This window comes from Phodopus roborovskii, unplaced genomic scaffold (assembly GCF_943737965.1).
Source record: "Phodopus roborovskii unplaced genomic scaffold, PHOROB, whole genome shotgun sequence".
NCBI classification, from domain to species: domain Eukaryota; kingdom Metazoa; phylum Chordata; class Mammalia; order Rodentia; family Cricetidae; genus Phodopus; species Phodopus roborovskii.
In genome coordinates, this window is record NW_026126447.1 from 36,629,581 (window position 1) to 36,773,759 (window position 144,179).

A 144,179-nucleotide genomic window follows, 5' to 3' on the forward strand; every position below is an offset into this window, starting at 1 on the left:
TGTCTCCGTTCTACAACTGATTTTAATGCTGAAGGTTTGTATGTGAGTGGTGAAAATACAACCATGCAAACACCAGTGATGTCATTTTTCTGTGTGAGCATGCTTATGTCCTCCAGATCATGCAGCCACGAGAATTTGTTTTAAGTTGTGAAATGCTTTATAAGCACCAGTGTGAAATGGACTTCCCTCCCCCAAGAAATGCATCTCTGCTCATCCCTCAACTGTTCGATGTTTGTCATTTGAATACAAATTATTTTTGCAACCAGCTTTTGCAATAGTTTTTTATTGTACCCTGTAGATGTATTAATGTGTTTTTTATTATGTTGACAGTTTATTATAAGCAAGCCCATTCCATGTCAAACTTTCTCCCTTAAGAGGAAGGAGGGATTAATTTCAATCAGAACAAGTGAGCATCTGTAACAGCCCCTCCAGGGGTCCCCACAGGTCTTTACTAGCTCAAGCTTGAATGCTGGGGGCCAGGAAATACAATCCTCTAAAATACAAACAAAAATATTTTTATAAGGTTTTCTGAATAGAAAAGGAAAAATATGCTTGGGATGCACTACACAGATTTTGTTTTGTTTTTGTTTTTTTAATTCCCTGGTCTGTTCTAAGAAAACCTTCAGCCACACAAATGCAACTGATGTCCAGACAGCTGGAGATTCATTGCTTTTGTGCTTTATAAAATGTGAGTGCAGGTGACTGAAGCTGTTGGTCTGAATTTGCACTTATAGTAAAAAGGTAATGAATTGCTTCCTCTACTCTCTCTGGGCACTGAATAGAAGCATTCTCACGAATCCAGCCACTTCTGAATGCTTGAGGTTGAATATTGAGGGGGAAAAAATGCCATTTTGAGAAGCTATTTTATCCACCCATGCCTTGGTTCATTCCTCTGCCCTTTCCTTCCTTTATTTATTTATTCGGTTGATGATAAATATTTATTGAGGTCTTCCTGAGAAGCAGGCCCTGTGCTAAGTTCTGGGAGTACAGGGGTAAATAAATAGACACAGGAGGAGCTCCAAAAACAGACTCAGATCCTCTCCAAATTCACTCATCCATTTATTCATGTTTATTTCCAATACAAAGTACAATGGACAGATTCCAACAGGCACGGACTTAACTCATCCTTCACATCTGGGCAGGCTGGGGTTAGTGGCTTAAACCCTGTGAGCCTCAGCTGTGCAGTGGTGATGCACGCCTTTAATCCCAGCACTCAGGAGACAGAGGTAGGCAGATCTCTGTGAGTTGGAGGCCAGCCTGATTTACAAAGTTACACAGAGAAATCCAGTCTGGAAAAACAAAAACAAACAAATAAACAAACAAACAAAGCCCTCAGAGCCTTAATTTTCACCCCTGCCTTACAAAGATCCACATCAAAATTCTTGACATTTTGTTCTCTTCCACCCTAGCTCACAGCTCACTTGTCCTAGAGCCTTAAAGTATAGACTGAGTAGAGACATTTTACAGCATCTTATTTAGTTGGGACTAAGAATATAGAGAAGTAGAAACTGTTACCCCTGCCTTCTGGGAAATTGAATTTTGAATGGTAATGACTAATATTTCATCTCTACCAAGCACTGAGGGCTGTGCAGGCTTTAGCTCATCCTCGCCATAATCTCCAAGGCATGAATTATATCTATCCTCTTGGCTGGTGGGGAAATGGATACAGACGATGGAAGAATTTTGCTGAAGCCAGAGAAAATAGTTAGCAACAAACAAGGTAGAAGTCAAATGCATTGTGTGTGTGTGTGTGTGTGTGTGTGTGTGTGTGTCTGTGAAGGTCAGAGGACAATAGTCTGTTCAGTTCTCTCCTTCCACCTAGACAGTGGTTCCAAGGATCAAACTCATGTCACTAGGCTTTTACCTGCTAAGTCATCTCACTGGTCCTGAACCTGTGACTTTAACCACTATGCATACTGCCTCTCAAAAAGAGGCTATTACTACATGACAAAAGACAGAAAGATTTTACACATATACATAATGAGATACATATTGGTTCACATTTTAAATTCATGTCAATGCTATAAAATTATCTAAGATAGTATATATGAAAGTGTCTAGGAAGGTTTTAGCTGTGTATATACTATCTTAATGTTATTTTCTCTCGGTCCCTTATGCACAGCATTCTCTGTGTGCCAACCCTGCAAATGCTATCTCATCAAATTCTAGCCTGATTTTCCAGATGAAGAGCCCCAGTTTGTTTAAAATTCCCTACCATGGTCTCTCTTTGGTCCTCTTAATTAATGATCCCTGCATCACATGACTTTCCTGTTTGTCTTTGCTATGGTGATGAGCTTCCAGGTGAAGCTCATCTTACGAAATGCATTTTCTGTGTGAAAGTAGATTCCGCACCAATTGTCATATAAAAATTTACTAGCTGTTCTAAAATCACTTAAAGACACACTGGAGAGGAAAGGGGGCTTAAAAAGAGTGAGGTGCTTGCTCCTCTGTCATGTGACCTGTCACTAATGGTCCCTATTCCCTGTTTCCAGAGTGTGAGCAGGGTCTAGGGGTCATATCCCCCTACAGCATAGTTAATGGATGCTCAGGGTGAGGGGAGCATATGAAAATGTGGAGGACGAGTGTAGAGGGAAGGGGTACAGCACCCTGAAATACCTGGGCCAGTCTTTCATACCTGAAACCCATTCTGCTATCAGAAACAGATAAAGCTGCCCTTCTCAAAATAAGCCATGGGACACAAGATGTTAGAACACCACATATCACTTTGTGATATGTTTTTTTAAAAAATAGAATAATAGAATTCGGAAGTCATGAGTTTCCTTTGCCTGGCTCTAACTTCAAGTTTATTTCATGCAGAAGCTTGAAATGTTGCTTTGGGCTTGTGGGTGTGTGTGGCAACAGTAGCTTGTTAACCTGGCCTGGGGTGGATGGTGGGAGCAGATGTCAGTGTTCCATAATCCTCCTCTGTGGTGCCTTTCCAGCTTCTCACTAGGCTTTGCTGTGTAAAGCCTCCACACTAGAGCAGAAACTAGTCCTTCTCCCAGATGCCCTGACAAAGCTCACATAGTTCTGAGTTGGAATCATTTCACCTCCCACCTCTGCCTTCCAGCCAATCCCAGGGCTTCATTTGTGTCGCGCCCCTTTTGAGCCATACTAGGTGTTGACACTAAGTTATGTGCAACCCAGAAGCACAGTGGATCAAACGATTTTATTTTGTTTTGTTTGTAAAGCAGAGGCCCAGAACATTACCCAGGTAGGCATGGAACTTGCTCAACACCCAACCCTCCTATCTTAGTCTCCAGAGCCACAACAGCCAGTCACTCTACAATATTGTAGCTAGTGGATAAAATCTTCCCTGCCACCTCCACACTTAGGTGAATGGTCCCGAGGTGCCACATCTTGGACCCCAGCAATGTGTCACTTTACAGCAGCAGCTCCTTTTAGCTCCCAGTGGGTCCTTCCTGAACCAGCATGATCCTTAACTCTTCTTCTGTGCAGTTACACTCTCTAATAAAAAAGCATAAGATGTCAGCTTTAGGCTCTGATTTCAGGAGCACCAGCCCAAGATACAAAGAAAGCAGAGAGCTGAAGCCTGTGCCTGGTTGATTCGATCCCATCTCTTTCAGAGATCAATCTGGATTGATTTACAACAGGATGCTAAGTTCAAAATAGTTATACTGCCACCTGCCATTTCTCTTAGAGCTTGCTTCTCTCAGCTGAGCTATTGATTTCACAGTCTCTCTCCTCACAGGTCCTCTCCCCGATCCCTATCATGTTCAAATGATAACTTCTCTTCAAAGTTAATTGAGAAAGGAGAAGCCAGCAGGCGGGCCTTCCCTCCCAATCTTTCCACAGAATCAACAGATGTAACTGCACCTGCCGAATCCCCCACTCTCCTGTTTCGTCTGGCAAGTGTCCTTGCTTATTTATTTATTTCTGTGAGTCAATTTACTATTGCCTGCAGTTTCTAGAACAGGAAGTGGTCCTTAAAGGGCTAACCAGGGCTGAAGAGATAGTTCAGCAGTTAAGAGCCTTTGCTGCCCTTTCAGAGAAACCACATTCAATGCCCAGCACTCAACATCGGGTGGTTAACAATTGCCTGTGATTACAGCTCCATGGGACTTTGTTGCCCTGTCTAGGCTCCTTAGGCAAGCACCTGTGTGGTGGCCAAAAGAGGGTACCTATCCATTGCCTGTGGATGCCTGAGCAGCTGCCACAAGGAGGCCAGGGCCTTGGATGTGGCTGGCCTCTTGTCTGTCATTGTGGCATAAGTTGCCAGAGGGAACTGGCCACTGTGCAAGAGAAGAACACCAGCGTCAGGAAGATGGACAGGCTGCGGGCATGCTGGGCACGTAAGAAACACATTTCCAAAGCCATTTCCAAAGCCAGGAGCGACACCATCTACTGGTGCAAACAATGCCCCCTATACCTTTCTGACTTTTCCCAACCTGCCCCGGCCCCCTACTCCAGGCAGCATCCTCCTGGTGACACTGGAGCAGACAGAACACAATGTCCTCTTCATGTGCTCTGGAGGGCTCCCTACAAGTGCCTGCCCCTGAGTCCCAGGTGGTGGTTCTGATGAAGGGGCGACCGAGGCAAGGCAAACCTACCCCAGAGCCTGGGCAGTTTACATCTGGGATGCTTCCCTGATGTCCAGATACAACAAGTGGACCTGGGGACCTGGAGAATATGCTTTTGGATGCACTAGTGGCAGCCTGGTATAGTCATATAAGGTGGATCTGGAAACCCTAGCAGCCGCCAGTGTTTTTGATGCCCCTACAAGCACCCTATAGGGGTTAATACTCACTCCCATGTTACAGGTCAGGCAGAACTCATACACCACACTGTCCCCCAGGCTGTAAACAGCAGGAGCAGGGGTGAGGGACAGCTATGCTCTCGCTGCTACTTCACATGAACTCTCTACCCTGAGAGGGAACTGGTGTCATGCAGGTCCCTGGTACATGGAAGGAATTTACTGCCATGACCAGAAGGACATTTGCTATTAATAGAAATTTCAGCCACCAGTCACTGCTTCCCTACTGTGTGTTCCAGGCTGCATTCATACGCCTCTGGCCCGTGGCCATCCCAGGGGACAGTTGCACTGTTTCTCCTTTAGGGGTCAAGGAACGAGGCACAGCTGAGTGCTCGGGGAACTTGAGAGCTGATTTCCTCCCAGGACAGTTGGGGTGGCTGTCCCACAGCAGGAACACTGGAGCTTGAGCCATCTCTCTGGAATCTTCTCCAGGCTAAAGGGCAAAAGACCAGCCTGGGTAGCACATGGCAGAGAGGTGTGATCCAGGCACCCAAGAATCCCCTAGAGAAGTGTGGTAGCTCAGTCGCCACAGTGTGCGACTCTCTGCTAGCAACAGCCTTTCTTCCATGCTCAGGCCTGCCAGCCCATGCTTTGAGAGGGTTTTGCTTACCATGGCAGGGAAGGAATGGTGGAGCTTATGGTCTGTGCTTATGGCTGGGACTTCTCAAATCTTACTAAACCCGGAAGGGGGAAAAGGAGTGCGCTACCATTCTGTGCTTTTGCTTTTATTGCAACCAACTTTTCCATGCAGGTCCAACTCTCCCAGGCCCTCTCAGGCTGAGCCCCTTGCCATTGTCCCTCTTTCAGCACAGTCTCTCACTCTACCATTATCCCATCTGCGTGTGAAATAGCCTTCCATGTTTAAAAGGCCTGAGCCTCACCTCATCCTCCAGAGAATTCTTCACACTGAGAAGTGCCTCCACTACTTCACAGAATCTTCCCTAATTGAAGACTGTTTCACAGTGAGCTGGCTGATCTTAGGTCAACCTGACACAGAAACAGAGTTATCTGAAAGGAGGGAACATTAACTGAGGAAAAAAAAATGCCTTTGTAAGATCTGGCTTAAGGCATTTTTTTAAATGGGAGGGCCCAGCCCATTGTGGGTGGTTCCATCCGTAGGCTGGTGGTCCTGGATTCTGTAAGAAAGCAGGCTGAGCAAGCCTTGGGAAACAAGCAAGTAAGCAGCATCCCTCTGTGGCCTCTGCATTAGCTCCTGCCTCCAGGTTCCTGCCCTGTTTGAGTTCCTGTCCTGATTTCCCTTGATGATGAACAGTGCTGTGGAGGTGTAAGCCCAATAAACACCTTCTTCCCCAACTTGCTTCTTAGCCATGGTGTTTCATCACAGCAATGGAAACCCTAATTAAAGCTCAAAGGCTAATAGTCATTTTTATGGTTTCCTTTCAACTCAATCTCAAGTAGCAACAAATACAAGGAAATAGTTTTCCCTTTCTTTCTATTCTTTTTTTTTTTTTCTCTGTGGCTTTGGAGACTGCCCTGGAACTAGCTCTTTGTAGAACAGGCTGGTCTTGAACTCACAGAGATTAGCCTGCCTCTACCTCTGGAGTGCTGGGATTAAAGGCGTGTGCCACCACGGCCCTGCTTTCCCTTTCTTTACTACCTTTCCCTGCCCTCCTTTTAGCTCTACCCAGAGGCTCCTTCTCCCAGGTTCTGGGCACTCCTCCTCTTCTGGCTATATAGACTGTCAATTCTCATGCTCTGAGATAGACCAACCTCTCCTCCCCTTCTTACATAATGAGGCATTCTCATGTTCGCCCATGAATTCAAATTAAATCACTTGGAGGTGACTCACAACTACATACCATCAACAGACACCTCTCTCTGCCCTTGTTTTCCATCTGGTACTAACTTGTCTTAGAATTTCAATGATACCTATATCATAGCCTGACTCCCAAATCAGCACATTATTTCCACTCAACCCCTTCCCACTCTTGAACCTAAGTTACTCTCTGTGTTTCTATGCCCGTCACTCATAGAAGCAGAAGGGTAAGGAAGGGCTTACCCCTGTAACAACCCCTTCATTAAGTACCATTCTAAATATTTTAAAATATTAAATTTTCAATAATTCTCTTAGTATTGTTTCCATTGTGGAAAACAGATTTCATAATTTAATATTTAACCTATCTGAGGATAAATCAGGATATCTGCTTTGCCACATCACTGCTGCCGGAATGCACTAGTATCTGTATCTCTCCCTTGGGCTGCATGTGTTTTTGTTCACCCTACATATAGCATGATGTTTCCCATTCCCTAATCTGTTTGCATTTCCTTGTTGCTTAAATTCTTCCAGTGAAGCATGCTTGACCTTGCCTTCAAATCCTGCGTAGTTTAGATTCTTCCTACAGAAACCATCACTTTCTCATCCTTGTAAAAGAACGCCTGAGAGAAACAGCTTAAAGGCAAGAGGATCTTTCCTGGCTCAGGGTTCAGAAGGATTGCATAGCTGGTGCATCGGGGACTGGGGTCTGAGGCAGGGGGTTGTATCATGTGGGCAGTAGTCAGGAGATAGAGAGCTCGGGCCAACACAAAAGAGACTGTGACCATTAAGCCCAGTTCCACGGGGACCCACTTCCTCCAGCTAGGCTTCACTTTGGAAAGGCCTCACAGCTTCCCCAAACATGCCTCAAGCTGGGAACCAAGTGTTCAAACAATTAGAGGGATTTCCCACCCAACCCGACACCGCCTCTGTACTTCGTTTTCTTTTGCATGGTGTGCTTCCAGGGCACTGAGTTTCTGTTTTGGTTTTGTGTTGTTTTGTTTAAGTTTTGCCCATTCTTCCCGCATATTCATGTAACAGTACCATAGAGTATTCTTGGTCTACTTAGACTCTTCAGCCTTCACAGAGAAACTTAGTAATTTTTTTTTTGCATTTTCCAAGACAAATTCCTATTTCATATTCTTTCCTGTGCACTAAGATAGTGATAACAAGTATGTTTAAGAAAGCACATGCAAAAAGGGTTCACAAGGTCATGACTTAATGTAGTGGATTTTAGGAATTAAAAGTCAGAAGTCAATTTCAAATATAATCAGGAGATAAATGTAATTATGAGATAAAGCTATTTTAATTTTATATCCACATTAATGGTAGCAGAGAGGAAAAGGAGAGTTGGAGGAAATCCCTAAGTGTCTAACTTGTTCCTCAGAGGAAGGGGACAAGTTAAGGAAAAGAAATACATTGACAAGGGTCAATCCTGGTAAATATCTACCAAAGTTGCTAAGTTTGACTTAACAATGATATGCTAAAGACTACTTTAAAATAAAGCTGACAGAAAAAGACTGACAAGAGTCTAATTCATTAATAGCAGATTAGGTGAACATGCTATGCTACTGTCCATTTGTTTAACAGAACATCAAACAAAGGGAGAAGGTGACGATGTTGGAGGACCATTTAGAGCATTTGAAGCTCTTGCAGAAAACCTAGATTCAGTTTCCACCACCCACATGGCAGCTCACAACCAAGGGATCCAAAGTCCTTTTTAGCCTCTTCAGGGCATCAGGCAATCGTGGTAAGCACATATATACATGCAGACAAAACTCTAACTGTTATGTAACAGTTTTCTCTGATATTGAAACATTCTATTCAGAAGGAAAGCTCCTTAAGTAGGAAAGTGAACAACTCTTAATAGCTTCAGGAAGTCCCTGAAACTGACCAGATTTGCTAGACCCCTCCCTGAGGAGTAAATAATAAAAGCTGAGAATGCCTCTCAAGTGGACAAAAGTTGAGCTGCAAAAGACACAGAGGAGAGAAGCTGCATAGACTCTGAGACCAGAGCAGAGCAACTGCATGGAAGAAACAAAAACCAGGTGAGCTGCTGGAAGACATTTAAACAACGGAGGCACCTGGAAAGGACACCCTCCAAGCTGCTGAGCTGCCTGTAGACTGCACAGTGTGCTCTGAGTTCCCAGCTTGTCGTCCATGCTGGAATGGGCTTTGGTGATGCAGCTGTCTGAATCATTTCTGTTCTTGTAAGTAATCCCAGTAAAACTCATTGGTTTACCAAGTTGGACTTTGGTAGAATCCGTACTTTGATTTACCATGATGAGATTCCTATCTGGGGTGAGTAGACACATGTGTTATGTCTCCCCAGGAAAAGTTTTGTCACATAACACTAGTATATATAAAATAAATAAAAATTTTAACATAATTTTTAAATTTATTCTTTGGGAATTTCATATGCACCTCAATCCCATTCATTGCCCAGTCATATCATGTCCTTCCCTATGGGAACACAGAGACCTTGGCTAAGAGCCCACTTCCCCTGCTGACCCAGAACAGGCAGCTGTAACCACAAAGAAAAACATGTTTATGGAAGTAGTATGTTCCTTCCTTTCCTGGAACAGTGGGCTAGCCCTGACCATTTCTTGAACCCAGGTTTATGACTAATCACCTTTTCCTGAACTCCTCCTCCCTCTTCTGGTGCTAGGGTATAAAACCAGCCCTTGTAAGATAATAAAGAGCCTTCTTACCACCAAGACTGTTGTTAATCCCAACACCCTCCGCAGATTCTCAGTCTCAGGCTGTGCGGGCGCGCAATTGGAGGTCCCACTGAGATCTGAAAGTGAGGTAAGTGGACAGGGTCATCCCTTGTGCCAGCTGGGGGGTATTGGGATAGATAATAAAGGAGAAATGGGAAATGCACCTGGTAAAGTCGAGTTACAATTTCAGTTGAAAAAATTATTAGAAGAACAAGGAACTGCAGTCAAAACCAAAACTCTCGAAGAAGTCTTCTTAAAATCGATTGAACAAGCTAGTCCATGGTTTACTTACTGGTAGTGGTTTAAATATGCCAGACTGGGAGGAAGTTCGGCGCAACCTTCAGAAACTCTTAGAGAAGGAGGGTCCCGATTGTTTGCCTGCTTCCACATTTTTCTTGTTGAGACTGGTGAAGGTTGCACTCCTAACAGACAAGGTATGCCTCTGCCAGGTAATACAGGCAATTAAAGAAGTTTTGTCAGAAATACAGGAGACAGAGACTAGGGCCTCTCTATGCTCCAAGGCAGGGAGCGATGATGATGCCCAAGGGAAAGCATGGACAGGTGCCTCTGGCGGCAAAGGGAAAGAGAAGTCTCTTAAGGACAGAAAAAGGACAGAGAAGCACCCGGGAGCGTGACCCAAGGAGAAGCACCCTGCAGAGAATCTCTTATATCCCTCTCTATCAGATATAGAAAATGAAACCTCCTCAGACTGCAGTTTGTTGGAATCAGAGGAAGAACAATTGCTTGCCGAGATTGTGGCTCTTCAGAAGGAACTGAAAAAGATCCGAATTAGGAAAAGAGTGGAGAGGGAGACTAGCCCCCTCTGTATTCTGAAAAAGGAGACCCCCTCCTGTACCATGGTCCTGTCCCTCTCGGCTTTTGAGGGGGGTCCAAAAGGGGGAGTCCAATGCTGCCCCATAGTGGCTCTGATAATGGAAGTCCCAGACCCGAATAATCCTGGACAAGTTATCCAGTTCCACGATCCTCTGGGTTTCAAAGAAATAAAACAACTTAAGGAAGCAACCTTAAATTATGGCTCGCAAGCTCCTTTTACTGTTTCCTTATGGAATCCTTTATGGCTCTTAATTTGACACCCAGTGGTTGGCAGCAAATCTGCCACTCGGCTCCCTCTGTTGGGGATTACTTAATTTGGCGGGGCAAATTTCAAGAGAGGTGTAATCAAACGGCCCAGAGAAATGCACAAGCTGGACAGCCCCAAAGGAACTTAGATATGCACATGGGGAGCGGTCAGTATACGTTGTGTCCTCCTATGATGACTTGATATTATAATAATTATGGAGGGCACATAGGTTTAATCTGCAGACCTTTGGGAAGTCTCCTGATAAGCTCATCCTCCCTTATGACAAGGAAGAGGTAAAATATTTACAGACCTCTCATGATGGATGGACACTCTTTATTACATCCACGGGAGCCAAGTTTGATAACCACTATCCAAACAGTCCCTTATTTTCCTTTTTCCGGCAACACCCTGTAATTTTTCCCAAGATCGTAAAGACTACCCCCCACCCAGGGGTGTGCTCAGTTTTTACAGATGGCTCTTCCAAGGGCTTTCTCCCAAGTGCATAGTGGTTTTCTCCCAAGTGCATAGAAAGACACCCATAGGGCAAGTATTGGCACAAGCTGCTGAATTTCTTGCTTGCCTAATGGCCTTCCAGCTGTTTGGTAAGGAGTCTTTTAATTTATATACCGACAGCATTTATGTTGCTAATATCGTAAGGCCATCAGAAACTTCTCCATATGTTCTTCCTACCTCTCAGGTTCATTTGCTTCTAGTTAAGCTTCAACACCTTATTTAGCAACACACACACCCTGTATATGTGGGGTACATAAGTGCTCCCGGGCCTCCCGGGACCCCTTGCCCAAGGCAATCAACTTGCTGACTCCCTGACTCAACCAATAGTCATACTTACTGAAGAACAACATGCTCGCCAACTTCATGAGTGGTATCACCTAAATGCACGCTCCCTTAGGTTTCACACTAGTTGCTCTTTACCTGTGGCCACTCAGATACTTCCCAATGCTCGGATTGTGCCCTTTATCATAATTCCCCCAATGAGGGGGTAAATCCCCGAGGTCTGAGGGCTAACAGTCTCTGACAAATGGATGTTACCCACCTGCCTCAGGCAGGAAAATTAAAATGCATGCACGTTTCTGTGGATACATACTCCAAACTGGTTTTTACATCTCTCCATTCAGGAGAAAAGATCAAAGATGTCATTTCTCATTTCTTACAAGCCTTTGCTTACATGGGCATTCCTGATACCCTAAAACCGGATAAGGCCCTGCATTTGCAAGTCATCGTTTTGCGGCCTTTTGCAAGGAATATCATATTGCTCATTCATTTGGCATTCCTCATAACCCCACAGGACAAGCCATTGTGGTAAGCGCCCATGCCACCCTTAAGCAATACTTCACTAAAATAAAAAGGGGGGAGTATGTCATCTCCCCCAATACTCAATTATCTACCATGCTTTATATTTCAATTTTTTTGGACAATAGATAAAAATAATCTGTCTGCAATGGAGAAACATTGGAACAAGCCCTCTCAATCTTTGGATGGGTCAGATGGAAAGACCTATCACAGGAAAATGGCAGCCACCACTCCCCTATTAGCTAGGGTTCGAGGAGCTGTTTGTGCCCTCCCCCCCTAGGAAGGTACCCGAATGGTGTGTCAGACTTGTGGATCCTGACGCTGCTCCTCGCCCTGGCCCTGATCAAGACAACTCAGGTAGCACCAAGCAGACCAGCAACGGAAGTATGGGCCCTGCTCCTGTGTCCTGAGCAACTGCTGCCCACCCCCCCCCCCGAGAATGCCAATGCCCTGATCATCCGGATCCCCTCCCTAGCTCCCATGGTGGTGGAGAATCACCATACCAGGGAAGAAATCATCCTGTATCGGACTAGGACAAACTTTGGGATTACCGCTGCTGTAGTTGCTGCCATTGCCATTTCAGCAACCGCAGCCACTGTTGCAACCACTGTTGCAGGCATTGCCATTGCTCAACCTGCTTCCAATGCAAAGATTGTCAATAACCTTGCTGGCAGAGTCAGCGAGGCACTGACTACTCAAAATGTGATTAATTCTCACATTCAATTTGGACTGTTAAACTTAAATCAATAGGCTGTCCTGTTACAAGAACAAATTGATGACTTATGGATAGTTCAACAAGCTTCTTGTTCACATTTTTATCACTCTGCCTGTGTTACCTTGCTGTCTGTAAAAAAATGTTTCTATGGAAGTGTTCCATTTGAATGCGTATTTGGCTGGACCCTGGAATGATGATCCCTTTGTAAATTTCACTAATGTTCTGGCTCACTAAATTGTGGAATTAAATAAAACTCGAGTCACCCCTATTTTGGGAGAGGACTGGTGGAATGCCATGGCCCAAATCGGGGGCTGGGTACAGCGATGGGGACTGTTGGCAGCTGGGGCAGGAATTCTTGCAAAAGTCTGACGGACCCTTTTTCAGAAGGAGCAAATACATAAGCAGATACTGCTTAGTTTGACCTGTGACTCTCCCGGAAGTCATGAGGTCTGGCTACAGATACTACAGAAGTGAGGGCCTCCAATGATGGGCAACTTGTAGGAGACAGGGGTTGCCAGTCCCCCCAAAGACAGGTAAAGGAAGGCACACCCTATACGACCTAAGACAAGGGTCCCTCAAATAAATGAAATAGGGGGAATTGTGGGAACACAGAGACTTTAGCCAAGAGCCCACTTCCCCTGCTGACCCAGAACAGGCCGGTATAACTACAAAGAAAAACATGCTTACCGAAGCAGTATGTTCCTTCCTTCCCCAGAACAGTGGGCTCGCCCTGACCATTTCTTGAACCCAGGTTTACGACTAATCGCCTTTTCCTGAACTCCTCCTCCCTCTTCTGGTGCTAGGGTATAAAACCAGCCCTTGTAAGATAATAAAGAGCCTCCTTACCACCAAGACAGCTAGCTCTCTGTGTTGTTAATCCCGACACCTTCTGCAGATTCTCTAGCTCAAGCCGTGCAGGTGCAGCACTTCCCCCCACCCTTGTAGTCTTCCCCCCAAAAGGAAAGAAAAGGAAAAGTCATTTCACTCTTCCATCTTTCTTGACTCTCTGTCATATATTCTTTTGTTGTAGTGACCTTGGGAGCTATGGTGTGTCACTCATATACCCTTTTGATCAACAGTTTTCATTGCAAAATATTCATTGCAATGAGTTGTTGGTCTGGTTCAAGGCCTCTAGCTTCTGGTACACCATCAACACTGGACCCTCAGCAAACCTTCTCTTGGACATCCTGCTGTTGTCCCAAGACATGAAGATCCTGCAGTTATGGTTCTGTGGGACAGGTCCCTTCAAGTGCTCCAGCAGATCACACATGGGATAGATGTTGGGGTGCGACAATGTGTGTCTGGGTGGTAGCTGACTTGGTCAGTCCTGGCCTCCACTGAGACAGGGTCTGGGCCAGTTCTCCTGCACACATAATGAGGGGTGGGGGCCAGCTCTCCCTCCAGGCCAGTTCTCCTGCTGAGCTGGTTGTTGAGCAGCTGGATCGGTTCTCTGGTGCCAGGCCACCTGGACAAGCTCTCCCATGGCCTCTGGTAATAACATAGGCCATGGACGTCATCACAGACTCTGGCTGCAGTTGGGTCATGGACTTATATAGCCCCAGGTGGCAGCCTTTGCCACCTAAAATAGCCTGTTCCTCACTGCCATCGAGTCTTCAGTTCTGCTTCTCTCCACAGCACACATGAACCACTCCTCTCCTCCTCCTCTACCATTTCTCCACCACATATCTGTTCATCGCAGTGGCGCCTGCCCGCCCATGCTCGGTTGCCGTGCAGGCCTGTGACTATCTTCCCATAAATACAAAATTTTAAAAGAACAAAAATCATTAAGAATGAAAAGCAAAGCATTGCGTGCATATGTATTATATTAACATATATCAAAGAAAGAAATGAGGATTCAAATATTACTACATACACATTATTAGTACACGTATGTAATTTTTTTAGAAGTGGGTTTACCTCCTACTCAACCAAATAAATAACAATGACAACAGTGATCTAAATAACAAGCCCAAACCACAGAATAATAAGCTGTCAGTATTTTTAATGCCTGTCAATACAGAGAGGGGATAAAACTCCGGTAAGGATCTGAGAAGCTCTGGTGCAAAGATTAAAAGTCCCAGCTGGGCATAAGTAGCTAGCCTTCCCGGTGCTGCATTAGCCTGCTAAGGTTAGGGTTTGGTATGAATTTGCAGGGCAGGGTGCCACCATTCATTTTGAAAGGTGCACTGTCATTAGGGGCTGGCTTGCGTCTGCCTCAAATAGGCAAAATCTCAGACATAAAACCCAAGTGAACCTTCAAAAAGCTGGAAATGAAGACTGCCAATTGACTTTCCTCTTTGTAACTGAAGCTGAACTCCAACTTCTTTCTTGAGAGATGCAGAGGTACATCACTGTGGCCTCTACACTCTGCTGTTTTTCTGTGCAGTTCATGTCTCTTAGGGAGAATTTTTCTTCAGGGTTTAGCAACCTGGCTCAAGACACTTAATCATGAAACTTTCCTGTGCTTCTGTTTTTTCTGGTGCTGGATTTCACGTATGACATTTCCATCTTAGGATGAACTTGTACTGGAAATGCCAGGTTTATGACCTGATGTGCCTAACACGGCCCAGGTCAGGATGCACTTGCTGTTGTCATGGGATGGGGGCTATGGGGTTCATGCCACAGCATGGACGTGGAAGTCAGAGGATAACCAGTTGGTGTGGATTCTGTCCTTTGACCATGTAGGTCCTGGGGACAGAATTCAGGTTGTCAGTCACTGCAGGAGGCATCGTGGTGCTCAGGAGGTAAAGCCATTGCCACCAAGTCGGATGACCTTTCTCACAGTAATAGAAAGAAAATTAGAGTGCAGGAGGTTATGATGACACTGACTTCAACATGTCTGTATTAAATTCTCAATAGAAATCATACCAACAGGTTACGTGGTTGGTGTGTGTGTGTGTGTGTGTGTGTCTGTCTGTGTGTGTGTGTGTGCATGTGCCTACATGTAGAAAAAGAGAAATTTTGGAAATTGTCTCATGTCATAACAGAGACTGGCAATTCCAAAGACACCCTGCAAAATGGATACATATTTCAAGTCCACGGGCAATTTGAAGATCTATCTTTTATATTAAATCCTTCAATTGAGGAGGGTAATCTTTTTATTACTTCTAATTTTATTCATATCTAAATTGCTTTCACAGCAACTTCTGGATTGTGGTTTGATCATACACCCAACACACCATAGCCTAACCAAGTTGGCACAAAGTTAACCATCAAAGTATGAATGTCAAATGTCAGACCCTGCCCCAAGAGTTTTGAAAGTATATTGGTATTTGCCTTTCCCAGGAGGTGTTACCCATGTGATTGGTCTCTTTGGGAAGGGATTGGAAATAATTTTGAGTGTATTTGCCTGGTGTTTCAGGGTCCTTTTTCTCAGGGAAAGTCTGCCTCTTCCAATCATATGCCAGAAATGGATTTGTTACTTTTCTGCTCTAAATGTACCCATCGATACTTTCTGCATGCTGATGCGTGAAATTCACAACCTACTTCCACAGTGAGAAAATACTGAGCTTTCCCAGCAGATGATGCTAGAAGAATGCTCAGAGAGGAAGGAGTCTTTTTTGACTACGTTGTTGTTCAGAAACATATTCAGTTGTGTTTCACCACAGCTCAGCCTGATAACCATTACCCAGAGGCTTGTGGCACGTGATGGCATCATAACTAGCCAATTTGTGGTTGACTATGATAAAGTACAAGGTGAAACACATGCCTTATAAGCTCAGTTGTCTGCTGTGTTTGACTAGCATGACAGCACCATAAGTATCAAGATCATGATCAGAAATAAAGTACAAAAGTGAAAAATTCTGATCCATAACTTTTAGCTTTTTTTCTTTGAGAAAGTAGTTTTCTCCACCATTTGCATATAAAGCTACTTAGTTGTTGGCTGTGCCTGGTCTGGGTCCCAGATAATTGCTTCTTTCTTTTCCAGTGGTTGGGAATCAGGTCTGGCTGGACAGTAGAAAGTCTCTCTGATAGTCCAGTGGGCTCTCTGTGCGTTCACCAGTGAAGGCTGCTGCCCTACTCCCCACTTGCTTATCCTTCAGGAATGCTCTCCCATAGCCCTCTGCGATCACCCCTTCCTTTGCTCAGATCATGGATGATTCTGTATACTTTTGTGGTTTAATCACTGTCCGCTTTCTGGGGCCTGGTGGGATGTAGGCTGAAATGAAGTCTAGGTCTGACATTTGGCACAGGGAGATGGTTATAAAAACTATATAGTAGTGAGAGTGTGGCACTTATAAAATGATTTTATATATATGTATATATGTATGACATATATACATATATACATAATCAACTCTTTAATGTTTCAGATAATTTGTATTTAAATACTTTTTTAAAAATGTTCATAAGAAATATGCTAATAGCTCAATATTTTTGTCTCCTACTCTGCAAAGTGGAAATTTTATAGCACCCATCTTTATTGTGAGAATAAAATGGTATTTAAGCCTTTAGCAAAACAGTGTCTGAACATAGTGTGTCAATTATTTTCCTAAAGAGGCATTTATGGGTGATCATTTATTATACTGTTAAATGACATTCCTGTCTAATCAACCCTCAGTCAAGCCAGTGACCACACACACACACACATACAAACCAATGTATACATTTACAAATATTTGGGGTTAAAAACCACATATGAAAACTGGAAACACCTGGAGGGCATGTATGAAGGCCAAGTTTCCCTTTCCTTACATTTTTTGTTGAAGCAGAGTCTTTCACATGAAAACAAACCTGAAAATGTGTGTTGGAAAGTGGAATGGACTTGGACTGAGATCTGAGATTTTGTTTTCTTCTGTACTTTAATCAACCCCTCAGTTTCTCTGGACTAGTTATCTATTTATAAAAAGAGGAGGTGATCCAGGATGTCATCAAAGTCTTGACAGTTCTAAGACCTGATGGGTTTTGTGCATTAAAGGAATAGTGTAGGAGCTAGAGAGATGACTCAGTTGTTAAGAGCACTAGCTGCTCTTCCAGAGGACCCTGGTTCAATTCCCAGCACCCAGGTGATCTGCTCACAACCATCTGTAACTCCAGTTCCAAGGAAGCTGATGCCCTCTTGTGACCTCTGTGGGCACTACACACACACACACACATGGTGCCTATACATACATGCAGGCAAAATACCCATACACATAAGATAAAGATTTGAAGGAATAATTTTGCTGAGGTGTCCTCTTTCTGTGCCAAAGGTGGACACTCAGACTAGTTTTGCAGCCTGTGAATTACAGAAGTTTGGATTCTATTTCCTGTCCTTCACTGTAGAGGTAATCAAGCAATCCAGAGTCCAGGCAACAAAGCTCAGGAATAGTTTACATGGCATCCTGGCTTCTCAAATGGAGATCATTTTTGTTGTCGTTGTTGTTGGCTAACATGAACTCTCAATCACATTTTAAACTCTAGGCCTTTGTTATACATATGCTTGCCTATTTTAAAATATCATTGCATGTCTTCCTCTTCTGTCTTAGAAACCTGAGCATTTCAATGATCAAACATGAAGACTGTATGTCTGTTACAGAACCCAAGTTCCATTGTGATGCTGAAGTGTTAAACTGTTTACCATTAGTAGGTAGGCATGGGACACTGCAGAACCTACTCTACCTCTCATTTAAGAGACAGAAAACGCACGGACAAGGAAGTAACTTAACTAATCCGTGATTCCAGTTGTGACCTCTCTCTGAGCTGAAGCAACATCAAGGCAAATCAAATCAGTGACTAATTTAACCTGAGGACATGCACTCTCTTCCAAAGGAATTCAGAAACATGACCATTAAACGCTAAGACATATCCTTAAGCATGGGCCTTGGGATTTTTCCCCTGATTCCTGTCATTAGTTAGAGAAAATGGACCAAATACTAGAACCTGCATAATTACTGTTCATTCCTGAAGAACAATCTAGAAAGAATGGTCCAGGGCAGAATCAAACTTTTATGTATAAACTTTGAAATATATATATATTCACTTCCATTCCAGTCTATGGGCTAGGGAATTAGAGAAAATGTTTTTCCCATGTTCAATTATGAAACAGTCACATAATCAATAAATTAAGAAAATGAATTTACATATTGTACTAAAATAAAAGCTTTTTTTCTTCTTCTTTTAGAAAGGAAAACTCAGCTCTTTGTTTTTCTAAGAGACTGAAAGTCACCTGGGTTGGCCTGTGTGACCTTTTTTTCTTTTGTTGCTGCCTTTAATGCTACAAATCTTTTTCCAGTAGAGTCATCAGGCTGAGCAAGTGCACTTTCCCCATCAGGTCCTGGATGGAATTTCTTCCCCTTCTGCTGCTGTTCCGCATGTTTCTTGCCTCCAAGCTCTTGCTGGTCTCGTGTGTCCCTGGTGTGACCAGTCATACCTGGGGACAGGAAAAGGCTCCTCTCCTGTTTTCAGCTATTGCTTCTCTTCCTCCTCCTGCTGCTTCTTTGCTCTGTTTGTTTGCTTGCTTGCTTTTTCAACACAATGCTTCTCTGTGTAGCTCTGACTGTCCTGGAACTCGCTCTGTAAACCAGGCTGGCCTCGAACTCACAGAGATCTACCTGCCTCCTGAGTGCTGGTATTAAAGGTGTGCCCTGCACCACTACTGTCTGGCTTGTTTTCAGCTTCTTCACATGGCAGAAATGAAACCCATTTGATAGACAGTGACTTGCAACAATTCCTGTCAGATGAGCCTCTTGAGTCACAAACTGACGCATGTGCCTTGTCATCTTTCCCCTGCAGGTGAGAATAGCCCTTTGCCTATCTCCTCTTTTGTTTTAATCACCCTTATGCAATATTCTACATAGTCATATTTCTGTTTTGCCTCAGCACTAAGACCCATAATTCATATCAATGAGTCTTTCACAGAACAAATTTTTGTTCATAAGACATAATACAGAACACATGTTCAATTATACAAATGAGTGGATCTATCAAGGAAACACAATTTTAAAGACTGTAATCTCAGCTACCTATGGTGGCTTGGGTAACAGGATGACAAACTCAAGATCAGAACTGGCAATTGAAAGCATTAATCTAATTAATCTTTATCAACACAAAATGGGGAGTCAATAAGGTAAGAACCTAAAAAAATCAGAGAACAGGGAGCAGTTGCCAGTGGCTTCCTATATCTCCAGTTCCTCTGTCCTAAAGGGTGGGGATCCTCTCTCCTCCCCTCTTTACTACTTCCTGTCTCCTTTCTCTACAATCCTCCAAACCTCTATGGTCAGCTAGTGGCTAGCTCTACCCTCTGAGTCCAAGAAAGCTTTATTTGTCAGAGCACAATCAAAATATCACATAACAGGAAATTTAGGAAAACCTTATCTCAAAATTAAAAATTAAAAGGAGTCAAGGAATGTGTCTTAGTGATTGAATGCTGGTCTAACATGCACAAGGCCCTAGATCCAATCTTCAGTACCATAAAAATACACAATAAGCCTGGCCGTGGTAGCACAGGCCTTTAATCCCAGCACTCTAGAGGCAGAGGCAGGCAGATCTCTGTTAGTTCCAGGCCAGCCTGGTCTGCAGAGCAAGTTCCAGTACAGTCAAGGCTACACTGAGAAACCCTGTTTCAAAACAAAAAAAGAAAGAAAGAAAAATACACATAAATACCTCGTGTCAAGAAAAAAAAAAAACATAGAATATCTACGTTTTGGAATACATTGATGCAAATATTCACATGTCCTTTTTACACATTGTGAGTTACTTGTTTGATGTGTTATTTTTCACTTTTGTCAGTTCTAAAGTACTTGGGTTAGGCTTAGGTTGTGGAGAGATGTCTGCTATTGACAATGCACTGACTTCAACTCTTAGAACATGTAAATATCTGTGTGATACAATCACTGCCCTCGGAAAAATACAACCTCAGAGTTCACACATAACCACATCCAGCAGACAGAACATTAGAAATACCTTGTCAGAGGTGTGGATGTCATGCTATGAAGGACTAGGGAAGAAAATCAATGGCAACATACTACAAATTTCTGTTTACCTTGAATATGTCTTGTGTAATAAGAGGGATAAACAAATGTTATGTTATTTAAAGAGAATCAGAGATACATAGAACACTTTATGTTTTCATTGCTTGGTGAAATAAGAGAAGACAGGAATCTGTCTAAAGTTAATAAAGGGCCAAGGAAATGTTGTCATCTGGGAAATCCAGTTTTCATTGCAGTAAGCAATTTGAAGGATTTTTCGGGTCTGTGGGAGGATTTTGCATGACCCTCCATTTTAAAGCTGGAGAACCTGAGGCAGAGGCGAGCAATACATGATGAATACCCAACCTCACATCATCTGTGGACCTGACACAGAGCAAATAGACCTCTATCGTCTACACATCTTTACCCGATGACTGACAACACACAGAACTCAGCTCAGGCCAAACATATTACAATATCATATTAGACACCTACAATGGTACTTTATACATAGCAGGCACTCAGTAATTACTCACTGAATGGATTAAAAAATAAACTGGTAAAACTAGCTGTTCGATGTTATCAAGAAAAATTAAATGACATCTGTAATAAAGATCCAATTATCTATTTGCCATCTAAGAGATTATTCTAGATTTGGCATGTTCAAATGGTTCTAATGCTGCCCCCACCAGTTTCACTTCACAGGAATACTTCTCCTTCTTGTTGATGGCAACTCCTTCATCATTCTGGTTACTTGGGATAAAATTCAAGGAAGAGCTAATACCAATACTCCTCAAATTGTTCTACACAATAGAAACAGAAGGTTCATTACCAAACTCTTTTTATGAGGCCACAATCACCTTGGTACCCAAGCCACACAAAGACACTACTAGGAAAGAAAACTACAGACCAATATCCCTCATGAACATTGATGCAAAAATACTCAATAAAATACTGGCAAACCGAATCTGATAATACATCAGAGAAATCATCCACCATGACCAAGTAGGCTTCATCCCTGGAATGCAGGGATGGTTTAACATACGAAAATCTATCAACGTGGTACACAATATAAACAAACTGAAAAAGAAAAACCACATGATCATCTCCCTAGATGCTGAAAAAGCCTTCCACAAAATTCAACACCCTTTCATGATAAAGGTCTTGGAGAGATCAGGGATAATGGAACATACCTAAACATAATAAAAGCAATATACAGTAAACCAACCGCCAACATCAAACTGAATGGAGAGAAGCTTAAGGCGATTTCTCTAAAATCAGGAACAAGACAAGGCTGCCCTCTCTCTCCATATCTCTTCAATATTGTACTTGAAGTTCTAGTTAAAGCAATAAGACAACAAAAGGAAATCAAGGGGATACAAATTGGAAAGGAAGAAGTCAAACTGTCTCTATTTGCAGATGGTATGATAGTTTACATAAGCAACCCAAAAAACTCTAACAGGGAACTCCTACAGCTGATAAACACCTTCAGCAAACTAGCAGGATACAAGATAAACTAAAAAAAAAAAAAAATCAGTAGTCCTACTTTATTCAGACAACAAAGGGGCTGAGAAAGAAATCAGAGAAACATCACCCTTTACAATAGCCACAAACAACATAAAGTATCTTGGGGTAATGCTTACCAAACAAGTGAAAGACCTATATAATAAGAACTTTGTGTCTTTAAAGAAAGAAGTTAAAGAAGATACCAGAAAATGGAAAGATCTCCCATGCCCTTGGATAGGTAGGATAAACATAGTAAAAATGACAATCTTGCCAAAATCAATCTACAGATTCAATGCAATCCCCATTAAAATCCCAGCACAATTCTTCACTGACCTTGACAGGACAATAGTCAACTTTATATGGAAAAACAAAAGACCCAGGATTGCCAAAACAACCCTGTACAATAAAGGAACTTCAGGAGGCATCACCATCCCTGACTTTAAGCTCTACTACAGAGTTATAGTCCTGAAAACAGCCTGGTATTGGCACAAAAATAGACAAGTAGACCAATAGAATCGAATAGAAAAAGCTGATACTAACCCACACACCTGATTTTTGACAAGCAGTTAAAACTATACAATGAGAGGAGGAAAGCATTCAACAAATGGTGCTGGCACAACAGGATGATGGTGTGTAGAAGACTGCAGATAGACCCATGTCTATCGCCATGCACAAAACTCACGTCCAAATGGATCAAAGACCTCAACATAAATCCAGTCACACTGAACCTCTTAGAAGAGAAAGTGGGAGGTACCCTTGAACAAATTGGTACAGGAGACTAATTCCTAAACATAACTCCAGTAGCACAGACACTGAGATCGACAATTAATAAATGGGACCTCCTCAAACTGAGAAGCTTCTGTAAGGCAAAGGACACAATTGACAAGACCAAATGGCAGCCCACAGACTGGGAAAAGATCTTCACCAATCCTACATCTGACAGAGGGCTGATCTCCAAAATATACAAAGAACTCAAGAAACTAATCAACAAAACACCAAGTAACCCTATTAAAAAATGGGGTACAGTGTAGGGAGCCGTCCCTGCATTCTCCATTACAAGATGGCGCCTGCATCTGGCAGGCACTGAATGGTAAACAAGCTAGTGCGCAGGCGCTGGGTAACTTTCCATCCCTTGGCCTCTGCCTCTCCCGTGGCGTCATATGGTCCGATGGGCTGCAGCCAATCAGGAGGTGACACGTCCGAGGCGAAGGTTGTAAACCTATATAAGGGTTGGGTTTTGGATGTTTGGGGTCTCCGCTCTGTAAGCTTATGCTCTCCCTCTCAAGATGCATTAAAGCTTTACTGCAGAAGGATCCTAAGTGTGCCGCGTCGTTCTTGCTGGCGAGACGGTAGCGGGGGACAGTACAGAACTGAATAGAGAACTCTAAATAGAGGAAATCAAAAAAGGCTAAAAGACACTTAAGACAGTGCTCAACATCCTTAGCTATCAGGGAAATGCAAATCAAAACAACTTTGAGATACCATCTTACTCCTGCCAGAATGGCTAAAATTAGAAACACCAATGACAAGTTATGCTGGAGAGGATGTGGAGAAAGGGGAACACTCGTCCACCACTGGTGGAAGTGCAAAATTGAACATTTTGAAGATCAATATGACAGTTCCTCAGGAAAATGGGAATCAGTCTATTACAGGACCTGGCAACCCCCCTCTTAGGCGTATACCCAAATGATCCACATCCATGCAATTGAGACATGTGTTCAAAGCAACCTAGATGCCCCTCAACTGAAGAATGGATAAAGAAGACGTGGCACATTTACACAATGGAATAATACTCTGCGGAAAAAAACAATGGAATCTTGAAATTCACAGGCAAGTGGATGGAACTTGAAGAAACCATCCTGAATGAGGTAACCCAGTCACAAAAAAGAGGAACATAGTATGTACTCACTCATATATGGATTTTAGACATAGAGCAAAGGATCACCAGCCTATAATTCACACTGCCAGAGAAACTAGGATACAAGGAGGATTCTAAGAGATTCATATAAGGTCCCTCAAAGTAGGATAAAGGAACAAGACCTCCAGGGTACATGAGGAGTGGGGGGAGGCAGTGAGTGGAGAGGGAACTAGGAGAAAGAGAAGGGGAGGAGAGAGGAAAGCAGGTAGGACTAGGAAGATTGAGTCAGGGGAGGAATAGAAGAGGAGAGAGAGAGAGAGAGAGAGAGAGAGAGAGAGAGAGAGAGAGACATGGAATGGAAGATATGGAACTTTGTGTAGACACTGGGACAAAGAGCATAATGCCTGAGGAAGATGGGCTGTTCTGGAACACAGGATGCTGTGAGATGAATTTCCCAGTTCATGGCTGTGCCTTTTAATCTAATGAACAGTGAAGAAGCAGGTTTCCTTAAGTGAAGACACCCGTTTGACAGTATCGAAGGTATCATGGCCTCTCCCTGCAGTCTCTGTGCATGGGAGCAAGGGGCCTTCATATTTTCACTAATACATTCATTTATCTTCTAATTTATTTAACATTTACTGAGTACTAGGTATTAGAGATAAGAGAGGAGTAAAAAAAATTTTTTTATTCTAACAGAGTTTTATGTCCAGTGGAGGAAGACAGATTAAAAAAACAAAAACAATAAAAATGAAGAGTTGGCCAATTTCTATGGAGAACATAGACTGAGCAGAGCCATGGTCAAGGAATGGACACTCAGGGCAGATGCCCTTTGTATTAGGGTTCTCTAGAGTCACAGAACTTATAGGATGAATCTCTCTCTCTCTCTCTCTCACTCACTCACTCACTCACTCACTCTCTCTCTCTACACACACACACACACACACACACACACACAGAGAGAGAGACACACACACATAGGAATTTATAGAAATGATGTATAGGCTGCAATGACTAGCTGTGAATAGAAAGTCCAAGAATCTAGTAGCTACTCAGTCCCATAATGCTGGGTGTCTCCGCTGGTCTTCTGTATATGCTGGAGTCCTGATGAAGTAGATTCCAGTGCCAGTGAAAAAAATGGATGTGCTATTAAGGCAAGGACAAGCAGGTGAAGAATGAACAGATTCCCCTTTTCTTCCATTGTCCTTCCAGCAGAAGGTGTGATCCAGATTAAAGGTGTGCTTTCTGGTCTCAAGATGTGGATTAAAAGTGTGTGTCATCTAGTCTCAAGTTCCGGGCCCAAGGCATGTTGTCTACTTGCCTCAGGGTCTAGATCACAAGTGTGCCCTCCACTTCTGGATTATAGTTCATTCCATATATAGTCAAATTGATGACAAACAAGAATAGCCATCACACCCCTCAATGTGCCCCTATAAACTTGCATTCCACTTTCTGCCATATAAGATTTAAGAAATAAAAGACTGGGCTGGGGAAGGAAATTATGTTTAGTCACTCAAGAGAAATGTGTGGCTTTGCTGTTCTGGAGGCAAAACATCCGAGATGTCTTCAAGGGTCTACAGGAAGACCCAAGCGCATATCTCTTCACAGCTTCTGGCAATGGGTCTGCATTGCTGGCCACACTACCCCCATCTTTGCCTCTATCATTTTGTGAGTTTTCTGTGGTGCTTACATCTTCACTTTGTTGCCCCCCACCATATCTGGGGGTCAACCTAGGATCTTGTACATCCTGGGTCTGTTTTCCACTGCTGAGCAGCCCCAGCTCCTCCTCTGTCTCTTGGAAAAACACAGTCATTGGCTTTAGGGCTCACCTGATCATGCGGGATAAATTTACTACCAGATCCTTAATCCAGTCATGCCTCCTGTCTTTTTCAAATAAAGTAATTTCACAGGTTTTGGCTATTAAGAACATTGGACTTATCTTTCTTTGAGGTTACTTTTCAGTTTGTTATAGTCAATTAAAGAATACAAAGTTTGGACTGGAGAGATAGCTCAGTAGCTAAGAGCATCCATTGCTCCTGCAGAGGGTGTAGTTTCAGTTCCCAGTGCCCACACAGCAGCTCACACTTGTCTCTAGCTCTAATTTTGGGGAATTTGATGCTCTCTTCTTCTGTACACTGTGTGAGTATGTGTCACTATGGTTGGTTTAATAAACAACCTGATTGGTCAATAGCTAAACAGGGTAAAGTTAGGTGGGGAAAGCCAAAATGGGAATGATGGGACAAGGAAGGGCAGAGTCAGAGAAGAGACACCAGGCAGCTGCCAAGGAAGGAGGGTATGTAGAAGATGCGCTAACAAGCCATGAGCCATATGGCAAAGCATAGACAAGTCAGTATAAATGTAAGAGTTAGGTAGTAACAAGCCTGAGCTGCCAGCCAATCATTTGTAATTTATACTAAGCCTCTAAGTGATTATTTGAGAGAAGCTTCAGGATAGGAAAAGTCTGCCTACACTCTTCTGACCTCCAAGGTCACCAGGCATACATGTGATGCACATATATACATGCAGGCAAAACATTCCAACACATAAGAACAATAAATGTGTCCTTTAAAATATGAAGTTCTCTTTTGTTTTTTATTAAGAACTTTCTCATACTCATATTTTTCTTCCCAGATTAAATGATTGCCTTTAGAACTCTCCCCCCACCCTCTCTCTCTCTCTCTCTCTCTCTCTCTCTCTCTCTCTCTCTCTCTCTCTCTCTCTCTGTGTGTGTGTGTGTGTGTGTGTGTGTGTGTGTGTGTATGTGAATTCAGGGTCTGTATAGGACTAAGTGAAACAAGTGAGTTACCTAAGGTAGAGATGTTCGTGTGACCATAGCAATTATTTATTGTGGGACAATCTTTTTTGTACACTGTGAAGATGTGACTCTGTCAAGGCACCTTCTGATTTGCTTAATAAAGAGCGGAATGATCAATAGCTAGGCAGGAGAGGGCAGGGCGGGATTTTCAGGTAGAGACAGCAACACTGGGAATAATCTGAGAGGAGAGAATTTGGCAGTGAGATATGGGGGATTGGGTGGAGGGTGGTCAAACATACAGTATAGAGGAGAGGTAATGAGTCACAAGGCAGAGAGTAGATTAATATAAATAGGTTAATTTAAGTTTTAAGAGCTAGTTGGGAACAAGCTTAAGCTAAGGCCAAGCTTTTATAATTAATAAGAAGTCTCCATGTCATTATCTGGGAGCTGGTGGTTCAAAGAAAGTCTGATTATAATTATTAATATGATCCAAAGCATGATAAGTTTCACATTTATTGTGGAATTGCAATTAGAAACTAGGTTAATTTTCCATAATAATTATTTTCTGCTGACCATACATCAAATTGGTAAATGTAATCAATGTTAACACTCTGGAAAGTTTGGAAAATTTTTCCATTTAGTCCTTTTCCCATATATAGCTATGTTGCACAACAAGGTTAAATGAGTAGTTGCTGAGCCAATGACTATACGAGATTTGATTCAACACAGCCTAGAGAAAGAGTCAAAGTGCATACATGTCATAGTTGCAAAAAGTGCACTTGAGTGCACAGAAACAAGAGTAGTATCCTCTGATCCACTTATCACTCAACACTCAATCCCAGAGGGGTTATGGACAACAACAAAATGGATAAAATACACCTAGTAGGATAAAATGTATGGGGTATAGTCATAACACTTGCAATAGGAAGGTACTTCTTATATAGGAAAAAATATTAATGATAAAAGAGTTGGATAAATTGGGTTTCATTAAAATGAAGAGCTTATGTTTATAAAATACACTGAAGCTTGCCAAGTAATGGACTATCAGCCAAATAGTTTTTCTATTTTTATATAGGTGAAGAATTCAGAAGATGGAATTTTTAATATGTGAGATGTATATGAAATTCAACTTTAGTATCTATAAATAAATTTGATTGAAACATGGCCAAGCTCACTCATCAGCCTTACTCACTGGAAGGTTCTGTAGTTGTTATAGTAGTACAATGGCAGAGTTAGTTGGCTAGTTGCCATGGAGACCACACACTTTACAAAGCTTAAAGTAGCTACAATTTGGCCCTGTTTAGAAAAATTCTGCTGACTCCTAAAATGTATAATCAAGAAAGTACAAAGATAACTTATAGATAGGGGAAATATATTCTCCATAAACAAGACAGATAATCCCTAAAAAACATTAATGAGAGGGACAAACACCTTGAATATATATCTCACTTAGTAATATATATTGCAGGTAGAGTTTTCCTGTACTGGGAGCCACTCCCAAATAATCAACATAGAACCTTAATATTAATTATAAATGCTCAGCCAATAGCTCAGGCTTGTCACTAGCTAATTATTACATTTAAATTAACCCATAGTTCTTATCTATGCTTTGCCACATGGATCAGCACCTTTTCTCGGTATGGCATGCCTGTCTTTCTTCTCCCTGCTTCTGCTAGCGACTCCTCTGGCTATGCCCTTCTTCCTCCCAGAACTCTTTCTGTGTCAGGATGTCTTGCATACTCTTTCTGCCCAGCTACTGGCCAATCAGCTTTTTACTAATAATGAGAGCAATGCATATTTACAGTGTACAAACATTGCTCCATAGCAATATACAAATGTCCAGTGAGCACATGACATAGTGATCATTAAAGAAATGCCCATTAAAAGTACAACAAAATACCTATGTATAACCACCAGAATGGCTAAACCCCAAAGGCATGACAATGTCAAGTGCTAAAGACAACCAGTTAGTGTAGAATGGTGTAGTTATTCTGAAACACTATTGAATAGTATTTACTACATGGAAATATAACTATCCGGTGAAGTATGCCTAACAAAATGACAGTATCCCACTGTAAGACCTGTGCAAGAGAAGGCCCACTAGCAGCTTTATCCATGACAGATCACAAATAAAAACAACACAATCTAGAACAACTAAGTTATGATGTATCAGGAAATGGAGTAACATTCAGTAAGTGATAAAGAAAGACATATAAATACATAAAAGAGTTTGGATGGCCCTTTCAGACATCATTTTGACTAAGGAAGCAGGCCCCATGCATACTGGATACTGGTTGTAAGAAGTTCAACAACTGACAATTCAACTCTGAAGGGTGGTCAACTTTGATGAGGGATCAAACTGAGAGGTAGTTAGGGAAGCCATTGAGATGTTTGATTTGGATGTAGTTCATGGTCAAACATTTGTATAAAAGCTAATAGTGTAAGATTAACAACCGAACCTTAGGGTTCATGACATTTTCTACAACCAAAAACTTAAAGGCAGGATAAGATGACCAAGGACATGTGTGAGGTAGAGACCTGGTGCTTTTGTTTCTGTGCACTTAAGTTGTCACAAATCTTTTCAACAGTGTTTACAACCATGACCTAAATACCCTAAAGGCCTTTCTCTGGGGCTCCTGTGGTGAATCATAAATCTCTTCTAGTCATTACTGACCTTGTCCTATAACATGAAACCCACGTACTTTGATTTGTATCTGTGATTATAGTCTTTCTGAAGAAAACAACTAATGCTGTGAAGGAGGCAATCCCAAGTTCTAGTTTTGTCATCCCCCAGTCCTAATGGGTACCCTGGCATAGCATGGGTGCTCAGAAAAACCTGATGCATGATTAAGTGGCAAATAGATACATTTACAGATACAGTGAGCAATTGTGCTCATGGAGATGTAGTGAGTGTGTATACAGGACATGTATATTTGTGAATTCATTGAACATAGACATCTATCACTTCCTTTCAGACAAACACAAATAAGCAGCCACTTCAGAACACTTGTCTTTTCCTTACAAGTTAGACAGAGGGCAAAGTTTATTCAGTGTTGATTAATGATTAAAATCTTGATGGCTCCTCTCTTCCTGGGTACAAGTCTGGGACTCAGCCCTGGTCAGCCAGTCACCTCCAATCAGTTTCTTTGCCTTCCTGTGCTTAGGACCCTCATCTTTCTCACATGGAAAAGACTTACTCCCATGGTTGCTTAGAATTTAACATGAGTTGATGGATGTAATAACTGGATGCTTTAAAGGCTCCATGTGGGTAGAAGTTAGCTTGTTCATTTGCTTGTTTAGTCTGTTTATTTCTATGTTGGAATCCTAATTCCAAATGGGTTCAACGACCTGGGATCAATGTGTGAAGTCTGAACAGTGAAGAACTATAACAACCTGTTTCAAACAAGTGGCCCTGGATAGCTTGGGCCATTTTTATTCATACTGTTTCAGAAGTTTCCATGAACAGTTTTACAATCAGATTTGTTTAAGTTTCTAATCATGGTTACAATAATTGCCCATTTGTTCCTTTACCTCATTCCCCTTCTGTCTCCCAACTTTACCATCAGTAACTATTTCCTATTTGATTCATAGCTCTAATGTTAAAAGCATAAGCAGCGCTACAAGCAACAAAGGAAGTTTTCTCACTCAGCATACCTACAGGTAGGACAGTGTGCAAAGTGAGAGAGTTTTGTCTCTAGTGGTTAATATTTACTTCTGGCAAAGTCAAAGTTCTTGCAATCAACTCACCACTCACCAGCCAAGGCTAAATCCATTCATTCTTCATCCTGTACCACTCTATCTCCTATGGATATAAACCAGTATACCAGGTTACCAGGTTTTTTTTTTTTTTTCTATCATCCATAAGCAACTTAACTTGGAAACTTACTCTTAATAGTTGGCACTGCTTAACCCTTGTTCTCATGTCCCCCTCCTCTCAGCTTCCTACATGAGGGCACTTTTGTGGGTTTCTATGATTCTGCTTCATTCCTAGACTATTTCCATTTACTACTGATAGCATCTATTTATTAGCATTTCTACTAGACCCTTGTGGTTAAAATCATTCCCTCCAGATCAGTTATGCAAATTTATATTATCATGACCTACTGTGACACTTTCAGGCTAGTCTCAAGGTGCATTGGAAAAGCAACATCTTGATCTTAAAAAGCCTGAATTTGTGGTCACACTTGAAACATCAAAGGCTTTGGGGCAGAATCAGTTCTACTGAATATTTTTAACAACATCCCCTCTGGCTCACCCAGAGGAGGGTCATCGGAGGCAACTTTTTTTTTTTTTTTTGTAACACAAAAAAATAAAAGATGCAGAGACTGACATCGGTGTGCAAACTTCAAGCTGAAGATTAGAAAAGCAAGGCAGCCAAGCCACCAACTCTTATCTCAACCAGCTGAAATGGCAATCTTGTCTCCAGGAATCCTCAGAGGCAAAAAGGCTCTGAATTCCTGTCTCCTCCTCCTCCTTTTATTCCTTTCTCTGCCCAGCCATATCATTTCGGTCTCCACCTCCCTAGTGCTGGGATTAAAGGCGTGTGATTTCAGGTGCTGAGACCACCTTTGTGTGAGCAGTTTCTCTGGGGACTGGATCAATTTCATGTAGTCAGTGTGGCCTTGAACTCACAGAGATCTGTCTACCTCTTGTTCCCGAGTCCTGGAATTAAAGGTGTGTACCACCACTGCCTAGCTTCTAGAGTTAACTAGTATGTATGCTTTGCTACTTTGATCTCCAGTGGCTTTAATAAACCATAAACCACAGTTTTCCTTTTGACGGAGAAAGTGAAACTAAAGGCAACCAACAATATGGTGTGAACAAAGAAAACAGGGACAGCAGGTCGCAATATGTTCCTGGGGTCGTGCCCAGAATTATGCAGTAAACTATCCATTGGCCTTGCCGTATTGGGTCAGATTCTCCAGGGCCTTGCCACAAGGAGAATTTGTTCATGCTATCCTCAGGCCTTGTCCCCCCCCCCAAGAAGTCACGTGGCTCCTGGCATTCCTAGAAGTGTTAGGTGCATACATAGTAGACAGCCACTAAATAGTTACCAAATAAATGTAGTTACCAAATAAATGACCAGTTTCCCAATCTTCAAAATCTACCTACTCTGCCTATTCTTTTATGCCATTCCTTAGCCCCCAGTTACAATTTTCCCTTTAATAGCTGGAGCATTTTTCTTTACTGTCACAAGGTGGCAGCATAAGTCTCCTTTTGAGTGAGCCCAGGGCTGGTTTTGCCTTGTTTGGAGCAGCACCTTCATTTCCAGTTTTCTCAAACCAGCCCGCACCCTGGGCTTTTTATTTTGCCCCATCCTTATTAAGTGCACGAAGTAACGTAACATTCGCTTTTGCAGCTCTACCATTGAGCTAAAGAAAAGAGTACCGCTTGTAGAGAGAGATTCCAAGGGCTGCCTCCTGAGCAACCCTGCTTGGTATTCCTACAGCTCTCTATCTGTTACAACCCACTAGACAAATGATGAACACAAATCTCTTGTCTCAGAGACATGATGTCAAACGACATTGTGATCTTACCAACCTGTAAGAAACAACAAACCAATTAAAGCCTGGTCTCATAACAAAAACAAAGCAAGGCCAGTTCTGCAAGAGAGCCTGCAATGCCTTCTGGGGAACCACTGGTAGGAAATGGAAACCTCTGAGCTTCTTCCAGAACAAGGGCTTGTGGGATGAACACAGAATTCACTTAGAAATGAACACATTTGGCTTCTAGAGGGGGTTTCAGGAATCTCCTCACCTCCAACCTAAGCCAAGCTCTCATCTTTCCAGGATTCTGTTTCTGCCTTTGTGAAGCAAAAGATAGCAATATGTCTCCTGCCTTGGGGGAAGGGCGGTGATTGTTTTGTAAATTGCACAGCATGGCAGAATCACTTTCACTTTATCTGTAAGAAAACTGGTTCCATCCAGCTGAATAGGCTTGCCTAGATTTTTCTCATCAGTAAAATGTGACTAATGAACACTAAAGTTGTGTGTGTTGCAGAAATAGTATTCATTTAATGCATTATTTATTTTAATTTTTGCAGTGCTGGGGACCAAATTCAAGGCTTCTTAACATCCACCTGCCCATTGTGTACCAGTTGATTTCAGCTGTTCTTTCATTTTTAAAACTTTTTGAGTCATCCATAGAAGAACATGCCAGCCTCATTTAAAAGTGAAGGAGAGTGAAAATCAGGCTGGTTCCTCAGTTAGTCTCAGGCCAAACAGCAGAGCCCAGATCTTCTGACCTACACCCTGCTCCATTCTGCTTTGACTAAGGGAGGGTAAGTGTGGAGTTACTCAAGCTATCAAATTCACAGCAGCAAGCCAGCCAGCTTTGATTAGATGTACCAGAGATGGAGTCTTCCAGCTTTGAGGAACCTGGATAGACGGCCACTTAAAACACGAGGCTCAGACTTTTTGTGTCCACAAGTTCATGTAAAGGGACTCTGCTACTTCTCCCTCAAACATTTTCAGAGCCAATTCATAGCTGTTTTTCAAAAAATAAAAATGATTAATTAGATGTCAAGGTTAAAATGATTCACTAGATTTTAGGGGTTAAAAGGGAGAGAGACAAACTTATGAGGTAAGGAGAGATCCTAGAAATGAAGGCTATTAACCTCCTTGGGAGGGAGGTTGTTTAAGCATGACATGCTGTTGTTGCCACATGTAGTAAGTTACTCTTAAGAAGGTATTTATCCCTGCTGATGCGATAGCTTTTACCCAGCCATGCTAGTGAACTGGCTGTCATTTTAATGTGTGAGTTTGGGTAAGCTATGTTTACCAGGAATTTTAATTACTTAATGACTTTGAAATGACACCACTGTAGACTATCATCAAGTTGGCTTCACTGCTTTTTATTTGCTGGTAAGATATCAGGTTTGAAGCTGGGAGAGGGAGGATGGGGGCGTATAGAATAAGAAAAAAAGTAAAGTCAAGAGGCCTTCACATGTATATATCCAGTTAGGCAGATTTGTATCTGATTACCTAAAGAATTAGATTGACACTATATTTTATGACTTTCTCAAGTCAATTTTAATGAATATTTTAAATATTCTGTTCCCTCGAGAGCCATCCAAATATAATCTTGTTTGCATAGAACTACACGCATCAATTAACACCACGCTCTTTAGTTAGGAAAAGTAATGGCCTACAAAGCCCTGTAAATGGAAATAGAAATCTTTTATTTAAACATTCATTTATCATCCTTTTTAAATCTGCTTTTGGGATAACAGATTTTTTATCTTTTTAAAATAAGTAATTGAGTTTAAGCCAGAGGACCTTAACATAAAATAGGTTCCTTGAACCAAAGCTAATGTGGGCAAAAGTTAACAATCTTAGTAATTTGTAAAAGCAGCAATGACAGCTTAGTGATCACCCCATTGGACAATGAAAGACTCATCCTCCAGGTGGGGAGTACAGGGTGGGATAACTGAACTTCACTGAGCTCGCTCTTGAGCAGTGGCTTTCAACATTGCCATCTTCAGCTATCCAAGACAGGCGTCGGAGAAGCAAATTAGGGCCCCCCATGAAATGTGAAATAAGATAGACTGGGAAATAGAGGCCCATATGATTTGGGGGCCCAAGCATTTGGGGGGGGTGGTAGTAAGAGGAGGCTGCCAGAAGTTAGCAAGAGCTGCCTTTCTTTTCAGATGGGAATTCCCAGGTTTGGTGACTGAATTTCAAGGAGGGCTCTGGCTGTGAAGATGGTTGGGCTGGCAGGGAAAAGACACTGGTACCCTGACTTCCTTTTAGAATGCTATTAACTATGACATTAGCTTCGCATTGTAGTTGCTGTTTTTTTAGATGCCAAGGGCTTTTACCTGCTGCTCTTTGAATGGAGACTGGCAGCTGCCATGTCTGCTCCCAAGCTTCCTTGGCACATCTTGCTTTTCAGAAGACACAAGTTTGCCTTTCCTTGCCAGTCTCATTATTAATCAGCTCCAATCTGAGCTTAATCCAGCATACCTCAAACCTTGAGCCCTAAAGAGACTCAGTGAGGATAACAATTTATACAAACGACTAGGTTTTGATAACTCAGACCAAATTACACTGAGGTGAGTATTACAAGAGTGACCTAAACAAAATGTTGATGGTGAAATTAACTTGGTGCAAGAATCAAACCAGGGCCCAGAGAGGAGGTGAAAGGTCAGGGTGCTCAGAAGAGAAACAGTTTGCTAGTTAGGAGAGGAAGGCCTAACAGTGTAGGCAGTGAAGGACAGCAGGGAGGCGCGGCTGAAAGGAATATTCAAGATGGTTGAACATGGGATATAGGGTTATGGAATGGTCCAGTAAGGTGGTCAGCAATGAATTGTACTATGTATCCAAAAGCTAGAACCCAGAGCTGAAGAGACAACTCAGTGATTAAGAGTAATCAGCGTTCTTGCAAAGGACCCAGGTTGGGTTCTCTGCACTCACAGTGGCTCACAATCACCTGTAGCTCCAGTTCTAGGAGATCCAACACCCCTGATGGCCTCCATGGGTGCTGTATGCACACGATGGACAGACATGCATGCAGGGAAAACACTAACACATATAGAATAAATACATCTTTTTAAAAAGCCAGAACCAATTGCACATGGTTGCCTTTAATCCCAGCTCTCAGGAGGAAGATGCAGTGAGCTCAAGGCCAGCCTGGTCTACATAGTGAGTTTCAGGATAGCCAAAGCTATCTAGAGAGACCCTACCCTGCCCCCCCCCAAGAAACAACAGTAACAAATACAAAAAACAAAGACTAGAACCATTTCCATCTCTGTATAAAGACCCTTGAAAGAACTAACTGTATATTTATACACTGTGTGTGTTGGAAGATGTAAGGGAGGGCCCTGTCTTGAAGGAAAACAAAACAAAACAACTCACATAAGAATAATCAACATTATGATAACATCCAAGGGAAACCATTAGATTCCTTGGAAGTCAAGGTCAAGAAATCTCTTGCTGCTCCGGATTTCCCCAGGATGGCACAGGTACACCTGAAGGCCAGCTGGACTAGCAAAAGGGTGGGTGGGCTTGGATTTGGTATCCATATTCAGGAATAGAAGTATCGGCTCCATTTTTTGAAGCTCCTCTGATGTACATGCACTATTCTAGACGCTTATGTGGATTAGTCAATTATAACCCCACCATGACTGCATGGGGAGAAACACCAGCGTCTGCGTTTACTCGTGGGGAAACAGAGACACAGAGACATAGCCAGGATTCTAGCAGGGATCTGGCTCCGGAGTCTTTTAACTGTATTATCAACTACCTAGACCTGAGTGTTAAGACCAACACAACAAACCCAGCTTTCCTTTAAAATTGTATTTTTAGGATAATCCCATTCAAGGCTGAAATTTGTAAATAAATTAAAAATGCATTTTGGTATTATACCCCTCTCTGCGCCCCCCCCCACTCCCACCCAATCCAAGGCCAGCAAGAAAATGTTTCTTTTTATTTATACGTATTTTCCTTTTGTGACACTTTGGAGTTTCTGAACGCTAGGGGCTCTCAGATTCTCTGGTTTGAGAGCAACTTTTTCTTTTAGGATTTTTTTTTTCCCTTGAAAGGGGGTGGGGGGAAATGTGGCCTTAATTATCCTACGTTTTAGGCAGCTTAAGGAAGGGGCTGTGCTTTCAGTATCTCGTCGGAGCCAAGTGAGGAGGTCCTTCTCCTCCCCCCCCCTCCTTCCCCTCCCTTTTTAAAGGAGCTCGTGAAATATAAGCTCAGAAAACAAACCGAGCGATCACAGCGGCAGCCCGGGCGGCAGCAGCAGCGGAGGAGGAGGAGCAGGAGGAGGAGGCAGAGTTGGAGTTGGGCTGACGCTGCCGAGAGCTGCAGGACGCGGCGGAGTTGCAGGACTCCGCGCCGCTCCATTCATTAAGTAGCTGCGGAGGACGGTGGCTGGACGCCGACGCTGCCCACTAGCAAACTTCAGCACGCAGACGCACTCCAGCCGTGCGCGTCTCGGGCAGCACAGCTCTGCAAAAGTTCCTGCTCGGGATTTGGCTCTCTTCCCCTTGGACTAGCGAACAGTTTCGGGTTGAGAGGAAAGCAGAGGCACCCAGAGGGGAAACCTATCCGCCTGCAGTTGGAACTACTCTGCTGAGCTGCACTCTCATCGCCGCGTCCCGAGCCCGCAGACCCTGAGCAGCGGCGGCCCGCAGCGTCCCGGGAGGCTCTCCGCTGCCAGCGCCATGCAAAACTACAAGTACGACAAGGCGATCGTCCCGGAAAGTAAGAACGGCGGCAGCCCGGCGCTCAACAACAACCCGAGGAAGGGTGGCAGCAAGCGGGTGTTGCTCATCTGCCTCGACCTTTTCTGTCTCTTCATGGGTGAGTGCAGCCCCACGGGTCACCCCCACCCCCTCCGGGCCCCGAATCCCGCCGTGCTGTCAGCCCCTGAGGCCCGGCAGCCATCCTCTGGGCGCCGTGCTAGCCGCGAGCTCCCCGCCTTCCCGGACCCCCAATCCCAGGCCTGCGAATACAAGTTGGGGCGTGCTTGTGCCTTCGCGGCAGCTGGAACCTTCTCCTTAGGGGTACTCTCAAGTTGGGAGCGGGGGGCATGGCCCCTCGGAAGGTGTGGGCTCGACCTCCACGATCTGGAGGTAGCCTGTGGCTCTCCTCCCTGCATCCGAGTCTGTGCGAGACCCATCTAGGTCTCTGGGCGAGCTGGGCTCCTACGGCAGTGGCGCTGCTGGTCCGGGCTGCATGTAAACATCCACCCCTTCCGTCGCGCTGCCTTGCAGGGCTAGTCGCACAAGCTGGCCTTGTCACTCGCTACTCGCTAGGCTGAAAGCCCCAGGAGGTAGAATTGGGCTCTTCCCAGCCAGGTCTTGGGCTCCGAGGAGCGCTTCACTTGGTGAGCGCCTACTGTGTGCCAGGTGGTAGGCAGCTTCTTCGCGGGCTTCAGTTTTAAATCAGCTCACTCCCTGATTCGTTTAGGCAGGGGCTAGGAGCCAGGTTCACTCGGGAGGCCACTGAAGGAAAGCCAGCCACGGTCTTGCTTGCAGGAGTACAGTTGAGCTGCACTCCCTCAAAGTTGAGGCGCTAGCGCGCGTCTGTTTTTGCAGAACAGATGTTAAGTTCCAGCTGGAAGGGGCGGTGGAAGTCAAAGGAAGGGGGGGGGGTACTGAACCAGGCTAGGGACAGAGAACCGCTATTGACTTGAATCCACCGAAGTTCCAAGGTTGAAGTAAAAATAGGACTTTTTCCTTTTAACTGAATTTCGATGTGAACCAGAGTGCAAAACTTGTCACCAGAGCCTTGCTCCTCTCTCCTCTAAACGGGTGTGCCACCTAAATGCCCCCCTTGGCCTCAGTTTCCTCCTTAGTTGAATGAGTGGGTTTAAGTAGATGGTCTGTGAGGCCCCTTCCTGCATTAAGAACTCGGATGCGGTCCAGGAGCTGTTCTGCCAACACTGCTAACTGAAGAAACATCTGTGTTCCCCGTCCAGTTCCACCAAAGAGAACTGCACGGAGGCTTCAGTTCCCTTGGAAGGGATTAGTTAGTTCGTGCAGATTGGGCTGCCCTGGGTTTGCTGCCTGCTGAGGACTCTTAGGCAGGCAGTGGCCTCCTATTCTTGCCCAATCCCCCCCTCCCCCAGAGAATTTCGTGAGCCGATGGGTTTCTCAGAATTTAAAATTAAGCACGCTCCCCTCTTCAGATAGAGACGGTTGGAAGTAAGATTGCAGTCTGTGAAAGGGAAGGAGTTTACTTGCAGTTCACAGTGTATCCCATTCCCTGTTCAGTTCACAGTGGTTCAACATTAGATGCTATGTAGAGAAGTTGTCACTGGGGGGCCTACGTCCTGGTGGCAGCAGGCTTATTATCATGCAGAGGGAAAGAGATGAGTACTTGAGGACTTAAAATCAACTTGTTGAATTTTGTAAGGCCCTGGGGTGGGGTGGGGGGGGGGTTACCAGAGAGAGCACTAAAAGGGTTGAAGCTGTGTGGCAAATTTATCCGAGGCCTCCCAGGGTTCGAGTGTGGCCTTGGTGGGTGGGATCAGCCCTTTCTCTGTGCAGGCAAGCCCCCTGTCTCCTGCTTTATCATTAGGAAAGCTGACACCTCCCCCCCCCCAGCCTTTGCACTTGTTGCTCTCTCCTCTAGACACTCCAGTGGGTGGGGGGAGGTGCTCTCAAAGTCGTTGCATTCTTATAAAGCAAGCAATGTTGAGCAACGTGCAGAGAGCAATACCTGTCAGCTATAGCGTAAGCGGGGACAATGACACCCCCCAAGATGTTTCCTGTGTGTTCAGGGTGGAATTAAGAGGTGTGGTACATTTGCTTGCATTTCAGCTCCTCGTTTGCAGCAAGTGTCTCTCCAGAGTGAAAATTTTAAACCAGTTGTCAAACTTAAGCATAGGCACAAACTATATTACAGTATTACTGGTTAAACACCCTCTAACACCTTTAATTGGGAAAACTATCTGTAAGATTAACATGTATCTTGAGGTGGTTATGCAACATAACTCTGTTTGGCTTCCAAAAGAAGATTTAATAATACAACATGTGATTTTAATATTCTACGCACTGCAATCCTTAAAAAAAAGTGTTTCTACTTGGTTCAGTTTTTGCCTAAGACTGTCAGTTTGATTTAATTTTTCTGCAGTTTATTGATCATATGGTCTGCATTACAGGGTACTAATATATTAGGAAGAGAGACAGTTTTCTGTTTATTCTCCCATAGGAATATAGACCAAGCTTCATCTCCTAGTATCTTGAAAAACTAAAAGCTGATGTGCTGTGTGCCTGTTATGTAAGTGGAAATATGCAAGTAGTTTAACTTGCTTCACATACCTTTTTGGTATGTTAAATTCTGGGTGAAAACTGAAAGGTTCACTCTTGTTTGAAGGCCAAAAGAATGTGACGTCAGAGAACCCCACTGGGAACTTACCGCCCATCAACAGTACCTTTGTCCATTGATTGCTTTTAAATGCAATTGCAAGTCTTTGCATGGTAGATTTTCTGAAACCCTTTTTGTTATTGTTTCAATTAAGTACCCCTTATCACTTTTTTCTCTTTCACATTAGTTCTGGTGTATGGAGTTCCGAGAGACCCACAGGGAAGATTTCCTGTTGTCCAAGTTCTGTTAGTCTTTTTTGAAAATAAAGGTCAATGACTATACTTTTCACTGTAAGCCATCTCCATATTATAAACCAGAAAAGGTTCCTCTCAAGGTAGCATGGGTAGATTCCCAAGGAAGTGGGCTTCAGTTCGTCCTCGATTCTCAGTTAGCACAAATGGAATCCTTTATCCCAATCGGAGATCCCTGAAATTCAGACCTCATTTAAAGTCTTCTAGTTCAGTTGCAGAGCTGCCTGCCTCTTCACATTCCCCAGGCATCCATTTGGGGATGGAGGATAAATGGTTTCTAACTCTTCTATCAGCAGTACAGAATGGAGGTGGTTAACAAACACACCGTTCTATCTGGTTCTTCCAAGAGTTGACAGCTTTGATGTGCAATAGTTGTGATAAGAGCCTTAGAGCTGATTCCATACCTGGTATACATAGTGCCATTGTTACTATTCGTCTGTTATTCATCTATTGTACTATTTGATGGAGAGAGGGGCAGGGAGTATAGAGGACAGAATGGAACCCTTACAAGTAGCAACCAAGGTGTCTTAGATAGGTGGCTGCCTGATGCAAAATCTAGTTGTGTGTTTTGTGGACACATTGATTTATCTATGAGCTTTAAGTTTTACCCCCTACAAGATGGCTTGTTGAGTGGGATTATGTCTGAAGCTCCAGGCCACCATCTAATACTCTGGGACCCAAATCTCACAGAGAGGAAGAATACATTTCTGCATTTTTCTAGGAACTGTTGAAAAATAATAAGGAGCCCAGTGGTGTGAGTTCCAACCTTGTATTGACCTGTCACCGTGTGATTTGGGCAAATTCACTTGACCTTTTGGACATAGATTTCTTTATCATGGCAGCAAAGGAGAGAGACTAAGTCATCTCAAACTCCTAGCTCTTCACAATTTTGTGAATATGCTGGCAGATATGCTGGAGACCCTCAGATTTGACCAAAGAAATAATGAAGAAAATTAGCCTAAGTTGGCCTTAACTGGAAAGTTCCCCACCTCTTGGCCGGATGTATCCTTTGACCTGCTCTCTGGAATTCATAGTAATGAAAAGCAAACATGTAAACAAGCCCAGCGGCGTGCTTTTCGAGTTCTTGTTCTGAGTTATTGTGTTTACTGGGTTTTAAATAATTCAGTGAAGCAGACTTGGTTTTGATAACTTTATGTACCATTGAGCCACTGAATCCAGGAACCAATTTTCATGTATCCGCTGTTGAACCATCCAGCCAGCTGTCCTGCATGCCTTGTAGCAAACATAAAGGTGGCCTATGTGTAGTAGGGAAATTCTGATGCCTTTTCTAGGATGGTGGAAAACCTCTGTGTCCTTAATGTCCAAAAGTGTGGCTCCGTTCACCCTACCCATTTTCTTTCTCTTTCTTTTTTCTGAAAGTCTTCTTCAGAGATGCCTTGTAGGTGTAACTGCCTGGGTAGGAGACCGCTGAAACTGGAGTTGGTGGCCCTTCCATGTTCAGCCTTTTGCATGTCTGTCAATTTGAGATTCTTTGCCTCTTCTTCTGCAGTTGTCTGGGCTGCCAAATCCCAGTTGGTGACAACATGATGCTGATGACACAGTAGTCAGGGGCTTCCTCCTTGTGTAGGTAGTAATATTTTTGGAGAAGCCCCGTCTTGTGTGTTAGTTCAGTTCAATACAGTATTTGAGGAGTCATCTTTAATGTGAGTAGTGCCCTGTCCAATAAACTCACCTGATGAGAGAGCCATCTGGTGCGAAATATAAATTCTAAGCTTCCCCAGGGGCTTTGGGCAGGCCCTGGGTTTCTGTATCTTTATAAAATCCTTGGCTGATTTTTATCAGGCCTGTTTTAGAATCACTATATTGTGTAACGCTTGATGTCTTAAGGGCAATTTAATTATGTAGTGGGTTGGTTTTTTTTTTTTTTTTTTTTTTTTTGTCCCTGCACTAAATGTTCCAGCACTTTCTGCATTGCTAGGCTGTGTTTCCGTTTGTTGTTGGCCACACATCTATATGTTTCCCGAGGTGTGAAGTTTGTGTGTTGGGGGAAAGGTGAAACAGGCATACATGGCATTGCTAAGTGAAGGCTTAAACAGATCAAAGTTAACTTGACAAAGGCTGGGGAAAACACAGGTTGTAGAGTCACTGGGATTGTGACTGCAGGGGGACATAAAGCTAACACCCATAGGTGTGATTTGGACAAATGTCATTTGACCTCTCCAGGCTTCAGCCTCTTCATTTGTAAAAGTCAGCAAAGGAATGACAGGCTGTAGCCTGTGTGTCCTGAAGCTGAGGTGAGAGTGTGTGAAGTTAAAGTGTGTTCTTGCCACCAGAAGGAAGCCCTGTTGCTGTGGCCTGATAGTGTTTTCAGTTCTTCCAGAAAGACACAGCCCTTCTTCTTTCTTGTTTATTGCGAAGTTTCCTGAAACTTATTAAAGTTGGAGACGTCTGAGGTAGAGAATCTGGCAGAGTGGACACGAATGGCTCCCATTAGCTGGAGAAACAGTGGCAAGGTTACTGACCTGTCTGGGAAGGTCAGAGGGCAGGCACCTAGGTCATCTTTGATGGCTGAAGTTCTCTCCCTTTGGAAAAGAGATGGTCCTAACATCTGAGAAAACAAACAAACAAACAAACAAAAACAGAACTGTCTTTGGGAGGGCGAGAGAATTTGGACAAATGACCCATTTTTTAGGTCTTACACTTCCTATTTGTCCTGTTACAGGGCAGGGGAAGCTGACTGGGAATTCCAAAAACCCTAGTCTTTGGAAATGAATAAAATGCTTGCTTCCCGGGGTGCTCTTTGTTTGTTAAGGAAGAGGCTTGCTGCACTTATCCGGGCCAATCACGTGGGTGAGCTAGTGATGCTAAGCTGCGGAGGCTTCAGGCCAGAGCTGTACCTGCTGGTCACCACACTGCCTTGGGGCTGTGCGTCCTCATTCACCACTCACTCTACAGTACAGTCCAAGGAGGATGTACTCCTTTACTTCCATTCCATTTGCGTCAATCTCATTAAAGTCCAGATGTAGGCGGTCTGTCCTACAGGCTCTGTACAGGGCACGGGAACCTTAAGGACCACACTTGATTGACAGTGGAGTCAGCAGTCGTACCTAACTGGCTGCGTGTCAGTTTGAGGTGGGCACAGCCTCTCTATGGCTGTTAATAATAAGCATGGGAACAGTTCTTCATTTCCTAGATTCACGGAATCTTTAGGATCATGTTTTCAACAATGTACCAAGGTTATCATTACATTTTTAATCTCGGTCAGAAAAAGCAGGTCTTTCTGAAGGGATGAGAGAGTGGAGGAGGGCCTGAGAAGAAACGCGGGGGCTTTTCAACCAGAGGCTGGCTGCGTGCTCGTGCTCTCTCTCTCTCTCTCTCTCTCTCTCTCTCTCTCTCTCTCTCTCTCTCTCTCTCTCTCTCTCCCTCTCGCTCTCTCGCTCACGCTCTCTCTCGAACGAGAACTGTTATATATACTTCATGATATGACCCCACTGAGGCCTCTTTCCTCATTTGGAAAAAGTGGGATAATGTGAGCATAGGAGCACAATGCCCTGCTCACCTGAGGCCTGGACTGGCTAGTAATTGCTAAGGGGTTGAGAAAGAGCAGGAGGAGAAACAAGGTCTAGCCTTTCTGATATTTGTGTGTTTGAAATTGGATACCTTTCATGTGGCATAGCTCTGAGAGTGTCCTATTATTTCCCTGGTGAATGTCAGTCAAAAGGGGAAGGAGACAAGCAGGTTTCACTTTTAGTCCACATCTCTGTGTGAGGCTGGAGGTTCATGGGGTGAGTTTGGAGGACTAGGCAGTTTTTGATATAGTCCTTTTCTTCAGACTAGTACTTGTTCTAGCTTACTTGGGCTTGCTACTGACTGACTGGAACATGAACGGGCACCACCTGTTAGAATGTACCTCAGGAGAAAAGAAAAGGAACTCGACGTTTTCAAAAATTGGGCTTCTGAACAACTCTTGGGGTAGAAATTATTCTCATCTTCAGACGGATGAAACAGTGTGGTGCTAAATAATTTTATGGAGATCATACATTGACTGGACCTGCAAACACTCAAAAGCAAGGGAGGCCTTATTTTTGAATGCCTTCTTGGTACTATTCTTTGCTTAGGTCCAGGTAAACATATAAATTATGATCTGCAACAAAATCCCCAAAAGTAAAAAACTCCAAACAGTGAGGGTAAGAGCAGTGCCCACGGGCAAGCCTTTGAAAGACGCAGTTGATTTCTGGGTGCTTTCAAAGTACATATTGTAATCAGGGTATTGATGGTGTGTTTTTGAGGTTTGTCACAAATTAACAAAATTATATGCCTGGAGAGTTTTGCAGAGAAATGCAAATCAGCGTAAGTGCCTTGTCATAATAAGCAGTATTCGTGGTTCCTGTGTTATGTATCCCTAGAATGCATAATACACAATTACACTGACTGAAGGAGGACATTCTCATTGATGTTATATCTGCCCCCCTCCCCAATTAGTTTGCAGAGTAAATCTGTATAATTTCTAGAGAGGGATTTGATCAAGTCTGTGTTTGCACGTGCCTTTCAAGCCTTGTCTTCTGTGATGTACCTGGAGTACCTACTATGGGCAAGGTGCCCTAGGTTACCCAAAAGGAATTCCTAGGCTGGTGGAGGCAAACAGTCTTTGGTTAATAATGACACGGGAGCTTTAAAGAAGGGCCTATATAAACACAGTGGGAAGTGATGGAGGTGCTGGTGTGAAATTAGATCCTAGGGAAGGTGGGGAGGGAATCAGGGGTCCTAAGTCATGGAAATAGGAAATGTATTTGGTGGAAGCTGGGGTGGAATGTGAGGGCCAGGAAGAGAGTGGGCCAGAGATGAGGCTGGAAAACAGGGTTAATGCCAGACTGAAAAGGGGTCTGAAAATGACAGACAGATGGGGACCTTGGGCATTATTTTAGAGGACCAATAGAACAAAGGGACTTTTATCTTTGTCATTTGCTTTCTTTTCATTATGGAAATTTTCATATGGCTATCAATGGCCCTCTTGCAGCATTCTGAAGTAAGTCCACATTGGGGGAGGAATTCCCATGCTGTTTTGTAGTGACCACCGTATTTCACAAATCCAAAGTTCCTTTCCAGTGGACGGGGAAGTTAGTGGAGTTTTACAGAGGCCTTTGAGATTAGTATAATTTTGGAAAGTTTTGAAGAGAGGATTAATCTATTCTAATCTAACCCAGGTTTAGGAGAGACCCAGGCTTGGAGAGTTGGAGGCAAGTGAGAGCAGAACCTAGAGCCATGGGGACGCAAGGGAGAAGGACATGGCAGAGGTCACACAGATGCTTCCTGGGCTTCTGATTGAGAGCCTGGAAGCTGCAGTGAGGTCAGCCTCCTTTTCAGCAGTCTACGTGTGGCACCTACAGAAGAAAGCCTTGTGGTATGATCAGTGGGTGCATCTTCGTGGGCATCACCCCACAACGGAACCCAGACTGGAAGTCGCCTGCTTGTTCCGCCTGGGACTTCAGAGTTTCTCCAATGCCCCTTAAAAGGAACGAACTGAAAACCCTTCTGGTTTTGTGTAAGGGTTTTTCTTGTGTTATAATGATATTCAAGAAACAGCCTTGGTGGGACAGTGATGGGGCAAGCTTTTAATCCCATCACTCAGGAGGCAGAGGCAGGTGGATCTCCATGAGTTCCAAGACAGCCAAGGATGTTACACAGAGAAACCCTGTCTCAAAAACCCAAAACCAAAACAAACACAAAACCCAAAACAAACCAGCGTTGTTGAGATGTAATATACAGCACATGATGCAGCCAGTCAAGGCACACAATTCATTGGGTTTTATTTTAGTCACAGAATTAGACAGCTATTACCATAGCCAACTGTAGACATTGATCTTTACCGCCATTCCCCATTCCTGTGTACCTCTCCCAGATCTTCATTGCCATGAATCACTTTTTCCTACCATAGACTTGTTCACTGTAGCTGTCTCACAAAAATCAGCAGTACGCTACATGGTTCTTTGTAGCTGGCTTCTTTCACTTAATGCTTTAGAGTCCTGTCTGTATTGTAGCATGTATCAGTCAGTGCTTCATTTACTTTTATTGCCGGATAATACTCCATTGTATGGATCTAGCATGTTTAGTTTATGTATTTCTTATTTAATGGCTCTCCAGGTTATTCCCATTTTTGGGCTATTATGAATCCAAAAGGGTGTCCTTATGTTTCTCAGTTCTCTTGGGTCTATATATTTAAGAGTGGGATTGCTTGATCATATTATCAGATGTTTAACTTTTCGAGGAACTGCCAAAATAGTTTCATCATGTCTGCACCACTTTAGATGAAATATGTAAAAAAAGAAAAAGAAAACAAACAAACAAACAAAAAAAAAAAAAAAAAAAAAAAAAAAAAAAAAAAAAAAAACCCAAGAGTTTTACCAGAGGCCTTAGGAATCAGGATAGTCCTGAAACCACAAATACAGCATCATTTTCTTCTTAAGGGCATTTTCCCACAAAGAAACAGATTTTTTAATCCTTTAAGTTGTGCCACTGGGTTTAAGGAGAGTGAGCAGAGAACATAGTACTCTGACTGAGAAATGGGGAGAGGGGGGCAAGCCAGGCCCACCCTGCTGCTGAGTAACACCTACAAGTTCAGTTTACAACTGAACTTTCCAAGTGAACAAACAAAACAACAACAAAAGAAGCCACTTACAAGTATCTTGAAAACTGTGTAGAAGTCCAAATATGAAACCTTTATATTCCTAGAACCTAGTTACTGCAATCTTAAGGCCACACAATCATCTAAATCCATCTGTTTAGTGTACTCAGTCTCCTCTCCACTGGATAGACCTCTGATCACCATCTCAGAACCCAAATGGCTTCCTGTCACTTAGACTCATGTGCTGGGTGTGAGGAGATATTAGAGAAGATAAGACAATCACAAAGCTTCACAAATTAGATGTCATGTCACGGTAAAATGCGCTAAGCATCAAGTGATTAATGCGTGGGATGTGAAATCGAAGATACTATTCTAAGAGGGGGAAGGAGAGATAGTCTCATCATCATAAGCCGCTCTCCATGATGGCTCCATGTTTCCAGAAACAGAATGACACAAATACTGACCATTGGCTCCTCCCCTCAGAGAGGGCAAGTGGCTTGCTCAAGCTCACTCAGCTCATAAATATGGGGAGTTGGACTGAAGCCTGACTAAATAATGACAGCTGCTTACATGTATTGGGTATTAGCTGTGGGCTTCTTACCAGGTTAAGTGCTGTCCATACATTCTGAATTAGTTCTCTGAGGAGCCTATAAAATGCCAATCACATTTATCTCTGTTTTATAGAAGTTCAGAGAGGTTGTAATAACTCCCCTCAGATGGCGCGGTGTTTCCGAACTGGGATGAGAAGTCTAACTGCTGAGGCTGTTTCTCACCACTCAACTCTCCTGCTTGTGTTTTCAGATTGTTTGTAAAGCCCTGGCTTCACCATCAATCATCCATCTGTGGAGACCCCGTTCTCCAAAGTGAGTTAGATTTGTGATTCTCACCTGGGGTTTCTAGACCCATAAGGTCAGTTAAGGCAACTATGGTACATTCCATGGCTGTTTGAATACCTCAGAAATATCTAATGTATACTGTATTTTACTAACAACTAGCTTGCAGAGACTAACTGGGAGAGGCAGAGCATTGGTTAAGAGCATTGACAGCTCCAGGTTCAATTCCTAGCACCCACACATGGGGGCTCACTGTAACTCCAGTCCTGGGGTGGGAGGAGTGGGGGTTCAAATGCTCTCTTCTGGCTTCTGTGGGCACTCATGGCGCACAGACATAACATGCAGCTAAAACATCTGCAAACATAAAATAAAGCAATATAAAATAAGTGGGTTTTTTTTTTTTTTTAAAGTCTCAGCATCTGCCTAGATTGTTAGTCCACGCATCAACATTCTGAATTTGTAATTTGAGTGACACCTGTCCGTCCACTGTGGGCCTGCTCCTTATTTTTGTCCATTAGGAGATGCAGTTGGTATTCTTCATGCTTTGTCTACAAAAGTAGAGAATGGTTGAAAATATTTCTACAAGTAATAGGGGAGAGGACAAGGAGCTTCTGGGCATCTTTGATGCTGGAAATGCTGGTACCTTGAAAGGGGTAAAAGGGGAGATAGCACTGGATCCTGGAGCTCTCTATGGGAAGGCTTTGTAAGGGATGGGAGGGCCTTGAACTAGAGCCCCTTTGTAGCTCACACCAGGCAGCAATAATGGGCCACTCTGTTCGTGACCCTTTCGTGCCGTGGGTTTCGTCTGCTGTAGCGGTAAATTTTGAGCTTCCCTGGTTAGTGTCTGCGGATGCTGCTCGCTCATTAAATGTAGTAAATGGAACTTCTCCTCTTGGCCTCTTCCCCACAAATGGCCCACATTGTTATAAAGTTAGCAACCACCAACAGGAAGTGGCAGAAATGTTTCTCAGCCACACAGCCCATTTCATTAGACACTTGCCCAAAGGGGCTGTTTTGGTCAATTTGGCCTCTGTAGGCTTCTAGGGAGGAACAGCCTAACACATCATTTCTCATCTTTGCCTTTGCTGACATCCTACCCTTAGTAGCTGTTTTGATTAAATATGGAGTGCTTTGCTTTGCAGCAACTGCACATTCTGTGCTTGTGAGGAGAAACTTCTAGAAAGCTGAGGTTTAAAAAAATACTTCCAAAGGTGTTGTTACCAATTTACTAGAGAGTCTTTTGTTCAGGGGCTTCTCATTGAAATCTATTCAGAGAGCAATTCCACTAGCATGGCGGGAGGGCTAGTGGGCTCTTAGCACCTTTGTGAGAGATTGCTTTGAAAGGCCTGAACTTGAAGCATTGTCTGAGTGCAGACCTCCTAGGGACTGGCTGCGAAAATAAAATATACATCTTGGGTCAAAACATTCGGAGTACAGGGCTTTCCGTCCCTGGGGGAAATAAGCTGTCATGAATATTAGATTTAATTTTCCTAAGTCCATTAATGGAGTTGAGAAACTCCATTGTGAGTTTGCCTTAAACTGATTATTTGAAGTTTTGCTTGTCCCAACTGTGAAATTGAGGATTTATTATCAATTAATAATCTTTCACTGAAAAATTCTGCCAGATGACTTTATATATGTATGAGAGTTTATGTTTAGATATTCTGTCTTGCGTCAATTAGTTTTTCTCACCGCAGATCTCTAGTTCCCCACCACCACTCCCCAAAGCAAACACTCCCCTCCCCCAATCAGGGCACCTGGAGTAGCATTGTCTTCAATCAGCTGGAAAAGACTGGCAAGTGGATGTTTGAACGCTTGTCCTGTAGCCAGGCCCACCATCATCTCATCAGATCCTATAGCCCCGAAGGAACCGCAGTCCTTTAATTGATGCTGTGGATGAGGCAGCTACTGTTCAGGGAGACTGAGTGACAGGCCTTGGGATAGAAAATGGTGGCATTCTAGGCCATGAACCAACCAACACCTACATTCTTTTCCCCAAGAGTGAAGACTGGCATTTCGATTTTCACTAACAAGCACATGAATAAAGTGAACCAGTCGGAATGTCTTAAAAGTATCAGACCCTATAAAGTATTTAAGTTGGATTTGGGGTTTAAAGCTCACTGTCCATGTCAGAATTTCCCATGCAGATTCTCAAGAGAATAGAGGCAAGACTCTGAACGTCAGGCTAGAAGGGCATGGGCTGCACCGAATCCTCCTTATGTGGTAAGCTGTGCACTAAGACACGTCGTGCATTATTAACTTACTTGAATTTCACAACAACCCTGTGAAGGGGGGAGGCTGGCATTCATTTCAGGGTTTCTTGCTTTTGTTTTTTTCTTCAGAGAGCTGGTAGGCAGTGTGGGTCTCAGCTCTTGTTGGTGGCTGGTGACACACCGCATTAATAATTCAACTAGTTAATCTCTAGTGGAGATCATTTACTAAGATTCCCAGGGAAGTGCAGTGGTGTTGGGATCTCCCTTGAGCTGGTCATCAGACCCAGCATCCACTTCCATTACCCAGCAAGTTTCGCACAGGCTGACTTTTCTGTAGAGGAATAGTTTCTGATCCCAGGGTTAATACCCCCTTCTTATCCATCTTCTCCAAAGGAGTTAAAAAGCCAGGGAGAGAAATGCTTTGACTGAAGCAGCCTGTGCTTTGGAAAGACCACCGAGTGTTTCCCAGGCTATTGTAGGGCTCCTATTCAGCTGGGATTTCAATGGTGCTCTGATTAGCATGAGACCAAGTAGGCCTTTTTACCCTCCTAAAAGAAGTTCTGTGGCATTTCTTTCTGAGGGGGTTGGCATAGCGCTTTGACAAACACAGGCCCATGGAAAAGTTAAATAGGGCCCAGAGCAGTCCCATTTTGCACACATCCTTCACACTTAGAATGCAGGGCAGAATCGCCAGAGATGGGCTCCTTAGGAATCAGAGTAGGGTTCTTCCTTCACTGTTCGTGGGTGAACAGGAAATACCCACAAGGCACTTGGCAAAGGAATCCCTGGCTGTCCACCATTCTCTGTTGTCAGAAAGATGCTACAGTGTTTGGTTGGCTATATTCTCTGTTCCTTTGGTTTATTGAGATATGTACAATGCCTCGGGGAAGACACAGAGAAATAAATATACTGTGGAGGTGGAGCCTGCCCTGGAGAAGAAAACAGTTACACAGCAGTTGGTGAACACAGCCAGGTGTTTTGATCTGATACTTTAATGAAATGATAAAAGTAAAAGGTCTAGGAGGCAGCTTGGTGCTGTTCAGGCTCGATATTTGTGGTATTCGCTGGGGAGCCTTGGACAAATTGCTGTCGTTTGGTGAATGGTAAAATGTGGATGAGTTGTTGAGATAGATGCTATGCCGTGGGAACAGGAAGTACTTTGAAAGTGTTAATTCACATTGGTGACATGAGTGCAATTTTGTCTGAAATGCACTCTCATCTCTATTGTCCCCATTTCTGAAGCGCCACATTGAGTGCAGACCATTACCACATATGGAAAACTGTCCTCGCAGATCGTGTTTCTGGGTGGCAATTCATAGGTATCCTCGGGCAGTACGTACCCAAGAATTGTGCTTCTGGACGGCAATTCTGAAGACCCAGGCCCAGCGTCCCCATGACTGTAAACATTCCCATCCATTATTATAGAGCACATCTCTCAGTATGCTTGAGAACCCTCAGAAGTTGTTTCCACCTTGCCCTCTCCTTCCACCCTTCCTATTCCCATTCCCTTCCTTCTTATCTCTGTCTTCCTTCTCTGCATACTTGTGCCTCAGGCATGTATGTTGGATGGCATTCCCAGCCTTCCCCATACCACATCATTCTTCCTCCACATCATTGCTACCCAGTTAGTTCTTGGTAGTCAAGATCTCAAGTGTTTACTCTGGGCAGACTTCACCTTAGAGTGGGTCCCATGCCATTTGGTGTTGATCTTTCTAGTGTTAAAAAAATGAAATAAAATGTAAAGAATGGGTTTGCTTTGTATTTTGGTGCCATCTTTCTAAATCTGAAATTTCTCCTTTAAAACAGTTCTCCAATTTCATTGAAAAATACATAAATAAAAACAGTATTCTGGACAGTAAAGACGTAAAGCAAAAGAGGACAATACATTTTTTTGTTCTGGATAATTTCACAATCTCAAGGTAGCCACTGACACAATATCTTTTTTTTTCTATAAATAGCTAAATTATTAAGTGTAATTATAAAGTTAAGTACTGCTTAATACCTGCTTCCTATAAGTCATCATGATGAAATGGAAAAAAAGTCACTGGCTAAAGTCCATGACAGCCATAATAGTCTGAGACTGGGAGAGTGTATTTAACTTAAAACAACTTAGGCTTTTAAATTTAGCTTTTATATTATTGTATGATGTGGTAAACTTGGTCAACAAAAATAAATTTGTGGTAACCATGATGGCTTCTTAAAAACAAACAAACAAAAAAATTTTTTTAACCTACCTCACTCTATCCTTACCTTGTAACAGGTTTTGAACAGGAAAAGAACGTGAGAGAGAATGAATGGATGAATAAATGATTTTGTCGTGTTGCAGGGATTGAACCCAGATTCTCACACATGATGGGCAAGCCCTCTGCCCTGGAGTTGTTTTGCTGGTTGCCAAAACCTTTATTAGAGAAACGATGCCTGAGCTGGGAGACCAAATACTATCTCCACTTACAATACTATCTCCACTTACGTCCTGACTGTGGCTAACTTATTGACTGGGCTGCCCTGACCAAGTAACTTTCTCTTGTTGTGTAGTGACACTTGTTCTGTTATTTCAAACAATGTCCAGTTCCTTGCATTCTTACCCATTGAAAAGTCATTAAAATGTTTGTGAATGCAAGGGGAGCCTGAGCTACACTGAGAGACCGTGGCTCAAAAAACAGAGACATCACCACCCGAAGTGCCCTAACAGGGTGGATCTTTTAGCTGTTTTTCTGCATCAGTCTTGTGTCTTGTAGTTGTGAGGAGACTGAGACAAAACAACCAAAATGTCTGGTTCAGAAGAGCAAACACTGTAGAGCGTGTGTTGCCTTTCTAGGGTTTGTCTCTTTTGTTCAGGTGTGTGGTATCCATGTGTAAAGTGTGTGCCACTCCATTTTTTACAAATGGTAATTTATTTATTTATTATGTATACAGTGCTCTGCCTGCATGTACACCTGCAGGCCAGAAGAAGTCATCAGATCTCATTGCATTTGGTTGTGAGCCACCATGTGGCTGCCGGGAATTGAACTCAGGACCTCTGGAAGAAAGGCAGTGCTCTCAACCTCTGAGCCATCTCTCCAGCCCCCAGATCTGTGTTTCTTATTTCAAAGTTGTTGTTCACTTAGTCCTTCCACTCCTACATCATCAAGTATACAACCCCTCCAATTCCCCATTAATATCAAACTTCTGTTCAAAAGATCATGTTGATAGGAAATCAGTCTTCTTATCATTTTTAACCCAGTACTATTTAGTGCAGTGTAAGCAAATAATTGTTACAACATGAATGATCATGTAGGCAAATAATGTTTATCCTAACATTAATCATCATATCCATCTGTTTATAACTTTTAGGAATCTGTGTGATTTGTGGTGACTTAGTCCTCCCAGGGAATATACCTGCAACTACACTAGCTTTGCAGATATGATGGTCTAATGATAAATGAGATGTGGTCCCTGCCCTTGTATCTTCTGGAACAGGTACTGGGCAAGTGTGCCACAATAGAAAACTGTGTCTTGGAGTCTGACTTTTCTGAGTTCAAATCTTGGGACTTTTCATTTGCTAGCTCATAGCTGACCTCTCCAAACTTCTATTTCCATCTGTGGAATGGGGACAGTAAGTTCTACTTTGCAGGCTCTCAGGAGATTGGGAGGTGCCTAGTGACAGTAGGTGCTTTGATATTATTGTACCCTGACCCTGGAAGTGTTTGGGAACTGCTAGGTGTCATAAATGATTGGCAAGCCTTAGAAGTAAATGTGGAGGCAAGTGTCCGCTGAATTTGCAGTGAGAGTAGTCAAAGTGTACATTGGATCTAGCGTGTCTGACCCTTGAGAGACGTAAATGGCAGCTGTACAGATGTAGCTCCCTTCCATCTGTTCTCTCTCTCTCTCTCTCGAGGTGTTTTCCAGGTGGGGAGACCGTGTTGGAAATTTGTCTTTAATGCATTCCAGGGTTCTGATGCAAAACCTGCCCAAGAGATTGAGCGGAGCATATTAACCAATATCATTTAAAGTTGATTAAAACTATCATCTTAATTAAGTATGAGAGAACAAGAAGTTCTTAGTCTTCTGGTAGCAATTAAAGACTAAAGAGTCGATTTGAAGTTGTTTTTGCAACTCTTAAAATAATACTCCCTCCTCTCCCTCCCATGAAAAGCGTTTCTTAGCTAGAGACATTCCCTCACATTGAGGTTTGTGAAAGCTGTTAAGGACCGCAAACCTGCTGGCAAGTCCTCTACTGCCAAGGCTTCAGAGTTCTCAAAAGCTAGGGGTTCAAGCTCAGGATACACTGATTGGGAAAGAGAGCCTAAACAAAGGACCCTTTGAGGCAGGAAACTGAGCTTTGGCTTCAGCACAGAGCACTGTGGGATTGGAATAGTGCCCTGGGACTTGCCTAGAAGAGGGATTCAGGCGATCGAGGGAGGAAGTATAAAGTTTCCCCATACAGTGAGGGGTTCTGCTGGAACCCTGGAAAGTTGGTTTCAGAAGCTACCTGTCATCTGCCAGCCAAATACGACCTGGATTTGACAACACTCTCTGTCTTTGACCAGAAAGGGGAGTGGGCCATAAAGGTCCATGGATATTTCCTTTTTAGTAAGGGTATCTCCACTGGGAGATCAGAGATTTTCTTACAAGGCCCAAAGCCATCACTGTAATCAATGCATTTATCCTGCCATTGTATCACCCAGTATTTATTGACTGCTTGCTTTATACTAGGCTGCCATGGCTGTGGAATTTACAAGACACAATTCCCTGCTCAGGGAGGGGCTCGGGATCTCTGTGACTGGGAGGTGAGGACTGGAAGGTGTAGAAACAGATTTCTGTAAGAATACTCGCCACTGCAAGTGTTCACACCCACCCACCAGGCTCCTGCATCTTAACTGGGTTTTGCATTGGTCTTCCTGAAAATAAGACTTCTATCTAATGCTCATCACCACACCCATCCTAAAGGGCAGTGAGCCAACCAACCAAGAGAACAGCAAGGACAGTGAGCAGGGACAGTGCACTGAGATAAGGGCCATTGACATGGAAGAGAAGACTCTGTGATGTGCCCACACCTCCGGGTGTGTGTGTGTGTGTGTGTGTGTGTGTGTGTGTGTGTGTGTATAAACTTTACTTATGCAGCAGGATCTTCCTTGACCAGAAAAGCTCCACTTCCTGTCAGCTCTGTGGTAAGATGCTGGGTGAAGGGAACAAACAATAAGAATAATGTCAGAAGCATTGGCAATAGGATATATGCTGGGAGGACCGGGGTCAACTAAACCACTCCTCCAAAGAGGAGCTGTGGCTTTCTTCTGTTACACATTTGAAAACTGATTCTGTTGAACAGATGGGGCCCAGACAAGATGATAGGAATTTTCGTAAATTAGGAATATCCGAGTATCCTTCACTCCCCAAATGTGTATCATTGATCTGAGTAAATGTGTATCATTGATCCGAGAATGGAAACATCTGAATTTGAAGGTGCAGGAGCTGGGAGTCTGGGAACAGATGCCCAGCGTGAGATGCAGGAGTAGGTTGCTCCCCAGTGTGGATTTGACATCACAGGAAGCCGCTTTGACAGCTGGACCTGACCAGAGAGAGCTACAGCAGCTTTCTGGTTAACTGAAGGGCATCCAGCAGAGATTTTTCTGCTGTTTGTGTTTAGAGGTGATGCACAGAACCTAACTGTGGTATTTGTGTGACAATGAAATTCAGAGACTATGCTGTATTTCTATTTGTAAATGGAGAGGCATTCATGAGAAACAGGTTTCTGTAGAATCCTGACAGGGAGGTCTGAGAGAGGCAGCTTATCTACTCACCAAGTCCCTAATACAATACATGAGTTGCTCAATAAAAACTGAACAAAATTGAAACTATCCTCCTCCTCTTCTTTTTACCCTCTCCAGGTTTTAGTTTCTTTTTCTTGCATAAATGACTTCAGTAGACTCTCTCTCTCTCTCTCTCTCTCTCTCTCTCTCTCTCTCTCTCTCTCTCTGTGTGTGTGTGTGTGTGTGTGTGTGTGTGGTGGGTATACACAGGTGTGCTCTGGTACTCTGAGGGAAGGGTAGAGAGCAATATAGCTGACAAGCAATGAATGCCCCCAGCACCCTGGTCTTCAGGGTGTCCAGTTCACAGGGAGGTGGGAACTCCTGCCAGAACTTGGGCGGAAGGTGCTGATGGTACCTTCCCAGCCAGCACCCTCCTGAAGGCGTGGCAACAGCAATGGTGCCATCTTAGTTTCAGCTTCAAGCATGTCTCCCGGAGTTGTGCCCTTTTCCATTGACAGCTCTCGGGCAAATCACTACTCCCTAATTTCACCACATGAATAACAAATGAAGGTCTGCAGTAAGATTCCTGTGATTTCCCCCTGTGCGTTCTTCACTGTAAATGCTTAATATTTATTAGAAATAAGCAAATGAAGAGAGAATGAACAAATACATTATGGGACAGAGATGGGGCTACCAGTGTGAAGTAATTTGGGGAACTTCCAAGGACATTCCATTCAAAACTTCATTGAGTACTAAGAAAACTTCCCATCTTCCCTCAGCATTGAGATGAGCATTGGAAGCCTGTCTGTTTTATATGAATTTGTTTATATAATCTTGCATATGCTATTGCTTGCTTTTAAAGGTTCTATGTAAACCATAGGGACAAAACCCCACCTCAGTAATCTTCATCCTTTTTCATGTATTTTGTAGGGAAAACCATGAGAAACAGTCGTTGCCATGGATAATGTTGTCACACACACACCTTAACTTCTCAGAAATCCACCATAGCCTTTGGCAATTGGTCAGGATTAGTCATCCTGTCCCCATTTTACAGATGGTCTATAGGTTTGTGTAGCTCTCTCAATGGCAAATCAAAACACCAAACTCAAATAAATGTATTTTACCCCAAGGCCTATACTCTATGTAGACATTTTCAATCACTCAAATTTCATAAAAACAAGGAAGATGACCAAAAAGCTTGTAGGATTCATGTTTAGTGTTTACATTTGTATAATGGATCCCCTTCTATTCTAAGTAACACTTGTTTGTCTCCATCTTATGGACGATATCCCACGTTCCCAGATATATAGTTCCTGAGCCTTCTGTGTGGCAGGAGTTATCAGAGCACCTCCTCCATACTCTCTTCTTCCTCCCATGTCATTGGGAGGTTAAGGGACTTGTTAAAGATGAAGGCTGGACCCCAGGTGTCTGGCTCCAGAATCCACTCGGTCACAGGGATACTATACCCGTGCTTTCATTTCTAGATCCCTTGTCAACAGATAGGTTTGTCTGTTAACTACTGAGTTCTAACCTAGACCCAGGTGGAAGGAATTATGCTATGTGTTAAGGTCACCCGGAGGTGTCTATGTAAAGGGATGTAAGCTGTCAGTTTAGAGAGATGTGTAGGGCTAAGATAGATAGCTTCATATGCTCCTGGAGAGCAGGCAGTGTTGATCTGAGTTGTGCTGTCTAGAATCTGGAGTGGCAGCGTGGTGGCAGAGACCTTGATACATCTCATTCTGGGTGGAAGGGGATGTGTGTGGAATGCCTGTGCTATTCATGGAAGGTGGTCAGTCACATCTTGGTTGCCTTCAGCCAGCTGACTCTACCTCCCTTGTTACAGACCACTGCCCATACAGCCATCAGAGTGGCCTTTCTCAGTACTGGCTGCCCAGCCACCCTCTTTGCTAGCCCAGCCTGCTGAGTGTAGTCAGCACTGTAGAGGGGATGCACATTAAACACTGGCCTGCAGGTAAAAGCTCAGTCTTGTTTGAAAACTGCAGTAGATCAGTTTAGAATGATCAGAGATGCCTGAGGCCAGCATTTCTTAGAGAACCTCCCAATAGCCCATATTCATCTGGATTGTGTGTAACGGTGGTGGCTCTGGGTGGCAGGCTCCTCGGGTGGGAATGACCAGCTAGCTAGTCCACCCTTCCTCTCCACTAGATAAAGAGGCTCAAAGAGGAAAGGGGACCCCCCCCCAAGCGCTGGCCCTGGCTCTTCCTGCCACAGAAACCTTCTAGGGCTGTGGGTCTGGAGACAAGGCTGTCAGAAGGCACCGACTTTCTCTTGTGCCTTACAGCCATGTACTTCTCAAGTTTTCCCTTCTCTTTTAAAAAGCCTCTGATGTCTGGCTCCCGGAATCATCCTATGTCTTTCTGGAAGGTATTTTGGCAAAGCATTTGAAAACTTAGCTCCTACCCAGGCAGAAGAGAGAGGATGGGGAGACTATGGGTTTGAGTCCTCTTGGGGTCATTGCAGGTGATCTGCTGGGGAAGGTAGCTCTCTCTTGAAGGCTACAATCCTGTTTTTAACTCCTAGTATTTCCCAGCTCCAGCATACAACAGCTGCTTAGGAAATACTTGCTATTTAGTAGTTTAAATTGTGTCTAGTGAATGCATATGTGAATTGTATTATATATAAAAATATGTGTATATTTAAATATATTTTAATATAGCTTTTCTAGCCAAGGGTGACATATTATATTTTAGAAGCAGCAATTGCCAAATCACCTTGAGATACAATTATCTTAAAAATAGGTGGTGGTGACACTTGTCTTTAATCCTAGCGTTTGGGAGGCGGAGGCATGTAGATCTCAGTGAGTATGAGGCCAGCCTGGTCTACGGAGCGAGTTCCAGGACAGGCATCAAAGCTGCACAGAGAAACCCTGTCTTGACGCACCCCACACCCCAAAAAAATCTTGGTTTGGGGATGTAGCTCAGTGACGGAGCACTTGCTTACCTGGATTTATTCCCAAGCACTAAGAGCTGAAGAGAGGGAGGAAGAAAGAAGGGAGGGAATAGAGAGAAGAAAGGAGAGGAGGGGGGGGGTTGTATTCATCCTCATTCTCTTGTTGCTATTTTGACTGAGTGCTTGAGTAGGTCTAGGCAGAGCCCAGCTCTTACTATTATTTTTTTTTTTATAAGTACCCCTGGTAGTGATGGTCTGACTAAGAATCACTGCCCAGTTACAGCCTTGTCAATCCCACCTTTGCCCATCCAGAGCAGACAGGAACATGAGCACTAGCCTTCAGATCTGGCATCCTAACATAAACAAAATCCAGTGTGCACAGGGATACAGAAAGGTTCTCTCTAGAACAATTGGCTAGTATACCTTGTGTTAGATGGTGAGAGGCAACGGAGAGAAATGATTTGCAAGCCTAATTAGGCCCACTCCCCAGTTCTCAAACCTACAACTCTAAGCCCCCTGCTAATTGGCAGTCCCTTAATAGATTAGGACTTGGCATCAGGCTTGCATGTTATTATAAACCACACACAGAAAAACCCAGTGGCTGAGGAACTCCTGCCAAGGCCAGGCCTGGGTTTTTGTGAGGCTTTTGAAGTGTACTGGACTTTCAGTATTTTGTATAGTCAGTGTACTGAAAGGAATCAAACCGTTCCTTTGGACAGGATTTGTGAAGGCCGAGTTTTGTTGAATAATTAATTCCCTGAGACCCGTTCTGTCATTTTGATGGACAAGCGGCAGCCCACATACGCAGCTCCTTCTCAGCACCAGCGGGCGGTGGATTATTTCTCACGGACCTGCCTGGCCCCTAACTGGGAATAGCTCTTCCCCTTTGTGCTTCCAGAGGAGGGGAAGGAAGATGCCTCAGCAGCGCACCTGCTCCATGGCTGGCTGGTCTGGGCGCCATCTCAGGAAATCCCCCACTATAGACTTTCAAGACTTGGGGTGGGGGGAGCTGTTTCGAAGCTGAGGACACTTAGTCCTGAGAAGGCACTAGTCTGCTGTTGAGTTGCCTTAACTTGGTCAAAGTGTGAAGGCCTGCTAATTCCACAAACACAGAACCAAATCAGCACCCCCCACACCCACCAAGACCGTTTTTTATTTGTTTGTTTGTTTGTTTATTTTGTGGCTGTGACACAGTGTTCTTTGATTAGGTGGTATAAAGGGTTACCCTTTGTATTATAAGCTCTCCTCTTCCCACCTCACGTGATAGCACCCTCCTTCTAAGCTGAGCTGCCCATGACAGAGTGTAACATTGTGCTGGGGTTTGTGGCTTTGTAATGAGCATGTTGCTCCCAGAAGCCCAATCCCACACCCCCAGTCCCTGACCCAATAGCCTTGTACTTTCCTCTTGTCTTCCCAATTAGATTCCACTTGGGGATCCTTCCCTTTCTCTTCAAATCCATTTCCACAAAGGGAGGAGCAGTAGTGGAGGGTGATGTGATAGTCACAAAACCCTTCCATTTCTCTGGCAAACATACCAGGCAGCTCTCGTGGCAATACCATGGTGAAAGGGAATAATGTTGTTTGGCATTTTGCCCTCCAAAAAAGTGTGTGTGTGTGTGTGTGTGTGTGTGTGTGTGTGTGTGTGTGTGTGTGTTTGGGGAGGGGCGTCTGGTGGGCGGGGAAAGACAGGCAGAAAGAACAGTGGGGACTTTGTAATTTACTTCAGCCGAGGGTCAGGTGGGTAGGGTCATCAGGAAGGAGGGGTTAGGCAGGCTTGGAACCTCCCCTCCCCTGGGCTTTGCTAATCCTTTCCCCTCAATGCTTGAGAGAAGTTGTAAAGGAAAAAATAAGGGAGTTTTTCTGTTTTGATTTGCAAGAAGGATTCTAGACATTGTGTCCCTCTGAGGGAAGCTGGCTCCATGCTGCTTTGCAAGGATTAAGGACCTGGCTTCCAGAACCACTGAAGAATCATCCCAGGAAGAACCCTTTCTCTCAACAGCTGAAAAATGCATCCCAAGGCTTTGGCTTCCTGGAGAGTCTTGGCTGGAGAGCCTTCCCTGGAACAATGGTGTTCCTATAGCAAGCCACCTAGGAGTTAGTGACTACAGCCAGCTCTCCCTAGGGTATGGAAATGTCTACATTTTGTTATCCCCATGCTGGTGGGAGGTGGGGAGGGGCCCTGCTAAGGCCGCCCCAGAGCACCTGGATTTCTATTTATGTGAGAGGCACGCCTCACACAGCTCCAGTCTAAGAGGGACAAACTTGACAGCTGCCCAATTCTGGAGAAAGTCAGGTGACCCCTGCTGTCCCCTGCTCTGGGACCTTGCCTCTGAGCATTGGTTCCAGCCCTTGTGAGAAGGATTCTTTGAGGAGAGAAAGGGTACAGCCAAAAAGTACCCCCACCTGGCTGCTGTTCTCAAGAAAGTGAGTGCCTTTGACCTTAGAAACCTCTGCCTGGTATCTGCCTTCACACACTAAAAGCAGCAGGAACCTGTTTCTCATTGGTCAAGCCTGTGTGTCCTGTCAAGGGACCCTGGATACAACCTTTTTCTCATATGGAAAAGACTCCATACCCTTTGGGCAGAGCCCTTAATCCCTAAATTTAGATAAGTGAGGGTACCCCTAGGGCAACGCACCCTACTCAGGCTGCACATTAAGAAAGGGACGGGAGTTCAGGGGAGGGTTATGCAATGGCAGTTCAGATTTATTCTTCTTTGGTGTTGTTTTTGTTTCTTTGTTTGTTTCAATGCAGCCTTGGTTGCATTGGTACTTAAATGTCAGCAAGGAGTCTTTGATGTTATTTTGGGGACTAGTCAGTAAATAGAAATTGCATGTCCCCTACCTTCAGGCATGTACTGACAGGTGTCCTCCTGCCTCCATTTCAGCAATGCCACCACGAATGTTCCTGTCACTGTTTGCAAACGCTGGGCAGGGACCACATCTTATTAGTTTCTGTGGCCCATAATTTTCTCTGTAAGGAATTTCCTTATTAAAAAACAAAAAAACAAACTGCGCCCCTCCCCCCCAGCGCCGCCTATTTTTCTGCCTACCCAGTGCCATTCTGCAGACTCAGTGATACACGAACCAAGCCTTAGATGCCTGGGGAAGAAATTGGGGTTGATTTTGATCAGGTGTTTTGTGGTGCCCCTGACTCCCTGGATGCTTCTAAAACGACATTGTAACCTGTAAAGACAGCACACAGAGGAAACCAGCTTCAAATTAAAATGTGATTAGTGAGCATCTAGGTAGAAGGTCAAAGCCATTTTTTTTTTTTTTTTTTTTTTTGACTTCAAACTTTTCGCTTTTTGGGACGTGTATTTGGTTACAAAATTACATCCCTGAATTATTTGTGCAGGTGGCAGCTGCCACATTTGAAGGTTTCTGTGTTTTACAAAAGGAGCATTGACAGGCCTGGGAGTGGGGAGTACGCTCCTAGGGTGAGAGCTGTCTTATCCACAGCACTCTGGAGCCACTCCAGTCTTGCTCAATGCAAGTGGTAGTCCGAGTCCAAGGTGACGGAGCCCCTGTCTAGATTAGTTCAGCTGCCTTAGAGAGGAAACCATTCAGTCTACTTGAGTGACATCTTGTGAACAGGGCTAGGAGATTTTCAACTCAAAAGGGCTGGGGATTAGTTGTTAATGCCTACCATACTATATTTCCTCCTTAGGGCTCTTCAGACTGATACTGGCATCTTCCTCTTACTGGGGAGGCTGGGAGAAGTTAAGCAACTTGCTGAAGATCACATACATAGATTGTTAAGTGGCAAACCTAGTTTCAAGCCCAGGTCTGAGCAACCTTCTGGGGATCCCTAAACTTCTTCTCACTCCATTCTCCAAGAGGATCTTAGGGGTTTGCTGAAACTGATCCCTTAGCTCTTGGGATAGCTGGGGTGGGGTTGGGGGCATCACAGCTGAATCACCGGGACTCCTAGCCTTCCCTCAAGAGCTCACAAAGTATTTACAGCAATTTCACTTTGTGGGAATGCCAGAGGAGCTGAAGATCAAGGAGCTTAGAGTGCTTTGGCCTTAAACCACTCATGAGATTCAAGTTCACCAAGAAAGTAAAGGACCCACCCGCAAGTCAGAAAATGTATATCTGGGGAGTCATCTCTCCCACATTTTGGTTAGCTTCTGCTAAGTGCTGGGGATTGTTCTTTGTCCCAAGGGAGACTGGAAGGGGTTGTTTCCTGACGTGATTCTTGGATAGTATAGGAGAACAGTTACTATGTCAGGTGATGGGAGGGTCTTAGTCTTCCCACCTGGTAAATGAACACCTCGGTGTTAGAATGCTGTAGTATTACTGGTGTGTGCCTAACTCCATTTTGAGCAAGACCAACATATCTGATAGGCTTTTATTCACAAGTCTCTTTTCACTGACTCTTTAGGGTTAGTGAGCTTCCATCATTTATATATGGAGGTTGTTTTTGTTTTTATTTCAGGTAGCTATTGCCTTTAAAAGTAGAACTGTATGATAACACCACTTAGCATCAGCTAGGCAGGTAAAAGTTAGCTCAGCTTCTACTGCATAGCCATGTAATTTATTATGACACATCTTGTTTACCCGGCTCTTAAGGGAGGTGCTCCTACATGCTACACAACCAGACTTATGGAGGAAACTTGCTGGTGGCTTCAGAGGTCAAGAAGGCTTACCTTTCACCTCCTCAACTTTCTGGCATCTAAAATACACAATTACCTGCCTTGTGCTATGCTTACATGAAAGCATAGGAGGCTTATCTTGGTTTAAGATTGAAACACATACCTATGTACTAGATAATACATACCTTCACATGTCTGCTGTGGCCAGTATTTATTAGGGAAGACATTGGGATCGTTGTTGTTGTTGTTTGTTTGTTTTGTTTTTTGAAACAGAGTTTCTCTGTAGCTTGGGAAGTCTGTCCTGGAACTCGATCTGTAGGCCGGGCTGGCCTTGAACTCACAGAGATTCACCTGGCTCTGCCTCCTGAGTGCTGAGATCAAAGGAGTAAGCCAACACCACCTGGCCGAGGAACCAGGACTATTTCTGTTTGCGTAGGTTCAATATTGTAGGAACACCTTTATTCTTTAATACAGAGATAGGAAAGTCAGATATCTACAGAGCAACACAGTTAACTTAAATAACTAAAGAGATCAAGTAAGCATAAACAAAATCAATAGCACAGGTGGGATGAGGAAGCCAGTGAATATACGACATGGTCTTAGTGCTGAGAATATGGTGAGGACCAATGGTTCCCTAGAGAATATAGGCTTCATCTGAAGATGTGCAGCCTAGGCCTAGACCTTGCCACATGCAGAATTGCTGGGTTAAGAAACTGGGAGGCTTCCTGATACTAAATGGGAACACTAAATTTAAACCATTTTAAGCATTGGGTGGACTAAATAGATCATCCTTGGTAGACAGATTTGGTGTGGACTGCCAACATGTGGCCTTGACCTTAACCTTAGACCATGCATCTACTTTGAAGGGCTTGGGAGTCCATGTCTCAAGGATTGCCATCCAGCACTGTTTTGTTCCTACAGGCTTCCAGGGGTGCTTCGGCCCCAACCTTCTGCCCCCACATCCACTTGTAGGCTTGCCTTTTGACTATCGAACTGTCTTCCAGGTGTGTCTGATGTCCTGCCAGTTCATGCTGTTTATTTTGCACCATGAGAATGTGGTGTTTTTGTATACCTGGACAGCGGTGCTTAGATGGACGAATGCATGCTGACCAGTGCATGCTGACCAGTGCATGTTTCGACACTGGGTAAACAAGCTATGTTTTCTTTTCACTTTGTTTTGGACTTGCTGCCCTTGAGCCTTGAGTGATCTGAGAATGTTTGACAATGTTTCAGCAGTGACAGTTCTTACTGGCATGAAGGGAACAGGTCCTGCTAACCACTGTCAAAGGCCCATCTGTTTGTCCACTTTTGAGAAGTCCCTAGAATTTTAGGATTTTACAAGCATGTCTTTCTTTCTCCTGGGATCAGACTACCTTTGGCAAGTGGCTGAATGAGCTCATGGCTGCTTCAGTAGAGTCTGGATAGAACTCTGATCACATCTTACTCTTCCTTAGAACATTTCCTGATACTAGGCTTCCTGTTGGTTGACTCCCTGGCACACACAGGCATAAGAACCAATATTCACTGAGCCAGGCAATTACACATTTTAGAAACTGCATCTCACTCTCATTGTTCTGTATATTGAGAACTGTTGCACAACATCCTGTTGTGTGACGTTAAAAATGGAGAGAGGTAGAGTGGCCCACCCAGGGACATCACAGTCTTGACAGGAGGTGAGCCATCAAATCCTATGTGCCAGAGTTCATGAATGAGAACTGGAGAGATGGTTCAGCAGTTAAGAGCACTGGCTAGTCTTCCCAAGGACCAGGGTTCTGTCCCCAATGCCTACATGCTGGCTTAAAGCAGATTAACTACAGTTCCAGGTGATTCTGTGCCCTCTTCTGACTTGCAGGCAAAACACATATACACATTAAATGACTACCACAAAGTCAAACAAGCAAACTTCATGTTTAGACTGGAAAAAAAAAAGAAGTAGCTAATCTCCAGTGGTGTTTTAATACAGGAGCTTAAAAAATGACACTATTGGCCAGAGAGATCAGATGTGGTTGCTTATAGAAGAGCTCTGAAACACAGTATCTTAGCTCCAGTAGCCAAACTATTGAACCATACTGGAGACCTAGGCAGTAGAGAGGCTGGATCTATGTAGCACCAGGAGGGGTCCTGGGTTTTGCAGGCCAAATGTACTTTCAACAGCTTTGTGGTTCGAATGCATGGATGTCTGTCTAGACATTGTATTTAGCAAGAGAGTCTATCTAGCCCCATCTTCAAATGGACATTGGACTGGATGGTTCTGTTCTGTTACGTGTCCTCTCATCACTCAGTGGGCACAGACAAATTGTAGCCTCTCTGATCCTTGATTATGCCTATGTACTAACAATCCAAAGGGTTGTTTTGAAACTTAAATATGTTAATATACCTGAAGCTCCTAGATGTTCCAGGTGAATGAATGTGGACTGATTCTCATCCATATTGAACAGCTGGCCTAAAAGAGAAGAAAAAAGTCTTGAGTGATTCTGTTTCACCCAAGGTGAACAGATAGTAAGACCTGTTGTTTGCATTTTACTGGAGAGAAAGATCTTGTTTGTGGAATATATAACATTAACAGAAGTGGGGCTGGAAAGATGGCTCAGCAGTTGAGAGCACTGACTGTTCTTTCAGAGGACCTGGGTTCAATTCCCAGCATCCACACCCTCCAGTCCACTGTGTATACCTCCATTTCAGAGCATCCGACACCCTAATACAGACTATATACAGGCAAAACACCAGCACACATTAAACAAACAAACAAATAAATAAATAAATAAATAATTTTTTTTTTTTTTTTAAAGAGTTGGCAGAAGATTTCCAGTTCTCTTAATGAAAGGTGTGAACTGTGGTCTACTGGTTTGTTTCTGGGTGAATATGGCAGCTTCTTGAAAGGGACTCATTTGCCTTGTAAGCCTGATGACTTTCTATCTACAGACCCTTCAGTGAAAGGAGAGAGCTGACTCAGGAAATTTGGCCTTGGACATGTATGCTGTTGCATAGGGATATCTGCTTGTGCAACAGACACATTTAAAAATTTATAATTTTTTTTTGCAAAGAACCCAACTAGAAAAGCTCAAACAGCCAGAGTTGAACATTTGAAGACTGGTATTAGTTCTTCTTTGGTGCTAGGCTTGTAGCTTAGTAGAGAGTGCTTGCTTAGCATGTTTGAGGCCCTGAATTCCATCTGGAGCATTGAAAACTAGTAATGTCTTCACTGTCAGCCCTCTTGAGTAAGGGCACCCAGAGTTCTTTACAGTACCCAGGATTAGGCCACAGACAGGTTTTTCTTTGCCATGGAACCCCAGACTTCCTGAGAATGGGACACTGAAATACAGTGCAAACCCATACTCAACACTGTGTCCCCAGCACCCAATGGTGCCCAATTCTTGGGAAACTGTTCGTTCTTGTTTGTTTCCCTAAGCAAGAGACCTTGGACTTGGGCTCAGGAAACACAAGCAGCAGGACTCTATCTGAACTTTCTAGCCCTGAAGAATGAACATTTGTCAAGGAAAGGCTCTGCCCCGAATATGGCCTGTTCACACCCGCCAACTGCAAGTGTTTTTTATGGAGCTTGTTTCAAAGCTGAAGAAACACCTTCATAGTAAACTTAGATTCTGCTCATCTGGATTCTGTCCAGTCTAAAAATCTGAACAAATATTATAAACCAGAGAAAGTTTGCACACTTCCAAGACCAGTAGCAATTAATTACTTTAAATAGAAATACTGTCACTTACAGGCAACATAAATATTTGTATTTTGAACCTCTAAGTAGTTGTTGGGTTGACCATTCTGCCCTTAAGTGATTTTACTTAGTCTTTTTTTTTTTTTTTTTTTTAAACAGGGAATGCATTTATAAAGAAGGGTCAGGTCAGGAAAGAAGAAAATATAAACCAAAAGAAAGACAGAGCTGGGTTCTAATCCCAGTGACCTATGGACAAACTCAGAGACCTTGGAGAATAGAAAACTTCTGTCTTCAATTATCTGTTGATTACAAATGAAAATGACAACACACACACATTTTCACAGTTATCATAGACAGTAAATAAACTGCAATACAGCCTCTAAACCCCTTCAAAGGGAACTCAGTGTCTTCTAGCTCAAGTTCTAATATCTGGCCCAAATGAGTGTCTTTTGAATGAGCTTGTTTGGTTTTTCTGATCCTCAGTGTTTTTATTTGTAAGTGGTTTGAACAGCGCTCATTCGTAACTCTGTCTTATTGATAAGGCTTACTTACAAAGCTGCCACCAGCGAGTCCTGGTAACTGCCTGGCCTAGGCAGCTATGCTGTGCCAATGCCTGTGCATGTGTTGAGTGTTCTGTGTAATTTTGCCAGTAAGCATGTAGACACTCTGTAGATGTTGCCTTAATTATTACTCTCACTTTGCTTATTTGAAGATACATCCAACTGCTTCTCAGCAGTTTGGCTAAGATCAAGTGAAGATAAGTACAGATCGGTTCAAGTGGAAAATTGGGCGAGTCTCAGGAGAGGCATCTCTGGACTTGTTTTATGGGACAGATGAGAAGTGCCCTCTCTAGTGCTCTGGGTTTTGGTCATGCAGAGAAGTGCAGTCACTTCGGCTTTATCCTCCTGCTCCACTCACCCTACCTCACCAAAAAAGCACTTTCAGAGAAGAGGCTGTGTTTAATTTTGTGCAGATATGAAGCCATGGCTGCGGGAAGTTGGCTTTGGGGCTGGGTCACTCTGGTAACACTCCCCACATGACTTGATCAATGGGTGGGCCATGAAAACTTATCCTGTGTTTTTTTACACCCCACCCCCAAACCACCCAACCTGCCCAAGTGTTAGTTTTTCAAAGCCAGCAAAGTTTCAAAGGCCTGAACCCAACACAGCGGCCTTTCTTCATGCTTTGATTTTCTGCCCATTAAGTGTTTGTCACTGAGTTCAGATTTCGCCTCCTCTGCAGCCTACACATCCCACGAAACCCCTAGAGGTATAGGAAGTTAATTGATCCTTGATTAAAAGGAGGAGAGAGGCTTGAGCCTGGGTCTAGACACTAGATTATTCTCTTTCTTCTGGCTCTGATTTGCAGACAGCTCAATACACATTTTGTTATCAATAAATCTAAGTTCTGGGATATTGACTTCAGATCTTTGATTGAATTAGACACGTGTGTATCTAATTAGTGTGTGTGGCACATGCATTGGATTTTCAGTGAACATTAGCTAGAAAGGCTGCCTTGACTGTTCAAAAGCTTTTTCTCTCCTCCCTTCCTTCCTTCTTTCCTTCCTTCCTTCCTTCTTTCCTTCCTTACTTCCTTCCTTCCTTCCCCCCTCTCCTCAACCCCCCTCAATCTCTCTCTCTTTTTCCCTGCATAAGAGTTACTGGAGGAACTTCAGCTCATTTATTTATACTCATGGGTGCTTCTGTTTTAAGTGACTAACTCCAGAAAGCACCCAAGATTTAGTCAGGTCATTTGAACTCCATCCAGCTTCACCATTAACTGACAGGGTAACTCAGCTAAACCACTTTAATCTCTTTGAACCATAGGGTGGCTTCACATGCTAGTTCTCTGTGATTGGCCTTTGGGCCCCTTGGAGATTGGGACTTAGCCTCTTTCATCCCTACAGCCCAGTCAGTAAGTAACTGCGTTGTTAGACCACAACAGTGCGTGTGGGAATCTTCAAGTGTGGGCTCATAGTGCTGGCTCAGTAAATGCTAACTATCATTATTAGCCTTTCTTCTGTTCGTTGTTTAGCTATATTTTCATGACTACAGCAAAGTTTGAAATTGTATTCCCTAATAGTTGTCCTTTTGTAATCGCCAGGACTGGAGTCCTTAATTTGCACTGCATTTTCATGGGTGTGCATGGTTCATGGGGCCCAGAAATTTCTCCTACTTATGCAAGGGTCAACTCAAGTCTCTATTCCTTGCGAGATACCTCTAGTGTCCCAGTAGAGTAGTGCTGTTCTCTCGATGCCTACGCATCAGTCATTGTACTGGTAATATTTTGACACTCTTGGTTGGTGCCTTGTTTTTGTTTTTTGTTTCCTTTTGGTTTTCGAGACAGGGTGAATGTATAGCTCTGGCTGTCCTGGAACTTGCTCTGGGGACAAAACTGGCCTCTGCCTCCTGAATGCTGGGATTAAAGGTATGTGTCACCACTGCCAGTCCCTTGGTTTGTGACTTCTTAACAACCACATGAATTTCTCCAGGGCAAAAGCTATATCAAACATCTTACTCTGGTGTTGTGAAGGTTTTTTTTGTTTTGTTTTGTTTTTTTTTTTAAGCTAAATGAAGACAATAAAATATAATAAAAATGGTGGCAGTGATAAGAACAGACACCCTGCTTTGGGAAAGACACCTCCTTCTCTTCCTCTCACTGCTCTCCTGAAGCAAAGTGTGGTCTTCTGTCTCGAGAACTAGCTGTCCAGTTGGGGGAGTGTTCATTCACTTTCCATCAACTCTTTCTGGAGCAAAGTCAAGATTTGACTGGCATCACCCTCAGTAAATACCACAAGTTTATAAAGGAGATAGAAAAGGCCATTGGGTTTTCTAAATGATATCTTCACGCCTTTCAAGAAAATAAACAGAAACTATTTAGATCCAACTTCTTGTCTGTTTGTAGTCATCACCCGTATAATCAGAAGCGGAAACCCTCCCTGAGCCACAGGGAAAGAAAGCATCTGTGTTGTTCCCAGCAAAGAGAGGGCAAAGGAGCAAACCAGATGGTTTTCCTTTCTGAGCCATCTCCTTCGACCTGTTGACATTGATCAAGTGTCTTTAGTGTGTCTTACACTCTGTGCTATTACTGCCTGTGTGTTGCTTTGGATTTCTTTCAAGCAAATCTTCCTGGAAAGACTCTGGGGTGGGTGTGTGTGTGTGTGTGTGTGTGTGTGTGTGTGTGTGTGTGTGTGTGTGTGTGTGTGTGTCCTAACTGGACTGGAAACTCCCTGAGGGCAGTGTCTGGGTGGGTTTGTATTTCTGCACTGAACAAACATAGTTAAAATGTCTGTACCCACTAGTTGAGTGAATGGCTGAATACATCAGCTTATCCTATCGTTCCAGGAAAACTGAACTTAGGTTTTGTTCTTCTCATTTAGCAAATGGGAAAGGGAATTCTTGAAGGTGTGCGGTGACCTGCTCAAGTAGAAAAGGCACCCTGAGATCCTTAGCCTCGCTCTGTCTAACTCCAGAGCTCTTTTACGCATGTCTTATTGATTGTTCTCAGAAACATGGTTTACAGACCTGTCATGTGAAAACTATTGAATAAATGCTGGAGGTCTAAATGTGAACTACAAAGATTAGGCATCTGAAAACTATTGGATATAGCTGCTGGAGATAAGCGTGAACCGCAAATATCAGGCACCCAGAGTCTGTTCCTAACCTGAGGGGTTTCTTTCTTAGCAACACTTTGGCTCCCAAGCACCTCAGAGGCCGCAATGTGTGGAGCTCTGAAAGTATGTTGTAATAGCAGTTTCTGGCTTCTCAGCCCCTCTTCATAGCCGGTTTGATACCATTTCAAAATCTCTAGGCCATGGAGTAAAGATGGGCTGAGTCCGTGTGAGATCAATCCCAGGCCCCCAACCCCAGAACCTCAGCAACTTCTGTCACTACTATACGGACACACTTATCCACTACCTCTCCACCCCCTCTACCACAGGGCAGAGGGTTTCAAAAGTTAATGGTTATTGCCTTTCGGGGGCCCTCTGTGTTTACTTTGAGAAGGTCAGGCCCGATACTGTGGTGTGTTGCTGAGCTTCTTTTCAAAGCACCAGTATGAATTTGATAAAGTAAATTGTTGTTCTAGCAGGAAGCAGTTAGGGGTCACAAAATAAATAGCCAGAGAATTCAAATAAATCCAAAGAATAAAACCAAATAAATCCATGTGTGTATGCGCTGTGATACATAAATACACTTTTTGGAAAGCTAGGGTTTTTATCGCTGCTGGTCTGGACCAAGGTAATTGAAAAATTGTGGAGTTTGTGGTACTTTTCTCCAAAGGCGGTCTGGGGCTTTGAGCAACAATGTGACATGAATATAATTTTTTTAAAGAATGAAAAGGGAATTTGATCTTTTAAACAACTGCTTATCTTGGGATTCTCCCCCCACTAATGAATTTCATATTTGGATGAAAGCAATTTGCAAAGTTAAATTGGGGACTTAGGCACTGAGATGGGTGGACTTCAGGCCCTAAATGAACTAGAGATTCTGAGTCTCTTGTTTTTCCCCTTAAAGAAGAGAGGGAGTAGTGCTGAAATGATGCCTTAAAGTGGCCTCTGGATTCCTATAATGTTTAGAACATAATGACAGTTGTTAGCCTTGGGGACAATGTGAACCAGACCCTGTACCTGTTTCCTTGGTATCCAGAGGAGGACTGGCAGAGCTGGAGACTGAAGGACAGAGGTTCTGGTCCTGCGCTTTCCTTGGATCGGGGCTCAAGACTTAGTTACATATGCAATGGAGAGCTGTTAATGGCCCTTTGGCAAGGCACTACCATGCTTAAGAGCCTTCCAACCAGCCAGGGGTAATGGCCCTCATCATTAATCCCAGCACTTGGGACACAGAGGCAGGTGGATCTCTATGAGTTCCAGGCCAGCCTAGTCTATATAATGAGTTCCAGGAAAGCCAGAGCTACATAATGAGACCCTGACTCAAAACAACACCACCAACAAAGAAGCAAACTGGTGGAAGTGTATGGGCCGCACTGTGGGCCAGGCACCCTAGTAGGCAGTGACTGTAATATTCATGGGAGATCTATGTAGGGCATTTGCTTTATACTTCAGGGCTTTGAGAAACTTCTGGCCAAGTGGTAAAATCTATTAGTTGTGACTTTTGAGAGACTGGAACTAGGTGGCCACTTAAAGTCACCGCTTTAAGAATGACCTGGTACTTCTGCGCCCTTGAGCTCCCATCTGGGATATCAGATGGAAGGGTTGAGCTCAACTCTAGTCTATGCCTCTGACCAGTGAGGGAAAAGACTTGAAAAGTGGCATCTACTGAGCCAGACCCTTTGCCAGAGGCTTTATGTTCAGGAAACGATGGCTCATCACACACATTTCCTGGGAGGTAACAGAGGTGAGGACAAGAGCCAAGTGGCTAGGAAATGGTGAATTTAGGATTCAGCTCCAAGTTGTCTGATTCTGGTGCCTGTACAACTGTGTGGAACAGGCATGGTGCTCAGATGAGCATTTCAGAGCAGAAATGGTTAGAGCCCAGAAGACCTTACTTGAACACCTAACTGAACATCACTAGCCTTGGGCCTTGTTACTCTTAAAAATCCGACTTTAACTTTTAGCACAGTGTGAAAGACTCCTTTCCCAACTCTTTTAGTACCTCCCTTTGAGCACTCATGGAACAACAACAAAAAAAAAAAGGTGTGGGGGGGGGCTGCCACTTTTCTTGGGGTAATAAAGGAGGAGAAAAGGATATATGTCTTGAAAGCTCCACAAAAGCTGCAGAACATGACAAATGTAGGAATTGCATGAGCATTTCTGTCTGATGCTTGGGGGTAGTCTCTGCTGTAGGATGTTCCCCTTTGGCTCCTTGGCACTGATGTTTTCTATTTTTTCTTCCCTTCCCCCCACGTGTGTTTCCCCCAGCGGCTTTGCCCTTCCTCATCATCGAGACAAGCACCATTAAGCCTTATCGTCGAGGGTTTTACTGTAATGATGAGAGCATCAAGTATCCCCTGAAAGTCAGCGAGACTATAAACGATGCTGTGCTCTGTGCAGTGGGGATCGTCATCGCCATCCTGGCGGTAAGTGTTCTGCCTCTGCCACACTGATCTGACTGCCTCCTGTGTTATACAGCAGCATATCTGAACTGGTGTACAACCAGCCAAAAGAGACTTCCACCAAAGAGAACTTCATGCAGTATGATTTTTATCTTTTGCAGCAAATACTATTTCTATAAACCAACATTTACTAGGAGATAAGCATTTAGAAACACCTTCTAAAGTATTTAATGTACACTATCCTCATGGTTATCTAATGGAGTTTAAATATTGGTTTTCTCTTCAAATATCCATGATAGTTAATATGTTGTAGAGTTGAGATTGGAACTGAGACGAAGGTCTCATCTCTGAGCCACTGTGCACGAGGCTGAGTCCCATCCTTTTCAGCTAGCCAAGGTGTTTTCTGTGCTCTTGCCTCATCTTTGCTGAGATGCAGTGGTAATGACCATGGCCTTGGAAATTTCTAGCATACTGTTTAGTTTTCCTGCTCCATGGTTGTGATGATAAGATAACTAGGACCTGGAATTCAGTGCACTTGATCTGGACCCCGCCCATTCATTGCTAGCAAGCTTGAATCTTTAAAAGTGAGGGTCGCAATAATGTATAAAAGATCATGAGTGTCTTGGAGTTCTTACCGTGGTGGTAAACACCATGGCCAAAAGCCAGGTAGCACTCTAACACTTCCCAGTCTAACACTAAGGGAAATCAGGGTAAGAACCTGGAGGCTGACAGTGATGCAGGGGCCATGGAGGAAAGCTGCTTACTGACTTGTTCTCCATGGCTTGCTCAGCTTGCTTTCTTACAGCATCCAGGACCACCAGCCCAGGGGTGGTACTGCCCACAGTGAACCAAGCCCTCACACATGTAACATCAATCAAGAAAGGGCCACAGACCAATCTGGTGGAACCATTTTCTCAGTAGAGGTTTCTTTTTCCCAACTGTCTCTAGCGGGTGTCAAGTTAATATAAAACCAGCAGCACAGTGAATATTGAAATACTTTGCAAATTCTTAATTGCTGAACAGATTGCTGGGGTGTCCGTGTAAAGTCCAGCCTGATTCGTGCTTCCCTTAAAGGATATAGCACTCATGAACAATGCTGCAGAAATGTGCTACACATGGACTGTGACACGTCCAGGATTCTTAGGAGCAGTGCTAGCCTGTGAGAATTTGGGTGTGGTCCACCTGGGCCCTACCCTCTTTGAGTGTGTCCCTTTGAGACAGGAGATGTCGAGGGTCATTCTTTGAAAGCCACTGTTATGATCTGTGAGGTTTATAATTTTACAGTTCCTTCTCTAGCATTTTCTAAGCTTGTACTCTGCCCTTGAACTCCTGCCATGTGGGTGAAAAGCAGAGGCAACACATCCACTAGGACCATAAATGCTGTAAATCCTTGAATTGCTCTTCTATGGAACTTAGCTTAGAGGTAGAACTTTGGCCTGCTACCCCCATTATGCAGATGGAAAATGGATAGCCCAGAGGGGTAAGATAAATGAGTTACTCAGAGCCTATAGCTAGTAAAGCCGGGGATTTAAGCCTTATGCCTGGCTGATTTCAAAACCCCCTTCCCATCCATCAAACATGAATTTCAGGGTGTCTAACCAAATGAACAGACCACTTCTGGGATAGATAGTTAGCTTAACTGGCCTGGTCTATAACTGGCTTGGTCTGAGCTGTGACAGGTAAGCTGCTGATAACACGAGTTTTTCTTGTGACTTGCCTACTCTGGGGGTTGGGCAATGGCAAGGAGAGCTTGTAGAATTCTTTCCAATCTTTAAAAGAAAAACAACACCTTTGGCAGCCATAGTTGCTTGGGAAGGTGCACCGAGGATGGCTGTTCAAAAGCTGAAAAAAAATGAAAGGTCTAATTTACTATTGCTCCAAATTGATGGTTGTGGGATTGAGTTCTCCAGGAAGAATGGCTTTTCCTGAAAAGGGCATTTGTTGTGGAAGACAGATAATTGTAGAGTATGTCTTGCTGAGGTTTGAACAGGTGTTCTTGACAGACAGAGGATTGGCTAATTGAATGCTTTAAGAGAACACATTATAATCTCGGAGTCTTGTGATAAGAACCGGTCCAGGACGGTACATCACGTGCTGTTCAGGCACTCTACCAGGTGTTATTCCCGGCATGCCCGGGGGCTGCTCTCTGGTGCACAGTAGAAAGTGAATTAGACACCTTCCCTAATGTGAATCAAGTGAAAGATTGGTATCCATCACCCTCAGTTTCCTCGTCTATAAAATCAAAACGATGTTTACAGTTGTTCGAGAGGATTAAACACCCTGTACAGTGCGCTGTGTGAAGTGTGCAGCCTTATACAAGGGAACGGCCCTTGGTCTCTCCCAGGACCCAGGATGGGTGCAGGAAATGTTAAAGCAGCTCCTCCAGAGGATGTTCTCTCCTTCCTGTCTTTCTTTTCCCAAGCAGAAGTCCTGGTCAGCCGTTCTTCTCCCCCAGTATGCCTCCTCCACAGGTCCCAATGTTCCTAATTTCTTTTCATACCCGTTCTTAGGTGCTTCATGGTCCTGTCCCTTTACCAGTATCACCTTGATGTTTTCACTGAGATGTTTGCTGGAGAACCAGCTTTCCTTGACACACTTCTGTGCTGGACCCTTAATTACAGGATAAACAATGATGTCATTCAATGAAAATAGGTCTCAATCAAGCCATTTGTATAGTTCAGAGAAACACCAGGAAGTCCACAGCAGGGTCAGTGAAATGGTTCTGCAGGTAGAGGACTTGCTGTGCAATATGAATTCAATTTCTGGAACCTACCTAAAGGTGGAAGGAGAGAATGAAGCCCCAAAAGTTTTCCTCTGGTCTGCCCTCCTCATGGTCAATGTAGCATATGTGCCAGCCCCCTATGCCAATAGTAAAATTGTTTTTAAAATATCTAGAAACAACAGCTAATCTGGTCAAGAGCTCCTGTGTGCCAGGGAAACATGGAGACTGTGTTGATAAAGTTCACCCTTAAAGACACCAAGAGCTAGGAAAAGGTTCGTAACTGAGCTCCTCTGCCATGGCACATGTTGCAGGTGAAATGAGAGTTAATTGAGATTGATGAGCCTCAGTAGATTCATACGTTAAGTGGAAAGAGTAAGTAGACATGTTTGCTAAAGTTCCTGAATGAGATCAATGCACAGAGAGAGAGAGGGGGAAAAAAGAGTAACTCAATGCCAGGCACAGTGACATTTACTTAATAAATGTTAGCTGCCTTCATTGCAAATGAAAACACAGTGTCAAAAAATAGAGTTGTAATTTAGCCAAGACAATATATGTCTACTTAAAATGGAGTTGGGACAAGCGTCACCACTTTTGACCATGGGTCTGCCATTTTTTTCATGTCATTAACTAGTTAGGTCCGAGGCCTCTTGCCTTTCATTCCTCTTTGCAATAGGACTTGTACCTCCTGCTCCAGCTGCCAATGCATTTCAGCTAGAGGCACAATTGACATGTGCGCTCCTATCACTGGTAGAGGTCTACTAGTCTGCTTGCTTGCCATAATGCCAAGAGTGCACCTGGAGAAAAGTTCAGTGAAGACCTCAGAGGCAGATGAATAACTTGCTTTGGTATGCTCGGTTCTGGAAAAGCAATACAAGCTACAGAGAACAGCAGCAGGACACATTTCCCACTCCCAGGTTGACTGCCTCAAGATCCTGGCTGCCTTCACCCAGAATCAACTTCTGACCAGAGAGCCTGAGGGACAGTCAGGCAAGGGAGCAGGTTGCAGAACTGGAAATCTAATCTGCCTGCTACCGACTGCCTGCCCTGGACCTTCAGCTCCATGTCAGGTTTATTTCAAACAGCAAGAGGAGCCTTGACTGATTCAAATGCCCTTCATCCAGTTTGCCCAGTCACCACAACAAAGGACTGGAATGGTGCTGGAGGAGATCAGGGTGGCTTCAAGATGGAAACCATCAGACACCATAGAGAAAGCAGACACCTTTCTGAGGCAGAACCTGTGGAAAAAATGTCGTCATTTTGACCTCTTTTTCAGATGTGTCTCAGATTCTGGAATTATAGCATAATAAGAACTCTGTCCAGGTCCATGCAGCAGCAGTCCCTACCCTGCCTTGAAAAGGCTTTAATGACTCTAGCAGCAGCCAGGGTAGAAGCAGCCGGTAGTAAAATCCATGTCCTATGCAGCCTTCCTTCAGTGGCGCCTTGTGTTGTGTTGCCCATCAAGAGTATTATGGTCAAAGGCCCCCAAATGGTCATTGTTCTGTTTAATAAGCATGGGCTCCATACTTGCCATGATCAGACCCCAAGGTGGCCACACATAGATTCTTTTATATGTAGGAACTGATGCATGGGTATATCATAGGTCAGTCAGTCTCCATCCCTACTGACCATAACATGCTACTTCCCCTCCCCTAGAAGATCCAGCTGTGCAAAACATTCCTAACTTAAAAAAAAAAAAAAAAAAAAAACCCTCAGACTTTGGCACCATCTGACTTAGGTTTGTTGTGCCCCGACTTCTGTCCTTTCTTGTGTTCACTTGTGATACTAGTGAGCAAGCCACTGAAGCTCTCTGAGCTACACTTCTCCTTTTCTATAAAAGTGGACTGATCAGCTGCTAATTCCCTGGGTTTATTTTGGCCTTCAAATCAAGCATTCTTATGTGTGCGATCAGCGAGATCCATGCTCGCTTTTTTTTTTGTAGCGATGCATAGTTTGTGGACTAGCTTTCCTGCACACACTGCCTTTATTGGCTCCTGGTAGTCATCCTAGGAGAATGAATGTTAAGAGCTGAGCCAACGGGAGCTCAAGGATAATCAGTGGCTTTCCTACAACTAGCAAAGTCAGGGCAGCAGTCTTGATCCTCCAGCCAAGGCTTAAAAGTCATGGCACCTCCACTGTCCTCTACAGCCTGCATCCCTTCCACAGCTATTTCGCAGGCTTCTGATGTACCAGATGTGGGACACATGGCGGCGAAATGCACATTCATGGTACAGCCAACAAGTGGTGTATCTCCAACAAAACAATAGTGCCTTTACTACTCATTGCCTGTCATGCGATTGGTCTAGGTTTGGTCCCTCCTGCTGGATGACAGGTTCCTGAGAGACAGAGGCTAGGTCTTCTCTGATGCAACATGACAGGCTCTGAATAAACACCAAGGCATCTCCAGGGACATTCCTTGGCTATCTCCTCCCCAACCTTCCAAAAATCCCACTTCTGGCCCTGTAGTCAGGATGCTGACTTATCATGTCTGTTTCCAAGTTTGTGTCCTATTAGCTGCACAGGGTGGGGACTGGTCCAATGTGATGTAATATTGTTGGTTCAAGATGCAGGCTTGATATAAGTGTGCAAAAAACACCAAGGGTGCTTTAGCATTGGGCCTGAGATGCCCGTTTGTTCCCCAGAAGCCTTAAGTACGATCCGTGTGCAACATGGGAACATGCTCAGTGCCACATGCAAATTTCTTACCGGAGAGACAAAAAGAAGAGCTTAATACCTCCAGGGCTTGTTTATTCAGGATCAGGCTTCAGTTGGCCCACATCTGGACTTCATTAGTTCCCCCACCCCCACCCCACCATCTCCCTTTATCTTCCAGAGTTCTGCCAAGAAAACAAGGTTCCCCAACATTGCTCCTCATTAAAGGTTAGTTGAGTTTTCAACTGAAAAAAAAAAAAAAAAAAATGGTGAAGCTGTGCTGGTCCAGCAGTGAGTTAGTGGGAGACCCAGTCCCCCATTTACAATCCACTCCATCTGTGCAATTACGAAGACCACCAACAGAGAGAGGCCACATTAGTCCTTCAGCTGTGTTGTCCCCTGATCAGATGGTTGCAAAGACCCTCTAATCCCTGGGGGCTTGTGGGAGGGGGCATCTATTTGTGATTGAACAAACATAGGCATTGACCAGGCTGTCTAGGGTTTCGTTTGTTCTCTCACTAGTACCAGGAAAACAGTGAGGCCTATAGCAGTTCCTCTCTAGTAGGTACAGCCCTCAGCATTCATGACTGTTTGCAAACAGTATCTAATATGAAGGTGACAGACGTGTGTCTTAAGTAACTATGCTTGTGAGTCTGAGGGATCGATTCTGTGGGAGTGTGGTGGAATAGTCAGGTCCTTTGATGGTACTATCTGAGGGACTAGAAACTAATTGGCTTGGTCTTATTTTTCTCCATTTTCTGAGTGAGGCTACAGAGGAAAGTGATTTCATCCAAGGTTATGGTGCTGAATAAAGGTGAAGGCCGAATTAAAGCTCAGGTCTGACTTGCTTAAAGCCCAAGTATTCTAATGAGCATTCTTTTGTTGTTTCTGGTTTTGTTTGTTTTTGTTTTATGGTCTGCAGTATATTTGGTGCTGTGTAGAGTGTTCTTTGTCTTTCTTTAGTCAGCTATAAAAGCTTTTTAGTTCTTGGTCTTGAAGAGCTACATGTGTGGAGTCAGAGCATCCAGGCCTCCGGGCAAGTGGCCGCTGGTGAGAGTACATAGCAGTGATTGTGTGAGGTGATTTGAGTGGAGGAGACAAGCCAAGTACATGGCCCTAGACTCAACCCCCAGAATAGGAGAAAAAGAAGGGAGGAAGAAAACGACGAAGATGATGGCTGATGCCTACCACCTGCTGTGTGCAGGCAGATGCTCTGTGGGTCTTTCCCACATACACAGTCCTGTGGTAGACACTGACCCATAAGCTGCCCCATACGATGTGATTTTTGCCCTTGAAACGTGTGGTCTGAAGGGGATGCAAGCCAAATAGCAGGCCAGCTGTGCTGTTAAAGCTTCAAGGAAAAAAAAAAAAAATCAAGGTAAGGGCCCTAGGGACAAGATTGCTTTAAGGACAATGCATGACAAAATTTCCCTTTACTTGGGACAAGAAATAAACAGAAAATTTTACTTTTCTGTCCTGCCTTGAGGTCACCAAATGTAGATGGCATGAAGTAGCTGGGAGTTCAGGGGAAGAGGGCTTTGGGCTATTTTCACACACACACACACACACACACACACGAAGACTTGATTATGATTTTTAATGAGCATGTGTCCTATCTAATTATCAAAAAAACTCTCAAGCGGCTGATACCAGCACCACCCTCAGGTGTGGATAAGGAGCCAGGTTTAGCATAACGAGCTAGGTTTAGCATGCCTAGTTACTCCAGGTGCAGAGGTGAAAAAGCCTGAACTTGGTGCCAAGACTAGCTGGCACTTTGAAAGGGAAGGATGGGATTTTTCACCAGAGACCTGGACTTGCAGGGAGAAGGGGATTTCTGTAACAATGGAGGAGATTTTGCAACTCTAGTGTACTTTCAAGAACAGCAAAGCAGACCTGTTTGGCTGGAGAAACAGGCACAAGGGCGATGACAAAGTTCGGGTAGACAAAGAAGGTTGTCAAGGTCTCTGACTCTGAGGAATTTCCACTACAATTCATTGGTAGAAATTGACGACAATATTGTTTTAAGTTAGTTTGCTCAGTTTTCTAAGCATGGTAAGAATGAAGTCATGGTGGCGACACGAGGGACCTTGAAATAGCAGGGCAAATAGACGTGGACGGCAGTAGAATAAGGGAAGGGGAGAAATCTTAAGTTCTGGGTCTTTGAACTTAGGTTTAGGGATGCATGGAACAGGAGTAGAGGGGTGAGGCAAGTGGTTTGGTGGCAAAGGGCAGGACTGGGTTTAATCTTGAACTTGGATAGTGTGACCTACTGGTATCATGTCCACTTGGGTGAATTGGCAGAAGACTGGATAGGATTGATGGGAGGAGATCATCATTACAGAGCTATCAAGCAGCTAAAATCACAATAGAGAGCTGGGAGGGTACAGCTCCACCAAAGACTCATATTTACTGAGTAGAAGCCAGATGTGGAAACATTGGAAATGGAGAGGGTAGTTTAGAAGTAGGAAGAAATGCACAGTGGTGCAATGTTAAGGGAACCTGACAAATTCAACATGGAAAAGGGTTGGTAGTATGCAACACTGTGGAGAGAGCTGCCAGGAGACTCTCACATGGACTGGCAGAGGATCTCTTCAAGGAGGCCTTAGCCTGTGAGATCCTGCCATGTGGGAAAATAATGACACTTAAGACTATGTTTTTTCATGAGACTGATGGGCACAGAGTAGCCATGCTGATTGCAGCCATAATGGGTTTCTGAGGTCTCTTTCTTTCTCTCTCCCTCTGGCCTCTTTGTCATCCATGTCTTTGAGGCCAGAGTTGTCACACCCATAGAGCCCAGAATCACCATTGGTAGCCTTAGAAATGCCTTACTGTGTCTTCATGGTCTTTCCCAGCCAGCATGCTGCCAAAGTGCTGAAGATAGTTCAGTGGAAATTATCTAGTCCCTTACTTGTACTTAAGTAAAGCAGTTCCTTTTAGTAGCTGGAACATTTGGCTTCAGAGAAAGTACAGCATTGTTCCCGACTCCATCTTGAGAGGCAGAGCCCAAGTATATTATATTTTTTTCTTTGCCTCCAGATTGAGGAAAAAACTAAGACAAATTACTCTCCTCCATCATCAAATGTTTGTTGAATGAATCTTTTCTTGGCACAAAGAAATTTGTTAACCCACAAACATGAGATGTAGGGGTTGGAGATGAGCAAAACAAACAACTTGGGATGGTGGCTAACGAGGACTTAAATGTACAAGCATAGTACAAGGATAGGTCTTAACTGTATTGTCTCTGTCTTTGGGACATGAGGACCAGCTACCTGCTGGGACTCTGGGACTTTAAACAAACAGCTTCCTTGGAACTATCAGGAAGAATACAGGAGAGAGAGGGAGGATGCCAGGTTTCAGCGATGGGAATGCCAAGCTGCCCCCCCCCCTTTTTAATCCATGGTGACTCACTGGTCTTTTTGGCCTTCACCACTCTCACCTAGAAAGCATTGGTGATCATACAGTAACCGGAAGGGTGCTGTGAGGGACAGACACCACCGCGGAGGGGAAAGCACCTTGTAAGCTGTAAAATGCTGTGTAAATATTATTAACGCAGAACAGAATATAGGGACATTAGCCCTGCAGAGTCAACAGGGGAAGGGTTCTCAGTCTCCACAAGAGGAATTGTTAGGACACAATGTGTAAAAATATTACTTTTCTTATGGTGATTTATAAATAGAGCAGAATGCTTAAAATAACACAACAGCTGAGTGGGGGATGGGGGTGGGGTTCCTTCTGCAATGGGTTTCTTATTTTTTCCTGTTTTGTTTCTTAGAAGGATCAAAACCAACATCACCACACACGTATTTTCTGCTTCTACCCTGGCAGGTTATGCTCCCTACATCCAGTTTGAAATGTTCTTTTCCAAAGAGCTCTTGGAAAAGATATTCTTAAATAGAGCTTTGATTTTTCTTTTTAAATGCTTTTATTTTGTTGCCCAACCTCTCCTAACCATTGAAGGGAAAGGACAAAAACCCCAAACCAAGATGAAGCTTTGGAGGTGCCAGGCATTTGACATATCACCTATTGAGTCTGTGGCCAGTCTCAGTGGGTGGATATTGATCTGTTTTCTAAGGGGACACCTAAGCCCAGACAGGTGAAGTCATCTGTGTGAGAAATAATAGATGGGGTCACACAATGAGACTCACTGGCTCCTAGGTTGGTGCCCCTTTCTCCATACCATGCCCTGTCCTTCGCACTAAGGCTGGCCTAACGTCCGTCTCCATTTTCTCTCCAGAACAGTTAATATCTGAAAAGATGTGGGTAGCTGGGCTCTTCTCAACCACAGAAGGCAGGAAGAGGCTCTCTCTCTCTTACAGTTGGAGACGACTTCCCAACCACTGGCTTGCTGGCCAGGCCAGTCCCTTTCTGTCCCTGTGTAGCTTAATTGCCATGCTTTCCTCTCTGTGAGTTTCCAGACTCCGCGCCAAGAGCCTTAAAAGGCAGGTAAGGGAGAGTTCTCTGCTGACCTGGCAGCCAGCCATCACCCCCAGATCTGCTGCTAGCTGCTTCAGAAAGAGATCAACATGGAAGGCATTTTTCTCCCAAGTGAAATTTACATATCGGAACCTTGCTGACTGAGGCAGAAATGAGGGCCCTAGGGGTGAGGACCAATCTTTGGAGGGGAGAGGGGTGCTCATTTTATGACCCAGGAACGAAAACATTGTTAATAATGAATAAAGTCCGAAAGCAGTAAATCTGAGACTCCAAGTAGGTGAGTAACATGTCAGGGAACGGTTTAAACCCTCCCTCTCCTGCAGAGGTGCAGCCCGAGTTTCATTAAATAGCCTTTAAGGGTTAGGATTACAAGAAGCTGAGTCCCCCTGGTTCATAATGATGATTTATGACTGTGTTGTCGACTCCTCGACCCTTCTGTACAAGGGGATGGAGAAAATACATAATTTGCTGCTCATTAACTGTGCAATCTGTCAGGGCGGCTCCAGAAGCCATGTGGCCCTGGAGCCTTGCATCTGCAAAGTGGCTTCAGCCCGTCTGTCCTGGGGACACACAACTGCCCTTCCACCAGAGAAAATGGTTTTAATAACAGTAGAACTAACAAGCTAATCTCTGGGTAGCCCGCACTGTATCTTTGACCTGAGAGACAGTGGGCTTTACTCCTGTCCTTTGCTGGACTCCATCCTTCAGAGCCCCAGAATCCCCATCTGTACAATGGTCTTGTCTTCTGGACAGAGCTGTGGATCAAATGAAACAACACTTCAAAGGAACTGTGGGAAATGGCTGCTGGGAGGACCAATGTTGTCAGGAGTTTGGAGTAGCATGTGGTCTCTTTCTCCCTCTTGATCTTCCCTCACTACCAGGATCTTTACTTGTAGCTCCCTGAGATGGCCACACCATGGGAGTTTTAGAATGTTGAGAGGTTAGAGGTGGAGAGTCCCTGAGTTGTAATAAAACCCTTTCTTCCTAAAGGGTCCTGAACAGAAGTGATTCTTGTCTAAAAACTGGTGCTTGTTTGCAGTAGAAACCCACATGTTCTTTCTTACCAAGAACAGAAAATTACACCAAATGATGCTTAAGCCACGATTTCTATATCTAAGTCAGTGGCCTGGGCCTGGAAACTCAGGAGCAATCTAAGGGCAGGCAGTGTACCCAGGGCCTTGGCTCTGCTACTTGCTTGTAGGTGTTTTTCACAAGTAACCTTCCTCTGCTGTTGTCTGTTGTTACCTGCTGCCTCTGCTGGGTGAGGAAGCTAGTTTGGAAGCTAGCGTAGCAGAGTCAAGGGTAGATGCCATTACTATTCTGAAGCACTAAAACAGGATTCTGCAAATAAAGAACTTACTCCAGATTCACCCAGTGGGTGAGGACTCCAACATGGCCACTTGATTCTCATTCAGTGTCCATCCCCCTCGATGTAAACACCTGAGTGTGATTTATAAGAATCAGAAGGAGTCAGCCAGCAAGACTGAGGTAATGGACATCTGGAGCGTGTTAGCCTGTAAGATTCCATAGGGTAGAACTCTAAACAGGTTGGGAAAGGGAATTGGATCAGGAATGGTAGGAAAGAACTTTGGGCACCGAGAGAGAGCACCTGGGTCCAATTTTTGGGTGCAAGTTAATTTGGGCTGTAGTCTCGGCAGCGTAGAATAGCTGCTTTCATATGCGACTTGCTACACCTCTCAGATTTTAATCTCTGTGGTATGTTATCAGAGGGACATTGATTTGCAAGGATTAGGAAACATTTCCAGTTGTGCATCTCATCTCCTGCTCCCCGACATCTGTCTGTTCTTTCAGTGACTGTTTCTGAACACCTATGGGGGAGTTAAATATTAGTTCTGCTTCCTCAGGCAATAGTCAGGCAAGTATGCTGACTGGGGCCATCCTGAAACCATCTCTATCCTGTAGATACATCCTCAATGTGATCTGGGAAAAGTGTGGCCCTTACAGTACATTTGTCAGCCAGGGCTCTTGGGCCAGCATTGTTCCCACCCTTGCGCCTGCTTGCCCCTGGGTCCAGCTGGTGTGTTTACGCTACACCCCATCCTTCCCTACAATTTGAGGCCTTTGAGGACCTGCCTGCATTCGGCTCTTGCTTTGGTGTCTTAACCCTCTGTAAAGGAATAACGGAACCTCTGCAAAGGAGTGCCCCGGATGTGCCGATCTATTGCTTCCCTTGTGGTTGTGAACATATCTGCTCACTGAAAGGGCGAGTGTGGTTCATCATCCTCCACGGAGGAAGTGTGAAAGGGAATTTTGTGGTGAGTGATGAGCTGACCATCACCGTTCCTGGCCTGGGGTTGCAACCAGGAAGTGGCCACAGCTGTGCTGTGGAGTTAAGAAAGGAGAGCAGGCTGCTCAGTTGGGCATCACCCAAGGCAATTTAATCCAATGACAAAGAAACATTGTCCACATGTGCATCACCAAAGGCAATTTGGCCTAATGACAAAGTGATGATGTCCATATTCACCTTATAGCGTGACAGCTGGCCCATGCTTACTAGAAAGCCAGGCAGTTTCAGCGGCAGGGATATAGTACAATGTGGAAGAGTGTGTGAACCAGCCTCAATATCGAATGAATGTTGGCTTTTATTTCAATGTTATTTTGTTTTTGTTTATTTTTGAGACAGAGTCGCACTATGAAGCCCAGACTGGTCTTGAAGCCTTGATCTTCCTGCCTAAGCCTCCCTGTGCTGGTATTGTAGGTGTATGCCACTGTGTCCAGATTAGACCAGTGGGTTTTCACTCAGTGTGGGGCCTTGGGCTCAATTCTCAGTGTAGAGAATTAAAAGTTAAATAATAAAAGAAATCTCCCTTTCTATGACTCAGCACATTTCCTGACAATGCTGTCTCATATAAACCACTGACTCTGCAAAGGCCAGCAGCCTCCTTTTATGGGGAAGGAGGCTAAAGCCTGTGAAGCTTGAGGAGGTTAGTGCTCAAGTATTGTGGGGTAGGTGGCAGGCAGAGCCTGAACTCACCCAGGACCTCACTGTGGTATTTACTGTGGAAACCCTAATCAGTACTAGCACCAAGGCGGAACCCTCACCAGAGTCAAGCTAGTACTAATAATGTCTCCCACATCCCAGAACCCTAAGATTTGCTCAAGTGGGTTCCTGACATGTAGTCACTCTTAATCATGCCCTTGAGTCTTTATTTTCTTTTGTTTTCTGTAGGTGAGTCCTTTTTTTGATGGACATATGTGCACATGTACAGTAGTCTCCCACACATGTATATACGCCTATTTATGCTTGTTGGGTTTTATTGTTGTTAGATACTCTGGCACTGTAAGAGTCGTTTTAAAGAAGGAAATGACAGCCGTGTCATTCATTCGCGCTTTGATTTTTCATCCCGTGTTTATTGAAATATACATATTTAAGTAGAAATTGGGATTTTGAAGATTATACTTTGTAGTTAAATACTGAATATATTCTCCGGTTGCCACTAAATGTGGCCAGCAGCATCAGCTCTGAGGGTGTCTCAGCTCTCCCTAACTTCCTTACTGGTTTCATTTCAGATCATCACAGGGGAATTCTACCGGATCTATTACCTCAAGGAGAAGTCCCGATCCACCATTCAGAACCCGTATGTGGCCGCTCTCTACAAGCAAGTGGGTTGCTTCCTCTTTGGTTGTGCCATTAGCCAGTCCTTCACAGACATCGCCAAAGTATCCATCGGGCGCCTGCGGCCTCACTTTCTGAGCGTCTGTGACCCGGATTTCAGTCAGATCAACTGTTCTGAGGGCTACATTCAGAACTACAGGTGCAGAGGGGAAGACAGCAAAGTACAGGAGGCCAGGTAGGTTGCCAGCACCACACAGACACAGCAGGTGCCCTTCTTGATGCAGTGTTATTTTGAGAGAACCTACCGGGACACCCCGGGTGTTGGGCTCTGGTCTAGGTGAGGAGAAAGCATAGTATCTATTCTTGAAGAACTCATAGCCAAATGATTGAGACAGATGTGTGAAGATGTCATTGTGATATAGCACTGGTAAATCCACTTCACTTGTTCGCTCGTTCATTCATTCATTCATTCATTCTCTTGTTTATTTGTGCATGCCTGCTATGTTCCAGGCATGTCTCCAAAGCACCACCAAGGATGCAAACATGAACAAGATCTGTGTCTGCTGTCAAGGTTAGAGTCTAGGCAGGGACGACAGAAGAGTGAACACTGGGGATGTGAATGTGGTCTTTTCATAGCCCTCTCTTGTTCTTGCAGGAAGTCCTTCTTCTCGGGCCATGCCTCCTTCTCCATGTTTACCATGCTGTATCTGGTGGTAAGTGTGTCCTCTGTCTAGCAAGAGCAGAGCCCAAATGTAGCTTACCCCTATGGCATCATTGAGGGCATAGTTCATGTGAAATCCTTGAAAAAAAAATGCCGAGAACATTAGCTCTCACCAGGAGCTCAACACTGCCATAGATAGCAGTCTTGTTACTTTCTAGGCTTTTTCTCGTTTTTAGATAAAAATCTGTTCAGCCTGCTGCTAGATAGGGGCTGTGTGTCCATTTTGAAATTATAGAGTGATAGAAGATACTGGTGTAGTGGTTAATGCTATAGCATTGCATTCTGTAAGATGAGACTCCTTGGTCTTTAGAGTAATCGTAAGTTACAGATAGTGCTCTGCTCTGTAGTGGGAAAAGATTATTAGGGCCAGAGAGTCTAAGCAAACTGTCAAATTTACAGAAGCACCAGCTGTGACTTGCAAATCCAAGGTTTCTGATCTGGTTCCTTGAATTGTGCACCGTATGGGTTTGTTTCCTTAGTACACTGATAGAAAGACTTCAGGAAGCTTCATTGTATCACTGCAGAAAATTTATACAGATGGTGTCATGCCTATAGCATGAACTCTCTCTTCCACCTTACTTACCTGGCTTCCAGGGACTGAACTCAGGTCATCCGGCTTGCTTGCATCTCACTACTGGCCTTCATTATTTTGCTTGCTGAGAGTGATTTTGATTTTTACAAAGTACTTCTATGTCCAGGAGGACACAAAGTGCAAAATACAAAGTCCTACTTTCTGGGTCCAGAGACAGTGAGAAATTGTGTCTTGAGTTCGTTTGCCTTGGAGGGTGGAGATGTTGCCCCTCTCTGGCCGGCTTCCTGGGACATACCCAAACAGGGCAGGTAGACGGCCACTCTAGCTGCCTGGCGAATAGCAGGCCCCACTCTGCTTTCCTTTGTCCTCTTACCCCCTTGAATGAGGTCCTCAGCCAAGGCACTTCCTGCATTCAGCTGCTTCAGGGGAGTACAGAGCAAAAAGGTGTGGAGAGGTCAGACATAGCTCGGAAGAATGTAAGCTGTTCGGAAAAAGAACATTTTGATTTCAACTTATTTAAAAAACATAATTGGGAATTGGAAAAAACAGGGTTTGTTTTGTTTTGCTTTTCCCCCACTCCTTTCCAAGTTCAGAGGCCTCTGGCTTCCCATTACCCAGGATGCAGTGCTGAAAGGTGGGCCCCAACCTATAAAAACATTCGACCTGGTCCTTATTTATTCACGAACAGCACTCCCCTCCAGTCTTCGTTTGCTTGTTTTTGTTTTGCTCTTTAAAAAAAGATAATTTAGCAGATATTTAGGTTTCTGTTCCATGTGTGTATTTTACCAGGGCTGGAAGCAATTTCACAAATGTAATTCCAGGATTTTGTAAAAGTGCTTAGGAGAATTGTATGTGTTCATCCCCCCCCCCTCCTACCCCATGTTCCTTCATTTTATTCCAAGAGAAAAATACTGAACTCTTTTGAAGCCAGCACTGGGCAGGATGTCCTTTGCAGCTGCCCAGGTGTGCGCTGACATGTTTGGGGTGCAGGTTTGGGGTTCCTGCTATGTGCCAGGCACTATGCCTGTAGCTCACAACAAAACATTTGCTTCTCTTTGTAGCTTGTGGGCTTGGCTTTGATTATCTTGTTTGTAGAAACAGACTTGAATCTGAGAAGTTAATAACGACATCATACGGCCAGTATAATAGAAAGGCACTTGAAGGGTGGTCTTCTCCAAGGGCACTGTGGCTTCTCATTATACTGGCTACCAAAAACAAAACAAAAACCTGAAAACAAACCTTCTCAGACAAAAGCAGAAGGAATGTGAGCTTGACCTAATTTCAGCTCCACCTGAAAGAGAAGAAACCTGCCCTTCTTCACATCTGCTACAACAGTTCCATGCCCTCCCTGGCCTGGCTCACTCCACTCCACAGCCCCCACCAGCTGTGGTCACAGAAGAGAGTCTGTACAAAGGATGACTGGGTGAGAGTGAGGCGGGCCTTGCTATTGAAGATTTATTTGTATCTCTTTGAGGGAGGGAAAAATTGTAGTGCCTTCTTATTGCTGGAAGAAAGACAAGGAAGCTGAGAGGAGAGAGAGAGAGATGCTTAGCCCTTGTCTCCTGGTATACGATCACACGCATGCGCACACACATACCTGATTAAATACACACCACAGGATCTTAGGAACTTGTGCAAAGATGCACACATTCAGTCCTTGAAGACTCCAACACATGCAGATCCAAACACACAGCCCTATATGCCCACCCCCCCACCCCACTCCACCCCCCCACCCCTGCCCCGCCACTGCTGAAATAGTCTCAGAAGCAAACATATGTGAACCAATGAGCACAGCTCATATGCGGACTCTGCTTTAAACTAGTTGTGAGCTATGAGTGAGATACTTCATAGCCTCAGTCTACCCATCTGTAAAATGGAGACTGTTAGATATATCTTATAGAGTGGCTGCCACTTTTCTGATCTGGCTCTAGGTTCTCCCATCTGTCAAATGAAGGAAAAAAAAGAGCAGGACCGGTGCTATTTATCACTCAGTCTATGTGTTTCTATTTTGAAAAAGTTTGAAGTCTTCTAGGTGATGAAAAAGAGGAAGGGAAGTTGTGAGGGACAAACTTCTGTCCACGTAACCCTGGTGTTCAAAGATAGGTGCTGACTAGAAACCCCGGGCATCCCCATAGCATGAGGAAGTAGCAGCTTCCATACCTTTGAAGGGCACTCCAGATTGGGTTTGGATTTGCAAAATGGGTGGCTTCAAAAAACCATGGCCCAAACACCAAATTATCCCTAGGCATGAAAGCTTAAGAATGAGGTTAAGGTTTGTTAGAGATGGATGTAGATTCTAATAAAACCAAACCAAAACAAAAACAGCACATAGAAGGATACACCATGCCTCCCACCTCAGGGCCTTGGCCTACATCCCAGAGGACCATGTCTAGATTGGTCCTCTGCCTCCATGGTTGGGGCATGAGGACAATGTAGTTAGTTAGCTGGATAAAACACCAACACCAGGACAGACACCAATGTGGTACACATATCATCTCCACTGTGCTACCAGATTCTTAGATGCCTTCTAGGGCTCCTGAAGTGCATCAGACCTGGGATTATCCACAAGGAGATGACCCACTCAGCATTTGGCAACTATTTAGTGACTGATATTCATCAGGTACCATGATAAGCATGACAAGATGGAATTCAGTAAGATGTGGTCACGGTGCTTCAAGAGTTCAGAGACCGGGACAGTGATGATAGCCTGGCACCTTGTACTCAAGGGCTCAGAAGATGAGTAGGTTATTATGGCTATTTGGGACTGTGGTGTGCCGCTTGCTGGAGCAGGTAGATGAAGACAAAGCCAGGGAAGGCTTCCTGTGGTGGGAGGAGCTGAAGGGACCCACAGTAAGTAGAAGCACACTCTGTGCCTCCTACCTCCAGAGTATCAAGTGTTACAAAGTCAGTACTGCTTGGTGGCCAGAAGGCAGCAGGAAATGAAGTACACACTTGGTAGTTGATCACTAACATCCATGCTGCGATCATGAGCCCCAGCTTTCCCTTCAGTGCACGTTAGGCTGCAGGGGGTTTATATCCAGTATCCAGGCTCCTCCTTGGAAGACAGCACCTTGCCCTTTTTGCCTTTTTGCAGGTCTCATTCTCAGGGAAACCCTCCCTGATTGCCCCGTTTAAAATAGATAGCCTCATCCTCCATCATGAGCCCTTCCTAACCCCCTGCAAATCCTTAACAAGTGTGCAGTGAATGTTAGATGAATGAATGAGTGTTGGGTGGATCTGAGGTCATTTGACTGTCATAGGTCAACGATCTTTTCTCTTCCAGTAATCTTCTTTTCATCCTACTCATGGGCTTGTTAGATTACTAAGCGCCGTGTGGTCTAGGGACAAGGCTTTCACCTCTTTCCTGAACCCTTTACCCATTGGCTTTCTCTGTGTTGTCCTGTGAGTACTGTTTGTATGTCACAGGATTTGTTGGGTACCAAGGAAACAGGGAAGTGGCTGACCTCTGACAGCCACATTCCCCAGGCTGTGGTTGTTAGTCATTGAGGTTTTGTTCAAAACGTTTGAAATCCCAGAGCATGGGGTCTGGGGTGCCCATGAGGCATCCCCCCAGATCATGGAAGAACATGTTCCAACCTCTCATAAGGACTTGATTGCTGTTTCTAGGGGGAGAGAGGCATAAACCACTGTACCAGATGTGTTTTCTTTCTATTTCATGCCATCTGTACGTTCATCCACCCTTTTGTGGACACTTGTTGTGAGCCAGTACCCATGTGAGCACCTGAAAACACCAAAGATGCTCATAATTTGTGGAGAAAACCATAAAAGTATATAGCTATGACTGAGTTAGAGAATCTCCCTTATTCTGGTTGGGAGCAGATGGAGCAGAGAGGAAGAGCTGTTAGCTCCACCGATGAAGTCAGCACAGAGACTCCCAGGCCAGTGGCTTCCCCTAGCTTCTGCAGGCCGTATGTCTGCCACTGAGACGTGGGTGTTTATAGGTACATGAGACAGGTGCAGTGGAAGAGCCTGAAGCTCCGAATAATCCTGGAGCTTGACTCAGATGACAACTGCATCTCTCTGTGGGATGGCTTCTTTTTTTCTTTAAAGACTGAAGAGATAAGTTCAGAAAACCAGGACTCCGTGTAAAGCAGTAATTTCCTACAGAGACAACAGCTCTTAAGTTAGATTGTAGACTGAGAAAGGCAATGTGTTTCCATGTAATTCAGAGCTCTTCTGTGTCCTCTTCTGCCTCAATCTCTTCATCTGTGCATGAGCACCCTGGTGTCCACCTAACATGATGTGGCTGTTGCTGGTAATTAAGCTTCTACCCAGTGTCTAACTCAGTGCTTGGCAGAGTGGCCATTTCCTTTCCTTCTCTTGATAGTGATGGAGAAATGAGAATTGATTTTTCTGGAAAGGAAGAAAGTGTCACGTCAAAAAAAAAAAAAATCTTTTGTCTTCAAAGCTTTTTAATAACTACAGAGGGAAACTGGTTTACATCATGTGGCCTTCTGCCAAGCACATGAGCCCGAGCTAGGTAGGGAGCCAAGGAGGAGACTGGAAACTAAGAAAGTGTCTCACTCTGGGTGTGGGTGACCTATGCTGCCTCCCAGAAAGCTGCCTTTTCACTCTTAATGAACAGGTCTTGAGAGCAATGGAAAGGAAGGGAGAGGACCGCCCGGGCCTGTTTCACCAGTATGCAAATCACAGCATGAAACCCAAATGACTTAGCAAGAATTAGGAAGCCTTAGAAATAGCCTGGCTCACTCACCAGGTTCAGGCCCAGGTAGACAGCACCAGGCTGGAAGTCAGTATAAGGCGATCTTGTTAGAATTCCAATTCTGTGGAAGCCCAGATTTAAAGTTAAGGCCAGAAGAGAGTCCCATTTATGGATGAGATGTGGATGCCACGTTTCCATATTCATTCCTTTGAGAGGGGGAGGCAGATGTACACCATTTATTGTAATCCTCCTCGCATATCCAACCAGCAGTCCTGTTTTATTTAGCAGCTGGAAGCACAATCTCAGTACCAGCAAGGGAAATTGTTAGGATATAGGAGTATTAGTATTACTGTTATTTTTTAGCTGCAGAATGTATTTCATTGGTGTATGACTTTCCAGTTTTTGAATATAATACTAGCTTGCAACATTTTTTTTAAATGAGCATATCTTGGGGGCTGGAGAGATGGCCCAGCATTTCCAGAGGACCCAGGTTCACTTCCCAGCATCCACATGGCAGCTCACCACAGTCCAGCTCCAGGGAATTCTGACACCTTCGCACAGATATTAAGGATGAGAACATCTTGGGCTGTATATGAGAAAAGAGAACTTCATAAAAGTAGAGTGACTTAGCTGGGGCCCACGTGGGCAATCTAGTTGTTCTCACTGCAGAGCTCAGTGTCCAGCAATGCTCAGTGAGTGGGTTCCTCAGCCCAGAAGGAGCCTGCCCTACCTTCACAGAGAGAATCGAACACAGCAGCAGCTTGGATGTGGTCAGGATAACTCTCACTCTGTTTCTGAAGCTCTCCTCATTCCTTTCCTAAGCAGCTTTGCTTGTTTTATTTTCGTTTGCTTGTTTTTGTCTTTGAGTGCTGAGGACTTTGCAGAAGCTCCCCCAGGCCCTCTCTGATACTGGGAAGTTTTGGTTCAGGATTGGAGGCATGCATGGCAGGGTTTAATGTCCTCTTCTTGGGTGATTTGGACCTGTACCATGGACTGGGAGTGAGCAGAGCCTCCAGAATAACTTACTGTGGTTAAGCTGCAGAATATACTGGAGGCCTGAACCACACTCCTGAGCTGGCTCTTGTGAACTAGGTTAAGCACTGGAAGATCCCATCCATTTGGCGGTGGCACTGGTAGTTGTGGTGGAATCCTATCAACCACAAAGCCTATTGCCACTGCCTAACTAACTTCAGATCAAACGCATCCATTAAGTGGGAGGTCACACACAAGATCTTTCTTTAGTAATTTATTTGTTTTGGAAAAAATTGTCACAGTCGTTGGATAACTATTATGTCAAGGCAAAAGGATGACTCCGTTGTGGACATCATCAGGGTCATTCCTGACCATGAGGCCATTGCTCCATGGTGTTCTGACTCCTAATGGGTATGGAGGCACAAGTTGCCTCTGCTGGCTGTCATTTGCAGTCCATGTGAGGAATTCTTTTCCCATGGCCCATACTCTGTTCCCATTCACAAGCACTCCCTTCCTCTCTTCCTGGAGCTATTCTGATGCCTGTCTCCTCCCCAGTTCCGCTCCCGTAGGAGATTTTTCTTTTCTGGAGCCCCAGCCTGAAGCCTCTGAGTCAGTGGCAGGGGAGATATAGCCTTGTCCGGTTGGCAAGCCCGCCCTTCCTCCGCCCCACCCTGGCTTCCAAGGCCTGTGACCTAAGTCTGCAGGCAGCAAGCAAAGGGAAGGGTGGGATTCTGTACAAGTGTTTTCTGAGGCCTGTAGCTCTTTCAGTGAAGGACACACACACACACACACACACACACACACACACACACACAGTTAGCAGTGCTTAAAAGTGACTAAAGAATAAAATCTGGCACTGAGTTATGTATGTGCTTGCTGTGTCGTCTATCTGTGTGGTCCACCAATCCATACCGCTGCCTCTAAGACAGTTGTTATTACTCTCCTTCAGCTGGAAGCAAACTGAGGCATGCATGAAGGCGTTCTGATTAAAACTTGTGCTCATTCTGTTATCCACTCATCTGTCCACTGCCAAGAGTAGCTGGAGGAAGGCAAGCCTGAGTGGGCACACAGAATGTCCCTTCCTCCTTGAACTTGTTTTGGGTCACAGCAAAACCAACATAAGGTCCATCCAGGCTCCCATAGTGAGACATTGTGTAATCCAGGCAGGTCTCAGACTCCCAGTCTGCTGGCCTGTGCTTCCTGCTCGATTTTAGATGCCACACTGGGCTAAAGGCAGGATCTTTTGGTTCATGATGTCAGTATTGCAGCATGAAGGAGGGAGTGATAATGGCCTGATGCCTAGAGTCACCATGACATTTACACTGACTGTGTTAACCCAACAATCCCTATACCCCTTGCTTAAAGCCAATTTTCAAATTTCCAACGCTTCTTTCCCCCAACAGGTACATATTCTCTAAAATAATTAATTTCATGCTAAGCGGGTCTTTTTCCCTGAAAGATTCAAAATCTTTACTAATTTTATAAGTATTTTGACAGAATTAAGGATTTAGTATACAGCATTGTCCAATCTCTGTTGTCAGACCCTTAGTCTTCTGTGGAATACAGTTTGAGAGGAATTGGTCTGCCCAACAAACGGCAGATTCTCTGGCTTGAGTCCCAAGGTCCTCTGCAAACCTTATTTTTCCTTATACCTCATATACTCTTTTCTCCAGCTAGGCTGGACTATTGGAAGTACTGTACTCACCGCCCTCACAATTCTCCCTTACCTTCCATCAAAGAGTCTTCCATCTTGATGGTTCAAGTCCGTCATTCTCTGTCCTTGGCAATGGCACTAGCAGCTCTCTATCCTCTTTCATGGTGTCTGTAAGACATATTAATACAATTAGTGTGCCCAGAACCATATACGGAGTGGAGATAATGTCTCATTTCTTTGTCCTTAGCACCTATTGTAGAATCTACCAGTCCATGGTTCTCTTCCTTGGGTTTTTTTTGTTTTGTTTTGTTTTGTTGTTTTTTTTTTGTTGTTTTGGGGGGTTTTTTTTTTTTTTTGTTTGTTTGTTTTTGGTTTTTTTGTTTTTTCCTTGAGAATGAAATTTCCAGTTTTATTCTCCAGGTGTTCTAGAATGTGCATCAAATTCTAATTGAATCCATATGTTGATTGTTCTTGTAAGTGAAGATTCTAGATCTCTATTCAAAGTAGCCTTTATGTCCCTTACTTCACAAAGGAACTTGTGGGTACATTAATTTGTATCCATTGTCTTCACCTTTGGGATGATGATTTTTATTGCTTCTTTGGGGTTTTAACTGATTATTGCTGACATATGAGAAATCTAGTAATATTTTTCTTAAATTTGCTTAGCAGACAACAACAGTGTATACCCTCTTATTAGTTTTTCACTCCGTACTTTTAGTTTTCGAATGTTAGACTCATTGTGTGGGAATGATGGCAGAGCCACCTGCTCTTTTCTATGGGTGCCTTTGTAGTTGAGGATTTTGTTCTAGACAAGGCTCCCTGCACAGCCCTAGTGCCTCTGGGATCTTCTGTTCTCTCTATCTCCTTTGCCTAGCCTCCTGGCCCTTGGCATGGTCCTTCCTGGCCACCAAAAGGAAAGTGCCCCATTTGTGTCTAGAAGGGAGGTCTGGCCTTTGCCCCTGCCTCAGGTCTGCCATGAGGCTAGCAGCCCCTCCCTCTGCTCTTTCCTTCTCCCGGCCTCTCCCCTGCTTTGATTTGTAGTCGGAAGTTCGCCCTTGTTCCTCTTGCTTCTTCCCCCTTGTTTCCCAAGTTCCCACAGGAACCTGGGAAGTAGGTTGTGCCCAGAGGTTAAAGCGGAAACTCTAGCAAGATAACTTCAGAGGGGACAATACCCAGTTGACGTCATTTCATCTTTCCTTGGGCCAGAGGTGGTGTTTTGGGTGGGTTTTTTTTTTTTTTTTTTTTTCCTTGTCTTTTTCTTACATTTTTCTTCAGGTTACTCTTCCACCCCACCCAGGGCCAGTCAGTATCTGTCACCTCCCCTTGAAAGCTGTCTGGCATTGTCTGGCTGGTTTATGTTGCCTTCTTTGCTGATGCACAATCCAGGTTCCTACTGATGACCTGGACACTTCTCTTGGATAGAGTTGCTTTCTTTCCAAGCAGGAACATCCCCTTGCTGGGAGTGTCTGAACAACTTACTGAAAGTTTCATTAATATTTTATTGCTGTGGCAGGGGATTGCTGGTCCCTGGGGACTATGCAGCTATAATCCCGAGAAAACTGACAAATGGGTTAGTAAATCGTTATCAGTCCTGCAACAAAGCCTTTGCAAGCCTTGGTTACTGTTCTCCAAGTAGTGCAGATCCAGAAGATAAGAGGAAAGTCACATTTGTTAAATGCTTGTTTTATGCCTAGCAGTACATAAAAAAAAAAAAAAACAAACATTCCTATGTACTATCATACTCAAGTCTCATTAGCTTATCCCTCTAAATAAACTCACATTTTTTATGCTATAAAAACTAAAGTACAGTAGCTGGCATCATGTCAAAGCTAAATACTCTATCTACAGTATATCACACCAAGTCTAGATGGTTCCATTTAGTCAAAATGTAGAGCATGCTGGTCTGGTGTCCTAGTGCCCATGAACCAGACGTCATTGAGCATCTCTTTATCTCTTTCCTTCAGCTATACCTTCAGGCCCGCTTCACCTGGCGAGGGGCACGCCTGCTTCGGCCCCTCCTGCAATTCACTTTGCTCATGATGGCCTTCTACACGGGATTGTCACGTGTATCTGACCACAAACACCATCCCAGCGATGTCCTGGCAGGTTTTGCCCAAGGAGCTCTGGTGGCCTGCTGCATAGTAAGTAACCCTTTGTCCTTAGCATGCAAACAGAAACCCCAAACTGCTGCTTGTTAAATGTTTCCAGCTCAGTGGCTAAAACTGTGGAGTCTTCATGCCTTTTCTCTTGGTGTTCCAAGAGCCGCTGACTCTAGCACCCCATTGGTAGACAAGAAATGATTGAGAGGGTCTATGAATCCTCTTCTCCATGAGCACTAAGTTTGGGCTTATAGAATGATACAATTAGAAGACAATTTAGATCCAGCTGAATGTGTGTGTGACCACGGTAGACTAGAACATTGCACAAGCACACATGTGAGTAATTGGCAGGATGTCAGTTTCCTGACACAAGCCTATGTATTCACAGCTTTGGTGGATGCTATTAGTCAGTGGCTGTTCTCTGCTTCTTGAGAAATATCTACATCCTTCTATGATCTCCAGGGACCTTGGTCTTTGCTGGCTAGAGAACCAGAGGTTTGCTGAAGGAGAACCCCTCCTCTGGCCAAGGATCTTGCATATCATCACAACTCCATACAGACTGAACTTGGGGTGGGCCACATGTTGGTTCCCCTTAAAACAAATGGGTTGCTTTTCTGTGTTTTTCATCCTGATTCTCAGTGAAGATGGGACAGGCTCTCCATCTCCCTGCCTCTCCTGCCTCTTTCCTGCATCCCAGATGCTGAGTGTGCACAAGCTTCAGTATTAAGTTTCTGGAGCCCTTCTTAGAGAGGTATCACCCCATTCCTGTAGGAAGTCCTGAGGACTTAAGTGGGACTTCGATAGGACTGCAATAGACACATGGATGGGATCTCAGCAGATCAGCAAAGGCCCGGCACAGTGTGGTCAGCAACAGGTCCCTGTGTGCAAAGTAGACGCAGTAGACATGATGAAAGAAAGATCTGACCAACCTGCCAGCTTGGGTGTAGGAGGCCTATCTGGGAGACTGGTGTCTTGATGGCTGTCTTCAGTGTGCATGTGCTCTCACGTGTGTGTGTGTGTGTGTCTGTGTCTGTCTGTCTGTCTGTCTTTGTGTGTGTCTCTATGTGTGTGTGCATGTGCTGTCTCTGTGTGTGTCTGTGTTTGTGCTTGTACTCTCACAGTGTGTATGTGTCTGTGTGTGTGTGTGTGTGTGTGTGTGTGTGTGTGTGTGTGTTTCTCTCCAGAAGAGAAAGCAAATTAGGGGAGCCAATTGTTACCCAAAGCAGCTGTCACCCTCCAGCTTGTCCCATGGTGCCTGGCCCTTTAATATGTGATGACAGTGGGGGATGGGTGTTTGCACCGAAGGGTAACTCTTTGCTGCCTGCACTCCTGAGCTTTGCTCTCAGCGGGATGGCAGCCCACGGAGCCTGCTACTGTGCTTCTTTGTGCGTGGCTGCCACTGCCCTAATTGGAGTCTCCCTTACCCCCAATTAAAAAAATGAAAAGGTGCGGGGATCATTCCTAGCCTTCCTCTCTTTTATACTGCAACTCCAGAGCACTGGCCATGAGCAATTAGACAAAACTCAGGAGAATGAAGGCTTATTTTCCAGGAGGAAATATGGGGGTTTGACTTATATCCTGTTTGGCTCTTGCTGCCTGTAACGTGGGCTGAGAATTTGAACCCGGAGTTTGTAAAGGCACCTACCTACTCTTGGTTGGCACTTCTCTGGATACTTTGCCCTGTGACTTCTTTGAGGCACATGGGGCCACTGCACTGATGGGGAAACTGACTGAGGTCACCCAAGGCCAAAGAGCTGCTCTGAGAATGACTCACAGCCATGCCCTCTGGGCTTAGCAGTGGGGGGAAGGGCACCAGACACCAGGCCACCAGGCCACCAGAACTACCTCGGGCAGAAAGTGTATAGACAGCTGTTTAAAGAGTGTCATTTAAGTGTGTTGCAGGGCCTTCCTAAGCCTTGGGCTGATCCGGTTAGCTTTTTGAATCTGGAAGTTCCTTTTCACCAAGTAGACATCTTGGGAAGAGGTGACAGATCTTCCCCTGTCTTTTGCCTGTCAACATGGGGTGACAGGAACTGGGTCTCATTGATCAGTTTTCTCCACCTGGGACACAGCCAGGACCTCCTGGACCCACTAGCTTGGAAGCGCAACACTGAGAGATTAGGTTTGCCTAAACCATCTGACAGGCCAGAGCAGGGAAGTCTCTGGAAGCTGTGGCTGGTTGCTCAATGGAAGAGTTTGGGAAAAACTCAACAGGGGAAAAAGAAGCCAGCATATCCTTTCCCACAGAGAGATGCTGGGTAATGTGGCCCTGGTTTTGATTACAAGGAAAGACAGACACGAAGCTCCCCAGCTGTTGCACTGAGTCAGAGATGCTGGCCCTGAAGGGGGATGTCTGATGAGGATGCTGGGTATTCAGCCTGGGACCCACCAAGAAGATGGAGGATGTTTATTTGCCTTGTAGAGTTTCAGCTCCGCTCCATCAGCTCCCATGTGCAAGGGAGCCCTAGTGTTCTAGGCTATAGTCTATGGCCTCTGCTCTGCTTACACCATATGACAGAGATGTCCTTTAAGATCATCGAGTCCTGCAGAAAACAGGTGCTCTTCTCACTTATGGATAGAATATATTGTAGCAACCTTTCTTCTTGAGCTATTTTGGCTTGCCAGTCCCCAAATAATGACATGGAGACTCATTATTAATTATGAAAGCTTGGCCTTTAGCTTAGGCTTATTTCCAACTAGCTCTTATGACGTAATTAACCCATATGTTTTAATATACGTTCTGGCACATGGCTCTTTGCCTTTCCTTCAATATGTCCCATCCGACTTTCTGTGAGTCTTCTGTGAGTCTCTCGAAGTCGTCTTCTTCTTAGAGTTCTCTCTCTCCCTGAAAGTCCCGCCTAACCTCTTCCTGCCTAGCTATTGGCCGTTTAGCTTTTTATTAAAACGGTCAAAAAATGCCTTGGCAAAGACACATCTTCACATTGTAAACAAATATTCTGCAACAGTATATCTTTGATATTTATTATTGTTGTTGTTATTAAGATAGGATCCCACTATGTGATTCTGGTTGGCTTGGAACTCATTATGTAAACCAGGCTGGCCTCAAACCCATGGAGGTCTGCCTGTCCCTATCTCCTTCTGAGTGTTGAGCTGAAAGGTATGTGCCACTCTGGATTTGAGATTCTTGACATACAAAGACATCTCTGGGAGTCAGAAGGTTCCACAGAGATATAGCATATAACACTGTACAAGCCACAGGGTGCCATGATGCTCAGGATCCATGTCCTCTGCCAGAAAACCTCTACTTCCAAGCTTCTGAGGCCTCTTGTTGCCTGAGTAGAGATGTGGGTTTGCTAATGCCTGTGGGGAGCTCACTGTTTGTGGCACCTGTTTTCATTTAAGATGAGAATGCAGGAGTCAAGAAGGATTAAGGCACACAGAGAAAATGTAGAGAAACTAGAGCTGACACACTCCTACGATGAGACACAAAGCCATCACTCTAAGACCCCTTCCCTTACCCCCCACACCTCCTCACCTCTCGCATGCCACACTTATTTTATAACACTGAGCTCTGACTCTTGATAGCTACCCACCCTTTTGATAGAGCACAGTCTACTTTGACTTCATTTGTGCTGCAACCTCTTGTATGAGCCTTCCATAGCCGCTATAACAAGTAAGCCCAATCTTCAATACAGCTATTACAACAGCACAGACTTCTTTTCTTTTTTCAAGTCCTGGGAATCAGGAATCAAAAGTGAGTCTCACTAAGCCATAATCAAGCTGTGGAAAAGCTGTGTTCTATGGAGAGGCCAAAGGGGGAGTCAGTTTGCCTTGCCTTTTATAGTTACCTGTGTTCCTTAGTGTATGGCCTCTTTCCCTGCCTGACCCTCCTCAGGGATGTTGATTACATTGATAACCCAAGGTCATGTGTCCACATCCTTGCCTTAATCTCATCTGCAAAGTCTTCTTAGTTAGGTGTAAGGTAGTATCATTAGGTCTGAAGAGTGGGTTCTGGATACCTCTGAGGGACCAGTGTTCAGCTCGCCACACTTTCCCCAGTCCCTGAAGCTAGAACTTGCAACTTTCCTTTAGTATTCCCCCATACCCCCAGTGCTTGGCTTTGCCATGGCTTTGGATTCTTCTGTCAGACGTATGGCTCATGTGTCTGCCTCTTCAACTAGATTGTGCAATAATAGTAGGATTCACGGCTTAATCTTGTGCTTGTTCTGTGTGTCTGGTGTGGTAACTGACATACACTGGTTGTTTGATCAGCATTGGGGAAATCATGAATTTCCCCTCTCAGCCTAGTTTCTTTATCTGTGAGTTAGACTTTGAGGCCTTGTAAGCTCTTCATCTTTTATTCAGTGGGACAGTGTCTGTGTAATAAGCTGGGCATGCTTTTTCAGGTGGAGCAATGTTCCTGACCATGCCCTAAGTTTGGTGATCACCCTTATGTCTCCCAGTGGTTTGGTATGTTGCCCTCAGTCCCTGCAGAGCCTTCGACAGCAGTCTGACAGTCAGCAATTTCACTCAAGTCTTTGGAGGCCGGGTTTGTCACAGCAGGCAGACTTGTCTAGACAAAAGCAATATGCCCAAGGAGAGTGAGTTGAGTTTGCCAGCCAGAACGGGAAGACTATGGAACCTGATGACACAGAACCTTCACGGTGCCTTGGACTCAGCACAGATGCTAGAACTCGGTCAGTCAGGAGGACAGCTCACAAGGCACACCTTTGCCAAATGGGGACAGAGGAACAAGGCAGAAGGCCACAGAAGAGGAGACATTCCCTGACAAACAGACCTGCATTATCTTTCATTTGCAGAGAATAAACCTAAAGGTGCACAGAACAGACAGGCAAACAGCTAAATGCTGCTATACTGACCCCTGCTCTCCCTGCCTGCACACCCCTGCAGCTCTCCCGACCAAAGGTTCAAACCCTATACCTGGATTCAACCAGGCAGTGGGACAGAGGGGCGGACATCAGTTCATTTCCTGTCTAGTGACAACTTGCATATCTGGTCACCTCCTTACTGACCCTCTAACAGATGGTAAATTAGGGGGGTACTGGGAGGGGTCAGAGAAGGGCAGGCCTCCATGGCTGTGGGTTCAGTAGAGGAAGCAGCTGCTCCCAAGTTTTATAAACACACAGCAAGTCTTTCCTGGTTTTCTCTTCCTGGGGGTGTGGCCCCCACCAGCAATTGCTCTTTTGTGCCTGCTGTCTTCCTCCAGGATGCGGGGAAGGGGGGGGTAATTCTTTGTCTCTGCCCCAGAGCAGTGACCTTGGGAAGAGTGAGGGGCAAGAATGCTCATGTGAGGAAGAGTTCAGCCTCAGTAGCCTTGTGAGAGGAAGCTGGATGCAGAGAGCCCCTGCACACACGCACATCCACACAAAAGTCAGAATGGGTCCCAGATCCCTTGTTTTGTTTCAGGCTCTAAAAGGGCAGTACCAAGCATGCTTTCTCCTCCTGGAAATTTGTAAGTCTTCTTCCTCCTCTAGTAGGAGCAGCCCACCTGCTCCCTCTGGATGTATTCCAGTGTTGCCTGAGTCCAAAGGAAGGGATGAAATGACACTCACATCCCTGAGCTAATATCTCATGCCCTGCAAAAGTCAGACAATAGTGCCCAAAGTCGACCTGAGGAAGGAAACCAAAGCACAAATCAGTTTGAACCTTCAGGAGATGATAGCAGTACATTTACAACATGCCACAGTTTGCAGAGTACATCAAGAATCTTCTTCCTTTGTTCCCGTGCTGAGAGGGATAAGGAAGCCCAGAGCTGCTGTGTCCTGTCGCTTGCTAGATGGCCTGTTGGCAGGTCATGTTTAGCATTTTCTGTTTTATCTTTTAAAATGCTGGTGATGACCCACTAACTGTTCTTGTAACTTGCTAATGGCTTGGCAGCGATGTGGTAGGAACAGACTTAGAAATGAACAAGTGCCTGCCCAGGTGCCCATGGTACCCAGCATGGTACCCATGTGGCCCACCTGGGGTTACAAAGGTCAGGGACGCTGAACCTCCGAGGGTGTGTGAGGACCAGGAAGGAATCCTGGAGGAGGTGACTTCTGAAAGATGAGTGGGCATTTCCTGTAAGACACACCAGGGAAGGATGTGAGCTTCATGCCGAAGGACTACCACTAAGGCAAGGACAGGAGTGAGACAGCCCAGTGTATGTTATGATGTCTCACAAAGAGGGACCTTGTTGGGAAGCCCCGCTGTGGGTGAGGACAAACATGCCATGTAGACAGAACTTACTTGGGAAGTTCTATTGGGGGAAGGGTCATAATGGGGAGGGGGGCAAAGACCTGCTTACCTTTTCAGAGGAACAGCAGGAGAGAGAAAGAGGGAGGGAGGGAGTTTTTAGATTTATTTTTCAGTTTAGAGATTTATTTTTACTACTTTTAGCTGTGAGAATGTGATGGGTAGGAGGGAGGAGATATCCTTGGGGTGCCTTGGGGTGGCAGAGAGCTGTTGGATCCCCCAGGAACTGGTGTTACAGACAGTTGTGACCCACCCTATTTGGGTTCCAAGAACCTTTGCAAGAACAGCAAATGCCCTTTATTCTTTTTCTTAATTTTTAAACTTTAGTTTCTGTGAATGAGTATTTTGCCTGCACATACGTATGTGTGCTGCTTGGGTACCTGGTGCCCTTCCAGGCCAGAAGAAGGTGTCAGATCCCCTGGAACTATAGGTGATCTGTGAGCTGCCATTCGAGTGCTGGGCAGCTGTACCTGGGCCCTCCGTAAAACAGCACATGCTCTCAATGGCTGAGCCATCTCTCCAGTCCTGCTATTTTTAATTTTTTTTTATTTAAGTAACAGTTGTACACAAATACAAGGCAAGTATGTGAGCAGAGAAGATCTTCATCCACTCCTGGACTGCACAGGAATGACCTAGCCTTGGTCACTGGTGCGGCAAGAGAAACTTGCTGTGTGACATGCAGCATGACACTGTCCCTCCCCAACCACACTTCCCTCTCAAATGCACTGAGGTTGCACTCAACACAGGCACTGGCAAACCCACCGTGCCAGCAGCCACTGAAAGCCTTTTATTGAGGTTAAAAGGCAATGACTACCATTGAGTAACTCCCCTATAGTCAAAAGCCTAGGCTGCCAACGATAATTTTTCCTTAGACAGTGCTTACTGTACTGTGCCATGAGGGTGAGTCAGTTCTCAGGGCTTTCATCTCCAAAGAAGTTTCTCTACTTAATCTGAAAGATGGTCTGTATGATATACTAGAAACCTGAAAGCAAATCTCCAGGCCAAGGTCTGCTTCTGAAAGTGTAAGTAGAGAGGCAACCCTGGCGTGTGGACTTACCCTGGAGCTGGCCAGCTTCTATCCAGGGCTGCAACTTCTGGGATCTGATGACTCAGCATAGTCCTTGCCCTGGAGTAGCTGGAAGTCTAGAAAGAGAAGCATGATGCAGCATTTAAAAGGTCTCACAACAAAGCCTGTGCTGTAACAGCAGAGTGGAAGGTTATTAACAGTGCGGTATGAGAAACAAATGGAAGGCGAGGGCAGCTCTGTTGAGAGAGGATGTGGTGGTTCCCAGGGTGCAGATGAAGGAGCCACTGCCTAGGATACAAGCTGTGAGGCGCCAGCGGGCCAGTGCGATGACAGGTGGAGGGTTTGAGCATCTCTGTTCCCTCCTGCACTGTCCACCACTGCTTTTCTCTTAGCTTTATAGTCTAGACCACAGATTTCCACAATGTTGGGTAAAGTGCACATTCCAGGCCACACCCAGATGCTCAGGCATCTGTTCTCTTGAGAAGCTTCCAGGTGATTTTGAAGCAGGTGGTATAAGGACTGTACTTGGCAAAATATATCATCTACCTTTGGGGTCCTAAAATTATCTTGCTTTTATGTTATCTGTCCCACACTGGTATGGAGACTCATTGGGGGATTCAAAAAGTCCCAGTGTGTGTGTGTGGGGGGGTGATTTCTATCTTCGAGGGGCTCACTTCCATAGTCTCGGGAGTTGAAATCCTCAGGGATTCTTGAATATTGCAAGTTCGCTGTCAAGATGTGCTCCAAGCCAAGTCTGCTGACTCAGCCACCCACTGCCGTGGAGGCAGAAGCCAGGCTGCTGGCTGACTTCCGGTTTCTGGTGTGCATGGGTCTCAGTGGTCTCGTGCTGGGCAACATCCCTGCAGGATGGGGCTGTGTGACCTGGGGGGGGGGGTGGCTGGCATCTCCATAGCAGGTGAAGATTCGTGATGAGACATCAAAAACAGCCTTTTGCCAGTATCCTGACTCACTCCTCAAAATAGCCCTGGAAATTGTAGGCCTTTGCAAGTAGATCCTATCTGTCATATGGAAAAGTCCCATCCACTCAGCTCTGTAACCTAGTATCTGTCTTACATGTGTGCTCTGTCTTTCTCTGTCTCTGCCTGTCTGTCTCTCTCTCTCGTGTGTGCTGTTTGTGTGTGTGTGTGTGTGTGTGTGTGTGTGTGGTATATGGGTGTATTTTATTACATACATAGTAGAAACTGGCTTTAAACTTGATCCTCCTGCCTCAGACTTCTGAGTGTTGGGATTATAAACATTCATCGCTGTGCCCAACATTCTTCTTTTTCTAGTTCTTTCTTGTCTTTCTATGGGAGGAACAGAGAAAATAAGTAATTTTTATATAACTAGGCATTGAATACTCCAGCTAGTGATGGTGGCTGCCACTTACTAGCTTCTCTCTGGGCATCCTCACCACCCCTCACATGTACTCTGTAACCCTAAGGTAGATATTTGAAAAATAAGTCTGTCTACTTTCGAGAGGGAAGCATTTTACCAGCCCTCTGGTTGGATAGGGACTCAGAGAGCAGGCAGTAAGTGAGCCGACCTTTCAGGGGGCCGCTCAGTGTGAGCTTCTTATCTCTTCATCATGTGAGGGAGTTCCTAGAGCTACCATGTTTGTGTGTAGTCTTGCTGCTGGAGGAAGAGTGACATTGTCCAGAGTGTTTGAGTAAAGCGGGATCGTCTTCCGCCCCTGCATCCGATCACAGAATGGCCAAACATTCAAACTCAGCAGTAGGTCACAATCACTTCCCCAGGACAGTCCCTCGGGAACCAAGTATTAGAAGGCTGAAGAGAACAGCCTGGCAGAATCACCCTGATGTTAGAAGCTTTTGTTATAACTAGTGTTGAGGTTGTGGAGTGAAAAATGGCTAAAAAAAAAAAGAACCCAAAAAACAACAAGAACAACAAAAAACTACTACCCCCTCAGCCCACCTCCCCATCTCTGTCAGCTGTAGTCCCCTCTTCAGCATCCCAGAATCCATCTCCCTCTCTGCCTTCACTGCCTCTCCTCCACACCGTGATGCCACCACCTTCAGTCACGATTCTGGCTCCTTCTCTGGTTTAAATGCCCATCCTCCCAGTGATTTCTGGGTTGAAAGATATCTCAATATGCCCAAAGGTAGAGCCCTCTTCTCTGTCCTAGCCCTACTGAGCTGGAACATGCAGGCTGTGATCTCTGCCTGTAACAGCATCTCTGCCATTCACCACCTGGCCAACTCCCCCTGAGTCTTCAAAGCCAAACTCAAGTATCTATCTGTCCCTGGGGCCAGGTTTCTAAAGCCCATTCTCAACCCTTCTGTCTAGGTTAAATGTTTCCTTCTCTTCTGGTCCTTAAAACAAAGCATTATCAGAGCCAGTGAGATCCTCAGCTGATAAAGGCACCTGCCACCTAGTCAACAGGCTGTTTGGTGCCCAGGACCCACACAATAGAAGGAGAGGACCAACTGCTGCAAATTGTGTTGTCCACTAGCTCCAACATGTATGCACATGTTCACACACATGCGCACGCAAAATAGATAAAAGTATGATAATAATTTTTTAATCACAGCATTACGGTTGGCTGTTTACCTGGTTCTCTCCTGCATTGTTTCTGAGCTCCTGCAGAACAAAGAACTTTGTCTTGTGTACATTGCCTTTTATGTTCTGGGGCTTAGCACACACTAGGGGCTTAATAGGTGTTTATTGATCGTGTTCATTCTGTTCTCTCAAAATTGGTAGTTTATAAGATTCAAAGAATAAGAATGAAATTGAAGGTAAGTGGTCTGGGCAGTGTTGGGAGCTGGCTATTTGGGGGGATGGGGAGATTTTCATTTACTCGCTTGAGATTTTATTTCTCACTCATTCTTTCAGACAGCAGAGAAGGGCTGTGGAACAGGGCTGTGGGTGTTTCTTGTGGTCCAGCCACAGCTCTGAATCTGGGCAGAGTTTTTCCAAGCTGGGCCTTTGGCTTCCCTTTCTGGGTAGGGAGCATCTCCTGTAGGGAATGGGACATCTCCAAGCCAAGGCCTTTTCACATCTAAAGGCTCTCCTGTTCAAGTATCAGGAAGACTGAACCCTGTTTGAGTCTTGACAAGATCGTATTTCGTGGTTCCCAAATAGTGTCTGGGTAACCTCAAGCCACGCCAAAGGCAAAGTGCAGCTGCAGGCAGGATGCTCCTGGGTCTGGCTCAAGCTTTTCCCCATGTCACTTGGCTGTGTAGATGGGGCTTTTGAGTGTGTGCCCCCACTCCCGTCTCTCACAGGGTTTTGTACGTACTTGTGGTCCAAAACCACAGTGCATCTTTCCCAGGAAGTAGAGAGCATTTGTTAAATTCAACAGCCAGCATCTATTGAGTCCCTGATGTAGACACAGATAAATTAAGTGCTGTAGGTAATGCACAGAGCTAAGCTAACCTCCTGAAGCAGATCTCTGCAGACATGGGACAGGTGGTTTAGTCTCTGTCCAGTAACCATGCTCCATCCAGTCCACAACATCAAGGGAAGACACATCTTATTGAACTTTGCTGCAGACGGATAGGCTGCCGCCGCCTCCTCCTCCTCCTCCTCCTTCAGGAAGCAGAAATACTCATGTGTAGTAGACTTAAGTCCATCAAATGAGATGAGTGTCTGTGGGGAATAGAAGAGCTTCTCCTTTCTGTATTTGCCCGTGGTGGGTGGGAGGAATCAGGATGAAGATCTCTCACTCAGGGCTCTGAGAATACTCTCACCTCATGGTGAAACTAAGTAAGTAGAGGTGAGAGCCAGAGACATTGTTCTGTCTTCCTGGACTACAAAGCCAAGATGAAAGGAGCCTAATTTTCAGGTAGAGAATTGGCTACTGTTTCTGCACCTGCTGGGTGATAACATCATTCTAGTGCAGCATGAGATGTGGAGAGGAGTCAGGAGGGCTTGGTAAGAAAGGGATGAGAAGCTCAGGTATTGAGCAGGCAGACTGACCTTTAGTAGTGTGTGTTAGCAACTACCAGGGGCACTCCTTCCCAAGTGTGTAGGGATCCCCAGTAGGGGAGCCCCAAGCCTCCAGCAGGTGGTAAACAGGTGCTTCTTATTACCCAACCCACACATCCCAGCTTGACTCTGTCCAGAAGACCACACTTGGAAAAGGAAAGGGGTAAAGGTTTAGTTTTTTCCTTGGCTGTAAGTTGACATTTTTGGCCTAATACTTCATTTTCTCTAGTAGCATAGGAACAGTCTGGTTCCCCTACCCTCCCTTTTAATAACAGCAACAACAAACAGTAGAAATGGTTGAGTTGTGCAAAATAAAATGGGACAAAGGACTTGGCAGTGACTAACAGGACTCTTGCACATTTGTGTCATACCCACTCTATCCTCTCTTCAAGCAGCACCTGCCTCCTAGGATTTTTACAACTCTTCGGTGATTTCTATGCAACTGTAGAATGAACACCAGAAAGCAGTTCAGCAAACAGTCCAGGGCCTGACTCTAGCCAGGGCCTGCCTGCTTAAGACTGTTCAGAGAATTCTAATTAAGAACTTCATTTTCCTAAGTGACCAGGATGAAGTCACAGGGCTATGCAGGCAATGCTAAACATTCAGCTCTGAAAGCTCAGGGACACAGAAACGTGTGTGTGTGTGTGTGTGTGTGTGTGTGTGTGTAAGTTGTCTGTCTATATGTATGTGTCTGTGTATGTACGTGTATGTTGTCTGTGTGTGTCTGTATGTGCCTATGCATGTCTGTATGTGTTATGTGCCTATGCATGTCTGTATGTGTGTCTATGTGTGTCTCTATGTCTCTGTGTGTGTGTCTGTGTATGTGTTGTTGTGTCTGTGTGTGTTATAGATCAGACCTAGGTTTTGTGCCTGCTAGGTAAACACTACCGAACCATGTCCCCATCCAGCCAGGATCTTTATGTATTTCACTCCCAGTGTGAACTCAGTGGTGTACTTTCTATTAAATGAGGTGACTGACAGCTGCCACTTACAGTTGGACTGTTTCATACAAGCTCCGGTTGCTGACTATCTCGGGCTGATTCTGTATATTTAGTGTTGCTCCCTGGGAAGCAGTTTTTCTTACTCTAGTTGCTCATCCATCGGGTTCTTTCATCAGACAGCAGCAACCTCGTCTGAGCCATCTTGCAAGTGGGTGTTTTGTAAATGTTTCCCAATCATTATGAGAAAGATTCAGGAAGGTCACATGCTGGGGAGGAGAAGGAATGCCGGGAATGAGAGCAGGAGGCTTGTCCACTGACCTTTCTTCCCAGTGAGCTTCTGACTCTCGGTGTCAAGACCCGGGCTTCTTGGCCCCTTTCCCTTGAATGGTTGACATCATGGGGTTTTCAGGAAAATGTGGTCACTGCTATTTCCATGCTACAGCACCTGCTGGTCAGAGTTTGTATTGGCTGATCTCTTTTGGTCCTACTCTGGATTCCTTTGTAAGAAAAAGGAAAAGTGTGGATTAATAACTGAGAAACTATGAGCGCTTCCCTTGTTAGGAACTCATCTTTCATAACACATTTGCCTTGAGAAATCAGAAATGTTCCAGCTTCAAAGCCCTGATGAAAAGTCTGTAAAAGTAGGGTTCTTTCATAGCCCAAGACAGTCATTGCCTCCATTTCCTGTCTGTCAGCATAGTGATTGCTGGCAGACAGGACCTCTGTGCCTCCCTTTTATTTTTTATTTATTTTTGTTTTTGTTTTTCAAGACAGGGTTTCCCTGTATTGCTTTAGAGCCTGTCTTGAAACTAGCTATGTAGACCAGGCTGGCCTCGAACTCATAGAGATCCTCCTGACTCTGCCTCCCCAGCACTGGGATTAAAGGCATGCGCCACCAACGCCCAGCAGGACCTGTGTCCCCTCTTAAAGAGTTAAAGATTAATTGCCCCCTCCCCTGATTAAAGAGCTATGATTTGGGCCCTCTTTTCCAACTGTCTGTTTCTCGAACCTCCCTTTGGTCTGTTCCCAGGCCACACTAGGCATTTACTGATTTGGATCTCTGATCTGTGCCCTAGGTGTTCTTCGTGTCCGATCTCTTCAAGACTAAGACGAGCCTGTCGCTGCCCACACCTGCGATCAGGAAGGAGCTCCTGTCACCTGTGGACATTATCGACAGGAACAATCATCATAATATTGTGTAGGTGCTTCGGCTCCAGAGCGATTGCTCTGAAGTGACTGCTGACAGCATGTTCCTGCTGCTCTCCAATCTCATCAGACAGTAGAATGTAGGGAAAAGCTTTTTGCCCAATGGATTTTGAAAAAATTTAAAGGAAAAAAAAAAAAAAAAAAAAAAAAGCCTTATCTTGTGGCCTTCCAAAATAGGTCGTTTGCCTGTGTGGAGACAATAGCACCGGAGTCCTGAGTCCTGGCTGTGTGGCTGATGTAGTGAGCGTAGGCCTTGTCAGGAGAAAAACACTAGAATAATCGAGCAGAGGCTGTGGCCACCTTTTGTGACCCGAGAAATCCCAGGCCAGTGAGAACAGCTCGAACCCACACCGAATCAGCCCCTCTGCCTGCCCCCACTATACTGTGACGTTGGTTCAAGGAAGTTTTGCCTTTTGAAATACCAGGACTGGGTGCATTTACTCAGAGTGATCAGATCCTGAATCCAAATCCCAGGCCCTGAGGCCTCTGTCATCTCTCCCATCCCCAGGCTGACAACCATAGGCCATCACTTTTAGAGATTAGGAGACCCTTTGTGGATGAGTAAACTTCACAAATAGCACAATTTCAGAAGACAGGGAGGTCATCTTCTTCTAACTCGATACACTGTGATGCGGAACTGCCATTGCAGGATCAATCACCTGGCGCTTGCACATGTGTTAGACTTCGGTTACTGCTGTCCCCCCCCTTGAAATTCTTGCTTGGTGCCTACCGGGATTTCAGGTGAGGGCCAGTGATGAGCACAGGCATGGTCAGCCTTTGGCTGATCAAAAGAGGCTCAGTAAAGAGCCCAGAAGGGAGAGAGAAGGCAGAATGAAAAAAATGAACCAACTTTTTGGCTCCTTGGGATCGGAGAGAGAGCCAGAGTAGCACACAGTCTCTTGCCCGAAAGGCTACCCTTCGAGCTAAGGGAGCCCAGAGGGTCTTTTGCAGGAGTTGATCTTGCTGTGTTAAGCACTATGGCCTCGGGGTTGATCCCTGGGACAATCCTTTGGTGGGTTCTGCTGGGCAGAACACATGGGTTAAATTTGCATAGAGTTTTTTTCCTCATCCTCCTCTATCCACAAGTGTCCTTCCGAGCAAGGTCCTGTTCTAGATAAGTAGACAGAGGCCCCGTCTACTGAACCTCCATGGGAAGGAAGAAGGAAGAAAAAAGTGCTTTTCAAATCTTTCAAAGGGCTACACGTAACCATATGGGTCAACCACATGCACACCCTTCCACAGACTCCGTCCTTTCATTTCAACATATAGCAAGCTATGATTTTATATATAAATATTATATAAATAATGTATAAAACATTAAAAGTTAACTATGTAAGATATTATTTCTGAAACAATTTTAGCTATATCCACTATGAATATAAACTGTGTCTCGACCTGTGTTATTTACTTTAGCTGCTTAAAGGAGCGTTGAGTTTTGTTTTTGTTTTTTTTTCCAAATCTCAACTAAAAATGTCATAGTTCTGTGGTAGCCATTGTTTTACAAGGACAGAAGTAACTGCAACTAGAGAAAAAAAAACTGTATAAAAACATTAAATTGTCAGTATTTTTGTAAGGTTCCGTTTTGTAAAGAGAATAATATTCAAAGTTTTTTTTTTTTTTTTTTTGTGGCATACAAAGTGAAAACGTGTATCTGCGAAACTAAATGTATATTAAATGTGCTTTTGAAATAAAAGCTCATAACGTGACTAACTAAGGCACTGTTGCCTGGACTGTTTGAGGGGTGTCTGTTTGGGGATCTATGGAAGGGAGGAAGAGGTATGGCGGGAAGGGCCCCTGGGTGGATATGCTTCATTGGGGCACCAGCTCCTGATTGTCTCAGTAGGAAACAATTATGGCCACTACAGAGGCAGGATAGGGAAGCTGCTCTTTCATCTCCCAGGCCTGTTTGCAGAGGGATGCTGGGGGCAGGCTCTCATCTCCAGCCTCTTAAAAAGGCTTTTGTGCTCTCAAGGGTTTTCATGCAGGAGGTGGGAGCTGTGGGTCCCCCAAAGATAGATATGGAGACTCGCCTAGATAATGTAGTCTTGGGGAGCTTAAGGGAGAGCCTTTCCCTAACAAAGGGAGAGGGTGCTTTGTTGACAAGGGCACTGGGTTTCTGCTCTCCTGCCTCATGTGACACCCTGCCACCACCTAGAAGGAAAAGGGCAACTAGAAACTCATGTGTTGTCCACCTGTGTATCAGCCATTTCTACCCGGTTGTCCCTTTGCTTCCCAAAGCAGTCCTTAGCTTGAGGAAGGAGGAGTGCTGGGGAACGCAGATGATGTAACTTGTCTGAGAGCCTGCCAGCATGTTGCAGGACAGGCCTTACATTAGTTTAATTTTGCTGCTGTTAAAATAATTACAAATTACTACAGCTTGGTGAGTTGAAACAACAAACCTGTTACCTTCCTGGGCTTTAGAGGAGCTCCTGCCTTTTGTAGCTTCTTGAGGCCACCTATGTCCCTTGGCTATGGGCCTCTTCCTCCTCCTCACTTTGCCTTCTCCTTGTTTTCTTCTGATCATATGTAGTGGCATGGTGATTGCCTAAACCCTCAGATAGTTGAAAGTCATCTCCCTATGTTAAAGTCATCTGATTAGAAAACTAAATTTCATCCAAAACTAAATTCCCCATGCTGTGTAACACAACCTTCAGATTCCAGGGATTTGAACTATCTGTGACCCAAGACTCCATGGTGAGAACATGCATAGTGTAACAGTACAGATGACAAAGCCACAGAGAAACCCTGTCTTGAAAAAAAAAGGGGGGGGGGCGCCGCTTAGGGGTGCAGTGCTTGTCTAGCATAATGAAACCTTGATTTCAATCTTTGATGTGTATACGCGTGCACACACACACACACACACACGCACACACACACACAAACACACCCCATGCAGTTCCTAGCTTGCTTTGCTTCTAAGATCAGCTTGCCATTTGCTACCCTCAGGACACCCCCCACCCCCATACCAGCCAGCAGCATTTTGACATTTTTGCAGCCTTACATCAAGTCAGAAGAACAAAGGTTCAGAGAGATGAGAGGGCTTGCTGGTGTCAGGAGGGTAGGAGCTGGTGCTTCTAGAATCTAAGACATCTGAGAATGAGATGAACCCTCTTTCATCTCTTCTCCAAAAATGTTGAACTGCCCTCAAGAAATAGACCCATTTCAGGGACTTGGCCCTGATTCTCCAAGTGTGTCCACAGAGCAACAATATCTGCATCCCTGACGAAGGTGGTAGAAACACTGAAGGAGCACACCCTCCTCGACCTTAACCTACCGAACAGGACACTTCTGTAGGTAAAATCCCCAGGGGACTCGTCGGTGTAATTTGCCCCATAAGCCAGATTCTGCTAAAGTGTATGCTGTCCCCACCAGTCTCCACGGGGTTCACTTTAGTGTATGCCAGGTCAGACATCAATAACCTCAAAGCTTTATGAACCAGAATTACACAAGGAACTCTGCAACAAGTCAAAAGCATGCCTACCCTGCTTGCTTCCTGCCTTCCTGTCTGGGACAACCTAGTCCCCCTTGAACCAGTTAACCAGCAGCCAGGTAACAAAACTGTGTGGCCATTAGTAACCACCAATTAAACAAGCTTCAGACTCAGAAAAGCTTAAAATGCTGAAGATACATGTTATTCCAAAGTGGAGTCAAACAGGCTTAGTAAAGAATCCTTTCTTAGTGGACACCTCTACCATGGGACAAATCTGGGATTCAGACTCAAACAATTTCAGATATTCATTGGCTTAAGTATTTACTAATTACTTCCTAAGTGCTAGATAAACGCATCAGTATGACCCTGCAGCAATAAATACCCATTAGGAAAAATTAGTTCCTTCTAGTCAAGAGGATGAACTTCTGGCCTGAGTGGGGAACTCACACTCAAAGCTACTCAAAACAGAAAAGAGTTGATCCAGTTGAGCTGGTCAATCACCTGGCTAAGGGCGGGCTCACCCTAAGCCTTGCTAAAGAGATGGGTGGGGTGACATCCCTTGAATGAGATACTAGACTTTCCTTCCCAGATTCAAGCTCTCTAGCATCATCCCAACAAGCCGTCCTGTGGCTCAGCTTGCTCTGTCTGCCTTTCTGAGTCCTGACTCAGAGACACATATCTCTTATTCTTCTCTCCCTCCTCTTCCTCTTCTTCCTCCTCCCTTACTCTTCCTCTAAAGCTCCCTCCATACCATGTGGCAGCTTGTCCTCATGTGGCTGGCCTCCATGCTGGCTTACCTTAAACTGCATGGCTTTAATCTCTTCTCCATTCTTTTTCTCCAAACAGGTGCTGAGATCCACCTGTCTGGGAGAGAGGAAGATTAGGTGGCTTTGCTGCCTCCTTTGTCTCTAGTTGACTTCTTAAATATCTATCACCTTATCTACGATGATAATCTTCCTGGAGAGTGATGCCAATTCTTTTTCTTAGGATAAAGCCACAGTTTGTATTTGATGAACAATGATTAATTGGGGAATGATGGTATTCCTCCTCTAGCTGATGTGTGAATGTGTACATGTCAACATATATATGCATATAGGTTTATGTATTTTCACATATATGATTGAATGCATGGTTGGAGGTATGCATGCTCACTCTACTTCCCCTGCCTGAGTGACATTTGTAAAGATGGTGCAATGTTTGCAGCGAGATTAGACAAGAGAAAGAAAGAACAAACAACTAGTGCTTTGGTGACCAAATTGTGGAACGTGTGGTCCAGGCAGCTCTCAGTCAAGAATTCTTGCTAGGGAAGGTGCCTGTTATGGAGGGTAGACTTCACTCTATTGAAACAGTGAATGGCAAGCTTCTTGTGGTTTCAAGGTGTTGGGAGGAGGTGGATGTGTCTCTAGTACAAGGATGGCCACAGTCGGCAGTGGTTCCCATAGATATATGGTTTGCATGCCAAGCATGCCTGCAAGCAGAAGCTTTCTTCTGGCACACTCAGTCTTATTCTCTTCCTGCTTGCTTCAGGGAATGCCATCTAGGGCCTTTATTTATTGGCAGAGGAGTTTCAGGATGTCACCTGCTCAGCTGGAGACCCCATTATAAATGAAGGCATCAGAGGAACTGAGTGGCAATCCCCAAGAGTGGCAATCCCCAAGGAGATTGGCTCATGAAGTCAGCACCAGTGACAGTAGAGGAAATGAGGGGAAACTGTTTCAGAATTGTGGAAATGTTTGCTTCAACCTTCACAATCCAGTCAGCAGGCAAATACCTCTTGTACGCTAAGAATTAAACATGTCTGGCTGCCAGGGAACTAAAGTTGAAACACCAGACAAGGAGAAAGACAGAGGCTGGAATGTTTCAGAAAACCCAAAGAGGAGGAATCCAAATGATAGGAAGTTTATATAGGAAGCAAGTGATAATGATAAAGAATGTGGGCTTAGAGTTAAAACAAAACAAAAAATCCTTCTCCTTAAATTTCCACTCTGCCATGCAGCAATGACGCTACTCATTAATTGTACTTATTTCTTCAGCCAGATATCAGATATGGCATGCCTTACGTAGAAACATTGTGATTAAAGTGACCCAATTCTTTAAGCCAAAGCTGACTCCCAACAAACACTGAAATGGAAGACATACTATATATTTTACATAAAGGATACTTACTGTTAAATTTCAAGGCAAATAGGGTTCTAGACAATCAATCAGGCCCAAAGCTCTGGCCTGGGCTTCTCATTTGATGTGAGTGAGGAAGGGGCTCATATGGAGGAATGGGAGTCAAAGTCAGAGAGGTAAACTGAGAACAAGTCTGCAGAATACCCCACCTCAGGAGTCTAAACTATTGTCCACAATTCATCTTTAGAGAATTTTTTTTTTTTTAATTTTTCAAGACAGGGTTTTTCTATAGGTTTGGAGACTGTCCTGAAACTCTCTTTGAAGACCAGGCTGGCCTCAAACTCACAGAGATCTGCCTGTCTCTGCCTCCCAAGTGCTGGGATTAAAGACATGTGCCACCAACGCCCAGCCCTGAGATTTTTGTTTTTTAAAAAGGGAAAGTAACATGATTTGATTTGTATCTTAGCAAGTACATCAAGAACCCTATATAGTATGAAATAATTTTAAGTGTAGAAAATTTTAGAAGGGATAATCAGAGACACAATTATTTATACATAAGAATATACATTAAAGTCTGTTCATAATAGCGAAACTACATGCTAAGTAATTGAAATGATCAGATAAATTATGATTATGTTCCAGCTGATATATTTTAAAGTATTCAATACTTAAAGATATGGGAAAGGACTGGGAAGATGTCTCAGCCCTTAGAAGTGCTTCCTGTGCAAATCTGACTACCCAAGTTCAATCCTAGAGCCCAGAAGATGCAGTGGTCCTCTGTGATCCCAGCATCTTACAGTGAGATGAAGGACAAAAGCAGAAGAATTGTCCAGAAGTTCATGGCCCAGATAACCAGGAACCCATAGCACTGCAGCAGAAACAAGAAAGATCCAGCTGCCTCAACCAAATGGAAGAACCAACTCTCAAAAGTTGTTCTCTGACCTCCAAACACACTCTGTAGTATCACACACACACACTAAATACGGTTTTACAAAGCATCTTTAACAATGCACCACAGCATTCATGATAAAGTTCAACTACAAAAGAATTCAAACTTTAAATTCAGTGATTTTCCTGGACATGGTTAATGGGGGATGTCCTTTTGTCTGCTGTGAATATATGTTTCTTTTATTGGTTGGTGAATAAATGCTGACTTGACAGTAGCCAGGCAGGAAGTATACATGGGGCTACCAGACTAGGGATGCTAGGAAGAGGAGACGGGGAAGCAGTCGAGAGACAGACAGACAGACAGACAGAAAGAGAGAGAGAGATGCCATGTAGCTACTGGGAACAAGATAGGACTCCAGGCATTCTCTGGTAAGCTAAGAGTACGTGGAGATACTTAGATTAATAGAAATGGGTTAATAACTAAGAGAGAGCTAGCCAATAAGAAGCCTGAGCCATCAGCCAAGCAGTTTATAATTAATATAAGCCTCCGTGTGTTTATTTGAAATTAAAACAGCTGTGGGACTGTGCAGAACAGAGACTTCCGGCTTCACGTGGTGGTGCATGGCTATAATTCCATAACTTGGGAGATAGAGGCAAGATGATCAAGAGATCAAGGCTAGCCTTAACCATATAATTAGAGGTCAGCACAGGCAAAATTTTAAAAAGAAAAAAAAAATGAACACAGTGAACTGATTTATTTTACTAGAGAAAAGGGAGCTAGATCTATTAATAGGAGAAATTGAACCCTGATCCTCCCCCCAAATCCAAACAGAACTGACTTTTGCATAATGGCCATTAGTAATTTCATTTTTGTCAAATTTTTTATTTCTCAATGATACAGTAGTTTGTTTGTAAAATTTTACCAAATTTCTAGATGTGTGATTTATTTTATCAAGTCTATAAGTAATAGGAAAAACAGGAGATGAAACCTAAAAATTAAAGTATGTCAGAGTTAGCCTTAGAAGCTTTTCTATTGTTTGTTTTAGATTTTTTTTTTTTTTTTTTTTTTTTACTTTTGAGTCAGTGTCTCATATAGCCCCCCCCCCCCCCCCCCCCCGGCTTCAAACTTATTATGTAGCTGAGCAGGCTGTCCTCATTTTTCAAGGGTTATTTTTATAGTCTCTATATTAGAGAATGAATCCATAGCTATGCTGGCTAGTTTTGTCAATTTGACACAAGCTAATGTCATTTGAAAAGAGGGAGCAGCAGTTTAGAGAAAAACATATCCATAACATCCAGCTTTAGGGCATTTTCTTAATTAGTGATCAATGGGGGCGAGGGCCTGATCCACTGTGGGTGGGGCCATCCCTAGGCTGGTGGTCTTGGGTGCTATAAGAAAACAGGCTGAGCAAGCCATGGGGAGCAAGCCAGTAAGCAGCATCCTCCATGGCCTCTGCATCAGCTCCTGCCTCCAGGTTCCTGCTCAGCTTGAGTTCCTGTTCTGACTTTCTTCAGTGATCTACTACCCTGTCAAAGTGTACACCAAATAAACCCTTTCCTCCCCAACTTGTTTTGGTCATGGTATTTTATCGCAGCAATAGTAACCTCAACTAGGACAATAGCTTTGACAGTTTAGAAATAATTTTTAAATGAGCACTCTGGGAAGCACTTTGCAAAATAGATCGAAAAGAGTCTTAGATGGGAGGGAGAGAAATAAATGAGATGATTACATGACTATTGTCCAAACAAAAAGGTGTTGAGATTGCAAACACAACGAAGGAGTACAAAGCAGACAGGAGTTTTAGAAATGGGAAGAATTAGAACTGGGAAGACTTTTTCCTTTATGGGTATGGGGAACCCAGAGGCAAGCATGGTCCCCACACTTTTGACCTTAACAATCTTCAAGGGTGTATCCTAATCTTAGAGGGAAGGAATACAGTGTAACAGCAGTTTGGAAGAAAGTGAGGGCTTAAGTTCTGCTTTGGACATGAATTTGAGCTATTCATGGGACATTAAGGTAGACAAATCCAGTAAATGAAAGTTGCTTATGCCGTTATATAATTTAATTCATTGATTCAATACCGATTTATTGAACATCTACAGTGTCCTCCCAAAATGTCTAGCTCGGACCCACAAACATGTACATAACAGAGCAGAACTTTTGTTCCAGCCGGTGGTTAGATGCCCTAGCTTAGACATCTGGGCTGGAGGCAGACTTCCAGAGTCAACAGGCAGGAGATGGTTACAATAGACATCTGTGCTGGAGATAAACATTAGGACTCAACACCTGGAGATGGTGGGCAGAAGCCCCAAGTGGCGTGGGTGAGACACACGGCTGAGGCTGAGGGCTTGTTGAGGGGGGGTAGGGGTCCTGTTCAGTAAGGTCATTGCTTTTCTGTAGGTCAGAGATCCTCACTGCTCTGATACATGCCAGAAAATGTTACACATATGCTACTTTCTTACCCTGTTCAACCCCAACCTAACTCCCTGACTGGGAGACTGACAAAACCCTGTCTATCTCATGGACTTGGTTTGTCAAAATAATGATGATGAAGCCTTAACCTGCTCTGATCTCCCTTCCCTTCCTTGGGGCTTGGAATGTTCCTCTACTTGGAATGCTCTGTCCTGTGTCCTCCCAGCCCTCGCTCCTCCTTGTCACTAAGCCCTCGATTCTTCGATCCTCTGGTATAAAGCAGTGTTAGTTTTCCATCAACTTGACACAAGGTAGGGTCACCTGAGAAGCCGGAACTTCAACTGAAAATGCTCCCATCAGATTACTCTGTAGGCAAGCCTGTGGGGCATTATCTCGATTAATGATTGATGTGTGGGGGTGGGAGGTTGGGGAGAGGTAGCTCACTGTGGGCAGTGTTATCCCGGGGCAAGTGATACTGGGTTGTGTAAGAAACCCAGCAAGAAACTGAGCAAGCTTGGTAAGCATGGTTCCTCCTCCATGGTCTTTGCTTCAGTTCTGCCTCCAGGTTCCTAGCCTGCTTGAGTTTCTGACTTGGCTTTCCCTGATGGTGGACTACAAAATGTAGGATGAAATAAACCCTATCCTTCGCAAGTTGCTTTTGGTTGATTTGTTGTTGTTGCTTTTAAATCACAGCAACAGAACACACTAGATGAGGACCTGAGTTCAAATCTCCAGTGTTGACGCAAAAAGCCAGGGGCAGCAGTGTTTGCAGCCCCAGTGCTGGCCTGCAGAGGCAGGATACCAGGAGTTCTCTGGCCATGCAGGCTAGCCACTCAGCAAGCTCCAGGTTGCGCGAGAGACTCTGCCTCAAAAAATAAAGTGGCTTACGACTGAGGACTGTGCTTGAGGAAAACACTGAAAGTCTGCTATCTACATGTATGTTGACATATATGCACGATAATCTAATCTGCCATTAGTCCATAAGACCTTCCCTCCTCAATCTAGATGAATCTTATACCACAGTCTGGATGCAGGGATGCTGCAGGAGGACCAGAAGAATGCTCAAGTCATCTGTGTCTACCTGCTCTGCATTTTAATCTAAGATGGTGTTCTTCGTGTGTAGTCACATCTGGACAGGGTTGTTTGCTTCTGTCACACTATGTTGTAGCTGGAAGCTGTTTTTTTTATCCTACCCAGTCCCATAGCTACTTATAAAATAATCACTCAGAGGCTTAATATTAGTTATAATTGTGTGAACAGTGGCTCAGGCTTATTATTGACTAGCTCTTACATTTAAATTAACCCATAACTCTTATCTACGCTTTGCCACGGTTTGTGGCTTTACATGGGTAATGAATGCTCTGGCATCTTACTCCTCTGGAGGCTGCTGGCATCTTCCCTCAACTCTGCTCTTTTCTCCCTGTATCTCTGCTTGTATTTCCTGCCTAGCTATATTCTGCCCTGCCATAGGCCAAAGCAGCTTTAGCCATCAACCAATAAAACCAACACATATTCGCAGCATACAGAAAGAAGGATATCCCTCATCACTGTGTGATAAGGCCTCCATAAAATTAACCAAAGGAGATGCCTTGAGGGCCTTCAGGTTGCTGAACACTGTAGCTCATGGAGGGCAGTAGGCCCAGAGAAGACTGCAAGTGTTATTCTGAGCTCAATAAGCCACTTGACGAGTTAATCAAACAAGAGGAGGTAGCTGTGGGAACAGTGATCATACATAACTTGTCCATCAGGAGGTCTGGAAGCTGGGAGTTGGGACTGGAGCTTCAGGAAGACAATCTTGGGTACTGAGCCCTCCACCTGTAAGGATTCAGGCATTACGCTGGCAGAATGCACTCAGGCAGTACTCTGGTCAGCCCAGGATTCCATGAGTACTAGTCTGCAGGCAGGTATAAAGGACCCCTTTAAAAGTCAGACTCCTGCCCATTTACACTCTCTTTTGCTTTCTCTTTTGCTCTCTCTTTTGCCTTCCAGCTATCCTCTCTCTCTCTCTCTCTCTCTCTCTCTCTCTCTCTCTCTCTCTCTCTCTCTCTCTCTCTCTCTCTCTCCTGATTTCGGTTGGCCGCCGGCTACCCCCCTTTCTCTTCTCTCCACCAATAAACTCCACGTGGGCACATTGAGTCTTGTGTTCCCATTTCATTGGCAATGGCTGCAGCAAAAAAGAACAACACCACTTATGGTATGTGATGGTGGCCAGATTGAATTTCGTTAAAGGGCTCCCAATGCTGCCTCAGAGCAGCTTGCTTGCTGGCACATAGAGAGAAACTCCCACCTGAGTTTGCTACAGTGATGGGCAGGGGAGCATGGTTTGCATTCCAACATAGTTCGAGACCAGGCCTATAGACGGGCTCTCTAGTCACCCCACTATTTCTCCCACTGGTCTTTGTTTACTGTTGGTTCTCTTACTCCTTGGATAAGGTGTCCAGAAACACAGGCCCAGTTTTTCGCATTCTTGAGAAATGTCCACGTTGTGGACAAGCAGTGTTTTGGAAACTAGTCTGTTTTAAACCCTAGTGCTCAACAGCTGGCATTAATTGCATTATTTGCAACAACTTAATCTTATAATGAAGATTTTGGACAATTTAAGAATGTGTTGAGTACACCATTTTTGCAGTTATCTTTTTTTTTTTTTTTTTTTTTTTTTTTTCCCTCTGCTGGTAGATGGATATGGTTGCCATGGACAGGTCTTCTGTTGTAGTTGTTAGGAACACATGAATTGAGAACTGGGAGGTCACTGGACAAACCGAAGAGCTCAAGAGCTAAAAGAGATGGTTTGGTCTTGTTCTTTTTTCATTTTACCTTTAAAGATCGAAGAAAAGAGAGAATATCTGTTTGCCGAGCAAAACGACCCAGAGCTGATATCCCTCCCACCCATGAAAATAATGCCGAGATTGCTCTAGAGGAAGGAAGGGGGTTGCTGGATCCTAGGTGGGACTTGGGATGGGAGGGCAGTTGTAGGGCGGGTGGAGTAGATCTTTGGAAGTTTTGGTTTAATTGCTCCTATGTCTGCAATAAAACAGGAGCAAGATGAGCAAGGGGGATGAGGATTTTTGGAAGTTGAGAACAAAGAGGATCCTGTAATACAATAGAGCAAGAGAGAGCACCCTCTGGAAAGTTGTACTATTAGGCAGCGGCAGGACCCGCTCCTCTAGGGTGTGGAGAATTTATTGGCAATAACAAATCCACGTGCCTTCTGTCTCGTGTTGTCCTTCAGGTTCAGGAGAGCATGGACAGAGGAACTGGACTAACCAGTATGAGTGTCATAGGTACATATATCCAATGGATTGTGGGCGAGGATGGACCCGAAGCTGCGAAAAGAAGATGAAATGGGGCGGTGACAGGCCCTGGGGAAGGCACTAATTTCTCTATTGTCAAATTCAACCAACACATATTTCCCCAAGAGCATCGTCTGACTTTCCCTTTCCTCCTGCAACAGCCTCTTCACTTCTTACTGTGTGAAGGACCCAGCGTGTGGGCAGTTCCTGATGCTTTGGCTTTCTTTGTGCTTCCACCGGGGTTTACCTAGGGACCCCCCTCCCCTGCGGGGGGAGGGGGATGTGCGCAGGGATCCCTGAGCAGCGGGGATCCTCCTCTGGCCCTGAGTGCCTGTCTGCCCTAAGCCCGTGTCCCTCCAGACTGCCAGGTAGGCAGAGAGGCCTTCCTTGTCCTCAACTGCTTGGATCTCATACTGGGCTACGCAGTCCAGGCCACGTGACTTTAGAATGCAAATGCAGACTGCTTTTGTAGCTTTGTCTTTTAAATCTGGTGTGACCACAGCTGAGGGAGTTTTGCACGATCCCCAGCTCCTCCTTTCTTCAGCTAAAGGAAGGTGGGCAGCGGGGACAGCCGGTGGGTGGGCAGAACAGGCTCCGCCCAATGTCATGGGAACAGCTAGTGGCTTCCATCAGTCCCGAACCATAGTATTTTTGTGCCGTAGGGCAGGCCTAGTGTGTGGAGTTTGGCATTTCCAAACGGATCACCCCCATCGCATGCACTACATCAATATTGTATTTCCTTCTTCCTTTCAGCCACACCTTATGTTTCCGGAAAGACAGGCAAACTTCCAGCCCTTTCCTGTTTCTGTTTCAATAATTGGATGAATGTCCACCCTCATAGCCCTGTGATTCAGATGTTGCTGTCACTTTTTAGACGAAGCAATTGAGACCTGAAACGGTTTATCCAACATCACCAAAATAATAGGGGGCAGAGTTCAAAATGAACCCCATCTGCCTTCCTAACTCTTAACATTTTATATCCTTTCATGCCATGCCCTCTAGAAATGCCCAGTCATGGTGGGTAGGGAGACAGCAAGACAGACTAAAGATAGCTCAAATAAGGAAGGTGTGTGTCTATATGATTTGACAAAAATAGGCCAGGGAAATCAAATTTCCCTAGCCATAGAAAACGAGTCTGAGACACACGTGGTTCAGTCCCCCAGAAGGAGCAGGTGCAAAGGGGCAGAGGTCCTGGTCCCCGTGGGATATAGGAAGGAGAAGCCCCTTGGGGAGTGCTCATTCCTTCACTTTACTAAGAAATAAGTAGAGTAATTACTTGAGGTCACAGCAGAAGAGAGTCATGAGATGGGGCTGGAGCTCAGGTCTCAGGTGCACTGCCCTTTTGTCTGAAGTCACTCTGCTCCTTTGCTGCTTCATCAAGATGTCACCTTCAGTATTTTTAAAGCTGCCTTTGCTTAAGTAAACAACCCCCTTCCACTCCTGCAGCAACACTAATTAGTCAAACTTGCAGTCTCTCTCTCTCTCTTACACACACACACACACACACACACACACACACACACACACGAGGTTCAGCATGAGTTAGAAATGGGTAAGAGAGAAAAATAAAGGAGAATACGGTTTCTTTATCTTCCCAATAATGGTCACTCCTACGAAAGCAAGCTCTTTTTTTTTTTTTTTTTTTTTCTTAGCACTTAACAATGGGCCTTGTGAGTACTTTAGATTCCTTCTTTGTGGTACTGAGTCAACTAAATGAACACTATTTACAGAGGAGAAAACAGAGGCACAGAGAAACAACTTTCCCAAGATCAAATTGTGTGTTTGATCTTGCGCTTTCCTGTTCTGCTGTGGTGCTAAGGACACAATGAAAAAAGGAGTTGCCATCCCCCCCCCTCCGAGGGTTTAGGACTTAAGATCACAAAGCAAGGATTGCTAAATACTTGGTGCAGATCTTTGGATCCTCATATTCACCTAAGGAACTGCCATGTAGATGCCCAGTGATTTTTTGATAGTCCAAGTGAGAGAATGGTGGGGCTGACATTGAAGACCATGTTTCTCTGCTAAACATAGCTCCTATTTTAGGTAGATAAGCAAATACACACACACACACACACACACACACACACACACACACACACACACACACACACACACACTCCTTGATAGCCTTTCAAATATTCCAAAGAGAGGCAGGCCTATCTCTGGAGTCTTGGCCTGTGCAGGTCAAGTCCAATGTAGATCAGACCTCATTTCTTCAATAAATGCTTACCTGCTATGTGCCTGCCTGAGTGCGTGGCAAGGCAGGGATAAGAACATGGGTCTCCTTTTTGCCCATGTGGTCATTTCCTAGCCCTCCTCATTTTCTCCTGTGGAGCATGTTATGAGAGGCTCTGGATGTCATCTCAATGGGTGACAGTGTGAATTGCTTTGAAGAGAAGCTGCTTAGTAAAGCCACTGTAGGATTTCATGGGCAGAGTGGGAGGGGTGAATCCTAGGGCTTCATAAATTTGGTTAACACCTCTTAAATCTGATAGAGAGCTGTGACCAGGCAGAATTAGGAATTGGAGGTGCAAAAATGAATCTCCCCAAATATTTCTGCAAGGCAGCAACCCTCCCTCAGTGGCCTAGAAAAGAAGATGAGCGAGTGATCAAAATTAATGAAATTCATCTGGCTTGTCTTCACCACTGACAAGGTGTTTCTGAGGGCTTGGCTTCTAGAAGGGACATTTCCAAGGAGACCTACTTCTAAGGATGGGTGGCATTCCGTGAGGTCAGGGGTTCAAGGCAGGCTTGCCACTTACTAGCTATGTGATTCTGGAAAAGTCAGCTTTCTCTAGGCCTCAACCGTCATTCATTCACTTTGTCACTCAGTAAACGTTTGTTGATGCCTGTGAACCTGTGGAATGAGACACTTCTGACCACAGGGACCCAGCTGTGGAAAAACTCAGCCTCCACAGGGCAATAGTCAAACCAAAGGAGTATGTGTAGACACTAGACTATGCTGGGGTCTGAACAAAGGTTCCCCTGCCAGTACCATAGGTAGCCCTTACAGAGTCTTTATGAACACTTAGGTGGTGTCCACCTTTAATGCCAGCACTCAGAGGTCAGAGGCAGGTGGATCCCTGTGAGTGTGAGGACAACCATAACAAGTTCCAGGCCATCCAGGTGATCCTGGCTGAAGACCCTGTTTGGGAAAAGCAAACAAACAGACAAGCAAACCAGTCACTGCTTTCTCTCTGTCCACTGCAGCCCCAGAGGCCTGGCTTGATAAGCTGAGCACAGACAACTTCTTTTCACCTTTAGGTTTTTTCCCTTAGGCTAAATTGTCCCTGTCTACTGAAAAGGCTGCAGCCCTGAATGTCAAGATTGAAATATAAAGGGTCAGTCAGTATAAGGCCAAAGGGGAAGAATACACCCCTGGCTACAGGAAGGGGATGTACAAGCTTCACAGGGTCAGGCAGATTTCCCTATGCATGCACACTTGTGCTTGCTCCAACATGACTGGAATGGAGACAGGGAAGTGCATTAATGACCTGAACAGAGATGATGCTGAAGTTTCACTGTATTCAGTAAGGATCTCTGTGTTGAAAACAACCCCCCCCCCCAGGTTTACCTCAATGGCAGTAGAAGGTGAAGCCTTTGAGCATTTGATGAAGTCTGGAAGGAGGGACTCCTATGGTGGTTATTAATGGCTTTGCAGGAAAAGGAGCAGAGCTTTGAGGTGGCAGCCTCACCCTGCCTCATCGTGTGATGTCCTCCTTCATATTAAAATGCACCTGGGGACCCTCTCACCATGTGACAGCAGATGCTAGTGCCATCACCCTGAACTTCTCAGTCACCACCACAGTGAGACAAGTAAACATTTATTATTTAGAAAGTACCCAGTCTGAGATGCTTTACTGATAGCAATCAAAACCAGGCTGAGACAGGCAAGGTTAGGAAAGTTGGTAGATACCGTGTCTTAGTCATTCATTAATTAGGCAAGGAAGTATTGGGCACCATTCCATGTGAAGTATAAGAAATACCATGGAATCCTAGGGAACTAAGCTAGTAAAATCCCCTTCCCTTGAAGTGGTCCCTGTCTTCTGTGACCCTGATGTGCCTCCAGTCTCATGTTAATCTAGTAGAAAGTATGTCCCATTTTCTTCCTAACATTGTGTAAGCCTCTAATTGAGAGCATCATGCAATAGCACCATGGAAACTGGGAAGAACTGGTTTGTCTTGATAATCACCCTAACCCTGACTAAGTAACCAACTCCAGTGCCATTCCTGTCACCAAACACCAGTCTGGCCCTTCTTGTGGATACTTAAGGAGATGACAGGTTGGCTGAAAAGGCTGTTGGGTCATGACTTCCTGGGGCCTGATTAGGAGCTAATCACGTATTCCCCAGGTCATGGTGCTGCTGTGGTTTAAGACCTCTGGGTGAAATGAGTGAACAGGACTTGGAGCCATGAACAAAGGGCAAGCTCTGTCTAGAGGACAGGATCTTTTGCAGTTCCAGGAGGACCTCTCATGTGGCTCCCAGGCAGAAGGTAGGTTTGCCAGATCAGTAGGTTAGATGTGATGACAGAAGCTGGGTTTTAGGCTTAGGGAACTTACTATCACTGGTTGTGTGACTTTGGGCAAACCACAACCCCTTTCAAGACCAGAGTTTCTTCCTCTGTTAATCCAGAGATCAGAACTGGTCAACTACAACAGCAGAGGGTAGTGATGTTTTGTTTATGACCTAACAAATAAAGTTCGCCTGAAGATCAGAGTGCAAAACCAGCCACACTACTAGCCACAGAGGCCAGGTAGTGGTGGTACACACCTTTAATCCCAACACTCAGAAGACAGAGACAGACAGATCTCTGTTAATTCAAGGCCACCCTGAGCTACATGAAATTGATCCATTCTAAAAGAGAAACAACTCACACAAAGGTGACCTCAGCACTTGGGATCCCAGGCCTTTAATCCCAGCACTAGAAAGGAATATAAGGCAGGGAGGAGACAGGAGCTGAGGGCATTCTGAGGTTTGGTGGAGAGCAGAGCAGTCTGAGGTTCACAGGGTTGCCCCGTTGTTCTGAACATTGGCAGAGGTGAGAACTCTCTAGTGGCTGGCTGCTTTGCTTCTCTGGTCTTCAGCTTTAACCCTAATATCTGTCTCTGGGTTTTTATTAATTGTGCTACAGCAGAATTCTTTGTATTCTTCAACCCAATCTATAAACTAGATCAAGATGGCGGGGAATGTGGGGTGTGGCTCCTTCCATCTCTTTTGGTCCTTCCTCATTCTCTCTAGGTTTCTGACACTGCCTGTCCTACTCCAGACGTATAGAGGAATTCAGTTTGAAATCACTGGATGTGATTTTTTCTTTCAACTCAGTTCTTCTGGCCCGGGATACAGAAGTGGACAAGGAAAAATGAAAAGTTTGGTGACATTTTAAAGTTTGTGTTTACATTGAAGTGATTGCCTTGCCCCCTCCTCGTTCAATGTGAGCATAATCTGGTTGACCTATCTAGTTAACCTGTGACCCCTTCACCCCACTATGAAGCTTCTGTAGTCCCATATGAATCCATATTACGCCTGTAGCAACACTGTGAAAACATAGGGGAAATTAGCATTAAAATTTCCATCCTGTGTATTTTCCAAACTGGAAAATCTGTGTGTTATTTTTTCCTTAAAAGAGGTGTGTGTTTTTAGGAGACGGTGACATGAAAGAGATAAGACTTTGTCCCTTCTCAGCTCGGGTGGATCATAGCTGAAACGACAGCTCCACAGTTATCTAAAGCTATGTCCATTTCTGGTGCTCTGCATTCTTGAGGGCCAAGAAAGCACTCCTGCCATTGAGTCTATTCTATCGACCAGGAAGAGAGAAAGGGAAAACTCACTATTTTCTTCTAGGTTAGGGGACATGTGGACACCTATCTATCTCTAAGAGAAGCCACCAGCCCCTTGCCCCCTGCCAATCTCTTTAGGAGGATAGTCTTGTGATCAATTAAAAATTCTACTTAAACATGGAAAAGGAGTTCACAGAAATTCTACCGCTGAGACCAAGCTTTCTCTTAGGCTTTGAAAACCTGCTTTCCTAGAGTGCATTCCGGGTAGAAAGTTGCATAATTTGAGATGAATCCAACGACTTGAAGCTGAACAGCAGCTCAAAGGCTGAGATAATTTAGTTTCCTTTATTTGGTGAAGATATGATGGGCCCATTTGTCAGATAAAGCTACTCTGGACCCAGAGACATCAGGGGATTTGTCCACGGTAACATGGTCAATAGGAAAAGTTAATATTGTGCAGATAACCCCATAGACTGTTGGGATTCCCTCGACCCTTGGAAAGTTCCTTGGCTCTTTGGGTTTATGATACACTGCTGTCAATGAGGATATCATAAAGGATATCCTTGTAGTCAAACAGTTGCCTGTAGATCCTGGTACTGCATCTTATCCTGTCCCATTTGGCAGACATTTCATCTTCTGGGTATCTATGGTCCTCAAGAGTATCTTCCCTCCTCCCTCCCTTTTCTCCTTTCCCTGCTCCATCTCTCCTTGCCTGCCTCTCCTCTCCTTCCCAGTCTCTACATGCTGACTTTCCTCTCTTCCCCCCCCCCCCCTCTTTTCTTAACTCATGGAATATTCTCAGTGAAGAAGCCTAGAATAGGATTTACAAGTGTAAACTGGAGGCAGTCTCCTCCAGTTCTTCCCATACATTTCTCTCTCTCCATTCCTTCCTTTCCTCACCTTCTTTCTTCCTCCCTTGCTCTCTCCCATCTCCACCCTCCAATTTCTTACTGTATTTTCCCTAACAGACTTACTGATTCCAACACCCAGAGTAAACCAGTAGTTTCTACACTAGAGAGGCTTCCGAGGACTTAATCCCCTACACAAAATTCTACTTCCTTTTAACATTTTTACTCATTTTCATTGAGAACTACAGAATGCCTTGGGTTTCCCCCTCTACTTCTCTCTTTGTTGGTGGCCCCTGATGAGGTCACAGTCCCCTTCTTTTTTTGACTTCTGAATGCTTTAATTATTTACATACATTTCATGCTTGCTGGGGGTGTTTCCCCCTTCCCTTGCTGCAGATTTCTAGAGGTCTATTGAGGACAGAACAGTGTATCTGTGTGTTAGGCTGAGGACATGATGGAGGTGGGATGCTTAGTAATCTGTATTGGATATTGCCAAGATCTGTGACTGCAAAGAAATGAATGAGTTGGGATGCAACTGGAGAAATCCTCTGTCCTCTCCTTGTTTCGGACAAGAAATTTTAAGTGTATTTGGAGATTACCTTCCTTTGTCATGCATATTTCTTTGCATTGCCAGAGTTTCCTGATGAGTATTTAGGAAGAAAGGAGTGGAGAAGGAAGGAAGGACAGAGGGAGGGAGGGAGAGAGGGAGGAAGAAAGGAAGGAAGGAAGAAAGGAAGGAAGGAAGGGGAGGAAGAAACAGAGGGAGGAAGGAAGACATTAAATATTGAAAGTGACAACTTTAAATCAGCGAAATCTCACTTTACCTTGGAGACCTGCAGAGATGCAGATGCCACCATTGATCACTGAAGGGTAGGATCAAGGCTCAGGAAGTCACTAGTTATACAGAAGATAGGAAGTGAAATTGAAACTGGCCTAGCTCTTGCTGAAGCTCATCAGTCAACCACCAACACCATTAAGGGTAAGAATGCAATGCACTGTCTAGGAAGCCAGACCAGGGTAATGGATTCTTTTAAACAGTATGATAACAAAGTTGGGATCTTGAGAAAAATTCCTCTGAATCCTAATTTTCTCATTAGTAATGAAGGGTGGGCTCTAAGTTCTAAGCATCTTCTGGCCTTCCAGGGCTGTGATACAGCCTAACTCTGAATTCCTCTGCCCCAGGGTGAGCCATTAAAACATGACAGGTCCTTTCAAGAGGAGCCATGTTTCTTTAACTAAATTGCCAGGGTCAGGCCAAGCAAACTTATTTGGGGTTTGTGATGGGATTGCTCTTAATTGATTGGGGTGAACAGTTCAAGCTTCATTGGAGGACTGGCTTTTCAGGCTTAAGCTGGAAGGGAGTGAAACCTGACATGATTTGAGGTTGTTTGGTGACAGCACTGCTCTTAAACAGTTGACCAGGGGCCCTTAGAGCGCAGCAGCTCCCCGATCCTTGGAGAAGAAGAAGGGAGTGTCAAGCAGTAGATAAATATGCTGCCTGGGTCATTGGGAAGTCCTCCCAAATGTCTGGGGCTTTCCTGTGTTTTACTCTTCTGATTGCCAGAAGGGGTTTCAGTGTGTGTGTGTGTGTGTGTTTCTCTTTCTTCCTTTAAAGATATTTTATTATTCTTTCCTTAAAAACATTAGGACCTTAGGAAATTTTGAATTGCTTTCCTCTTGAGAGTCTAGCCAACAAGTGTTTTTATTTCGCCTGAGGTTTGCATTTCCTTTGACCTCCCTACTCTTTTGGCAAAGATTCATTAATGCTACAGTGATGCTCACTAAACCGCCATGGTGACCAGACACTATGTCTTCCACTTCTAGGAAGCACATTGCTCTTTCTGTCCTCGAATTGCGAAGTAGCAATCATGAGGTCCATGCCTGGCCACCAGGAGGTAAAGCCTCCTTCTTCCCTGTGTTTAGATTGCTATAGAGAACACAGGCAATTAGCGAGGAGACAAATATTGGATCTATTCCCAGCTTCCCTGATGAGATCTTGAAATCCACTGAAACCCTGCAGGTAGGTAGCATGAGTCCAGAAATTCTGAAGTACAGATGTCAAAGCTGGCTGCTCTTAGAGGAGAAACTGGATTCAGATCCAGTCTATACACATCCAAGCTATTTACTGTGTTATGTCTTTTCTGAACCTGTCACTGTGAAAGGTCAGGTTCCACTGTTGCTGGATAAAGCCAAAGAGATTGACAGGCAAAGAAAGAGCTGAACTGCAGGGATGGAAGGCTGCCACCTCAATTCCATCTCAACAGGGGTCACACAGCACAAAGCTTATCTTGAATTTCTAGGGAGCTAAATTTTAGCCATAACCAAGTGGGCACTGAGATGATCATTAATTCTTAGAGTAATTGATTCACTCTTTTTTTTTAAGCTTTATTGATTTGTTGTGGATTTCACATCATTCATTCCAATTCCACTGATTCCATTTACCTCCCTGTCCCTTCCCATCTGCTCTATACCCTTGCAACCTCCCACCCGAAATAAAACCAAATTTAAAAGAAAAACAAACAAACAAAAAAACAAACCAAACAAAGCAAAAAAGAAAGGCAGGAAGGGAGAGAGAGAGAGAGAGAGAGAGAGAGAGAGAGAGAGAGAGAGAGAGAAGAGAAAACTCTTGTCCTAGAAGCTCTGGTGTGGATCATCAAGCCACACAGTGCAGCCTTTAGTCCACTCGTCTTTACTTGTTAAGTGTTCATTGCTCATAAGAAACCACCTTTTCTCAGATGGCGATCATGGACTTGTAGAGAAAAAAATCTCTCTTCTTTTAAAGACAGGATTTTTCTATGTAGCTTTGGCTATCCTACTTATTCTGTAGATCAGGCTGGCCACAAACTCATAGATATTCATCTGCCTCTGCCTCCAGTGTGTTGGAATTAAAGGCAAGTACCACCAATGCCTGGCTAAATGTCTGTTTTTAAACCACCTAGACTGGGGATTTGTTGTGGCCGGCCAAGGAGACAAGCATGCACTGGGTAGATGGATTTGAGGATGGAGATGCATTCCTAGGACAGGAAACAACCCTAGCAAGAGTATGTGGGTCTGAGGGAGTGCAATGTGTTTGTTGAACTGTGAATAATAGCAATGAATTCTTGTGGAGTGTGAGCCCCTGGGAGATGAGCAATGATGAGAGGAAGAGGAAAACTGAAAATGAGAAGGTAAGCAGTGAAGAGTTGAGGCTGTATCTGGTAGGTGTGGGATGCCCTGGGCAGGGGAGGGTCAAAATTGTCAAGGAGAGATAGAGTGGAAGGAAGTCATTAGGTGACTAACACAGTGGTCAGGAGGGAAAGGATGTGTCCCTGATGTAGAGAGATGGACAAACTTTATGCTTTAGCTGGAGTAAGAGAAAGAAAGAAGCAAAGGAAATAGAGTAACATGTGCTATGTTCATTTGGAAGCCTTGGGAAATGAGTGACACTCTGACTATTTTGGCTGTGTTTAAAGTGACTTGAATACGTCCAGGGGTTTAATCTGCTTATGTGGAAAATCACTTAGATTGTCATATTTCAAAGAAGTACCAGTTCTTTATTTCCAGGTTTATCAACTGCACACACTGGTTTGGTAGCCAGCCACTGGGAAACAGGATGGTCACAGTCCGGTATAAATTGTTGTAGGCTTCATCAGCATCACACACCACAGAAGGATGCTGACTTTCTCTTTGTTCATAGGTTTGAAACTTAGGCCATTGGCCACTTAGGCCAATGCTTCAGAGGAAGACATAGCCAAATTTGGTAACCACTTGCTTAGAGGAAAAAACACCTTTTAAATTTTTTTGGACACAGAATAGTGTAGCTATAGCCACACTAGATTTGCTATGTAGACCATGCTGGCGTTGAACTCACAAAGATCCACTTGTCTCTGTCTCCCAATTATTAACATTAAAGGAGTGTTCTATGCCTGTCAAGGAAAAAAACATCTGGGTCTTGACCTTGGTCTGAGTCCTCAGTTGACTTGTTATCTTTGAATAAATTGTTTACTCCCAGTGGGCCTTGGCTTCTGCTTCTGAAAAATAAATTACTTGAATTAAACAGTTCCCTTATTTTGGTTTTTATTTGTGTTTTTTGCTTGTTTGTTTGTTTAGGTTTTGTTTTTGTTTTTGAGACAGGATTTCTCAGTGTAGCTTTGGCTTTCCTGGAACTCACTCTGTAGACCAGGGTGGCCTCAAATTCACAGAGATTTGCCTGCTTCTGCTTCCCAAGTGCTGGGATTAAAGGCATGAGCCATCACTGACGATTTGACCAGTCCTTTTAATTCTAATGTTCTATACTTCAATAATTAGCCATCTTGTGTAAGAAAAGAAGTATGGAAATCAAGAATAGGTGGCAGATTTAAAGTCTCATTTCCAATTCAGTTGGAATAATAGAATAGCTAGTTTTCCCCACAGGTCATTTATCTTATCCTAGATTCCTAGATGACTCTAGAGGGAAGCACTCATATGGAAAATATCCAGCCCAGCGTTTTGATTCTTCACTGGAGGAAGCTGAGAAATGTAAGGAGCATGGTCCAAGGTTGTACTGCTAGTTAGTAAGAACAACTAGGAAGAGAACCCAGGACTCCCAATGAGGGCTATCAAGGGCATATCATCCCAACATTTACCATTGCAAACATCCAAAGACACTTACGAGTGGTCCCCTGAAGTTGTGCAGGTAGAGACTTTCAGCATGCCTCACACTCTGTCAGCAGGGCTCCCCCGGGCCCTCATACCTGGCATGGGTTTCTTCCCTTGTTCCTGCCTCCCTGATGGGATTCTGCTGACTATTCAAAACTGCAAATGTCAGGCATCTGCTCCCCTGCCCTTCCTTTTATGTACACCTCTAAAGCTGTGTGTGTGTGTGTGTGTGTGTGTGTAAGGAATGGCTACCTCTCTATCACTGATCCAGTAAAAGTGAGATTCATTTCTTATTGACCTTTGTATGCATTCAGCATTCAGCACAGGTACTCAATTAGTGACCACAGAACGAATAAATGCAATGGGTAAGTGGCAGAATGAATATACCCTACCCAGGTCCCAGAGAATACAGACTCAGAGGCCTAGGAAGCCACATCCGGAGAGGTAAATGAGATGAGGCCTTTTCTCTCATTTGGTTGTTTCTTGGATTTAGAGGTCATCACCCTCACTCAGGACAACTCTCCTAAGTTGTGAGCAGGAAATGCCTCCATATCAGGCCCAGTGGCCCAGATTGAAGACATAATCCTTTGGCCCATGACTCACCAATAGATTCCAGAAGGCACAGTGTGGGTGGCCTTCCACTATCAATCAATGGTTGGGCGTTTCTGCTTGTGATTGTAGTGCCTTCTTGCCACCCAAGCTTATAGGTCTCTCACATGCAGACTGTGTATGGAGACCTCTGGCCATCAGGCCTACCCAGTTTCTAGCCACCCACCAGGAGACTCGGGAAGCCTCCATAAAAACTTGCTTTTATGGCCACTGACATCCCCTTGAGTACGGTCATTATGATTATTTAGCATTTATGGGACACCCTTCGTGTAGTGAGGGCAAGGGGAAGGAAATTTGGCAGCCTCAACACAAACGGATGTGTCTATATAACCTCTCTCCGAAGATGATCCCTCCCATTGAGAACAGTTCATTTCAGCCTCAGTGAGGAGCTCACATAGGCTTCCCATATCCTGTATAATGTTAATCGAGGCATCTTCAAAGGCACCACACTCAACCGAAATCCAGTAGAGGAGAAACTTCCACTAACCTTTGTAGACATTATGCTTGTAGTGACTCATGCTGAGAGATATCAGTGGACAAAGTCTTTCATCCTTTCTTTGTCACTAAGTTACATATACCTTTGACTTCATGCCAGACCTTGTGTCTGGTCTTGACATTGTAGAGGTAAATAAGCCAACCTGTGTCCACAGAGCTCAGATTTGCCAGGAAGATAGACATGGGAAGAAAAATACAATACAGATGATGTGTAAGAGCCAAGTTCATGAAAGTGTGGAGGCTGAGTGGGCAAGGCGGGGCAAGAAGGTTTTCCAGGAGCATAAGCTCAAGATGTCATCGAATGGATAATGAGAGTTCGGTGATGCCTGTACAGGGACCTTGAAAGCAGATGGAGTGGCGGCGAGCAAAGGGAGGAGGAGGTGAAATTGTGTAGGATATGCAGGAGATCTGAGCTCTGTAGACAGGTTTGTATCTCCTGGAGGTAGGCAGGGACTAGGTGACAAAGAGCCCTGCCAACTCTCTCATGGGTGGCTGTCTGCCACTTCTCAGAATGTGCTTTCCTTTGGTGTGGGTGACATGGTCAGGGGCAGCTGCTCTTATCTGTCTTTCACAGTGTTCCCCAGCTGACCTGCACTGTTTTCCTTGTTCTAGAGTCTATGTCTGAAGTTTTCTACTCTTGATGGTACTCCAGTGACCCCGTATCCATAGCTCTGTTTCAAACTGCAGATATAAGTAGGGACCCAGTGCCACCCGAATGTCTTCCCCCTTTCAGAGCAGCCACCTGTTCCCAAACCTTTCTTCTTGTGCATCTACAGCTAACTACTCACCCTGTCTCCAAACCTGAAGTCCTCCTAGTTCCTCACTTTTCCTCAAAAGTCAATCATTCATTCATTTGTTCGTTCGTTCATTCATTCATTCATTCAGTTCTTCCCCTCCCACTGGGCCTGGGCTTTGGCTAATAGTGGGTGATGCAGAGATGAAGCAGTTTTAGTCCTCTAGACAAGAACTAAATGAGAATGTCACACGCACAGGTGACTGTCACTCTGGCTACCCCATGCAGCAACAGATGACTATGGGAGCTTACGGAAGGGTGGGAGGCTAGACAAAACTCCCTCAAGATGATGGCAGAGGTGAGAGAAGGAGAGTTTCAGGAGCAGAGAGAGGGCTGTGAGGAAGTGACTGATGGGTGATGGTACTGTATAATTTAGGGAGAAAAATGGGAGGCAGACAGGCTGGTTATTCAGGGTGTGTGTTCCCCAGTACAGAGTATGGACACATTCGAAGCAAAAGACAGTCAACAGCATAGTGGTCTACTAAGTAGGATAGTTTGCATCAAGATCATGTCCATAGGTAATGCAGGTAGGCCAGGCAGGGGAGAGCACAGCACAGCAATGGGAAGGGCAAGGGAGAGGGGAGGAAGTCTGAGCTAAGGCTCCTGGTCTGGAAGTGATGCTGGGGAGACATTTCTCAGCATGGTCAGTTAGTTGCCTTTGCTTATCATTTGCATATGGAAATGACAGAGATAGAGGAATGGTGGGCGATTATTATTGTCACTTACTGAGAACACAAAAGTAGAAACACCCTTAGGTTAAGTGAGTACCTTCAATTTTAGGTCAGTTTTTTGTTTCTTCATTTTGGAGCAGGGTCGCCTGTATTCCAGGCTGGCCTTGAACTCACTATGAAGCCAAGGCTAACCTTGTACCTCTGATCTGTCTGCCTTCACTTCTTAAGTGCCAGGATTCTAGGGGTGTACAGTACCTGGTTTTTATGCTGTGCTGGATATTGAACTCAGGCTTCCTGATTTCTCAGTAAGCACTCTAGCAAGTGAACTACAGGCCCAGCCCTTAGATCTGTATTGAGATACTGCACCCTCATGTGATTTGTAAGCATGATAGGTCTTGTGGGCAACAAGGCTGAGGATGGAACAATGGCTCATTACAAAATTCCTGCTGTGGCATCGAAAGCAGGCAACACCAGACTGAGACTTTTTCACACAGGAGGCTTTTGTTATCTTTCCTGACCCGTATCTGACAGCTGTAATAGGACTTCTGCTATCTGTCACCTCCCCCTGGAAATGCTAGGGTGTTTGAAATATACCACGAATCCCCATGTACACCAGAAGTGGGTGGGGCTTCCTGAACTCTGCCCACCTCGCCCTCAGACCCTTCCATCTCCACCTGTTTCTCATTAGAGTTGATGGAAAAGGGGCTGCTGTTCGTGGTAGATTTATCACCCTTCTGCCTTCCTCCAACTCAGAAAACTGTGGTCTTAAAGGGAAAGTGGCTTTGACAAAGAAAGGCCAATTCTCAGGGGAAACTGGCATTTAAGGATATGTCTAAATATTGTTTGCCTTTTTGCTGTTACTTTTGTCTATGAATTTTGTTTTCAGTGGCAGGTGGGGTCTGCTCTGTGGGGGCAGAGCAGCATCCAAGGCACTTCCTGGGGGCAAATGACATTGGTGAAGTAGGGCGAGGTTGAGGACAAGGGTGATGACCTGGGAGCCCTCAACCGAGAGCAGCTTCTTCCTTGTCTGTAGAGAAGGGCAGCTTCTGTGGTTTTAATCTTTGGCTCATAGACTACCCTCTGTAGCAGCACCTCTCTGGCTGTCAGCAGTCTGGACTGACCCCTCCTGTTTATGGTAGGGCGTGTGCACACCATCTTACTCAGCGGGTCCTTGAAGCTCATGTCTTCTAGGTCTTCTAATCTAGTCATTTTCCCTTTGTATTCCCACAATAGACTGCCTTCTGCCCCATGATAAGTACTCTATCATTCATGACTGAAGTCATGGGACAGGTTGGTGGAGGTTCCGGAACGTTCTGGAACATTTCCTTTAGGGTCATAACCACTGAGACATAATTTCTCATGAATCAACTCTTGTGATATGATATCAGCAAGGTAGCAGAACATAAATAGCAGAAGGAAGTGAAGATTAATGTGGATATATCCCTGAGATATCAGGGTAGGAAGGAGCCAAGGGGGCTCCTTGGGGAAGGAGCTGGAAGCCAGGAATGATAAGCTCACAGTGGGTGAAGGGGGGGGGTCAGCTATGACGCTGATGGCCTGACACTAACCCAGCCGCTGTCACTAACTAGCTATGGAATTTGAAGCAATTCATCTTCTCTCTGAGAATCACATTCTTCTAGCTCGGATGATGATGGTGATGGTGGAGGTGATGTGTGCCATGTTACTGTGACTGTGGGAGAGAATGCAGGGAGTCTGTCACAGAGTCTGGCATTTAGAAAAGCCCAGTGCATGCCATTGTATCAGTAATGACAGCCCACAGAAATGCTCACAGATCACAAGGGGCAAGGATTATTTTAAGTGACTCAATCCATGAGCTCAGCATGACTTTTCTTGTTTTTCTGTTTTTTTGTTTTTGTTTTTTTCTAGGCAGGGTTCCTCTGTGTAACAGCCCTGACTGTCCTGGAACCTGCTCTGTAGAACAGGTTAGCCTCGAACTCACAGAGATCCACCTGCCTCTGCCTCACGAATGCTGGGATTAAAGGTGTGTGCCAACACTGCCTGGTGCTCAGTATGATTTTTTTTTTTTTTATTTTATATAACCTAAGTCCATTTAAATGAAAACAAACATTTATAGACAATATTTAGGAATTTGGGCGTCGTTTTTTCCAAACTACTTCCTGCTGGTAAGGGGCACTGTCATGGGGGATTCGAAGAAGATTCAGAAATCCTGGCTGTAGTCTATCAGGCTGCTTTGTCCAGCTGTTTTGAATGTAGGATCATCTGGTACTCTGTTTCAGGTGGTCTGGCTTGATCAAACCACATTAGTCTGGAAGGAATCCACATCTTTTCATTTTCTGTGGAAACAAAAATAGAAATCCTTTTCCCCAGTAACTTGTCCTTCAACTTAAATTTTGGAGTCAAAGCATTTTTTTAAATTTAATTTATTATTCTACATGTCGATCCCAGTTCCCTCTCCCTCACTCCCTCCCTTCCTCCCTCCCTCCTTCCCTCCCTTTTACCCTCTCTGCCCTCTCACATGCACTCTAACCACCTTCCCCTCCCATCCCCCCCACCCCAATTCCATATGTAGGGGAATGCCATCCAGTTGGGGTACTCAGTCTGATCTTAAAACTCACTTTGAGTTGAAGAAACAATGCAAAGTTACATAACAACTAGAGGTAGTACTGAGATTGCCCCAGAAGCTTGCAGCTTCCACTGTTTCTATTAGTAATTATAATCACAGTAATATATAATATAAAATACATAAATAAAACACTAACAATAATAACCAAAGTTGCCTTAAAACTCTCAAGTACCAGAGGACATAACTACAACTACATAATTTTAATACTGATGGTATTTAATTAAACCCTTATGTTTGGTTTGGGGGAAAAAAGTATTCTATACCACCTATAGGTAAGGGGAAGGAAGCACCATCTGTCTTCAATGACACACAGCTTATCCTTTCTCTACATCTCATTGCCTTCAAGAAATTCACTCAAGGCAGGGTTGAACAGGTCCCAAGATATCCCAGAGACCAACCATCAGGGGTGACTAGAACCCTGGGGGCTCCTTCTCATTTACATCAGGGAAGAAGGGCACATACATCCATCTACAGGACAGTGAGTCCAAAATGAGTAACACATTTCTCAAAGGAAGTCAAGAAGGCAAAGGAAAAGTACTGCTGGATGGGACGGTCCCGGTCCGTGAAGTGCCTAGGAAATCCGAGAACACGGAAGATGGATAGGAGGGCCTATATTTAAAACTGGCTCAAGGTAGGGAAGGAAGCAAGCAGATTAATTTTAGAAAGTTCCAGACACTAAGGCTCCTGGAGTAAGAAATGTGGAAACTCGGATGAGGATTATTTATCATTTATCACCCCCTGTTTTCCAGAGAAGGAGCTGGGGTTGAGTCAGCTGAAAGGCTTTCCCAGTAGAGTAGAGAGAGGGTAAGATTTGAAGTCAGAAATGGAGGTCCCAGTGACCTAGTCCATCACCTTAGCCCCAATGTCCTCACATATATGAGACCATAGCATCCACTGGCAGAGGTTTTCATTAAAGAGTAAAGGAGAAAGGATGATGCTGGTCCAGTGAATGGGAATGGCCTGTGTAGGCATGGGTCTAATTTTCGTCATCTGAATCTTCAGGACAGGGGGATAAAATGGTTATAAAAGAAAAGTTCTCATCAAGACAGTTCACTCTGATTTCTGTAGATGTAAGTAGGGTTCTCACGTCTGTGAGGCTGGCCTTTTCCTTATTCATTGTTTGTCACCCTCTGGGGGCTCAAAGCATGCTTGCTGGATGTAGGCATCTACACTTGTAAACTCAGACACTGGCATCAAACACTGGGGCTTTATTTAATGTGCTCATAGGAGTTAAGCACCGACACCTCCCTGCTCTTTAAAGCTAAGACAGCTTTTGCCCTCATTTTACAAATAATACAAGTTGGTTGAAAATAACTTTTTTTCTCTCTTAGTTTCTCTCTTCTTTCTTTTTTCTTTCTCTTGCCCACCTTTCATCCCCTTTCCCTCCGCTTCCCCTCCCCAAACCCCCTCTCATTTCTTTCCAGATAGGCTTTTCCTTTACAATAAGCCTGGCCTCAAAGACAGCCTGATCCTCCCGCCTCATTCTGCCTAGTTCTGAGACTATGCACCCCATACTCAGTTGGAATAACTTTACTAGTTCACTATGATCTGAAGTAGAAAGTGAAAGAATGCACTCTAATTTCACTTTCTAGATCTGACTAGTTTTGTATGTTCATGATTCTAGACTTGATTCTTATTCATATAAACATATCTGTTGCACTCTTTAGGTAGAATTCACAGATACACCGTGAGTCATTTCTAGGCATAAGGAGTAGCATCAGATATATCTCATTACCCATGGTCTCGATAAAGGTGGGAGCTTGCTCTGCCCCGCTGGAGTGCGCTGTGTCTCACCCAGTACATCCTTCCACTCCCCTGACCAGACTCCAGTTTCACTTCAGCCCTTTCAACAACTGTCTGGTAAGTGGATTCCTCCACTACCTAGTGACAGGCAACTAGATGGACTATACTCTCAGAAGGAATGAATCCATTCACATAGTTTCCCTGGGGTAAAGCTTGGGGGTGGGGGTGAGGGACAAGTTTGTCATCAGGTACTATACCTGCCCCTCTCATCCAGGCCCCTTTCTCCCACTCTGATTTCTTTCTCAGTATCCATAGTGTGTGGCAAGATGGTACCCACTAGCTCTAGGTTTACACTCTTCCAGATCAAATCCAAGAGAAACAAACCAGACATCTCCTCAGTAGATTCCCACAAGACCTTTGATTAAATTAGCCATGGCATGCCAATCCTGAATGCACCTAGCTTCTACTATGGACTTGTCATCTGGAATCTATCAAAAACCCTTTGGACACAGTTTTGGCCTGCATTAGGATAACAGACCCTAGGGGTGAAGTCCATTTTCCTACTGTAGTTCCTGGCAAGGGTCAGTACAAAGACAACTTCTAGTTACATATACTGAGAGCTGGAGTGTGCTGGACCCCTTAGTTCTAATACCCATTTTATGCCCAAGGAAACAGAGTTTTGGGGAAGGTGTGGGCCACCATGTCTACTTTATACATGTTGTGGTGAGGAGGGGTCTAGTCACTGTGGTGAGGGGTCACCATGCTTTACTCAGGTAACATCACAGCCAGGGTACATGGCCCCTCTTACAGGTATGACATTACTTCACAGAGCTGTTGTCAAATGTGATCAAAAACACTCTGTGGGTGGACATAATTCCAACACCAGCTCACTGAACCTACCATTGTGTCCAAACCCGCCTCTGTCAAGCCCCCAAGGGAAAGGAGAAGACTGAATTTGGCCAGGCCATTCTGAGAACAGATTAAGCAATAAAACAGATTAAATAATGAAAGAAAGGGGTGTTTAATTCTCAACTCTTATTTCTACAGATGTGTTTTTGAAAAGACATCTATAGATATTTAGGATTTGTCTTAAACATTATTCATTATTATGTCTGTGCATGGTGTATGTGTGTGTATGTGTGTGTTCAGGCATGCATGTGTCACAGTGCATGTGTGGTGGTCAGAGGACCCCTTGGAGCTGCTTTTCTCCTTCCTAATTTACGTGGTTTCAGGGTTTGAGCTCAAGTCATCAGGCTTGTGCCACAGACATTTTACTATTCATCATTTCTTTGGCCCCAGTGGTTGAGACTGTTAAGAATAATATGAAACACTTTTGGAAAGATATTTAGTCAGTACAAGGTGTGCTGCAAAGAGCTAGAACTTGATGGGCAGGCCTGGCTTCCAGCCTGTCTCTGGTGACCTCTGACTTTCCCTACTGTTCAGCTTGGAGCATGGCTTGCTTTCCTCACAAGCCTCCATTTCCCCAGTGGTTCAAGGAACAGTTGTGAAAAGGTATTTCCCCTTTGGGATGTGGATGTAGCTCTGTTAGTAGAGTTCCTTACATAACATGTACAAGATCCTTGGCTTGTTCTCGAGCCAGCGTGGGTAAAGTGGACATGGAGACCCACACTGTAACCTACTGGTAACCCAGCACTCTGGTGGTAAAGGCAAGAGGATCAGAAGTCTAAGGTCATTCTTGCCGATTTAATTAGTTCCACACTGCCTCCCACACATTACATTTCTTAGCCCAAACCATTTTTCTTTTCTTTTTCTTTTTAATCTGGGAAATACGTAAATAAATATAGGTAGGGTTGTTTGGGAGATGACAGTGACCCTTGCGTAGCCAGGGGTCATCCGAAGGTCTCAGTGAGGAAAGACAAGAGGGTTCATTGGCCTCAGAGCAAACTTCTTGTGGGTTGAAGGGGGCTGGGGAATAGGACCCTTGGGGGCTTTCCTGCCTCTGGAAATGGGATTGGCTTTGCTCATTTCCTAGCCAAAGCTTTGGGACTCAGATGAGAAGTTGCTTGCAATGTGGCTGAGCTCCAGTTTGGATTAGAAAAATATAGGTCAACAGCAAGACCCATTAAGGTCCTGCAAATTGGCTTCCTGGAGGGGAGTGCTCACCCTAGCACTCCGGAGCTGTGAGTGAGAAACTCAGCCTGTGGCAGAGTTTGGTGGGTGAGAGGGAGACTTGGACTGGCAGGAGGTGGGTTCAGCTGTGGCTTTAGTACCACAGGCTCTAGCCTGGCCTCTGCTTCTGACAGGCCACCTCTCCCTCAAGTTTAAAATGAGGGCAGTATTGGTCCCTTTGGGGGCTTTCCAGTACAGACAAAGAGTGTCTGAGGAGGTTAAACCCACTGGGGCTGCTGTCCAGCCTTGAGCTCGCTGTCTTTGTGTCCTTTGATTATGGAGTTGACATCTCTGGGCCCCAGCTCTCTCCTTTGTAAAGAGGGGGTGCTAATAGCCTTTACTTTGTGGGGTTGTGACAGCTCTGCAGAATGCAACTAGAACAGATTCTGGCAGCAAGGTTGGTCTGTCTACAAGTGAGAGCCATCATGGTGACTCTTTGGTGCCAGCTTGCACTGAGGAGCACCATGCCATAGCAGACCTTGTCCCTTGGGGAAGAGGGAGATGCACAAGCCTTCCTGGTTCCATAAGTACCCCAGATTTCCTGTGGAATAGAAAGGTGCTTTACTACCCACCCTGGCCTAGTGAGGACCCCACAGGACATGCCTTAGGCCAGGAAACTGGCCTGGGGTTAAAGTATAAAGTTAAGAAGGTTGGTGGCAAGAAAGAGAGGTACTAAACCAAGGGAGGGGAAGAGGAAGCAGCCCTCTTCATGCACAGTGAAGAAGAGATCTGGGATAGACGGGGCCTGGCAGACTTGCTTCTAGGGTTGGTGTGACCCTAAGAGGTCAAGAGTCAGAAGCTAGTCAGTGTGGTGGGACCTTTAACAGATGGAACCCACTGCAAGGTGATTTGGCTCTTTAGGATGTGGCCCTCCACAGATCCTAAGGCTGTTTATACAGGACCTTGGTTATTTCTCAAGAGAGGTTTGTTATAAAAAGAATGGACCCAGTTCTGCCCCAGTTCCCAAATTCCATTCTCACTTTTACATACATGGCCCTATCACAGAGCCATTTGCCAAGATGTGACTCAGATATGCGATTCAGAGAAGACAGTTTTTGCAACAGCTAGGGCCATGCTATTTAGACTTTCAGTTTCCAACACCATGAGCTCCATAAGCTACTTTTCTTCATAAATTATGCCCAACCTCAGATATTTTGATACAGCAACAGAAAATGGAGTTACCGTGGCTGGGTTACTGTGCTTGCTGTGGGAGCCTTAGATAAGTCTCTGAATTTGTCTGGCTTTCAAATTACTCGTGAGTAAGATGAAAATACAATGCTCAGGTGTCTTAGTTAAGGTTACTATTGCTTTGATGAAAAATCAAACATCACGATCAAAATCTAAAGCAAGTTGGAGAGGAAAGGGTGTATTTGGCTTACACTTTTACATCAAAGTCCATCACTGAAGGAAGTCAGGACAAGAACTCAACAGGGCAGGAAACTGGAGGCAGGAGCTGAAGTAGAAACCATGGAGGGAGGCTGCTTACTGGCTTTCTGAGCTTGCTTTCTTATAGAACCCTGGACCACCAGCCTGTGGATGGTACCACCCACGCTTGTTTGTGTCCTCCCCAACAATCATTAATTAAGAAAATGCCCAATAGCAAGATCTTCAGAGACATTTTCTCAATCAAGTTTCCCTCCTCTCAGATGATGCTAGCCCATGTCAAGTTGACATAAAACTAGCCAGCAACCAGGATACAAATCTCAAAGAATGTGAATGAAATCACACCTGGCCCTGTTTCAGGAGAAGCCAGAAAGTTCTGTGCATCTCCCACCTCCCCAGGGGACACAGTCTACTGTGGCATGGTGCCCCTCGGAACAGGCTGGCACCAGGCAATCACCATAATGGCTCATACTTGCAGACTGATCTTGCTGCCAGGATCTGTTCTAGTTGCATTCTGCAAAGCTGTCACAACCCCACAAAGTAAAGGCTATTAGCACCACCTCTTTACAAAGGAGAGAGCTGGAGGCCCAGAGACTTGAATTTCTCAGAAGTGAACTGGATTTGAATCAGAAGGAGAATGGAGCCCAGGGCAGACACAGGCCAGCCATTGCTGCTGGTTTATTGGTAGCAGCTGTGGTGGTTGGTATCAGTTGTTCAATCCGTGTGTGTGTGTGTGTGTGTGTGTGTGTGTGTGTGTGTGTGCTTGTTTCTTTCTATGTGTGTGTCTGCCGGTCTCTGGCCTCCAGCCTCACATGCCCTCATTTTCCTTCATGTTGTGCTCAGAGCATCCTTCTAGAGAGGGGACCGTGTCACCATAGTGACTTTCATCAGTCTTTTGGTTGCACCTGTGAGCCCACCATCCTCCCTCCTCACCCTTATCTATGTCCCATGTCCCAGAGTATGTTGTGTTTGTATTCCTGTTTCCTGAACTAAC

General features: G+C 44.6%; 1 protein-coding gene across 1 annotated transcript; it reads left to right on the forward strand.

Annotated features, from left to right (window-relative positions):
- The first annotated feature begins 36,069 nt into the window (after positions 1-36,069).
- On the forward strand, positions 36,070-111,090 carry Plpp3 (phospholipid phosphatase 3). The gene is made up of 6 exons (XM_051188292.1): positions 36,070-36,687; positions 71,861-72,018; positions 85,331-85,611; positions 86,032-86,089; positions 95,904-96,080; positions 109,247-111,090. The coding sequence occupies exons 1-6, from the start codon at positions 36,549-36,551 to the stop codon at positions 109,370-109,372; spliced, it is 939 nt and encodes a 312-aa protein (XP_051044249.1). The 5' UTR covers positions 36,070-36,548; the 3' UTR covers positions 109,373-111,090.
- The last annotated feature ends 33,089 nt before the right edge of the window (positions 111,091-144,179 follow it).

What these genes read in the sequence shown, in the direction of transcription:
- Plpp3 (XM_051188292.1), top strand. Translation starts at nt 36,549, where the DNA reads ATGCAAAACTACAAGTACGACAAGGCGATCGTCCCGGAAAGTAAGAAC. An exon ending in TCGTCATCGCCATCCTGGCG is followed by an intron (nt 72,019 to 85,330) that starts GTAAGTGTTCTG and finishes GTTTCATTTCAG; the next exon opens with ATCATCACAGGGGAATTCTA. An exon ending in AGCAAAGTACAGGAGGCCAG is followed by an intron (nt 85,612 to 86,031) that starts GTAGGTTGCCAG and finishes TTGTTCTTGCAG; the next exon opens with GAAGTCCTTCTTCTCGGGCC.